Source organism: Solea senegalensis, linkage group LG21, assembly GCF_019176455.1.
Source record: "Solea senegalensis isolate Sse05_10M linkage group LG21, IFAPA_SoseM_1, whole genome shotgun sequence".
NCBI classification, from domain to species: domain Eukaryota; kingdom Metazoa; phylum Chordata; class Actinopteri; order Pleuronectiformes; family Soleidae; genus Solea; species Solea senegalensis.
The window spans coordinates 11,801,787-11,945,965 of record NC_058040.1 but is presented as its reverse complement, the minus strand read 5'-3'; the positions used below and the strand labels follow the sequence as shown (position 1 = coordinate 11,945,965).

At 39.8% G+C, this 144,179-nt stretch overlaps 7 protein-coding genes across 13 annotated transcripts in view; 2 read left to right on the top strand and 5 right to left on the bottom strand.

Moving 5' to 3' along the window:
- Window positions 1–53,361, bottom strand: part of LOC122758004 (rab GTPase-activating protein 1) — a 58,292-nt gene extending 4,931 nt beyond the window's left edge. Inside the window, exons 1-26 of one of the 4 annotated variants that reach the window (XM_044011782.1) lie at window positions 53,258–53,361; window positions 50,177–50,319; window positions 44,351–44,589; window positions 42,976–43,005; window positions 41,613–41,874; window positions 41,102–41,315; window positions 40,791–40,965; window positions 38,932–39,092; window positions 37,243–37,353; window positions 36,227–36,293; window positions 36,032–36,134; window positions 35,365–35,534; window positions 35,084–35,252; window positions 33,740–33,833; window positions 32,381–32,531; window positions 15,614–15,727; window positions 13,617–13,691; window positions 12,542–12,667; window positions 12,258–12,401; window positions 11,437–11,478; window positions 10,987–11,115; window positions 8,893–8,988; window positions 7,579–7,689; window positions 7,201–7,305; window positions 5,786–5,869; window positions 2,526–2,597 (exon numbers count right to left, since the gene is read on the bottom strand). In XM_044011782.1, coding sequence (XP_043867717.1) covers window positions 2,526–2,597; window positions 5,786–5,869; window positions 7,201–7,305; window positions 7,579–7,689; window positions 8,893–8,988; window positions 10,987–11,115; window positions 11,437–11,478; window positions 12,258–12,401; window positions 12,542–12,667; window positions 13,617–13,691; window positions 15,614–15,727; window positions 32,381–32,531; window positions 33,740–33,833; window positions 35,084–35,252; window positions 35,365–35,534; window positions 36,032–36,134; window positions 36,227–36,293; window positions 37,243–37,353; window positions 38,932–39,092; window positions 40,791–40,965; window positions 41,102–41,315; window positions 41,613–41,874; window positions 42,976–43,005; window positions 44,351–44,503 — 2,958 coding nt within the window. In that variant the 5' untranslated portion in view covers window positions 44,504–44,589; window positions 50,177–50,319; window positions 53,258–53,361. The remainder of the gene's footprint in view (window positions 1–2,525; window positions 2,598–5,785; window positions 5,870–7,200; window positions 7,306–7,578; window positions 7,690–8,892; window positions 8,989–10,986; window positions 11,116–11,436; window positions 11,479–12,257; window positions 12,402–12,541; window positions 12,668–13,616; window positions 13,692–15,613; window positions 15,728–32,380; window positions 32,532–33,739; window positions 33,834–35,083; window positions 35,253–35,364; window positions 35,535–36,031; window positions 36,135–36,226; window positions 36,294–37,242; window positions 37,354–38,931; window positions 39,093–40,790; window positions 40,966–41,101; window positions 41,316–41,612; window positions 41,875–42,975; window positions 43,006–44,350; window positions 44,590–50,176; window positions 50,320–53,257) is intronic. The other 3 variants (XM_044011780.1, XM_044011783.1, XM_044011784.1) reach the window with 3 other exon arrangements.
- Window positions 19,380–25,735, bottom strand: LOC122758005 (probable G-protein coupled receptor 21). The gene has a single exon (XM_044011785.1). The coding sequence runs from the start codon at window positions 24,873–24,875 to the stop codon at window positions 23,634–23,636; it is 1,242 nt and encodes a 413-aa protein (XP_043867720.1). The 5' UTR covers window positions 24,876–25,735; the 3' UTR covers window positions 19,380–23,633.
- Window positions 53,362–57,109: 3,748 nt separating the features above from the next.
- On the bottom strand, window positions 57,110–82,692 carry rc3h2 (ring finger and CCCH-type domains 2). Of its 3 annotated transcripts, none has more exons than XM_044012141.1 (20): window positions 82,192–82,692; window positions 73,957–74,279; window positions 73,701–73,818; window positions 73,039–73,272; window positions 72,366–72,541; window positions 71,353–71,553; window positions 71,125–71,257; window positions 70,578–70,696; window positions 69,854–69,966; window positions 69,227–69,547; window positions 68,340–68,536; window positions 67,942–68,255; window positions 66,645–66,785; window positions 65,139–65,282; window positions 63,586–63,750; window positions 63,228–63,492; window positions 62,073–62,157; window positions 61,379–61,586; window positions 61,082–61,245; window positions 57,110–59,698 (listed from the first exon to the last, which is right to left on the bottom strand). In XM_044012141.1, exons 2-20 carry the CDS (start codon window positions 74,185–74,187, stop codon window positions 59,551–59,553), a joined length of 3,477 nt encoding a protein of 1,158 aa, XP_043868076.1. In that variant the 5' UTR covers window positions 74,188–74,279; window positions 82,192–82,692; the 3' UTR covers window positions 57,110–59,550. The 3 variants fall into 3 exon arrangements, with proteins under 3 accessions (XP_043868076.1, XP_043868078.1, XP_043868077.1); XM_044012143.1 differs by having other exon boundaries at window positions 67,942–68,252; XM_044012142.1 differs by lacking the exon at window positions 82,192–82,692 and adding an exon at window positions 76,884–77,374.
- A 4,810-nt stretch (window positions 82,693–87,502) lies between these two features.
- jak2a (Janus kinase 2a) lies at window positions 87,503–112,624 on the top strand. Its single transcript, XM_044053625.1, has 24 exons — window positions 87,503–87,794; window positions 96,199–96,478; window positions 98,619–98,742; window positions 98,869–98,989; window positions 101,063–101,208; window positions 102,852–103,146; window positions 103,330–103,449; window positions 104,043–104,200; window positions 104,290–104,401; window positions 104,699–104,885; window positions 105,485–105,606; window positions 106,139–106,273; window positions 106,360–106,447; window positions 107,013–107,140; window positions 107,333–107,471; window positions 107,650–107,801; window positions 108,139–108,289; window positions 108,367–108,500; window positions 108,602–108,791; window positions 109,230–109,354; window positions 110,126–110,298; window positions 110,494–110,611; window positions 110,889–111,002; window positions 111,098–112,624. Exons 2-24 carry the CDS (start codon window positions 96,241–96,243, stop codon window positions 111,203–111,205), a joined length of 3,378 nt encoding a protein of 1,125 aa, XP_043909560.1. The 5' UTR covers window positions 87,503–87,794; window positions 96,199–96,240; the 3' UTR covers window positions 111,206–112,624.
- Window positions 112,625–113,236: 612 nt separating this feature from the next.
- rln1 (relaxin 1) lies at window positions 113,237–114,942 on the bottom strand. Its single transcript, XM_044053626.1, has 2 exons — window positions 113,979–114,942; window positions 113,237–113,647 (listed from the first exon to the last, which is right to left on the bottom strand). The coding sequence occupies exons 1-2, from the start codon at window positions 114,172–114,174 to the stop codon at window positions 113,256–113,258; spliced, it is 588 nt and encodes a 195-aa protein (XP_043909561.1). The 5' UTR covers window positions 114,175–114,942; the 3' UTR covers window positions 113,237–113,255.
- Window positions 114,943–115,402: 460 nt separating this feature from the next.
- plgrkt (plasminogen receptor, C-terminal lysine transmembrane protein) lies at window positions 115,403–125,476 on the bottom strand. 2 transcript variants are annotated; one of them, XM_044053628.1, is made up of 5 exons: window positions 125,419–125,476; window positions 124,244–124,358; window positions 117,997–118,127; window positions 117,380–117,489; window positions 115,403–115,953 (listed from the first exon to the last, which is right to left on the bottom strand). In XM_044053628.1, the coding sequence occupies exons 2-5, from the start codon at window positions 124,322–124,324 to the stop codon at window positions 115,817–115,819; spliced, it is 459 nt and encodes a 152-aa protein (XP_043909563.1). In that variant the 5' UTR covers window positions 124,325–124,358; window positions 125,419–125,476; the 3' UTR covers window positions 115,403–115,816. The 2 variants fall into 2 exon arrangements, with proteins under 2 accessions (XP_043909563.1, XP_043909562.1); XM_044053627.1 differs by lacking the exon at window positions 125,419–125,476 and adding an exon at window positions 125,305–125,412.
- Window positions 125,477–129,747: 4,271 nt separating this feature from the next.
- LOC122787079 lies at window positions 129,748–138,656 on the top strand. Its single transcript, XM_044053648.1, has 10 exons — window positions 129,748–129,812; window positions 131,792–131,852; window positions 131,936–132,192; window positions 132,614–132,710; window positions 132,957–133,223; window positions 134,794–134,907; window positions 136,228–136,296; window positions 136,661–136,711; window positions 137,230–137,338; window positions 138,030–138,656. The coding sequence occupies exons 2-10, from the start codon at window positions 131,798–131,800 to the stop codon at window positions 138,505–138,507; spliced, it is 1,497 nt and encodes a 498-aa protein (XP_043909583.1). The 5' UTR covers window positions 129,748–129,812; window positions 131,792–131,797; the 3' UTR covers window positions 138,508–138,656.
- Window positions 138,657–144,179: the final 5,523 nt, after the last annotated feature.

Below are 144,179 nucleotides of genomic sequence, written 5' to 3'. Positions count from 1 at the left end.
TGAGTGTCACAAACATCAATGACCTGTTAAATTTTACAACGACAGCGCTGTTGTTGACTGCGTATATGAGTGGCACTAACAAATAACACTGCCTACAAACCTTAACAGTCAGAGTTTGTGTGCCTTTTGCTATTGACTACATAATGTCAGTTCCCTTAGAATGAATATTTCATGACACTATTGCGTTTCCTTTTCGATCAAACTGTCAACAGGGTTTAGAGGTAAAACAGCAATTACACATTTTTCAATGCAACACTGCAGAAGTGGATCAGAATATTAAAGAAATAGCAGAGAGGGAACCTAAGTTCACTTTAAAAAAGTTTTAAAGAACACGTGCAGTATCTTTTATAACTTTATAATAAACACTGTTGGAATTTACTTACTTACAACATAGTGTACAGTAGGGGTGTCAAACATACGGCCCGGGGGCCAGAACCGGCCCGCGGCAGGGTCCAATCCGGCCCACGGGATGAATTTGTTAAAATTTCACACTACGATTACAATCTAAACGTAATGTCAAATACAATATTTTTCTCATCCAGATACCTGTGACTAAATGCTGTGCCTTTTTAGATCCAGTGTGATGTGTAAATAGTACATTTGTGCACGATATTGTTGAAATTGCACTTATATTTCTCAAGAAATTTCATGTTTTGTAAAAATATCGTTCATTAAATGTAAAACAAAGGAGAAAAAAAGCAAGGAGTTCTTGTTGTTCATAAGTTATTATGCTATTATTTTACTATTTTTACTGGTCCGGCCCTCTTGAGATCAAATTGTGCTGTATGTGGCCCCTGAACAAAAATGAGTTTGACACCCCTGGTGTACAGTATATTCACTCCACTGCACAGACAGACAGACAGACAGACAGATAGACCTTGGCACATGCTTTTCAGGACTTGTCCTTGGCTTGGTGAATGTTTAGTGAGCCTTTTCAAGAGTCTATGGGCAGCTCTGACAGAGCTTCCAGCCAATGTGGCCTTGTTCCCAACTACAGCCTGTAGACACAAACAGTTCACGAGCCAAGTGTGCAAGTGTTGGAGCTGAGACATCTGGCCCAGCGCCCCTTTGCCTACCTCCTCATTCTCCTCATGTCCAAAAGTCAAAACAACAATTACTTAGAATACTTGCATTTGTGCATTTAAGGCTCTGCAGTCTGACACTGGCTAAGACAGCCGTGACCAGGCTTTCTGAAATCCACAGATATCATGTGTGATAATTATTACTACTACCTACTTTGTAGGGTATTTTTGGGATACTTTTAAAGTCATAAAGCCAATTAAATTAGAGAGGCATTAGAGATAATACTGACAAAAATGATGCAGTCAAACTCCCGTTAGAGGGTGGCACCAGGTCTCTGACAATGTATAATTTTGACTTCACCAGGGACAGAACTCAGGATGATGACAGTTTATATTTATATTTACAGTGCTGTGCAAAGGTCTTTGGTCAATTACACGTCTTAAGACTTTATTCAAACACATACAGGAAACATATATGCAGCAAATAACAAATTTGTCAGGAAACAGTTTCTCGAGGTTGAAATATCAAGTATTTAGTGTGACCTACTCTTACACTCAAACACAAACACGTCTCTGGTTCTCTTAAACTGGGAGTGGAAGCTTAACTAATGTTACTGGCATCTGTGTTTGTCGACAAATATCTGTTATACATTTATCATATATATATATATATATATATATATATATATATATATACATATACATATATATATATATATATATATATATATATATATATATATATATATATATATATATATATATATACATATATATATACACACACACATATATATATATACATATACATATATATATATACACATGTATATATTGAAAATAATTGAGCATTTACACTCACGTTGTATGACTTAAACTCCCTTGCGGTTATATAATAAGACCAATCCAAATACCAGTGATGACAGAATTTAACAGACATAATAACAACAAGGCTGGCAGTGCCCTGAGACTTTTGCACAATACTGAATATCCGTTACATCATCTTAAGTCCAATATGTTAGACAAAACACACGTGCATAATGACACATGACAGGCAGCAATAAGCTCTGTCAGTCATCCTTAGAGCTGCACTTATATCATTAATTTTTCAAATAGAAAGTGTGTAGAAACGACACACACCCACACACATACACACACTGTATTATATTTCCACGTTTGTTGATCAGCAGCCTAATTATGTAATTATGATCCACTTACAATGCCTGGCTGTTAAACTACAGCATTATGTTTGAGGGCATGCAGCTGTGTGTGTGTATGTGTGCGAACTTGTATTTGTTGCCTCTTTAGGACCTGGTATATACTCTGACATTGTCAGGACCAGTAGTCCTCGTGGACACCAAAACCTGGTCCTCATTTCTAAGGTTCGTTTTGGAATAATGCTTTGTTAAGACCGTGTACATGAATGGAAGTCAATGCCGTGTCCTAAGATGTCCAAACCTGTGTGTGTGTGTGTGTGTAAGTGGGAAAGAAAAAGAGACTCACTCTGATTTTCTCCAGCTCTCCTCTTGTGGCGGTCTGTTGTTTCTCCAGCCTCTCGCTCAGCTGGGAGCAGATCTATAGGAACCGCAGTTGAGAGATTGGGGTTGAGCTACACGTTTTCTACTCAATCAACAACTCATCCAAACTCTTTCGTATCAATCAGTCATTTTGACATGTCTGCACAGCTTGTACCTTCTACCTTGGAAAGAGGTAGTGCTCTGTTGGTTACTAAAAACAAGGAATGGCCAAAACCTACTATTATGTGGTCAGCGTGCATTAGTACTTGATTTAAACCAAACTCTGGCCCATGCAAATATGAGCAGACATCAGAGAAGGAGTGCGTTGTGCAGTTCAGTTGATTCAGCTAACGATTTCTGCGTCTCCAGACTGAACATAACAGCGTGTGCACTGCTCGGTATTTTCCATTCCCAACTCTGTTTGTGGCACATTTAGTGTCTCTGGAGGAGACTTGATCCTCTTAACTTTTTAAGTCCATTAGTAAATGTCATAATGTCATGTCCTGTTTTTCCAAGAGGGTTCACAGCATGCACATACATTACTTTTTTTTTCTTTTTAATGACTCAAAGGCACATGTATAATTTATGTTTTCATTTTACTTGCGTCTTGCGATTCATCTTTATGCAACCAACGTTGTTTTCATGGCTACCACTTCTGGCATAGGTCAAACTTAGTGCAGTGTCTTGGTGATTTCCACATGGAATAACATGTGCTGTAGATAATGCATTGCTTACTTGCTTGCACACACATCTAGTCTCCTTTTTCTCCTCTTTCTCATCAATCTATAGCCGTAACCCACAGCAACAACCATCAGTGACACACACACACACAGCTACTGCTTACAGAGATCAATGTGAGTCATCCTAACGGGTACTTGGGTCATCACATCTCTCTCTCTCTGTTCCTGTTTTTCTGCAGCATATACTGTACATCTCTTTATCATCCTCCCTTTGAGATGAATCCATACACCTCTATCTGTGTATCTGTAGCCAAGAAGACGTCCATCATTCTCCTCCTACATGTCTTTTATCTTTTTTCGGCGGTCATCGTCTCCTTCATTAGCCCTCGAGTGCATTTACTGTACCCACCTCGCTACTTTTCCTGCAACGCGACTGATCCGTTATCCCTCTTGATGTTGCAGCTGTCTCCTGCTCTTTCATTGTCTGTTTTTTAGCCTTGTGTTCCTCCACAACATGTCCCCCACACAGAGAATAGGCATTTTAATCTCCTTTGTGCTTGACACGGCAGTGTCACATTAATAATAAACTAATTTCCATCTTAGTTTTCATGTTTTTTCATACTGTGTTTTTCCATAAACAATTTTAAGTCTTGACTTTAAAACAATTCCACTGAATAATTCATCACTTGTGGCCGTCACTTTAATGCCTGGGGCCTGTTCTCTTGATAATTGAATATTGTATATGGTGCAACCTGCTAGAAAAGGGTCAACTGGAAGACTTTAATTATTCATCATATGTAACATTACATACACACTCACTGTATCCCCTTAAGGGTCACAGGAGAAGCTGGAGACAGCTGACATAGGGCAAAAAAGCTGGGTACACCCTGGAGAGGTCACAGTCACAAGGACAATATACAGTCATTCACTGTCGCATTTACATGAGTGGTGAGTTTAAAGTCTCCAATTATCCTAATCCCTAATCTGCAAATCTTAAAACTGTGGGAGGAAATACCGGGAGAAAACCAACACACACACACACAGGGAGAACAAACTCCACATTGAAACGACCTCAGAGAGAAACACCTTCAGGTGAAGGAGATATCAATTTTGGTTTGTTGGTCTAACTGGGATCTGTAGCAGTGACCTTCTCGCTTCCACTGTGTTACAGTACAAAGCTTAGAAGTAGAAGCAGACATGTCGAAGTGCTGTCCAGGGACAAAATATTTTGAAACTCTATACAACCCTGAAAGAACCTTAGAGAGAGAGAGATGGGGGGGGGGAGAAAGTGTTGGCACATGTTGCTGCTACCTGGCAATGACCCAGCGAGCTTGATTGCATCTACAGAGGCTCTGCTCCTACAACAGAGATGTTAAAGCACCACTGAACACTGGTTTCGCTGTCCGTTTGAACAAGAGGGGTAATTGGCAAAATGAATGATTTTTTTCTGGCTTTAATTCCCAAGAAAGAAAGTTGGCCGCTCACAGACAGTGACACAGAAAAAACTATATTTCAAGAGTAATAAAAGCTATCTAGGTTAAAATCAAGGTACGGTATTTTTTTTGGGATTCTTCATATTGTCAATCCCAGTGGATTGAAATCTCCTGTCCTCTCTCTGTTTGCTCTCGCACACACAAAGACTTTCTGTTTTTTTGCCTCTCTCTTCATCCATCACCCCCCCTTCCTCTCTGACACAAAACTATTTTTGAAGAAGCCCCATTTTCACACTTAGCTCTGCTCTACTCAGCACAGCTCTCAGCTCTCAGCTTTCACCCATAACAGGTGCAAAAACACACATCCATCAAACCACCCCTCTCTCCTCTATGATGGCTCTTGTCACCGTTTTTTTAGATCTGCTGTCAATTTCACTCTTCTGCTAATACCTTTCGACTACGGCGAAGTTCAGGTTTGTTTCTAAATGAGTTCTCTCTTGCTATTTCTGTCCCTCAAAGGAGCAATAGGAGCTGGCTTGTTGCACATATTCTCTGTGCTGATGGTAATAGTACGTGATCTGTATGGGTTTATATTTAAGCATAATGTGACAAGATGAGATCTGAAAAAATCCCCAGAAGAGGAACATGGAGACAGGAACTCAAAATATGCACATGAGATCAGCAATCAAAGGGGTCAACTCCGACAAGAGTTCACAAAATAAAGACATCTGTAATGAAAACAGTACGCTTTATATTATTTTTATATATTTTCATCTCGTCTTGTCAAAGCAATGGCTTGATCAAGCCCTAGATATGAAAGGAGGTGCTCATGACTCACTCCTCAAACATCAACGATAATTTCAAGACGAGGAAAAACTAAAACAAACCAAAATAGACCAAACTGCCCTCTAACTAACATCACTCAAAATGGAATTAAATGTAGTTTTGAAACAAAAGTCTTCAGACTATCTAGCAGTCCAGGATTAAAATAGAGTTGTATTCAATTTCACCTGTATTCATTTTATTATATTTTACGTATGTTGGAATTACCCGTTGGTTTTGAAAAGCATGTTATGAAGATGTAACATCTCAGTATCAATTATGTAGTCACAGTTCAAGTTCAAAGTCCATACCTGTTTATATTCTCCAATAATGGAGCCGTTCTTCTTAATCTCCGACTCAGACTTATCGAGCTCTCGCCGGCACATCTCCTTCAGCTGTAAACAAACACACACACACAAAGACATAGAAAAGTCAGTATATGTTGGAGGGCAAAGACAGGAGCATCGCCACTCCACACCCAGACTCCAGAGACCGTGCGACTGCCATGAAATGTAAAGAAGACACAGAAATGTATTGGCAGACGAGAAGCTTAGGGCAAAGTCACCTTCTATACAACCTGAATGCAAGAACATACATCAATCACACCTACAACTACATACTCGAGAAGACAGGAGGCATTTGAAGGACACTGGACACACATGGGAACAGGGTCAGCAGCTCTGTCCTCTGCTATTAGGTGGAAAATTAACATCAAAGATGAAACGACATCCTCTGACCTTGAATGTTTGACTGTCTGTGTTCTTAGTAGATGAAGCCCTGCATAAGCTTGACATAGCACTGACATAGGCTTTTTTTTTAAACCATATGGAAATGGTGAGCACAGACGCGGACGATTCTGAATTGATTCACAAATGTCCAAATTTGATTACACGTCACTATAACTGTTCACTTTATCACCGACGACCGGAGGCTAATATCACATGTGCTACAAACAAGAGCAATGAATGAAGGAGAGCCACACGGGTGCTAATGAAGCTGAGCTGTTAAACTTATTGCACGTAAAAGCGTGATTTATTTTGTCTTCTTGTGATTCAAGATGTTGCAGTTGTAACTTTCCAGTTTACACATTTCATTTAGTTTAATAAAAGATAATGGAAATGAATTCAACTCTAAGTGGCGAGTGATCACAAAGTGAGACGAAGGCTTTCAAAAGACTGACTGAAAATGCATCAAGACGAATCAATTCAAGATGCATCGATAATCATTTTTTAATAGAATCACGGCCCCTGAATAGTAATCGAATCATGAGGCACCTAAAGACGCCCACCCCGAAGATGAGGACAGAGGAACAAATGTGGAAGACAGTATGATCTGTTCTTTTGGCTTAGTAAAATATAAATGCCATCCTTGTTTTAAAGAGCGATATCGTAGAATGTTCTCATGTTTTCCTATTTAACAGCACAGCAGGTGAATGTTCAAATGTATTGACAATGTACTGATAAAAACAATAAAATCAGCGGTCGCAGTGTGTGTTTGTTTGGAATGAAGAACCGCAGACAAAATAATGCACTCTGACTATGATCCAGAGCTTCTTTTGTCTCATACCAGTGAGCTGCAATAGTGCTGACACTATCACTGCATTCCCTTGAACGTGCAACCCTATAAACCACATGAGGTTTAAAGTGAACCATACATTATATATGAACTAAGTCCATATAAATGGACCCGGTTTGGACGTTAGCAAAAGTGTCCTGTCGGCTCTAACCTGTGCAGACTCTTCCTCCAGTCGCCTCTTCTCGTCCTCAGAATCCACCAGTTTCTGTTTGGTCAGCAGCAACTCTTTGTTCAGGGCATCTGCCTTTTCCTCAGCCTGACAAACACACAAACACACACATATAATTCTATATAATTACACCGCTAATATAATTCTGAGATAGTGTAAAAATCACAGTTCAGTTAAACAGAGGCTACGTCTGTGTGTTGCACAAACACGCTGTCCCTGTTGCGGTTCTTGCACAATTGCTGCCATATGAACGACACACTTGCCCGTCATGTGTCTTTTTACGGCAGCAACAAGTCAGATTTTTTTGAAAACATGGTTCCTCACAAAATATTTCACAAGCATTCTGTCTCTTTGGCTTACATTGTCAAGGTCTTTGCGTAGCGCTATCTTGCTGCTGACTAGTTCATGTGCCAGGTCGTCATTCTCCTGCTCCAGGCGCATGTTAGCCTCCTGCAAACGCCGATTCTCCCGCTGGGAACAAGGAGAGAGGGAGAGGGAGAGAGATGAGAGGAAGAAGAGTAAATAGAAAGAAAATAAAAGAAAAGACAGGGAGAGAGAGAGAGAGAGAGAGAGAGAGAGACAAGAATATACAATGAAGGGACAGTGAAACAGAAGAGTATACGAACAGAGAAAAGTGAAGAGACGCAAAAGAGGAAGGACAGTGACGAGACGGGAGTTAATCATGAAGTTGCAAATGAATGTCTTCCTGCCTCTAAAGTCATGCAACACTACTGAACGAGACGGTGACAGAGAACGTTAACCGTCCTCAGGTGAGAGTGTAATTACGTAGTAACCGTTGCTTCTGTAATGTTTAACTGGGCTACATAATTAAAAGCCACAGAGAACACGCAACAAAAAACACTGTGAGGTTTTTCCAGAGGTGACAAGCTCAGATACACATATTATGAAATATTGAATTTCATCTACTTCTTTAACTTAATAAAAGAAGATTGGGCAACACTTTTCAAACCTATGTTGACATCTATCTTGCACAACATTCTCTTTTCGGGACAACGCTGTGTCCTGCTTATTCTCCACTGATAAATGTGTAAGCTACAACTGGATGACTGATGTAAAGTGATGCTGAAAAGAAATTGAATAATGAACACTTTACGACACACTTTCAACATAAATGTCTTAGCATCTTCACATAATTATAAAGATGACTGAACCAATCATGCTGTCGTTTAAGAGAAAAATAAAATGCTGCATGCTCGCTGGGAGCATTTTTAAGAGCAAAACAAAGGGAGTTCAGTCACTGTGACTAATGATGTTGTACTGTATACAACGAACCCATTTCCATTGAGATGATGTATGATATGTACAATTATTTGTTTTTTTTCCCATTTGGTGCCATGCAGTTTGTCATGTCAACATCTACAAAAAAAGAGATTTATTGTGAAAATGGTGGTTGAGTTCACACATTCATATGCAGAATCTCTCATGTAAGGAAAGTGAACACTGTATTTAAAACAATAACATGATTATATTTGTTAAACAGTGTCAGAGTAGTGTGGTCAAATCCATATTTTGGAGGCTTTTACTTCACTTTGAAATATTGCTGACAGACTTGGCGCAACTAAATGTTTGTGCTCTTGTCAGACAAACCAGTATTTTAACAATTTGAGATGCTCATGGATGCATAAATATAGCATGGGTGCATGATGAATCTACCTCATATCTCTCAATTGGGGCCTCCTGCTGCTCCTGCTGCTCTCTGATGGTGTGATACTCCTTCTCGAACTTCTTCAGCTTCTTCTGGCTGATCTGCTGGGCAACACAAATATGATGAGTAATCCCATTTTTTTCCCCCTGGACTGTGGCATATATTTCACATGCAGTGATGACTGCTTAATGACTGCCTAAATTTTTTTGATAGAAAGCTACTAAAATACATTCATGTATTTTGAATGTATAAGGATGCAACACCGTGTATCAGCGCCATCTTTAATGGTCTACTTTAATGTGGATATAGTGTTTTGCAGGAGGAAGTTTCTGCAGGCGAACAGCAAATCTAGATTTCAGTGGCTCGTTCTTCATCATCTTGTTTAACGCTCAGTGCAGATAATCCCGGTTCAGTGCGGCACCTCCATCACATCAGCAGCAAAACAGTCACCCATTTAAAAAAACACCCACTGTCACACATTCATCCCTACAGCTGCACTTTGCACACACAGTGCATTAAGGCAGCCTCATTAACAGGCCTTTCAGTAAACAACCTCTGCCTTACACTGGCTTCTTGTAAGAAAAACAGTTACCATACAATGATTACTATGTGCCCGATTTTAAACACGGAAGAGAAAAGCAGCAATGCCTCTATCCACAAAAACATCATTGTGTCATTCTGAACAGAATACATATACATGTCCTTATGCAGTCGTTTTTGCATATCATGGCATTATGTCAAAAGGAATGCAGAGTAGAAGGCAAAATAGGAGTGACCCAAATCTCATTTAAGGGTTCTTCTCTCTTGTTTTCACCTAAAAACTATGAAAATTGTAATGACCTTTGACCATAATTACACAGTGGAGGTTTTGCACTTTCTTCCCCTGACACTCATTACTATTATCACAAATCAAATATACAAATATATATAGTATACCCAAGCCACCACACTTTTCTGCCCCTTATTAGAGACTGGGTGAATTTATTTTTCCTGATATCACAGTTTTTACTGTGATATACTGAGGATAACGGAGCAGGAGAGGAGGAACTCATCACCTCAAGGGTTAAGAACCTGCATGTTCTGCCTTAGCCTCTGGTTTATTAATAACATGTATAACAACAAATCAATGTCACTAATGTAGCTGTCTGTCAGTCTGTGCATGCACTCTCAGGTAGGCGGATTTAAAATGATCAGTCCTTTGAATAAAGCAGCTGCCAAACCAAAAAAGATTTGTGGATCAATCAGTATCATGAGTCCCTGAGGTTAGCATTAATCAGCAGACAGTAAATCCTACTGTAGTGACAATACCCAAGCTTCAGATTAGCATACCTCCAGTCAAATTTAAATTCCAGCTACAATATGACTTCTTGGAATCATTTTCTCTTGTAAAGTCATGCAGTAAATAGAGGTGCCATGTGCTTCTATGTGACCATTACAGCCTGTGCAAAGTGTAGCATGTGATTTATGTGATTTTTGGGTTGTATCGGATTTGTACATTTTTAAAAAAGCATTGCCTGAATATATCATTTATTTCAGTTAAGGGATTCATTTGAAAGACTTTATTTCAGAAAAATGAAAAAGTGATGACTCCACATTATGAAACTGACTTGTTTTGCTCTGCTGGAGCATCTAAAACTCTTCTTTTTCTGGTGGACTCCTTTACAGAGTATAGGTTCATAAATATCTCTCTGCCCAAAGTTAACTTCAAAGTCAAGCCCTCTTAACTAGGCCAGACTATTCAAAACAGGTCAGGACACAGGTGTTGGTGTCGGGGTGTCAGTGTATCCGTGTGTGTTTGTGTGTGTGTGTTTGTGTGAGGCATCTTTTAAGTCTGGTCAACAGTGGCCCCTACTGGTACTCAAGTATATCTTATTTCTAACTATTAGTCTTTATGTTTGTATCAATATTTCTAGACTATTTACTGTGCGAAAGCAAGAATCAATTACTAGTTATTCTTCGTATTCACACTGAATATAAAGACATTAAAAACACTATTAGGTTTGACAAAAAAGGTGAATCTGAATTTTCAGATGTAAATATGACACATATAACAGGTTGACCCACTGAGATTCTAATACATATATATTATCCTTCACAATTACCTTCATACTACAGGCCAGCTCCATCAGTTTCTTTGCGTTTTCCTCAGAACGGTACCGCTTAGGAACTGGAACACGAAAGAACTTGAGCGCACCCTCAAAGTCTGTTTGGATCAGATCGTCTTTTGATGTCTGAGTGGAGAAGAAAAAAAGCACACGGAGAAGAATAAGGCACACATTTATCTGGGACAGAGAAGTAGAGAGAAAGAGAGAGAGAAAGCAAACATATTATCATTTATTCATGTTTGTTAGAATTAACTATACATAGCATAATACAGGGAGGAATCAACTTGAGTCAAAAATTGACTGAAGTGTATCGTCAACAAAAACATGTGCTAATTCTACATGTATGTCCATCAACACACATGTAAAAATTGTGTTTCTCTATCTACTCAGAGTTCTAGTAGAAAAGTTGCATGTATGTGTGTTTAATTTTGGGGGTTGCCAGCTTACCTTCAGAAGTGCAAGAGCGACATTGAAGATCACACTGATGCCCTGAAGTGAAGAAAAGAAGAAACGCATTCAGAATATATTTAGGATTCAAAGAAATGTTGAAGTTTGTGTAAAAGAAAAGAAATACAACAATGTAACAAAATGATCATTTATTAAACATAAATATCATAGCTGCATACACTTTTTTTCTTGCTGTAGATTATCACATAGTGCCATCACACTTCATGGGTGGACATTTAGATTGATGAACAAGGATTTTGCCTTGGTTTGGACCATGATGTTGAAAATGTTTAGTCCTCATTTTGTGAACAGTTTCCCAGCACTAGCTGCTGTACATCATTTCAGCATTAGAGTGTCATTCATCTCTATAGACAGTAATTGCATTATTCTGATGATTCATGGAACATTGTCTTTGACTCAAAGTTTTTGTTCTCAGCAGAAAAGTGATTTTTTTCGGTCCTTTAAACTCATTTTTTTTGGACCATAAGGAAATTCTTCAGGAACTCTTCTTTTATTTCATCTGTTCACTCCAGACTTCATTATTTCAACTTCTGGGTGCTTGCAGTGCTTGGATTTTCTGTAGCAAACACATAGCTCTCAACTGCAATAGAGGCATCAAAAAGAAAGTCTGAAGAAACAGGATGTGTGTTGAGTCTAGAGTATGAAAATAGGGGTTGCTGCAGGTACAATTACATTTTAGTTTTACCATTTTTGAAATACATTTATCAATTTGAAATATAAGAAAATAAATAACTTAATTGAATAATGTCTGAACACAATAGAGAGATTGGGGATCTGTATATGAGATCTTCATTACCAACCTCACACAGTAGCAGGTCAATGATATGGAAGACCATGTAGAGAGGAAACTTGGCTGTAAAGAGGGTGAGGAACCACTGGGAGGCGTACATGTGAGCCTCCAGACCCACATTCAGAAAATGGCTGTAAAGGTCTGGTATATATTCCTATGAAAGACAGAGAGAAAGAAGATGACAAAGACAATTATTTGGACAGGGAAAAAAACTGAAGGGAGGTAATTAACAGAAAAAAAGAATAAGCAGGGGCAACCACTGCTATGACATTTTAAATCTACAAAAACACAAACCTGCATGAGTCTCTCCAGTTGGAAGAATTTGCAATGCAGATCTTCAAAGTTCTGCTTGAAAAGGTCCCTGAGCCCATAATGAAACATGATCTTGACCAGCACACTGAAAGCCTGCTCCTCTGGCATCTAGAGAAGACCAAGACATTCAGTCGTCAGTCCCTAATTTCAATTCAAATTCAAGATGGTTGCAAGTTTTTAACTCACAAACCTATACGCTGTGGGTCAAATATTAAGAACAGGATCAACTTCATATGACAAACTTGAACCCAATCTAATTTCACTAAACACATACACAACAAATCTAAGATCTAATACTTTTCTGAATAAATAAATACAGTAATTTAACTTGATTTCTCAGCACATCTTATCCTTTGTCTACAAACTTCTGAGAAGGCATTGACACAGCTCCTCCACTAGGTGGGAGTGTTGACATGTCTCTAGACTGCAGGAGTGTCTGAAAGCATGAAGGATGGACAGGACACAGCTTTTCTTTATCCATATAAAATGTCAATAGCACAGAAAATGTGACCTTCCATCTTGCATCTCTCTGCTTGAGTGCCTCGTCTGCTAAAATGACTACGTAGGAGAGGCTGAAAGACATTCAGAAGGGGGCAGAGCAATTCTCAGCTCTCCAGCCTTGAGACTTTCAGATATATTTCATAGTGTGCACTTTGATTTGTTGTCTTAGCAATGTTATAATGACCATAGAGGATAATTTTTTCTCAGTCACTGTATTAGAACACATCCAGAAAACACTATCTGAAACCTGGAGTGGACACCTAATTAAAGTTATAGGTACAAACCTGTGTTTGTGCAACTATTTCATGTTGAAAAATATCTGCTGTGAAAAAAGGTCCATTACTCCAGGTTTATTCAAGAACCAACTTTCAGTCACATCATTCCAACCCAAATGCCAAAGATCACAGAATTTGACAGACATGAACACAACAAAGCTTCTGTTGCCCTGAGACTTTTGCACAGTAACTGCAGATCTGTCAAATGAAAACCAGACATTTCCTCCACAGTCTCGAAATTGAAAAAGCTTTGCGGGAACCAAGCTGATCCGTGAACTCACGTGCAGCAGCAGCACAGCAGCCAAGAAGGACTGTCCCTGGCAGTAGCCAATCTCCTCGTCGTAAACAGAGTAAGCCTGAGAAGAGGGAGCCACAGAAAGAAGTGAATTCAAAAACTGACGAGGGAAATAAAACGATGTTAAATTATTGTATAAAAGTTCAAACCGTTGTCTTGTTGCAGCCTGTAATTGACACATGACTAAAGCTCCATTTGTCAGTCAAGTAGCTGATTATTTGACCTCTGTTACTCCAGCCTGCAGCTAGGACTTGGGTTATTTGTGTCCTCCAAAATACAATACATGGTATTGTATAATAAATGGGCATTATTTCCACAACATGAGCTAGTACCGAGAACTAGGGACTTTCCCCAGGAATTATGTACTGTATGCTTCTACCAAAGAAACTACAACATAAATGGAAGTACGTTTACTGTTGCTATCGTTTTTGTTGTGTGTTGCCGTTTCCTGGTGACCACTACTGTGACATCCCCGTGTTTAAATGGTCCAAACACAGTTTCATAATGATTTAATGAGCCTCCATAGTTAACACTTGTTAATAATAATATTTAAAAAGACGTCTGACATGGTGGCTTTTTTTTAAAAAACCTTCGGGTGTGCATGCAGTTAACTGTATGGTGGCTACACAGCCTTCATACTGTCGTTCCAGCTCTGACGTAGAAGTGTTGTTGAAGAGCCGTGATTGAAGCTTTCTCAAGAAGAGTACTTGAATTATGTTGTACAAGCCGCTGAGAGCCATGTCTGGTCATTTTTGCTTTTATTCAAACACTTGACTTTTCTTGAAAAAGGCCAGTTACTGGAATTATAATAACAGTGAAGGAAGACATAGATAAAGAGAGGAACTGAAGTGGGGAGGGGGTGATATCACAGAGAATAAAGACTGAATATGATATAGAGGAAAAAGGAAAGGGGTTGGAGAAGCATGGCGATATAATAAGTGTATGAAGATGGGTTGAGAGACTTGTACTATAGTGGCCAACTGAGCTACACATACAAATAATTAGTACAAGTCAAACAATGTGTTGATCAGTTCACACACAGAGTGCAGGAGGGAGGGCTCACTGAATTATTCACACACACCTGAGGACGTGCTTGTCTGGGACGAGATGGATGACCTCGTCTGAATTATACATAATGAATTAATTGAAAATGTGGGGGGGGAGAAAAAAGGTGTGAACATGTTGCAGCCAGGCTATTCCCATGGGACTAGTATAGAATGGAAAGTTGGTATATTTCAATTGTATATGCACGTTTAATTTCATATGAAAGAAAAAAAAGAAGAAGTACTTCGGTGGACTTGTGTGTATGTGTGACCGCTCAATAAGAAACTTATTTGGCCGGCAGTTATGAACTCCCTGAACCACCCTGAAACAGAGAGGCTGATTCATTAATTAGTGAACTTTTCATTTTAATGTAACACTCTCTAACTATTGCTCCATAAACTTTATTACATTAACTGTAAATGAAATCATTGACTGAGCACTTACACTGTATTGTAAGTAACCATGTGATTCAATTCCAAATGCAGATTATTATTATTAGTAGTAAAGATCACCACTGATAGCATCTGGTAATATGACCTCACTTGTATGCCTTGAGGATTTGAACCACAGCAATCCTGAGATTATAAAGACGCTCTAATGAAGTTTTACCTTCTTAAAACAACAATTTAAAGATATAATATGTATGATATTTCTGTAATTAAAATATCTTAAATCAACGAGATGTATCTCTTTTGTTGAGTAGTGTGTTTGGTTATAACCTTTATTTAAACTCGGAAATATAGTGAAAAATACACATGATAAAATGGCTAAAGCATGTCTAATCCCCTTTAAAACCACAGAAATCTGTATTTCTATTCAAGGATTGTTTCATTACGGTTGCCATTATGGCTGCTTCTCATCATCAAAATTGTTATTGTTTTAACTGTGAGACCCCTAGTGGCAGAAATTACCTACTGCGTGTTGAAACTAACATCCCACCTTGCAGATCTTGTAGAGGGAGTCTTGTCCGTCTCCTCCAGTGTCTTTGAAGTAGTCGTGAGCTGGGAACGTCCTGTTAATGTCTCTGGTGATGGCACTGTCCTGAGGCGACTCCTAACAATGAGACAAAAGAGGACAGAGAGAGAAAGGTCAAGGTGGAAGTGGAAGAAGAAAATAAACTGTGATAAACAAAAGGAGACTGTCGATGAAAAGTCACCAAGATGTTTTCAATTTCAAGTGCGATGATGCCTCAAGCACTGCTGAGATTTACAGTACGGAGTAAGAGGAAGTAGCGGTGGCACAGTGGTTTTGTCTCCCACAATGCAGACTCTACATGTCTCTCACTTACCAAATGTCCATCCTATATCCTTTCTTCACCATTTTTCTTTGACAAAAGGTGGTAAAAATTCTCATAAGGATACAAAGACAGCCTCAGTCACTCCTACAAGAAACAGGTGGCAACAGATTTTTCGCTCGAAGCCCACACCAAAAAAAGCAATGTGTGTAAATAAAATGTAGGCAATCTAACTGTTGTTGAGACACTGGAGTGTGTACAGAATCGTTCGACTAAAGGAGAACAAAAAGGAGAGCAATAAAGTTGATGAAATGAGACAAAATTGTCCATGGACAGGATTAAAACCACAGAATTAAAGGCAGGCAGAATTAAAACCATAACTGTATTCAGTGCACTGGGACAGCATAGTTCTGTGGGATACCCCTCCAATGTGATGAAAGAGAAATGCCACACACACATTTATATACATGCACTCAAGTGGATCAATAAAAACTCCAAACTAGCATTGCTTCTCAATGATTAATCACACTTCATTTCATTATTGATGACCAATGTATTTGGAACAAGTTGCTTATAAATAAATGATGTTTCTCTACAATACTGCGGCCATTACATGGAAATTCACCTTAAAGAGGTCTTTACATACAGGTGCACCTTTAAAAACAAAACAACTGTTGATGTGTGATGGACTGAAAGTGGCAGGCTCAAGGGATTTTGATAACAGAATTGTGCTTTTAAAAAAAAACATCTTAAGGGACAACTTCCTAATGGCTATATCCAGCGTGAGAAGGTCAAATATGAAGTATGGAGCAGAATCTCAAAGGAATCTTTCGATCACTTGAAGAAATCTATCCCACAAATAACAGAACCCTACCTTGGGTTTAATAAGTCTAGTAAGTGGATGTAAAGAGGAGAATAAAGAAAAAATAGGTATTCATATAACTTTTACACCTGAAATCGATCTTGGCATATTCTGTTTTGTCGCCTGGTGGTGGGACTCTGCTCACAATCCGTGCATAACAAGTCGATAATGAAGCAATCAACAGAAGCAAAGAGGAACTGCCATTTAGTCAGCAGTACATCACAATAAAGCTTTATCAGGTTGATGTTAAAGGATCCGGTTAATATGAGATTTATCTGATCCATGTTGGAAAAATGCCTCCAACATAAACTGGCGAGTCAGGAAGCATTGTTCAAACGCACTTCAGGCAAAACATTAAACACACCATCAAGATCCCTGGTTAATGTAAATTTAAAATCTCTCACGTTCACCATGTTGCTAATTTTACCTTTTTGGCCTCTCTGTTTTACATGGAGCCTCTCCCTCCCTCTCCCGCTCCCGTTTCCCAAGGTTACCGTTTCCAACTTCCACAGAGGAAGAGAGTGGAACAAAAATAATGCAAGTATAAGAAGAAATGCAGGAAGAAAGAAAAACTAAAAACAAAGCAAACAAATGGAGAACAGAGACCAATAACAGCAGTCTTTTTTTAAGTCCATTCCACAACTTCCACCACACCCAGTTAAGTCGTGGTTACAGCCAACATTACAAGATGTCCGGGGAGGTTTGAATAATACTAATTGTGAAAGAGTGGCTTTAAAGGTTTGTTCTCAGCTAATTTAGCTTTGAAAGCATACGATATTTAAATGCTTCAATCAATATAAGAATCGAACTTCTGTGGAGATACTTGCAAATACAAATTTAATTTCTAATACTTTATGTAATCAAGCTGAAGTTTTAAAGGCACCACAGCAATCTGCTGGGGGGGGGGGCATTACAGTCGCACTACAGTCTCTCAGTGAATGATAAGCATCCATGTTTATAAAAGCACCACTTAGCCATACTTATCTGGAGTGCTGAGAGCATGTACAAAGACCTCTGACATAATGGCCAATTAGCTTCCTCTCTCTCTCTCTCTCCCTCTCTCTCTCTCTGTCTGTCTGTTCATTTGAAGAGAGTTTTGGAATTAGGATTGCGTGAGTGGAGAGTGAAAACAAACGCCACGGCAGGAGACTTGAAGTGTGAGGCAATGTGAGACAAAGAAAGACAAAAGGAGAGAAGGGGGAAATAGGCCGCTAAGAGGATTGTGCCTCAATGGAAACTGTGCTAAAAAAGGCAACAATGTGACTACAATACAGTGTAGCTTCCACTCTGGTGGCCTTTAAAGATGTCTATACAGGGTTTGCTTTACCGAGTCATTAAAACAAATTATGAAGCCACCGCTCTTTGCTGCTTAATCCACTTCTTCCCCGTCCATCTGCTGCAAAAACTTAGAAGGAACAGTCGCTTTCTCGTTGCAAGTTCATTAAGAGAATCCATTCTTACATTTTCAACATATGATGTGATATTTAATCATCTAGTGCATCTATTCTATTTTTCAATCTCTACATTTATGTCCTCAATTAATTAACGAAGAAAACTGCATTAAAAACAGCAATAAACATGTATTCATTTTTCAAAGACTTCTCTTACATGTCACGCTGGTTCATATTAGTACAGCAGAAATCCAAAAGCCTCTGTGAACTTAATGAGAGTCAATAAGAGACAAAACATCACATTGCATGTGTGTGTGTACGAATACATGTATGCAAACATGTTCCTAAAGCTGGGAATTAAGTACCAGAGCAGGGTTTCCGTGGGAAGGCTGAGTCACTACCCCTTCTATTGTTTATGTCCCCCCATTTTCTCTGACTCAACACAATAGCTGACATGTCACTCTGTTATTCTTTCTCTGCTCCTAAAGGACCCTGCTGAGATACCATGAGAACATTGAGCTGATATTTATCAGGCCTGATACAAAGCTTGTCCCTTATCCCAAATAATAAGGAACAACCCACAAACTAATATTAAGTTCAGAGATCCTTTTTGATTTTACCTTTAGAATACCCGTAACCTAAGCATAGCAGTGTTTCCCAACCATGACATCGGCAACCATTAAATCTTAGTTGCCTGTCTCGTGCCCCACCATTTTGTGCCAACACTAAAATGGCTTGCTTTTTTTTCTCCTGCTATTATTTGCCAGAGCCCACTTTCAGTTCCCACTGGCAGCTCTTGCCAGCATGTAAATCCAGCAGACCGACCCATTTGCACAAATATGGTGCTGATGAATTACGTTCCAGCTGCACGTTAACGCACACGCTACAATTTATTTTTATCTGTAACAATTAACATGAGGCATTTAAGATTTGACAAATGACGGCCGAGTGTGTGTGTGAATGCGATTCAGACTGTAAGAGAGGGCCATTTCTTTTCTTATCAAGTGCGCGACTTGATCTCCAGCCAAGAGCCTTTACTAAATATAACTGTCTGCTTTTGTCTAAACTTTAAGTTTAAGTTTTCAGATTTAGTCCAGAGGTGTTTGCTAATGACATTTAACCATGCTGTTCATGCATATAGAAATTGACTTTGAAAGATCCACTTGCACATGTATTCACTGTCACATGACTGGAAAAATAATTATTACAAGATTAGGATTCTTAAAATAACAGTACATTTATTTGCCTGGTACACATACACAACATGTACAACTGCAAAATAGCCATATAGGTTTGTAACCTACATAGCATTATCCAATGATAGGCGTCTTATTGGTCACAGGGATTCATTTTCAATAAATGCAAAATTTGAGGTTTCACCATTAAGCATATCCCAATTAGAGCTGCAACTAGGGATTACTTTATAATCAATTAATATGACAATTATCTCCTTGAATAAATGATTAGTTGTTTGGTCAATACAACGTAAAGAAAAATGTTGGTTCGTTGTTTACCAAACCTTCAAAATGATTCAGTGTTAATCATTTCTTTGGTACAGCAAAGAAACCAAAAACATATCCAGTTCAAAAGATGAAACATCAGACAGCTTGTTTTAGTTATTTAAATGAAAATTTAGTAATCAATTGCAGCACTAATCTCAACACTGTCCATCAATGACAGCAGCCATCTTGCAAAAACCTTGGCCTTAAATGGTCGTGGTATCAAACAGAAAAGCAGTTTCAGTGTGGGAAAATCCTAAACTGCAGAATCAGCCCCAGCTGACACACCTGCAACTTTTGTTTGATTCAACACTCAAGGTCTACTGTGATAATAACCTGTGACTCACAGCAGATGGGTTAACAGTCAGCCATTATTCAGAATCTTGTGCGGTCTTATCTGATTCTTATAAAAATAAATTAAAACAAAGAGGGAAAAAAAAAAATCCAGCACAGAGTAGACAACAGATAAGAAAATACAGTGTAAGCATGTGTGCACCATCAGAGTGACGCTGTAGGACATAACAGCAAACCAGTACTTTTTTTTGCAGTTGATTACTTAACATGAACAGTGTATTTGTGATAAGTTGCCGTGGCTTAAAATTGATTTTTTATAGTTTATCATAAATAAGGCCCCAATTACATTTATCAATGTAATTTGTTTTGCTGTCTGGAGGAAATCCAAAGACCATTAATATACTTCTGTTTACAGAGAGTCACATCATCAGTACGTGACTTCATTAGCCACATTAGGACTACACTTGTTCCCAAGGCAAACACATCTGGCTAGTCCCAGTCGAGAGAGTGGTAATGCACCAGAGCATGTCCGTCAACCACAGACGACGCAAAAACAAAAGCGAAATATACGATCAGCAAGCCACCATTATTATTTATGTATCAATAAAGAATGATAAAGAACAATATTAGGACTCTGATACTCAGAAATATAAATTTCCCCACCTTCACCATTACTATAAAACTGCCTTTGTGAGATTCACTCAGCAATTGCTGCACAATAAAAATTAACTTTCTTTCTCATTGCAGAAGGCTGCATTTCCTTGCCTTCATACTACCTATTTGCTTTAACCTTATCCAGCATGGCAGTACACCTCAACACAGCCACTACCACAGTGTCTTTCCCTTGAGAACATGAGAGCCAATTGTCTTCTCACAGGGAAAAAAACAAAGCAGAATGTGAGCATGTGGGTGTTTTTTTCTGTCATGGGCCACGTTTGGGGACAAATGGCGACAACTGAAACTGGGGCAATGTTTTAGGTCAGTATTTTAGTCAGGCAAGATAAGGCAGGCAGTGGTTATGTTTAGGTCTCGGAGAAATGAATGCAAGCCTATAAAAAATCCTCTAAGGTGACCTATGACAACATGTGTGTATTGTTCAAATTTTCTAAGACAAGAAATCCTACACTCTTCTCAGAAATAATATATTTTTCTTTTTACCTGAAACAAATACTTATAAATTGTATGGTTAGAATACTTAGTGGAAGGAAACTATCAAAGTAAAATATGATAATTTTACCATTTATCTTTTTTTTTTATCATTTAGCATGCGGCTAAACCTTGCAATATTCGTCAATGCACTCAAAACTAAGACGAGAAGTAGTTTTACAAAAATACATTTGTGTGGTTTGACAACAAGACATTCACTATGCCACTTCTGTACAAGCAATGTGATCAAAGCAAGATAAAAATGATAATATTTGGCAATGCTTCACAGATGTCATGAAAACATTTCATGTCAACATGTGAATCTGTCTCACATCACAATAAATCACAATCACAACACAAAGTATACTCAAGGCAAGTAGTGCTAAAAAACATTGGAAAGTGACAGTTTTGTTAGCACCCTTGCAATATCTTCAAAAGTCCAATTCAGCCAGTGATCACATCCTACCATAACTGCACACACACCTTTAAACACATGGACAAATACAAAGAACTGTTTCAGTCACATGTTTGCTCCTGGTTATTTTCAGTTTTACAGATGAAGGAAAAACAACAATTACAAATCCTTAACCTTTCAAAAAGCTGCTTTAACAGTCACATTTCTGAAAGACGTGACACAACAAAAGTGGTTCAGGTCACTCTGTGCTGAATGTGGAATTAACAGACAGCTAATTCCACACAGGCCAGCTAATTAAACTTTTTCTTCTCTTTACATGCACACCATTGTCAGTCTGTGTCAATCACTTTAAAAACAGTCCCGTCCATAAACCAAGCCCTCTCTGGCTGTTGAAGGAAAACACTTTCCCCAACAGGTCATTTTCATTTGCATATCAAGGCAACAATATATCACAAATACAGAGAAACAGTCACATTCATGCACACAAGGCATCACTGAGCCAACACAGTGGAGAGGACAATCTACACAAACTTTGTTTTAACCTAAATTGTCATATATTAAGATATTTAGAAAAAATATAATATATAATCCAAGTATCTGTTGAACTTTCATTAGTTAATTAGATGTGGTATATAAAGCTAGAACATGTGCACCCAAATAAACACCGACTGAAATGAGCCGCCATGGGTCAAAGTAGAAATAATATTTTACAACGTTTGAATTAATGATCCAGTACACATCATTTTGTCAATATCAAGGTGGAAAAAACGTCTACAAAACTACACATGGGACCAAGATGCTGGAAAACAGACGCACATACGTGCAAGCGGACCCGTGCACAGTTGAAGGGTCAGTCGCTCTTCATGGTGCTGCACAGAGGTTAGCCTGCTGGCAGGATGAATAGGCTATTTGTGTGTTCTGTCAATGTGGAATCCTCCTGTGCTCATGTGTTCATGTGTTTGTGTGTGCGCAGATGCACTCGTACCCCAAACTCAGGCACAATAATGTAGTCACAACAGAGCGTACACCTTGATATTTTAATTGTATGCAACAGAGTGAAAAATATAGAATTTCAACAATTCAACAACACATTTAAGACTACTCGTTACAATGTGCCTCTCTGCCACTCCCAAAGACAAAGAGTAGCCATTTACGCTTAGCATTTTTACCATTATTCAAAAACCTTATCAGTAAATAAAGGCCAATGATGTACCAAAAACCTGTGTATAATAGGTGTAAAAATACATCCTTTTTTGCTTTTGCTTTGCCTTGGACACAATAATGAAGGGCTACATAATCTAAACAACAAAGGTGCAATGAAACCAACAAGATTTCTTTAAAAAAAAATCATGTGGTTAGAAATTCACTAAAAAGTTCACTGTAAATTTGATTGTAGTAAGATAAACAGTCGTACACCGAAGCAGTCAAAGAATCTCATGTCACTTTTGTAAAAAAAAAAAAAAAAACGACAACAAAAAAACAGCAGGCATTTCTTATTTCTTTCTTTTCTTTTTCACTTCCAGCATGTAGACGCTGAGAGAAAATTAGTAAAACAGTTCGACATTGGCAGTTTACTTCAGCGCTACATTGCTAAAACACAGGAATCAACCGTTCCGTTTGTGTGAATACTTCCTCTTTTTTTGCACTCAATGTATACCATGCTGACAAATACTGGTGATGGCACCACATACAGCTTTTTGGAAGTTTTCTTGTAACGTTTCTTGGTCTGGCAAAATCAAATAAATACTCACTAAGTCACTTCCCATAAATAAAAATTCATAGAGCACATTACAGTCTCCTTCACCACAGATTTAAAGACACTGTTTTGTCGTTCCATCTCTCACACATGTCCGTTTACCAGCATGCCATGACCATTTTAAAACACTTCTGTGGGCTATTTGAGCATTTTTGTCCTTCAGTCCCTTGGTCTTGACCGTTCTCGGTTTTAACCAACAGCGGCATATTCAGAGAGAGCATGTCTGTGTAACGGCAGTGCCACACTGGCATCACTTTCCATATCTTCACAGCATGTTTCAGCTAAGCAGAGAAGACATTTCACAACAGATATACATCAGGAATCTTTTCAGAAAGTTCACATGCCAATTTGGCACAAAAGCATCACACATGACATGTTGTGCCAATTCCAATATCCTTATAGCCATATCCATATCCTGGCCCAGCACAACCCTTTTCTACAGAGCCAACAAAAGTCTTTTTGGTGTTCTCAACCACAAAGCCACTGCCACTGCTCTGTAAACAGAAGGAGCAGAGGCGCTTCAGGCCTTTCCTGAATGCAGAATTGGAGAGACTGTAGATGAGACAGTTACAGAAGCTGTTGCTGATGGCCAGCCATGTGGTGAGGAACGATGCAGCAGGGTGGTGATAGATCCCTCCACTCTCCAGCAGAAAATAAAGAATGTAAGGCAACCAAAGGATATAAAACACACTGGTAATGCGGAACAGTACCATAGCATATCGCTTGTCTGGGTATGCTGATGAGGAAGACTGATATTGTGGTTGGTGGTTTTCAAGTTTCTGTGATTGTGCCGAGTGGGGCAACTGCTCTTGCTCTGCCACGCTGTTGTCCTTGATCCCAGATCCTACCGTCAATCCTGGGCCCTGTAGCTGTTGGGGTCGGTAACGAGCGTGGCGCTCGCTAATCTCCCGTGTGTGTTGTCGGCAGATCTTGAAGATATTGGCATAGGTAAAGCAGACAGTAAGTGCAGCTGGGGCATAGAGCAGTGCAACAATAAAGGTCGTAAATGCCGGACTAGTCCTCCACTGAACTGCACACCACTCCACCACGTCGCCATGATAACCAGGTTTACCCCACCCAAGGAAAGAGGGGAGAAATATGAGAGCAGAATACAACCATATAAGGAGGATGCAGCAGCGGACTCGACAAGGAGTTACTAGGGACGCATAAGACAGAGGTCGAGTGATGGCAATGTAGCGATCAACGCTTACACATGCCAACGACACCATTGAAACGGACTTCAAAACAGACACCATGTACCCGAACACCTGGCAAGTTAGTCTTGGATCCAGGCCCTGCAAGTGATGGAGGAGGGACAGGGATGGGAAGAGGCAGCTGACCCCCACCAGCAAGTCAGCATAGGCCATAGTCTGAATGAAAGCACTGGTGGTGTGCTGGCTAAGCAAGGGGGCACAGTGAAACACAAAAATAACCACCAGGTTACCAAAAATAATGAGAACAGTGAGGAGAAGTATAATAGAGACTTCAAGGAGGCAGGTTGTGAAAATTTGGGAGTAGCCTATCTCAAGTAGGCAAAAGGGAGCAGACGCATTTGAGGGTTCAGTATAGCTCAGGTTCAGTGGATCCAGGGATGAATTCATCATCTTGGGGAGGAGAGCGTGTCCAAGGGCCCCTTTCAAGGGTACAATGAACCCTAGAATCCACTTTATCAATTTCTTCCTTCAGCTTTTTGCACTCAGTTCAAAAGAAAGACTCCATATTGCAGTTCCATGATGAGACTGCTTCAATTTGCTTTTCCAAGTGACGCAAAACGTAGAGCTGGAGATACGATCTTGTTATATCTTTAGTGCCAGCAGTTTTGTTTTTTAATCAAAGATGAAAAGAGGTTAAAACACAACAAGAAGTGTGTATTTTCCTCTTCTTTTTCCTTGTAGAACAGTCTTCCCAGTTGAAGGCACAAAAAAGGAAAACAACTGAGAAAAATGTGACTTTGTTTAAAGGAATTCCAGTCCAATCTATGCTTGAAATGCCTCCGCTCCCTATAAAGTCAAAGATGTCTTCAACATCTGCTGCAGCTGCCCAACGCACATACTGAAGCTGCCTTTTATCTGTCTGTAGTCCAGAATCACAAACACAGCCTCCGGTGCAAAGACATTACGATGTTATGTGCTGCGTACATAAATTCAGGGGAGGAGCCATTAAGCGTAATATATCCTTATAATTCTGTTGGGTAAACTCCAGAACGGTCCAGCTTGTCTTCTTTTTTTGTTGACCCTTTATCCTCTTTTCATCACTCTTCCATGTCCACTTGTCTCAATCGCCGTCTGGTCCTTTCGCTGAGATATCACAGTTGACTGTTCACTGCTGCAAACTGAGAGGATGAAGGCAGTGCACAGGATACTGATGTTTAAAACATCCACACACAAACACACCCCAGCTGTTATTTCTATCCACAAGAGCAGCAGCAACTATGTCTGGAGTGGAAATGAGGTGGGCAGGCATACTGATGCTGGGAGAACCCCTCCCTCCCACCCATGTACATTAATTCTTCGTGCTCCCTCTCTCTTTATCTCTCTCTCTCTCTCTCTCTCTCTTTCTCTCTTGCTCTGCCCCTCGCTCTACAGAAACAGCACAGTAGCACAGAAGCCCCTCCCCTCCCCTGTGGGCCCAACCAATGATCAACTGCAAGGGCATGAAGCTGCCTCCTTCCCCCACCCTCTAGATTCCTCTGTGTTTGTGTGTGTGTGTGTGTGTGTGTGTGTGTGTGCGCGCACGAGCACGAGCACGAGCACAAGTCACACTATTTTCTTATAATTACCCTAGATTCGCAAATAGTGTTTCACACTGTTAAAATTAGCAACACTCTTTTTAGTTTTTTTAGCTCAAATTGGCCTGTGACTGCTCTCTGTCTCTAGAAATGTTGAGCTGTAAGAATTCTGACATTAAGTTATTGGTAGAGGTGAAAAAAATAAGTGTATGTCTGGGTAAATTTATGCTGATTAACTTGTGTCCTCTGAAAGAGCAATAGAGTATACACAGTTACATTATACACACTTAAAAAAAGAAATCAAAGTGTAACTAAACCCTCTTCCGAACACGTTAATCCGACTAAAATCAAGCTAGTCTTAATCGGACTAACAAACCTGGATAATGTGATTCATAGTCAGATTACCCCTGCATGTACACGCTGAGTCAGACTGGAGTCTGACTTCTGGAGTTCTGCGTACGCACCAAAATTTCCTCTTTGGATCCGGAAGTAGGAGATGATGTATAAACTGCATTAATGCTGCCAGAAAAGAACAAACAACACAAGCTCTTGCTCTTGATTTTGCATGCAAAAGCAAATGCTGCACCTCCCCTTCACAAGGGATTTTTTTGTTAATTTACTGTGCCCAGGTAGCATAACCTCATCACATATATATGTATCAACCACACAACAATATCACAAGCCAGGCATCTGACTCAATTGCTTAAAAAGGTATTTTTGGATCATATCATTAACATTTAGTTTAATGGTTTATGTCATCTTAACGCCTTTCCATCTGAAGACTGCAGAGTTTCGTGTCGTGAATCATGATACGAGACTTACGAGAATATAACCCCACAGCCACACACTATCATGCATCTTTCTCCAATCCAGACATACTCCCATACTGTCAAACACCTCCTATGCCCCCACACAAGGAGATAAAAATAGATGACAGTATAATGAAAAGGACTGGATGAAGAAGAGTTGGATGTGGAAGAGGGTTAAAGGTAAGGCAGGGAGGTGAGAGGAGTGAGAGGACGAAGACATGGAGTAGAGAAATAAATAAAAGATCACAAGAACAAAACAGAAAGAAAAGCTGAGAATGGGAAGAAGGAGAGTGTGATGTACTATCACCTGGTTGCCAGGCTGAGCAACACACACACAGTCCTGTTAGATGTTCAACTTGTGCTTCCACACATTCTGGCAACCTCTCAGAGAGAGGGGCCTGCAGTAGGTGACACACACACTGACAGTGCCTGCGGAGCTTGAGTGGTTGTAAGCAAAGGGAAAAGGTTGATGATTACAATTGTCATAAACGTATACGCCTGTTTAGAAAACCATACAACACTGGTAAATGTAATGACTTTGCAGGCATCCCTGTAGTTATTATACTTGTGAATATCACAATAGCAATCAATGACCAATGTTACATAAATAATAATAATACAGCTACATACATATTTTTGCTCATTAACGAAGCTCATCTATATTTATATAGATGAGCTATATATTAGACAGTTCACATGCAGCTCCCACACGTGCTGACTATAAATTATTTGATGATTACTAATCCCCACCATGTACCACCAACCAGCTGGTGGCTCATAATCCAGATAAATCTTTGTTTATATAAACATAAAAAAGTGTTGGCTTTTGTATCGGCATCAGCTGATGTTCGATGTGGGGATCTTGAGAATCAGAGAAATACATAGCAGGACTGGAAATTATAAAAATTCTAAGAAGTGGACTGTAAAAAAAGATTTTCATCCCTACAGTGCTGATATGTATCTCTGCATGATGAGCCTTGAGCTAAAGGATAGCAAGACAAGGCGAGGGGTGGTGAGGCTTTGGGTAGAAGACACAAAATCCATTGAAAAATGCCTGATCACATTTAACTGCAAAAATAACAAGAATTCTTTAAACTTACTGTCTGGGCCTTCTGGCATTCATTATGTACTTTTTTGATATGGGAAATTGGCTTTAAAGCCGGATAAAGCACATGTGAATGAATTTTTTTGTTTCCTCCAGAAGACGTCGGCCATGTATAAAACAACAGGACAGAGAAGCAAGTGACATACTAGTCTGTCACACAAAAACATGAGATAAGGAGACACACTAAGATGACAGGAGAGGACACAGAGGCAGAGAGCCTTGACAGACCTAGAAAGAAGTCGGTGAGAGTCAGAGTCACATGTAGACAAATACAAAATGACTACAAGAAAGACAGACAGGTCGTAATGTGGGTCAGACCGACAGACAGACAGGTAGTTATGAGAGCTTGTTTTTCTCTCCACAGGAGGCTGGAGCAGTGGGTCTAACTCAGGGGACCAGGCCTGAAATTAGCCGCATGTGTCATGTCTAAGCCTGACAAAATACTAACAAAGCTTTCTAGCAGTAAAACATTGGTTTTGTTTATCACATCATTACCTTTACATTGACATAGTCGAATAAATATGACCATTTTAAGCTTCATTCAATTACACATGTCACGTGGACCCATGTTGATAATGTTGATAATATGGTGAGAACTTTATTATTATACCGAAAACAGAGGAACAGCATTCTTGATTAATTTGCCCTAAATGTACATGTTGTCCACATACTGTATCTTTACAGAGTATGTCCCAGCCACTGAACCACTGAGCCTCTGAACATTTGCTACTCAGCCAGTAAAAACAAACATGATTCCAGCAAAACAAACAAATAAACCCATGAAGGCACTCAAAGAGCACAAACCTCTGCCAAGGAAGCTCAGTTTCCCACACAATGTCAATAATAAACTCCCCTTTTCTGCAAGGCTGGCAATTGTTTTTTTTTTTTTTTCAAAAACTCCCATATCAGGGCACGTCTTCCTTGGGCCATAAACCACACCCCGAGAAAATGTCCGTCATGTTCTTCTTGAGTTACGCAACTCATAGTCAGACAGATAAACAAACAAACAAACAAATGATACAAAACGTAGCCTCCTTGGCAGAGGTAATACAATCCTGTTGATGAATATCCGTTGTAAATCATGCTGTGATCTGGTCACAGTGTTACAGCCTGCCAATGCGCCACACTCTCCTTAGTAACAAAGCATGATTAAAATCACCTGGCACTGAACCAGCGTATTGTCAAAAGCAATTATTTGTTTACCAGACTGAGGAACTCTGTCAAAGAGTGGCTGCTACTCACTATAAATCACCGTGAGCAAAATTACTAGTGCAAAACGTAGCTATACTGTAGCAGCCTAATGAGTTTATTGGTTACTGGCGGAGTGTTAATTAGTCAAAATTTGAAGTCAGACTATTCCTTCGAGTACTTGGCATCAGAGAGTTTATTAAGAGACAGATTCATGTCTGACAGCTACGGCTCTGCTTCCACATTCATCAGTGCCCTGCATTCAGATATGAGGGTGAACACCAAGTTCACATAAGGACAGATCACTAAGAGGGCACAAGCCAGGACATGATGTCCATGTCCATTCATTAAAATGCAACACAAAGAGATACATACAAACACAGAGCGACTACAGAGGGCACACAAAACAAATTAGAACCTGGTACATGTGTATGGTATGTACATATTTTAAAAATAGGGGCTGAATCAAGGAAGAATTAATTAGTACATGAGGAGATAGGCTTCAAATGTAATTAGTGCAAATGACAAAACCAACATGAATGTGAAGATTCCTTCCTAATTAATATGTGTGTGTAATTAAAAGTGCCATTATTCACTTTATTTCAATGCTTCTTTCAAAGCAATCCTGTCAACACAGCCGTCTGTGTCTTTGCTCTAGTTTGATTATTTAAAAAGGGAAAAACAATCCGACTTAAATCTTTGTAGACTTTGATTTGCTTTTGTATGTTTTGTTGTTTAAAAAAAGATATTTGTCATGTTTCTTTCCCTTTAACAATTCTCTGCTCGATGTCAAGCTCTAAACAGAAGCTAAATTGCTTGTCAGACTCTGAAAAAGCTGTGCAGGTTCCCCGCAATTTCAGGTTGTTGGCTAATGTACAAACCTGGAATGGTTTTTTGTGTTTCTGCAATACATTTTTCTAACTATCAATAGTGACACTGTGATCCATTGTTATTATTGTTTGAGTGAAAGTTGAGATTCCATTCATACCATTCACTGTAATGGAAAAGTCTTCTATTATTTTGGTGTAAAATATCTATTTGCGTTGGCCCTCATTTAAGTGTCTAAATCAGTATGTGGCAGACAGGTAAATGGCATAAAGTAACATAAAGGAAAAATGTAAAGGCAAGAGAAGGGAGAAAAGAAAGGGAGGTGAGGAACAGTGAAGAAAGTGAGAATGGGGGAGGAGAACAGATGGGAGGAAAGGGTAAAACCAACATCTTGTCACCACCTGGGACCCAGCTTGCAGTCTAAGGATGTTGTCTTTACACAAGAACAGTGGACAGAGCTGTGGCTGAGAATAAATCTGCATAGACCAACAAACTGCTCTCAGTGCACAGGAGATGAGTAAATGCACTCAGGCTAAGTCATCTGCGATTCTTAAACACATTTCCACACAGGAAGACACAGGCAAGGCAAGCCCACTGCTTCTCAGGCATGGTTTCAGAGAAAAGAGGCACAGAGGCAGAGGTCATACGTAATGGAAAAGCAGCACATACCTTAAGTTAAATATATCCCAATTGAAATCGTCATAATTGAATAATAATAATTGAATTATCCTCCCTGACCACAGGCCGACCATTGTATACAGCTGAATATGGACCATTTCTGGCCCAGGTCCACTACTTATTTGGAAAACTAAATATATGACATGGAACTAGATCACGTTTTCTGAATCTTTTGACTTTGATTGTCAAAAAGACAACTTAACAATCCTTTATAAACCAAAACTTAGATGGATAAAGTATTCTCCTTTCATGGTAAAAAAACAGTTGGGTTTAATTCAGTTGTAAACTATTGTATCTTAATGGTTATTCCTTTTTTGCCACAGTCATTAACAATTACAAATATACAGAATTTCTGAAGAAAGTGTTCACCATTGACTTGCAAAACTGCTTTAGGTAATCAGTTGCTGTTATCTACAGGACGTCAGAGTTGGGCATCACAAGTTTGGAGCACATGAGAGGGTTACTTATGAAACAGAGGCCCCTGCGGAATACTTAAAAAACGTAAAAATAAACCGCAACTGTTGCCATTTGCCAACAAACACTGTATTATCGCACACAAGAGAGAAACTACTGCATGTACTGGCCTGAGGGTGTTTGGCCAAGCCATCCGGTCAAGTTGTAGTTAAATCCCAGCGTTATATATAGGACATAGAGGACAGGCTTAAATGTATGAATTAATTAATGAAGGAACTCGAGAAAATACAAGTATATAGCCCCGTTTCCGCCAAGCACTAGGTTGCAGGTTTGCCACAGTGCGGTTTGAACTGGTACACCCTGATGTGATGTAAATTACGTAGCTATTTGCATAGCATGCATCAGCTACGCAAATAGTCTACAATAACAAATTCCACAAAGAAGAAGAACACGACACAGTAAACAATAGAGGATTCAATGTTGTTTCTTCCGAGCATGTGGCTGTTCATCTCAAGAAGGCTTTGTTGGAGAGAAGGCTGCAGGCTACACAGGAAAACACAGCAGTTTATGCCCGACTGTTGCACGCAAGTGATGATTCTCTGTCGACAAATCAATGGAATGTTTTGTTTATAGCTCCACCCAGTAGGGGCCCGAGCACTGTGCTCGGTTCCCAAAATGGAAGGGTGCCAAAAATTGGGACATTACTGATCGTGTATTTTGGTACCCTTCTCAACATTTGACAGTGAAAACACAAATATTGTACGACTTGGAGAAAATGGAGGTTATGTTCTCATAATAAGCTTAAAAATGCTTGCGTTATGGCTCCAAATATGTTTTTTGATGTCAAAGTCATGTTGATATGAAATCTAATTGAGTTCAACTGAACATTTGTACCAAAATTTAAGAAATCCCCTTAGAGCATTAATCGGATTTTGTGTCAAAAAGAACACAAAACAAAAAATGCCCCACGTTATGACGGCTGCTGGCACAGACACTGGACCAGATTGACGTAATATTTGTTTCAGTCACAGAAATGAAAATATTACCAAATTATTATTGTCAAATAAAAATTTTTGGGTAAATTTCTGATAACTAAAAAAAAATAATTATCATGAAGCCTGCTGGCACAGAAACTGGACCTGTTTGGTTCCAGTTACAGAGATGAAAATATTATCAAATTATTGTGAGTGTAAACTCTTCTCATCTGTCTCTGAGGCTCAATTTGGACAAAGATTTAGAAATCATCAGATCTGCTGAAACAACCGAAAAGGTTTGGCCTGAGTAATCTTAGTGGAAGTCAGCTACATCTCAGGAACATCCATCATCTTTCAAAAGACAATATTTCTACTGTGGTCTTACCTTTGTTATGAGAGTGCGGTACTCTTCTACCTGGTGGTCATTATTATGGCACCCTGCCAGGAGCTGCCACACCTCCCCACGAAGAGCCTCCGGAATGCCACTCCTCACCAGGGCTGGCAGCTGCTTGGGACGCACTGACAAGTTCATATGCCTAAGACAGTGGAGTAAAGCAGCGTCAGCCATTTTCTTTTATCAAAAGACATACTAATTACAACTTAAGTAGTGCTTATTCATTCAGTCTTCGATGTTTGGCACAAGGCTGACTCCACTTCATTTGTGCAAATGCAATCCTCGGCACCCACTGCCTACAATACTGTATCTTAACAAAATAACGGTTTTACTGGCCCTAGGCAGTGTCTTAAAGGGATTACGTGCTTTATGGAAGGTCTGTTGGGACTGAATAATATCAATGAGGAAGCGCTACACCAAGTAAAACCATAAATATGATGATACAGTTTTGAGAAAAGATCCATCCATGAGCAAATGAGGGGAACTGTAATAACTTTATGTTAAAATTGCTGGGGTACATATTTCCCTGCATACAGAGATATACAAAGTATGAAGCGTTAAATTAACTCTGACTACTTGACTAGTCAGCGTCAGAGACAGAGGTAGAGATATAGAGAGGGAGAAGAAGCGGCTTCTCGGCCATCGCTTGACTGAAGCCGAGAAAATCCCCTGAATCTTTCATTCTGTCATTTTACTCCCCTTCTTAATTTATCGCTCACCGTTTGTTCTGTTTATTTTGTTCCAAGACACAGGTTATGTAAGATGTGGCAAAGTTTGTCGAGGGCTTTCTATGATTTGCTTGATCTCACACTGACTGCACTCCAACCTGCTATCTTATAATATCTTTATTTATTTTTTTAAACATCACAAGATGATCACGACTTTAAAGGCTATATCAAGACTTGGGAATATCAAAAGATAAACTACCCAAATGTAGTCAGTAAAGAAGACAACATGAGTGCATTATGATGAACTGTCTGTTTAACTGTGTGTTCTGAATATATTTTACTGTCCTCATGAGAACATACTGTTCATAAAAGCAGATACAGAGAATACAGAGAAAACAGAAAGGCCCGCTATTCGGTTCAGTGCAGGTTCATGTGTGTGGAGGGGGCTTAACTTGCGGCTAATTAAAATCCAGGCAGTTTCTATTGAATTCATCACAAGCTTTTAATTAAAACAAATGCAGTAAATGGAGAGGGAAGCCATGGTAGTAAGCTGCTTATCAAGAATTCCTGCCTGCTCTGTGTGTATGTGTGCGAGCGAGCGAGCGTGTGTGTGTCCTTGTGTCCGTGTGTGTTTTAATTGCAGGAGTGATAGAAGAGGAAAGACAAGGGAACAAAGCCTTACCACTTGGATAACAATTCTCCCCAGGTTTCGAGGATCTTCTCTGCACACTCCTTGGAAACGTCGCCCGATCCACTAAGTAGCGGCTCGTCATTATCTGGACACGGAGACATACAAACACAACAGGGTGAACACAAGTGCACATATACATCATTTTCATCACCTCGTCTCCCGTTTAGATGTGCGCTACACACGATATATAATGTACAATTCCCCAGAGCTCATGCTCGTGAAGGGAAAATGATTAAATGAATGTGACAACTTGAATTATGAATGTTAAATAATTCAGAGAGGCTGTTGTTTTATATGATCAATCAAATGTTCTGCTCAGTGGTGTTAATGAGATTGTGCACTCCACTTAAGACACAGTTTCAAGGTGGAAAAGATGTTTACATCCTCTGGTACTATATGATGTTGTGTATGCTCTCATAAAGAACATTGTGCGTTTGAACAGCATTAGAGAGGTGCATATATGATAATTAACATGAAATATAGCTCATTAAATACACAATTGTCTTAATGTGGAATTTTATGATTTGACTAGTTTTTCTATCAACAATTGTATCTAAATATTCAATATAGCTAAAAAGAGAAATTACTTTAATAATGCCTTATGCTTCTAATTGTCACTGGTACTTCTCAAATTCACAATAAAATATACACACACAAACGCTCATGCATGCACACACACCACTGCTAGCTAAGTACTTTGTGAGAACACAGTACAAACAGTTCTGCTACACACTGTCTGATCCCCCACACAACACTAACCTCAAGCGGTAACTAGACCATGAGCCTATTTCTGATACGGCTCTACAGGATACAGGGGTTAGACATTTTTTAGGTGGTTTATCAGGGATTGAGTCGGAAATTAAAAATGCTTCAATGCTAAATATCTGGCAACACGCACATAGTTGATTTGTGTTACATGCTAGATGACTTTAGAGTGCTGGGCAGGACTATTAACACTGTATGGTGGAGGTGTTGGCTTAGTTTTAACAATACTTTCTGAATTTGCAATTACTCAATTAATCGTCAACTATTTTGATAATCGATTAATCGGTTTGAATATTTTTTCATGATTAAAACAAGATTTCTGATGTTCCGCTTCTTAAATGTGAATAGTTTCTGGTTTCTTTGCTCATGATAACAAAGAAATCATTAAAACATTTGAGAACATCATCATTTCCAGGTTTTACAAACACTGATCAACAGACCAAACGATTACTCGATTAATCGAGAAAATAATCGACAGATTAATCGATTATGAAAATGATCGTTAGTTGCCGCTCCAATTTTCTCTGATTTTAATTAAAGTGATGAAAAAGTAGGACAGCATCCAGTCACCTTCCTCTTCATCGTCCTCAGGTGGTGAAGGAACCATGGTACCAGACCCAGTAGGAAGGATGCCGGGACTAGCCGTGGTCTTCCGTTTCTCTCTTTCGGTCTCACTTTCCAAACTCACAACTTCATAAAGTGTGTCGGAGGCTGGACTCTTGCGCTCCTTACGCTCCATCTGAAAAAAAAGACACACAGATAAATTAGCTTATTTTGAGTTTTGAGTTTTTACAAACTCATGGTGTGTTGTGGCAATTCCGGCAAACAGCTAATGCCACGACTTGACAAACCTGGCGTAGTTTAAGGTAGAAGGTCTCAGTAGAGCTTCGCTTGCTAAAGGGCCAGAACAGCCTGTCGTTTGGGGCGCATACTCTGACCCTTGTCTCCAGCAGGAAGCGGACCGGCTCCTCCACCTCTGTAATCACAAGGTCCACCGCTGTCGTCATGTACAGAAATTTATCTAGGGGGAAAAAAAACAAAGAAAACAGCTCGGTTTGTCATCCACATTCGTGATTCACCTCAGTTAACAGGGAAATGTAGAAAAACACTGGAGACAGATGTTGTGTTGAAAGCTGAATGTACAGCATGGACAGTAAAAGGATGGAGCACCTTAAATGCCCGAGTCAAAATGTGTTTCATTATCAGCTTTTTAATAATTCATGTGCAGTCTGTAATAACTTTACAGCTACTGTGTTGTATTATTTTATGGTCCAGTTTCACAGTCTTAATGATTCTAATTTTGCAATAAACTGCTCTTTCTCAGCTCGCTTTTTTTTGTTTTGAATAATTATACAACTATTGGAAAAAAAGTGATTTTAACACCGAGGAATGTATTACACATTGGAATGCAATAAGTGAATAAACAACCACCAATTCTGTAAAAAATGAACTCGGGAAATAATAGCTGTTGAAAACCATTCTTTCTATTTGTATATTTGACAGATTTTTGGCTGTTACCTTTGGGTGTTTCCTCATTCACAGCCTGGAACTGAGGCGTGTTGGGGTTCCAGCTTCCTGTGATGATGTAAGACTTCCCGTCAGAGCTTTTTCCCATTGACTCCTGAAGGGGCACAAGTCACAGGAAGTTAGCAAACAAGCTCAAACACACAACACCACTGGCATACACATGCACATGTGAAATCAGCAACCTACCAAGTCGAGCAGGTGCATGTCACTATTCTTCACATTCTTCCCTGGGCTGAGCAGAAGACCAAAACACCTGGAAGACAAAACAAACATAAACACACAAACAAAAAAAATGCACACGTACACAAAGTTAGGCAAGAGAAAGAGAAGAAATGAAATGGATTATGTAACAAAAAACAGAAAAAAGAACAGACCAAGAGCGGGAACTAGAGACAGGGCAATAAATCTCTCTACAGAGTAAAACCAGTTGTTGCACACTACATATGTTATTGCAGATAGCTTCCTGGACTGATCTTCAAACACAGACCAGACCACAGAGAATAATAAACACAGCACTTCAGTCCTCACCTTCTCTGGATTTATCAAACCATAACAAACTGCCATGAAAGTGGAAGCAAAAAAAAAGGTGATGGAATGTTTAAAATTCAACAGATATATTAAACCATGGAAAATGAGGTACCTCACAGACAGACTTGCATTAATCACCTGTGCTGAACAGACCCTGACATTGGCCATCACACAGATGTTGACCAGTGTGTGTGTGTGTGTTTTTAATTACAGCAGTGATTCATTTCTGAGGTTTTTCTCCTTGAATATTTTCCCTCGAAAGAAAAAAATGATGAACCCTTTGCTTGGTTGTTAACATTACTCTCCTTTAAAGCATGGGTTTAATCCCTTTTGGATATTTATGCCCTGTATTTTTGTCTCAGGTCGTTGTAGGTGGTAAATCCTCTGTAAGTAGTGTCGTCTACACACCAAAAGAATATTTGCCTTTATGGAAAGTAATTTTATAAACTGTGCTGAACAACATGTTTTACAGTGTTATCCTTCACATTCAAAATGTTCCATTTGAGTATTTACTGAATTGATGTCATTATCATATTAACTCATCAAAGAACACATTAAAGTAAAAACAAGATTGGTTGATTGCACTGTGCAATAATCTAATTTTGAGGATGCTGCTCTGAAGATGTTGTGCGTGTGTGTCTGGGTGTGTGAGTGCGTATGTTCTTACTTCTTACCTCTCAATGGCGAGTTCCTTATTGGAGGTCTGCTGGATATAAATAACTAATTTCTTGTCCATTCCGGCACGCAGCTTGAAACTCTGCTTGTCCTTGTCTTTCGCTACAGCACTGGACACAAATAGAGAAAAAAAAAGTCACTGAAAAGTTTGTCTTAGCAGATGAATATGACAAAGTTGTATCTGGTTGAATTTTGATGCAGATCGACTTCCTGTTGGTAAAAGGTCTGTATTTATGAAGCACTTTTCTGGTCTTGATGACCAATCAAAGCTGCGTCACACCTACTCATACAGCGGATCTATGTGAATCACATTTTCGACCCCTGTAAGCATTGTTGGTGGTACCTCTCACTAGTCAGACAGTCAAAAATTAGGTGGCTGATATTCAGGAGAAACTCCTGGTGCTTTTAGTGATCTGAACGCAATGACGTTACAGACAGAAATAGTAATCAACATTCCCCCAAACCCTCACCGACACAAATTCCAGAGAAATACCAGAGCTGCCATTAAAATGAAAGGAATTCAAAGAGAGTTCAAAACAAAAATAATCAATTTGAAAGCATTCATAAGCTGCCATGCTGCCAATGATCAGATCACAAAGGAATTGTGAGTTTACAGACTCAGAAGGAAAATGTGTTTCTATTTTACAAATATACTGCATATTTTCAAAATGTAACAGAGCATTCGAGATTATTTACACAAGAAAAAAAAACACAAAACAGCAGAAGTGCATTTGCATGTGGAAGTTGCTTGAAAGCATGCAAACTAAAAATAATGACTGAAGAAGTGACCCAAATTAAAATGTTTTTTTATGTTTCAGATCTCTTATCAGTGGGTTAAGAAGTGTGTAGGTTTCTGTGTGGGATGTGAATTTATTATGGTCAAAGTATAATCTACTGTGATCCTCTTTTATAGTGATATTTTCAGCTTTCAATAAGGCTGTAATCACAAACATGCTGCAATTCATTTAGGGCTGACCATAACGCGTGATTTTCTTTAAATCGCATTACTTGCATGGGAGGGTTCAGTGTCACACTTTTAAAAACAGCTGATGATTGTTGTGTGTAATTAAAAAAACAACAACTCAGAAAGTGAAATAAACAAATAAATGAAGCTGCAGTTGGTGAATGATGGTGAGAAATAATCCTGCAATCACAGAATCACTCTGCCTGTATTATTTTAGACTGTTAACGTATGGTAATGCTGCAGTATGGTTCATTAATCTGCCCAATCCTAATCCATAGTCCGTATAAAACAGTTTCTTAGTTGGTAGAAAAAGTTGCTTCTGGCTGGAAGATTTAGAGCAGTGGGATGCCCACTCCAAATGTCAACCAGAAACACATGTTTTAAAACATAACAGAAAGAGCAACAAAACCTCTTCTGTATGCTTCCAGATTTCTGTGCAACTCCAAAGCAGCTGTTCATCAACTAGCGCAGTACTTGGTCAACATGTGCTTGTTTTTGTGTCATTTTGTGTTGGTGGGGGTTTTGTGTGTGGTAATCTTTGTGTGAGAGAGGGCAGAAGTAGCTCCATATCTAACACTATCAAAACCGGCACTACACGCTGGTGTCTTTAGTAAGTCACCTGTCATGTGACCTGTTGGACAGTTATGCGATGAACAGACAGACAGATGTTCCTTGCATTTATAGATCTACACAAAATTAGTAATGAGTAAATACTTGTCCCCACCTGAAGGTTCCCTTGCCATCATCCTCCCTGATCTCCAGGCTGACAGTAAAGGTAAACAAGTCGCTGTCAGGGGTGAGAGGAGCTGGTTGCTGAGATGACAGTATTGCCCTCTTGGCTGACCGCCGAAATGCTGTGGCAAAGCTATATAATATCCGACTGACCTGCAGAGAAACACAGAGGGAGGGGTAAATACAAAGTTAATGACCCAATACACAACTGATTGCAGAGCCTCCAAACAAGTTTTAATCAACATAATGATTGATTTCACTCAGCCACACTGCCAGCAGACATTTGTGGGCTTGTTTTTGGTTTGTTTTATGTGTTTCTGGTGGTTTATTGGGAGTTGGGAAGAGGGAGTCTCCTCACTCTTGTTGCCATCAAGTTTTCCCCGAGGCCTGGTCGTGACATACTATGCATCTGTGAATCTGAGTGTGGACGTCCAGTTACGATTGATATGAAAGAACTATATACGAGATAACTCAGTCATACAAGTATTTACTAAAAATAACATTTACCACATAGTATATTTTACATTTAGCGAGCAAAATGTCTTCTTTGTCTTTTGGTTTACAGCTTAGCAGACAAAAGAGATAATAATAAATAGAACTTTCCCACAAATAAAAGCCTTCAACACAGTGGTTTGGGATCTCTTCAAGTTCTGTTAAACAGCTGAGCTTGGAGTTTAGTGATGAGAGATGGTGTGGGGAAACTTCTGCTATCAATTAATAACAATGCCTTTTTGCTTTTTTTTCAAACCCAGGGTATAAAGCAACTTCTAAACTCTGATACACAAAGACTTTGTTATGTCCCCAGTGCAGCAAAAAGGACGTCAGGGCTTGCAGGGGGTGAATTTCTTCCGAAACAACAAGGACTATAATGCAGGAGATGGTGATGAGCAGAGTTAGATGGGGGTCACCCCCTGTATTGATTGCGACATTCAACATTAAAATATTGTTCTCTACTCTTCCAATTAATGCTATAATCAAAACGAAAAACTTTCAAATGGCTCTTTGTGAATGGCTCTCAACTGATTTTAAGTTTGTGCTAAAAGGGAATCAGATTATTATCATTAGTATTTATTTATTAAACATTTTTGTCTTTCAGGTATAGCTACAGTATACATAAATTATAGAGGTACAAAAGAGATATGTATGGTCATTTGAGTTGTTTACAGTAGTAATATGAGGCATATGACTGGAGTTGTTTTTTTTGTTCTAAAGTAAGAGACTAATGGGTTCACTCCAGTATAATAGCGCAAATGAAAAAAGAAAAAAGAAAGCTGGAGGCAATGTTGACTGGTTTGTTGGTGTGTTGCTGGGGGACTGCAAGGAAGAGGGGGGTGGGAACAAGAGAAGGGAGACTGCTCAAAGGAGAAAGCAAAGAAAAAAAACTGGACACAGAGCTGATTTGTCGATAAAGAGCTGCATTACTATTGGAAGTAGTGCCTGTCTGGGAGCTCTTAGTGACACTGAAGGAGAGTGCTTGCGTGATAGATAAATTAGGTCACTGATCATTGAAGCAGTACTTTAAGCCCATTTCCTGAGTGGCTTTCCTATTGTCTTCTTTCATATTTCTGGCAAACATACTGTATATTAACATGACTCTCCTATATGGAGGGAGAATGTGTGCATACTGTTTGTGTGGTGTATTTGTGCACTGCAGCATAATCTGCAGTGCATGACATAATCTTTTGGGGACGACTGAGGAACCTCCTGCACTGACACCGACGCCTGAGGAACAGTCGACGACAGAGAACAACACAGTGAAGGAATAAAGCAACGAGAATGCTGCAGACCCATAAAAAAACACTAATAACAATAGCACAAAAGTGTAACTAAAATCAATCTGTAAATCCTCACCGCCTCCTGGATTTGGCAGCGGAACACATGGATCCTGAAGATCTCGGCATTGTAGTGGCTCTCAGTGAAGGCGAAGCAGTCACTCTCTGGAGTACCATCATGACCCCGCACACAGAACAGAATCTTGTAGATAGGGTAGTTGGCAATTTCCGTGCTATTGTTGGGGTCCAACAACCTGTTAAACATCAACATTTATGTATGTATCATGTAAATATTTGGGTCAAAGTGTACATACACACTTTACAAGTACCTTAGAGTATGCTGTATAACTATATCTGATACTTAAACTATTTTCTACATGTTCTACGCACCTGACAGTGCCTTCAGACACGCCTGGCACAGACAGTGTGACATCAAGGGGGAGCTGGCACTGTCCTCTGAGGATGCTCATCATACGTAAGGCCTCCACCTCACTGCGAGGCGCGTTGACCGATGCACAGCCCAGATATGTCAGCTGGCTGAACACAACGCTGTCCTCATCCGGTATGGGACTGCCAGGACTCCCCTCAGACGACGATTCATCTGCTGCAAAGTGGCAATGAAAAGATGAAAAGAAAATGGAGGGAAAATAATGGAAATATCAATTATATGGCTTAGGATATAATCTTAAGATTAAGGTTGTTTGTCAGTAATACGGTTCAAAGAAGGAACGTGAAATCTGGATAGGTGAAATGACAAAATTCATTAAATTAAATTAAAATGAAAAGAAACAGCAACAATTATGCAATGTATGATTCTTGAACCCGATTGCTTTTGTGATAACACTCAAGCAAAGAAAGATTAAAAAAAAAAACAGAAACCAACCAGAGACCAACTGCTCACCTCGGTACGACCTCTCATTCAGCTCGCTCTCCTGAGCCGTCTGAACAGGTAGCACCATATCCAACTTGGGTGGGGATGCACTCAGCGGGTCAGAGCCTGATGGTACAGATGACACTGTAGTGGGAAGAAGGCCACGGCCTCCCCCACTGAAGCTGTCCATGTCCCGGTTTTCCAGTACGTGCCCAGTGTCGGCTACCGATGGGTCCATGAGGACATCCTCTAACTCCCTCTGTAGCTGCTGCTCACTTCCATTCCCCACGATCTATCACACACACACATGCAAGAGTAGAAACAAGCATAAACACAGAGACTGACATGCACACAACACAAGCTTTATGATAAAATCATCACAGAAATCACCATAAGCGATCGGCTTTTACCTACTGCTGAGGTTCTAACTCCAGTTGTGATCTTGTAATTAATGTGAAGTGATTGAAATGAAAGTTCAAGGAGGACAGGTGCCTTGTTTCATGTCGGCAGTCAGAGATATTCTATATTTGATTACATTTTATGTAAAATTAGTGATTAGTGGGTAAATGTGTTTGGGTTGTGAAATAGCTGTATCCACAAATCAGTACAACCATGCTTATTCGACCAATAAGTGAACGAAGAGAACACATTGCAAAGGTTAAAAGGTGACACATTGCATTTAGCAAAATAAGAAAGGGGAAACTAAATTGTTCTCTCTGCTCAGGCTGCAAAAATTGAGAGCACACTGAACCTGCAGAGGGCGCTGAAGTACTGAGCATAAGTGTCAGATGAGAACAGGCTAAGAATATAGAATCAGTTTGTGATTATTTCAAAGTTAAATATTTTGACATGTAGGCTTTCCACAAATGCATAAGAATTAACATACACCTCTCTGTATAACAAAAACTACAATGTGTGGCTACTTCAGTGCCATATGACGTTACATAATAATGTTCTTTGAAAAATGTTAGGTAAAGCGACTATGTCTAATTCTATATTTAGGCGCACACATCTTGGCAGACACACATCGAACATTATCACCATGCAACTGCAGTTAGGCTTGTGGTTCACAGGTAGTGCTAAAGACCTTGGCAGTTGCGTTGAACACCTACAGTCCTACATGTGCAGGAAACTGCCATCATCAAAACTTCATTGTAGAGGACGCTGGCTCACTTAACAGTTGGCAACAATACGGAAAACACAAAAAAATCACAGACAGAATCACCACGGAATTACATCACAAAGAGGGGGAAAATATATATATATATATATATATATATATATATATATATATATATACATATACATATATATGTAAATATATACATATATACTACAAGCAAGAGACACAGAGAAAACAGGTTGAACAGAACGGTAGCAAGAAGAGACTGACCTTAAAGCTGACCCCTTCCTCAGAAATCACCTGCATAACAAACAACAAGTTTAGACACACTGACTCCTCTCTGACTAGATGGGCTGACTGGGAGGGATGTGTGCACAAAAGCGTGTCGGTGAAAACCAAAACGTGACATCTGGATGAGTGTCAGAGAATGGAGTTTCACCAGAGGAGAGTGGATGTGTGTCAAGGGCAGCTTTACTTCCTTATGAGAGCAAACAGAAAGTGACAACAGGGCAGCACAGAACTGACATTAACTGAGTTCCCCATAAAAATACCTGCAGTTCATAAACATACTCTGTCTTATGTAAGATGCAAACTCACAACCTCTCATCTCCAAGCACTGGCAATAACAGGGGGGACAAAAAAAGTGTGACTGCTTTCTGAGTACACATCTATGCTGTGCTGGCGCCATCTTTTGGTGCCTTTGCAACAGCAAATGACACTTCCTTCCAAAATGTCTTACAAGAAGTGTAGTTAGGCATAATAATGATGTAAAATAATGGATATAGTATGAAAATGCCAGGAAAGGAGAGGAGAAACCTGAACCCCCTAGAGACACTGACAGGATGGTGGCTCGTAGCTGCATTTCTTTCCTCAGAAAGTCTCCTCTCTTCTTGTGGAAAGACACACCCTTAAGTCACAAAACACCACCTTTCCCAGACAATGGGTTCAAAGCACTTGATACTGCATTGCCACACTCTTGGTAAACTAAAAGCTGAGGAGGCCTGGGGAGGGCATAGTGTGCATCGCACATGCTGTACTGTCTACCAAGAAAACAGGTGACTGCAGATGGAAGATGTTTTCAATGTTCAGTGGAACTGATGTTGCCGACACTGAATGGAAAAACTGGTCAAATATATTCTATCTATAATATCTTCTCTGTATGAATAACAAATCATGGAGTTACACATACACACAACACACACAAATCAATGAGAAGAGGGTAGAGAGATAATGTTAATAAAGCAAAAGAAGAAATGCTTAGTGTTAGGTTAAGAGTGTGAGGCTTCATGATTAAAAGGGTGAGGGATGGATGGAACCTGTTAACAATGTAATCTTTATGAACTCTGACTCCTAACATGCAATTTTAAAAACATGATACTGACATGAGGAGCTAAACATTAAATTAATATTAAGATGGTCTGGTAAATTCTGGCATAGATTGTGACCGTTACCATTATTGAGCGTCCTCATTTCATTTATTAAAAAAATGTCCTTTATAAATAGATGCCATGATGAGGTCAAGGTAAATTTCAAAAGACAAGTAACACAATGTACTTAGCACTTACTCTAACTAGACAAGAACAGTTCTGAGGTCTCACTTTTCTTCCTCAACTTTCTGTCCATACCTACACCCAACCATCCTTACCTTCAGTCCTGTCTTTTCGTCATCACTACCATTATTAGTGGAGGAGGGTGTCTCGTCCCCCAGCCGGGACACAAGGACAAAGTCCTCACTGTTGAGAGTGGACACTGAGTCCGAGGACACGCTAATCTTCCCCACCGACCCTTTGTCATCCATGGCTGCCGCTGCTAAACTCAGCCACGCTGCTCATGAATGGAAGACAGGAGGAGGAGGAAGTGGTGGGAGATGATGAGCAAAATCACCTAGAGAAAGAAAAAAAGTAAATAAATAAATGAAAAAAGCCAAAAAACTGTTATGAAGTGATGAAATCCATGAAAAAGGCATCTCCCGAGGCAAGTTGAAACAGCGCTTTGGACGCTAACCCTGACAAATTATGATTCACTCACAAAAACATTCGTTCTTTATTTTAAGAGGGTTTTTTTGAACACCTTAAATAAATCTGTGGCAGCTTTTACAAAACTAAAAGACACCAGATATACTGCATTGCCTACAGATACAAAGGTTACGTTGGATGTGCTTACTTTGCTAATTCTAGTATTTGCACTCCTATGGTCATGGCTGCCATCAAAATTAATATATACAACATACCATCAAATATGACAGTGTAACATAAGTATGGCAGAAGCCACATTTTTTTACAATAAGTTAGGAAATTAAGAAATAAAACCTCACTACATCAACATCACAATCATCATTTAAGCTTTTTATGCATGACAAAAGGAGATGGAAATATTAAAGAAGTAGAAATGAAGGACTTTTCAAGGACTTTCAAGGACCAAATCCCTCAAAATTCAAGGACCAAATGTGCAGACCCAGCTTCAGATGGGAAGGCAACTTGTAAGAGCCATGGCGTCCACTTTTATTGACCTGCAGCACACTCTGCTTCAGGACAAGTGAATTTCCTTGGGATCTTGGGCAAGCAAGTCTTTGTAATTCTCTTTGTTGAGACAGAGATCTTGGAATTTGCGTTTCCCAGGCATCACGTCATTTGCACTCTCTTGCTTAATGTAGTTACTCGCTTAGTGTTCTGCTTGGAAGCTCACGTCAACGGCGAAGAGAGACACCACTAGCAATTATGACGTTTTTTCAAATTCACAACCTTTCAAGAATTTCAAGGACCCATGGGAACCCCAAGTTATAGCATCAGGTGCACTATTGTGCAAAAGTCTCAGGGACCGGCAATTTAATAGCCGTTTATTAGCCCTAAACTTAAGCAGTTCCTCAGAAATTAGGTTCTGCCTCATTAAGACCAGGTTTTAATCTCCATGAGGATTACTGGTCCTGACAACGTCAGTGTTGAGGCCAGGAAACACACATAGAAACAAACAGCTGCATGCCGTCAAACACATGCTGTAGTTTAAAAGCCAGACATTGTAAGTGGATCATAATTACAGTCAGAGCTCTACTGATATCAACAAAAGTATAAATATACAATACAGTGTATGTGTGTCATTTCCTTTTGAAGAATTAATGATATAAGTACAGCTCTAAGGATGACTGACAGAGCTTGTTGCTACCTATTATTTGTTTTTGGCATGTGCAGGTTTGATTTACCATGTGTAATGTTTAAGCATGTCTCTTAAAACCTGGTTAAAACAACATAGACTTTTGCACAGTATTGCACCTACTGAAAAAGGGAGGTGTCATTGTGTATAACACAGGAAGATAGATATAACAGAAGGTTCTGACTGGCAGTGGTTCAGGCAAAGAGTATAACAAGCTATTTTTGGCTGTTTCCTCTCTCAACTCCTCCCTTTCACTCTCTCCCATCCCTCCCTCTTTCAGGACTCTTTACTCCTTATCTTTCCCCTGCCATTCTCCTGTGTTCCTCAGCCCTTGTTGCTCTCCTTTCGTCTCTTCTACCCTTTTCCCTAAAGGTTTCAGTGGCTGTTCCTTACACTTTTGTCCTTTGTCAAACCCCTGCCCTCTCTATTCAAAGCACAGCCAACAATGGTGAGGTGGTAATAATAATAACAATAATACAAATCTACATTGCAAAGGTCAGAACAGTTCATAATAGTTTGAACCGGTTAAGACTGAGCAGAAAACTGTCACCTTGTGTATGTGTAGTTATTAAAATGCAGATTAACACCACACAACTCAGCAGATTCTTTCAACAGTACTGCTTAGGTTTCGGGTCACCTCAACACATACAGTGTAGTTTGTCTGGAGAAGAAAAGGAAAGAGCGAACGAAGAGCGATTATTGCTACCGATTTTTTCTTTCACGACATTACTGACTTATTCTGACAACCACAGATAATTGCAATTATGAGGCTGTGCCGACTGATCATTTACTCATGGTTTTGTTGACTGTCATGACGTCATCCTGTATCACTGGTATAAGAACCATAAGAAAATAATTTAAGTACGTGAGTGTGTGACCAAGAGAAAAAACTAAGTGTGAGTTATTCCTCGCTCTCCTCACTTTACATGGGTTCATTCTACTTAGGAATCAAAAACATGGCTTTTCCGAATGATTGATTTCATTAATAATTTAGGCATTTTTGGTGCTACAACTAAAGCCTAATACTTCATGACGAAGAGTAAAATGTCAATCGTCTTGTCACTCTCTCTCTTTCTGTCTCAGGCAGACTCACCACGAGGAACATCAGGAAAAGTTCTGCCAAATCAGTGGGATTTAGCAGGGTGTCAAATCCATTGTTTTGACTGAACACAGCATCACACCTACCTTTCATTTTGAGCCGCACAAGTGAGCACTCAGCCACAGGCAAACGTCTGCATACACACACGCACATAGGCCTACCACTCTGCTCTGTCTGTGACTAGCTGGCAGATCCAACAGGCTTATAATGGCTGCCTTGTCACCCTGTTCTCCTCCTTTTCCACAGTAACAGCCCTTTGCTTGCTCTTGCCAAGCAACGCAGTTTGTTATCAACCTCTACGTGCCACGAAAGGCTGAGCACAATGCGGAAAAAAAGTTATATTTAGTTTAATTTATTTTGCTATTGTACAGATATTGCCACAGCAGTATGAGTTACAGCCTTAATGAGCATCTCTGTAGCATCACAATGTTTCGGTAACAATGTTATGCAACTTGTGACATATTTTTATCCTAAAAATTGCAGCTGCTCTGATGTAAATATATTATATATTGCATATATTATTTTGATTAACAGTCCAGCCCTAGTAGAACAATGATACACTTTTCTTAACATAAGTTCTCCACTGCCTCTATTTTTTCTAAATTCATCCAGGACAGGTCAGTTCAGAAGGAAATTCACTTTTGTTGAAAAACTGTTGTGGTAAAGTTCATTTTAACATGTTAACAATTACTATTCTACACAACGACTACTTGTTTTCCAGTGCAGGAAAATTCAATGTGTGCTCTTGAATGTCTCTCTCTATTTATTCTGCAGCCCTGCCCTTTCTCTTGATTTCTGCACCTCCTGTATCTGTTTCAAAGATCTCAACTTAGCGTGATTGATATGAGACAGATGCAGTTACAGGCGTGTGTGTGTGAAATCAGAATGCATGTCAGGAATGGGTGTGGCCAAACCCATGACTTCTGTGATCTCACATTGTGCGCTTTGATCGGACATCACTTTGCTGGGCTTTATAACCGAGGGCCAGGTCATGCCCTCTGCTAGGGTCCAGTTATATTATGTAAATTTCTTTATCCACACATATGGGCAGTTGTCCGTGCAGACCCTACATAGGTGACTGTTGACATACCTCCAGTTTGAGGGTGTATGTCAACACCTTTCAGTCTAGTTGGTGGCACGCTTTTGTTTGATCAAAAAAAAAAGCAACAAAGTACATGATAACCATGGGAATTGCTTGAGGTTACATGAGAAAGTCAAGGTAGCCATATAAATATGTGCCTTGAGATAATGTACGTTATGAATAGACGCTTACACAACTGTAAGAGTCATGGGCTGAGGGTTCAAGTGCATGACACCAGGGTGGAGAAGAAAAATGAAGACACTGAAAAGTTTAAAGGGAATCAGAGTGAAGAAGCAGAGAGAGGTGACTTCTGTTCATACCCCATAGACAGACAGATAATTAAACAGCCCAAGCTCTCTCTGTAAGTTCCAGCTCTGTGTTTTACAAACTAAACAACTGACACAGAAGCAGTAAGGTTAATGTAGTCTGGGTGTGGGTTTCAATAGTTCATGCATAATGCTGTTAAACTTCATGACCAAATGAACAACAAGCCTGCTCTCTCTTAGCGGCTTGCCACATTTAAAAACAGAGGCAGCCGACATGAATATCTGAGGTCAATCCATGTGTAAAAATGTGCAAACTGAAAAACATGTGCCTGTTTTTCTTTTTACTCCCAACCAATTTCCAGCTGAATGGTCTGTTCTGGCCTGCCAGCTGGGCACTGCGTGCAGCCATGCACCTCACAAGGGAGAGGAAGACACAGCCAGATACAGCTAGAGAGCATTCAGGCTTGAAACACAGTCCCTTTCGACGCGCCCCACAGCAGTGATTTCAGCCAGGCAGAGACACCAAAAAGAAAGGATGAGAAACGAAATAAAAAGGAGAATGAGTGACAAAAAGGTGACCACAATGTCAGTCACAAATAACGCTACACAAGGAAAGAGTAAGAAAATAAGTGAAAGAGGGAATCTGAATTACCAAATTACACCCCTGTGTCACTGTGCAATGTATTTGTATTGTGAGCACCGAATAATAATTTTAATTCAGTATGACAGCAGAGCACAGGCTCACATTTGGATATCCAGGAGTGAAACCTCTACATGACACACACTTAACTACAAAACAATCTCACCATCTCAACAACCAACAACTCGGTGACACTGTGCAGTCCTGCCTTTAACCTCTGGAATGACGCTCTGGCTACACAAACCCCCCCGAGCTGCACGATGTGTGGTTATTCACAGGCTGTTATTTAACAGTGGTTTCTAAAGCAGAGAACTAAAACTGGTTGGTGAAATTTGACACCTTTGAGTGTAAGTGAATATGTGCTCCAACACCAAACCGTTGATAAGCATTTAGACACTAGAAATGAAAGCAGAAAGTGCCTTTTATACAATGTTTAAAGACATTTCTGGAGAAAGTGTAAGAGGAAATGTAATAATTTCACTCACAAAATACTAATTACAACACTGAAGATATATACAATCTACATTATCAAAGGGTGTTATAGGCTTTCTTTTAATTTCTTTAAAAGAAATCATGTTACTACACATGTTTAAATGGGGAAACAACCAGGATGGCATTCATTATTCTGCTTTTATTCATTAGGAAATAAAAGCAAACATTTAAGTTGTATCCCTCGGATCCCTAGGCCAGAATATTTTGAAAACCTAGTAAATCAAATAAAAAAGCTGTGAATCTATTGGAAAAGGTAATTTAAGTTCATCAAAACAAGTATTGATCCTCCTGGTGTGAATTATGAGCAAAGTCTTTGTTTATGACAATCTACAGAAATCAACTCGAAATCAACATTTGGCTATAACTGCAATAAGTTTGCAAACATTGATGAATGCAGGTAAGACACTGGTCATAGAACAAAACATCGCCACAAGTCAAGTGTCCAAAGAAAGTTGTCACTCCCTCAACACTTGCTCAACAATCCGTAAAAAAACTTTTATAGTGTGCAAAATTGACAGAAAATCCCTGAGCATGAAATAGTCAAATCAGCAGCTCAAGAAACAAACTGAATAAGCAGACAGCACTCTCAATATTCAAGTAGTAGTGTATGGCTAGCAGCAACGACTCATCCAGCCACTGTTCTGAAATTAAACTGTTACTTCTGTTGCGTTAACCAGAAGAAAAAAAGATTTTTAGCAGGTTAGAATGAGTACCTAATGAACTGCACTTTTATGTAAGTCTCATACCTGAAAGTCGATTCCATGTTTTCTTTTCTTCCCTAAATAGTCTCCTTTCATCCAAAGCAACTGGATGAGGGAAACAGCAACCCACAACAGTGATGACAGCCCTGCTATTCAGTCTTCACCAGCTCCCCAAACGACAGGTGCATCTGTGGGGTGTTGTTGGGATTTCAGAACATTCAGAGCTCAGTCTAAAATCAGTTTCACAGCAAGCTATAATTGGAGGAATGTAGGGACACACACCAAGATAATATGTGAAAGCTCAACATTAAAATGCTTTAATTCGATCTGACATCTTTAGCAGTATAGTGTTGGTTATATAGTCTAATGTCAGTTGTCATCAGCTCCAGCTCTAATGTAGTACGAACTGGAATCAATGTAGGTGGGTTAAATATCTATCATACTTTTGCCACCTTCTAAACTAAACAAAGCATATTTGTTGAGGCCATGATAGGCCTTTCACCTATATTTATTTAATATTTATTTAATCAGGTTGGTCCCATATAGATTATAGTATGGAATGAATTCAAACATAACATGTGAAATAAGAAATACATCTGTCTTTAATTACATTTATTTTGTTGTAGTTTGTTTGCCCTGCAAATCACTCACTAAGACAATATCGGCAGGAAATTTGCAAGAAGGGAACACAAACAAGAATGAAAGAAAGTGAACGTGACACACAGAGCAGGGTTATTAGGTACACAAACCTAAAACCTTACAGGTCAAAAGGAGAAGCTCCTGGGGGGGACAATGTCTGTCAGATGGACATGGTTTAGTTATGAAGTGTGACACAGACCAGACATCCTCATTTTACAAACTATGCAACGGATTGATCCCCGTAACAAATTCAAACCATTGCTGCTACAGTCTACAAAGAAAAAGCAACAAAAGTACAATCAGGGCTCAAAATAAACCTCAGCCAATGACATTTCAAAAGGCTTTCGCCAGCAGCAGTACACCAAATGTCAAAGAATTACAATGATGGAAGGAGATAAGGGCTGCTGTTGGAAATTACATCTACAAAACTGAGAAAAGGTATCAAATGGCCCCTACCAGTATATGAGATATCTGCATACAGACATGTTTTTTGCATCTGTGAATGACCCACAACAAGGATTTACCACAATACCTGTGCTTCAGAAAACAGAACAGGAACAAAGAGCTGAGTCACGTGAAGTGTCAGTTGGCAGTGGCACATTTGGCTCATAAGTGTTGTCCATTGATGGGAACGCTCACAATACAACTGTCAACTATAAAAATAGTCTTGGGCATTATGATGATAAGAGCTCGTTTGCGGACGCCACTTACGTCTTATTGCAGAAGAGATATAGAGGGATGCTGTGCAATTGGATAAGTTGCCAATTGTTTGTTTTGTCAATACTTGCACTTCATGATTGATAAATCTGTCAAAGTTAATCGTAAACTATATATAACATCACTGGATAGTAAAATGTAAACAAACTACAGTTCCCCTATTTGTAGTTAGCTAGTTTGTAAATGCATTAAGACACTGGTTAGTGAATGCCATCATTTCTGTAAATGTCTGGCTTATTTTAGAGGGCTTATCCAACATAATCATATATTAAATTATTTAGCACAACTCTCAAATCTTACTTTTGCAATACAGTCTATACTGACTCCTCTCTTATCATGTGACTAACAAAACTTCAACTAAAAAGTGTTCTAGACAGCTTAATTAATCAATGTATATAACATTACTGAATTTAAGCATGACTTTATACAGTAATAAAAATGTATTGTATATATGTGTGGAAACGCCTGTGGCACTACACAAGATGGGAACACAATAGTTGACAAAACAATCACAATATTGCATAGTGCTGATGTTTAAGTTGATACAGTATTATATTATATTATATTATATTATATTATATATATTATTATACTATTATACCAGCGTGTAACAGAGGTCAAACTTAATATCAAGATATAATGAGAACTGGCCCACGACCTCCTCCACCTCTAGCAAGAGTGTAGACAAAATACAATACTAAATATGATTGTTAGCTATTGTCATGTACAGTGCGCAATATTGTTATATTAATAATAATGCCTGAGGGTATATGAAGCACACTTGATGAATTAAATGTAAAATTGTATTGTATATGAGCTTATATGATATGAGCATGAGTGGTTTTATTACAGTTTTCCATATGTTATTATTTCATTTCTGATTTCAAATATTTTTTTCTTATTGTGTACTGTCATGACAAACACTTTTACATTGAAATTCTGTGAAATATCATCACAAATATCATTATTGCGGTTACCATGACGGAATAATGTGATTTTAAGCTAATTTCTCACTTGGTTTACTTTTTGTCACATGACCAGAATGGACACTCATATTGGCCCCCAGGTCGTTTGAGTTTAAGACCCCTGATAAAAGACATGATAAAAAAAAGCACGTGTATCTGCCCCCCACCCTGAGTTCAAATAGTGACACAAAAATACACAAATAAATCAAACAGCAAGGAAATGATCATTCACATCCATTCACTAATATCAGATAAATAAACGGTAGCATACACAGTAAATGGATTGACAACCCAGCAACATGGGCCTGGACACGTTTCCCACCTCATAGCTGGATTTACAGATTATTTATCCAAAGCTAAATGACATTAACCCGATCATGATGGAGCTTATTGTGTCGCTAGCTCTACAGTGAACTTAATGCCAGTCAGTTAGCCTCTCACCAACCTGCCCAACGTTAGCTAAGATAGCGATTCAGCACTCATCATTTCAGAGCCTCTGAAAAAATGTCCAACTACACAGTGGCTAAACACGTATCATTGTCCTGTCACCGTCAAGCAATTAAAGCGAACTATTATGACAAAGTGCTCGCGATAAATTTGATGGACAAACCAGCGGACTGGCCCTCGCAGGAGAGCGCAGATAAAGAGGCCATTACTCTGTGATATAGCATGGCTAGCCACCGTACGCTAGCCAAGCTGCACTGGGCAGTTACAACCAACAAATACCTATAACTCACTACAACTGAGGAGACAACGAAGTCCAACTGTGAGGGTAAAATACGTGACCGAGTGCAAAACTGCTCACCTTTATTCCCACAGTTGTATTTACTCCAGTGGCGGTTGGCACAACATTGCACTCTCCCACTGACATCAGCAGCCAACTGCATCCAGCCGAGCTGTAAACACAAGCCCGACCAACCCGCTGACATCCACACTGCGCATGCGCCTGTCACTGCTCCCCTGCTCAAGGCTGAGAACCGGCGATGCTCGTAGTCAAGTAGTGATGGGAGGTGCGGCTCTTTTCAAAGATTCGGATCTTTTGGCTCAACTTCCGTAAGAGCAGCTCCCAAATTACTGTTCATTTATGGTGCTTTTCCACGGCTCGACTCCATTTGTTTTGGGGGTTTTTGCTTTTCCATTAGGGATAGTACCTGGTGCTTTTTATAAGGACAAGTACCTGCTCTGCTGAGGTTCCAAGCTACCTGCCCATGACAAGAAGGTACTATAGTAATGGAAACAACATGCCTGGTACCCAAACCGTGTAGTGTTGAGCCGTACCAAGCCGAGTAGTGCTAGAACTATATGTGGAAAGCGCCAAAAGTAGCAATTATGAATGGTTTGTGTGTTGGTAAGCAATTTTTCATAGAAGTCAAAAAATAAACGGTTATTATTATTGAACATTTTAATCAAATTGTTAAATGAACAACAGAACACAGTTGCTCCTGCCTGCATTCTGGATTCTCAGAGCCAAAGAATCGACCCTTAGAGCCAGCTCGTTCACAAACAACACATCACAGTCACAAAAACAATCATATAAACAGTAACAGAAATAACTATATATGAACACCATAAAATATAAGGACATACAGGTGTTAACATGATAGAAAAAGAATAACATATGTAAATAATTGTACACCAGGCCTTTTTTTCAGCTGCAAGATCATTGTTTTAAAACAAATATAATTTGGGGGCACAGAATATTTTTCGTCACCTATTCAATAGATTTGTTAAAGCTTACATGTATTTTAGTGTAGGAAGTTATGGATATCGCCACAGAGCATTAATCAGAAACTTTCTTCCATATTTTACCAGTAAAATAGCTTGAGATTTGACACAAAGGCAGGTGAGGAGAGGAGGCCAGAGAGAAGAAAGCTGGCTGTGTTTTGGTGACAGAAATTACACACTGGAGCTTTAATGATTACATAATAGCCTGAAATATGAAACAACACTACTTAAATTCTGTTTTTGCATTATTCCCTTTCCGACATGTTCCTTTACACGTTCCCTTCAGGACACAGGACATTGTTTCTGAAGTACAAACTGGAGTTAATCCAATGCAGACCCACAAAATCCCCTGGTGTTTGGCAGCAGATTGATAGGTATGACATGGCCCTGACTTATTTTGAAACACCGAAAAAAAAACGAAAATAAACACAGCATTCACCTCTAACATACACACCCACATTTCTCATTTTGTTTAGCTGTGTTGTCCCTTCTTGCCCAGCCTGTCAGGGCTTGTTGATTCAGCAGAGCTGGAACAGGTAACACAGTTGAGAGATTTATTGTTTGAAAACAATCGTATGCAAGCGATTCAAGGCCACTGAAAGTTGCCCACATGCTCGAGCCATGTATTATGTAGCTTCCTATGGACGCCGATAAATGACATAATAATAGAAAGAAAGAAAGAATAAATTAATGAATAAATGGGTAAATAAACAAGTAAAATAATGAATAAATAAATACAAAAATACATTTAATAATTTTATAAAATGAATAAATACAGAAATAAATGAATAAATAAAATAATAAATAAAGGAATTAAATAAATAAATGGGTAAATACATAAATAAAAGAATGAATAAATAAATAATAATATATTAAAAGTAATTTATCGTCCTCCACAGTTTCCACACTTTTTAGCACCCCCTTGTGTTTTATTTATGTTTCCCCCCCCCCAACTGAATTAAAATCAAGTGCCACATAAAACAAAAGTGAGGGACTTCACACCGTGGCATGAACAAATGTGTTCCTGTGAAGAATAAGGAAAACGAAGTGACACAGCAGCTGCAGTTTTAATCACTGTTTCCTCAATGGAAAGCTTTCAAAGACAGAAGAGGAAATTAACCAAGGATGACAAGAGCCAAACAGACATTATTTGTTCTCGGTTTATTGTAGCATGCAATTTCATGTGCCAAATTCTTCCTTTCTTTTTGTTTTCATTATTCCATCTTTCGGTGCAACAGAGAAGTGTTATGCCGCTCAGCCAAGCTGTCTGTAAGTCAGTGAAATACAAAGTCAACAAGCCAGAAATGCACAGAAGAATCAGTCAGTCAAAAAACAAAAACTCTGTCGTTAAAAGCACATGAATCATCAACAGCATGAGTTAGGTAGACCTACTCCAAACCTGCATTACCGTACAGTTAAGTAAAAGGGAAACCTTTCACAATGTGATATTTCCAAGGAAATAAATGGAATACGTAACAGTATTATTTATTCATTATGGGGACATTTACGATATGCTGTCTCTTTAAGGATTTTATTTTCCTCATTCCGAAACATTAAACAACTGCCCCAATGATTTTTAAACATTTCACAGGTTGTATAAATGAGCGGCTATACTATAAGTCCATCTAATGATGGTGCCAGACTGTATACAATGACGGATGTGTACCATCTCTTAGTAGTTCATTTACATTTCAATCGAACAATAGATTTGCAAATAAAATGTCTAATACAGACATGAATAGTCAGAAAACATCAGTTCATCATGTTTCACTATCAACACACAGGCGTTTATTCCCCATATAATATAGAATGATGAGACACTTTCTTCTCTAATAAAAAAATTCCAACCCCCCTTTTTTTTCATTTTTTTATTTTAGTACTGTCAATATTCAAAAAAAAAAAACAGACTTAGAATATATATATGTATATATATATATATATTATCAGAAGGGGGGAAATACCAACGACGGTGACCAAACGTGGTAATAACGTTAATAGTACCAACAATATAATCTCTATTAAACAATAAATTCATAAGCAAACAAGTAAAAGGCTGCAAGCAAACTTCAGCACTTGACGTGGCCACACAGTGGGCATGTGCAGAACTCTTACAGCGCTGGGTGTGTTGTATCACAACTACAGAATCATCAGTACTCCTCCGCCATAACAAGAGGGACTAGATCGCATGCATATGACGCAGGATGCAGGGAGGCAGGACAGAGCGATGGGGGGGGGGAAGGAAAGTGGGGTGTGGGCTGACACTCAGTGGCCGAGTGCACCTGCTGGCAGTGATGGGGTGGAAATCCGTACAGTGTAATTAGCCACTACGACAGTGCTCAATAGAACCTTGAAGGAAACAGGGAGTCATTTCAATGCTCACAATACTGTTTGTTTCACACACAGTAGTGCCCAGCCCTTTCCTATCTATGAGAGCAGGAATATTAAAGCCAATATTGATACCGAGAGGCCAAAAGAAAACACAGGCAAAGACAAAAAAACAGGTGATAATCAGTGGTAACACTTTTAACCACACACTGCCACTGAATAATATAGAAAAAAGCCAAAGCACGATCTGAGCAACTTAAGTCTTCCCTGAGCTTTTCAGACAGACAAAGGATCTAGCCTCCTCCAATGGAAGAAAGCAGAACTACAAGAGAAGAGAGGCATCTTCCTCAACTTCTACAGAGCCTCTCCCTCTCTCTCTCTGCCTCAGAGTGTTCAGCTGAGGAATATGAAAATCTTTTTTAGGAAAACCTCAGGGATTGATTGTACTGTACTGTACATAACATGGCACTTTACACGACCTCAAAGGGTGAAGTTGTAAACAAACGTAGGGAGGGTGGGTGAGAGCGGGAAGCTGAGGCAAACTTCATGAACTCCTTCCATTTCGCCTTTTTAACGTGGGACGTCAACATCAAGCCACATTGAATTGTTCAGCCCCGTTTTTTTTTTTTTCACTTTGGAAGATAAGACAGAAAACCCCAAAAGAGGGTTCATTTTGGTAACTCAAAAAAAAAAAAAAACGCCCAGCCATCCTTTAAAAATGGAATTTAAGTTATAACTAGAGGGGACGGACATAGTATCTGATTAAGAGACGGGAACAGTAAAGTCATTCTCACGCAACATCTCATAAGATTTAGAACAGGTGTAAACAAAGTGTAAACAAACTCAGTGAAGCCTCCATGACTCGAAATGTATAGGTGGCTTGATATGTCATGCGAAAGGCATTACGATTAATCCGCACACAACGAGATGCCCCTCATGTCTATAAAAGTGAGTGAGGCAAGGCTGGTCTGTGTGGAAATCACCTACACTATACTGCACATAGAATTACAGTGAGTTAGACTTTGGTGGCTTACAGTGCACTGACCACAGCACATCTGATGAGAAGCAAATGTAGAAAAACATTAGACAAGGTCATCAGAAATTCTCTCTCTCTCTCTCTCTGCTGTGAACTGAAACAGTAACAAAATGTCCTGATGCAAAAAAAAAACACCGCCCGACAGACAACTTCACAGAAGTTAGCGCAACGCATAAAACAAGACAAAACGTTTCAAAATAAAATATAGCACGAACACACAGGAAGTGGTTTGTAGGCTTTTAAAATTGTGCAGAAAATGTGTCATACTTTAAATGTGTATGTGTTCAGTTTCTGAGATCATTGTTGTGTTTCAGGCGACACCTTTGAAATAAGACAGGTGTGTCTGTCAGTGGACATATTATGTCACTGCATGTTGAGTTGAATACAACAATAAGGAGAGAAAGGCCACTGTTTTGCATGTGTGAATGACAAATTTGCTCCACTTGCATTGCAACTAACAATAATTGATAATAAATAAAAACTGATTCTATATCCTCGACTAATCAATTAGGCGTTTGGTCCACAAGATGTCAGAAAATGTAAAAAAAAAATGTTGATTATGATTATCTATTTGTTCACGGACTTGAAAAAATTGAGTTTAAACTGTTGTTTTTTTTGTCACGTGGAGCAAAGCAACGAGAGGAATCCTCGTACTGACACATCGCCGGTGACTAATCCAGTAATCGATAAGTCTTTTCACAGCTGCATCCCTAAGGTTTTTGCAGGATGAGTCAATTAAAAGAGTATATCGAGGGTAATCATATTATGGATTATAAAAAAACCAACAACCCTCACCCGTTGTGACCTTGAGTGATGAAAGATCGTTAACAAATCCAGTCCATGACTGTGTCACTGTTCTCTGTGGTCTTGTGACAGTCAAGGGAATTCAGAGGTCAACGTTTAAAAGATCATATGACTTATAAAAGACTGAGGCTGTGTTGTCAGCACAGTGAAAACCTCTGTTGTCTGTAAGGTTTTCTTCTATTTTTATTGGGGGGATTGAGCGGCCTTTGAAATTGTGTTATCAGTGTTATAATCTGAGTGTGACAATCGCTATTCTTTGACGAAACGCTTACAAAAAAATGTGTTCAGCAGTGACACAAAACCATGGGGTCTGACCAATCTGTGACATTTAAAGAGACAGAAATACAGAAGAGAGCAATTGTTTTATATTATTATTAAAAAAAAGAGGGCTTTATAATTTTGGGGGAAAAAATAAATAAGTGCTATTATTAAGTCAAGCCACAGTTAAATATTCACTTTGTTACATAGTTAATAGGAGATACTGATATAGTACTAACTGCTCTATTGTTAATGCAAGGATGAATAATGAATTATCAGTGCTGAATAACATACATATACCTAAATTACTGCCTTTGCGCGAGTATTTACGGATTGCATTGTTAAAATTTGCTATTTCAATTTGAAAATATTGTAGCTGTTCAGCTGTAATAAATACAAAGTTTGTATAAAGTTGTTTTTTTTTGTTATTGGGGACAGCTAGGAGGGGCTTGATTATAAATGCGTTAGAAATGATTCATTATCAGCGGAATCCTACAGTAAACTTACAAAAATAACACGGTTGAAGAAACCTTTACTTAGTCTAATGCCATCAGCTGCATGGAGTCAGGAGGACGACACTAATAATGCGGTGGAGATGATAAACATGGCCATGGTTTGTAAACTACAAATATGGACAAGTTCATCATCTATAATACAGGTGGATTAATGTATGTATTTACGAGGCATTTACAGTGGCATTTATTAGTCAATTCTCTGGAATTTTAAAGAGAAAATCACCACTCGGCAGCAAGGAGTGTGTGTGTATGTTTTCTCTTGCCACTTGTGGTCTGACTGTTCAGCCATTATCTAGTCAAGTTTTACCTAGGCATATGATTGACATATATGAAGGCTGGAATTAAAATCATATTCCCTTTAAAAAAAGGATCAAGTTGTGGACAAGAAGCTCCGCCTCAGCACGACACGGGTCATTGTCTGACTCGGTGTCCACATTAGCTTCCATTGAGCAGCATCTCTGTTCCGTGGGTCTCTGGACAAGCCCGGGTGGAAGTGTCCCCCAGTTGAGGCGGTCCAGTCCGCAGCACCAGCTTACCGACGCCCAGACCCCCTGAGACCAAGCCTCCAGGGGACAGGGACTTTCTGGAAAACAGAAAAGTGGGGTGGGGGGAAAAAGAGGGAAACATTAGTATGTGCAAATCTCCTGTACACAACCAATCAGCTCATCATACCTGTCACTTTCATGTGGAATCATGGCATTTGGGGAGTCTGCTCCTGTTTGCCAGATCTGGGCCACTGAATCTCCATGTCAGCCAAAAGTGAGCCAGAATAAACTGAATTCTCAGGTTAAATGTGTTGCATTATATTGGTGCTTTTCCACTATCCAGTACTGGCACGACGTGCCGCGGTTTGTTTCGTTTTCCAGTACTTCATAGTACCTCCCAAATGTGGGTGGTGTCATCAAAGCACTGCTGCATGAAAGTGCCGTGGCGTCGCTTTATACGTGACACATACAAACAAGCATACATTAGACTCAGTTAATTAAAAAGATTTGTTCACAGAATTGTTCAGTACTTCCTGCATGACCGCAGAGCACAGACTCCGTCCGACACAGTCACTGAACTGAAATACGGCAAAACGGGTTGTTTTCCTTGCTGTATTTTGGAGATTAATGGATGTTTTGGGGATTTTTAAAGTCTTTTTAACTGATCTACAGTCCAGCATTGCTCTGTTTGATTCTTGTGTCGGATGTCGTGCTCACGACTCTTCCTAAATCCAGTGCTGACACTCTGACCAACCAACAAGAGCAGTTACTAAAAAAAAAAAATACCAGGTATCACTAATGGAAAAGCAAAACAAAACGTGCCGAGTCGAGCCGTGTTGGAACTTGGTAGTTGAAAAGCGCAACATGTGGGTCACTTGTAAGCTCACATACAAATTAGCCAGTATTACATTTGCCATATCTTTACCAAAGGTTTCCAACATTTGTATTATAAGATATTCGGGCCATATTTATATTATTAATAACATGGCCCACTTGAGGGTGACATCCAGATTACATATTTTTTAGATCAGTTTTGAAAATCTAGATTTTATATAGATTTTTATCTGGTTTGAAATGAGATTTCTGCACGTGTCTCTGTCTAAATGCAAAAAATGAATTCTTAATGTAACACAACAAAGACATCAAAATCAGAAATGGGAGTGTCACACCACTCACTGTGACTGCAGCACGGATATTGTAAGATATGTACAGAGCACCAGTCGCACAGGAAAAACCCAGTGCCAGTGATTTTACTGCACAATTGTTTAGAGAGTGCTCTACCACAAAACACGGGCAGACCTGTATCGTTACCAGAGCAACCCATACAAACAGGCTGGTTATGCCTGAACACACAAATCTAATTTGGTCACTTGCAATTAACAATGCCGACAGTCTGCCTGCCAGAAAAAGCCCGATTCGCCTTCGTATTAACCACAGTCTTAGAGACATCCTGTGAGGCAGTGGTTGCCATGGTGACTCACCTGAAAGCCATCTTTTTCAGCAGATGAGCATCCATCTTCTCTGTCAAAGGGCCCTCTGTTTGAGGATGCTCCTCTACCGGGGATGAGAGGAGGGGGGAGGAGCAGGGAGGTGGAAGGAGGCGGGAAGAATCCTGAGACTGTGGAGTAACCAGGTCTAAAAGCTCCTGGAAGGCAAAGATGATGAGATAGGGAGATGAATGAGAGCTTAGTTTGCACTTGAATGTTATGCGTTTACACAAATCTTTGATCTAAAATGTCCAAATAAAGCTTGAAGGGACACGATCAACATACACAGACCTGAGGTTTGATCTCCTGGTGGTCTGAATCCTCCATGTCCAGAGCGCACAGCTCGAGCTCAATGTCTCGGTCTGGGTCGGATTGGCTCTCGACCCGATCCTGATCCTGGATGTAGGTGGTCTGATGGGCTTTCAGATCAGAGACAGCTTTCTCTCCGCCGCTTATGGAAGTGCGACGGCCGTGAAGCTCTGATGCACAAAGCTGCTCACTGAAAACACAAATACACAACCACACAAATGTAGTCTTATGAGCCAGTTTGTGAAACAAAAAATACAATATTTATGTCATAAAAAAGGAACAAGGATATTACGCAAATGACGATAATATGCATTAATGGCGTGGTAGTCGGTGCAAACGTGTCACTACAATATTGACAACCAACGTGGTGATTAAAAAGTGTGACAGCAAATACGTTAACAACAGATACGTCAGAGCAGATGACTTTCCTGACTCCTCTCCTGGCCGCCCAGTGTATTCTTTTTTTTTACCCACCAGCTAGTGGTGCTATTTTTAGTCTGACCACTAAGAGGAAATGACTGCTGCACAATGAGATAGGGGAGGGATGAGAGAGAGTGGGAGTGAGTGCAAATCAGATATATGACTCTATACGGAGCATACAATATTCAACAATGTAAGCTCAACAACGCGTGAGACCGAACAGTAAACGACTACTGTAGGAACAGATGCAACGCACCTCTCTAGGAAACTGGAGTGACTGGAGGAGTCGGATCCTCTGGAGCTCCACCTGAAGTCACTGTGATCCAAGTGTGGGTTGTAATCTGTGACGGACAAAAGATTTAAGCATTGTATTGTACACATGATGTTGGAAGCACAATTTTCATGCAGTTAAAATTGAGGCCCTTTTCTCATGATATTAGGGAAAACTTGAATTTTGCTTTGATGACTCGCGATAAATGAATAAATATTGAAGTCAGGGTGCTCGAAATGGAAAAAATAATAATCCTCATGATGGTCATTGACTTGAACTTGAAACAAATTGAATTTATTGCACATATAAAAGTGGCTTTGAACATGAATATTAAAAGAACCTTTTAAATTTACCTTAAAATAACTATAAATTATTGTATAATGTATATATATCTCACAATGTATAACTCACGGTGCTTGATTAAATCTGAATGAGTGTGTTCTATCTGGCGGGACAGGATGTCAGACACCGTTAACGACGTTAAAAGTGTTATTTTCAGAATAAAAGCCCCCGTTTTGTAATAAGTGTTTGTTTTGATTATTTTGTTTTTGAACTCATTTGGGGCATAATCGTTGCAATTAATTGCACAGACTCATATTACAGTATGTAGTGTTGATGTCTTTTTTTGCTTTACGGCTAACAAAGAACCAGACCGCTCCCTAAAAACATGTATGGATTGGATTCTATGGCTGTAAATTTGACATTGAAAACGTGCACTGGTGATTATTGTCTGTGATTGGACAGTCGTTCCCCAGATGTTTAGTATAATGACAATAGGGCTGCTTTCTGGTAGTTTTTGAATTTTCTAGATATGACAAACGGTCTAGGAGTTATGGTAATGATAAGTACGCTACCAAATCCTGTTGGTAGGATGGTAACCGAAGGTTTAAATGTAAACATAATCCAAATCCAAATGTAATCTCTCTCACTGCAATTGTCTGACAAACTCTCTTCAAGTAATTTGTGTTACAGTTTGAAAGGGGTTAAAAGTAATGTACTTAAAAAAGGTTGTATGGCTTTAAGGTCTTGGCAATCTAGATTTATTGTAGTTCAAGCAGCACATATCTTTTGCGCATATTGATGTTGATATGATAATACATTATTAGTATATTGTGGAGTCCTACTTTTATGCGTCCTTACCTTTAAAGTTGATGGGTGTGGTGCTGGCACTTCTCTGGCAGGCAGTGGCTTGGACCGGGTCAGTGGTGTGGTAGCCCGTGCGTGACGCCCTGGATATAGCGCCCCACTTGGAGATAATGGGCCCCTCACTGAAGGGAATGATCGGATCCTCGTCTTTCATGCGGCGGTAGTGGTCGAGCGAATGCAGCCACCGCTTCCCAACACTACTACTGCCAACGCCGCCGCTGCCGCCGCCTCCTCCTCTGCCGCCGTTACTGTCCAACTCCTGCATGAGGAAGAACATGGACGCTGTTTCGCAAAAAGAGCAGAAATCCAAACACTGGCACAGACGGGGATACTTCAGGAGTGTGTGTCTCACCGAGTGCTCGGCGCAGGAGTGGGTAGAAGTATGCGTGAGTGTTTCGGACTCAAAGGGACTGAGGCAGGGGCCGATGCTTCCACAGGACCACGGGGAGTAGTGCGCTAAGCTTTCCTCGCCTCTGAACCTGCAGCCGACACACTGACCTCCGCTGCTCTCCAGATGCTGAAACAGAGGCAGTGTTTGAAAATTGTCAAAATGTCATCCTGTGTGTGGGGAGTTGTGTTGCTACATCCAGACTGCCAAAAGGCCATGATGGTCTGTGAACGTCCAGTTGCCTAAGACTTTTCACTTCTCATCCAAAAGGTTTCTTCAGTTCAGATTTTTCTGTCCCCAGGTTTATAAACCCTTGGTGGCACCTTGGGGTCATTAACATAACAATCATGTGAGTTGTTCCCTGAACAGAGAGAAAATGATAGATACAGTGGGCGCGAGAGGAGGAATGTGTCACAACAACACTCCTCCACTTAGAGCACAAAGCAGAAATCACTACAATAACAAATCGTAGCTGCAACAAAACGCCACTGGTGCACTCTTTATCTTACAACACCGTGGTGACAAGGTCTTCAGTGCCACCTACTGCTTACCTCTGTGAACTAACTCAACTCAACCAATCATCGTCTCTGGCTCAGACCTAACCCTACATAAATGGACGCAATGTCACAATTGATTAAATGAGTTACACATAAGGTGTTTTGTTCAACCCTGTGTTGCGTTCTATTTGCATTTTTAGCTTATTTTTAAAGTTAAAACAGGGCTTTAAACTCTTGTCTCTAAGCCTTTTCCTATTTTATTCCACCCTGTGTTGTATTTTACTGTTTTATTTGCATCCTTTGTTTTTTATTTCAAAGTTAAAACAGTTCAGACTTGTCCTTTTCATTCCTTATATTTATTGTGTTTTATTTTTGTATTTGCCTTTTACATTTTGTTTTCTTGTGAAGCACATTGAGCAGCAACCCTTGTATGAAAGGAGCTATACAAATAAAGTTCATTATTATTATTGTTATTATAAGGTTTTGTTGTTTGTTTGTGCGTCAGCATTCGAATGATACTTCAACACTTCTTGGCCCTGTTGTTTGTTTTAATAAGAACATCATTTTAAAAAGTGGACATCATTTGGAAAAACATGTCTAACATTGTGTAGAACAAAGCTTCACTCATGTGAAAGCCTGAGTCACTGCTTGTTTAAGTCTGTCCTCTCGCTTCCTCTCTCACTCTCTCTCACACTCACCCACTTCTGCACACATGCCACAATTGTGCACTGCTACGATATCTTCCTCCACAGTTGCTAAGCAACTATCTCCCACTTAAATAGCATTGGACACAGTTGAAATGCAAGGTTTTTGGAATAGTTGGAATTAAATCCAACATGTTTCATAAACTATAAAATGCGTAAAGGATCGATTCCCTCACAGTTTCAGGAGGCTGCGGTGACGGACGTAATGAAGTGGTCATGGTGAATTTTGAATTGTATTATTAAGCACATGAAATCTCTTTAAAATGCTGTTTGTTTGTTTGAGGGTGTACAGTATGTATGTTAGCTGCCGTTCTACCTCGGATCCAAAATCAATGGTGAAGATGGGGGAGGACTGCGAGGGTCTGGTGGTGTTGTGATGGTGATGATGATGATGGTGCGCCCACTGTTCCTGCTTCCTCCTGAACAGATCCTCGTAGCCTAGAGGAACACGACCGTAATCCTGAGCAGGGCAAAGAAAGAAAAAAGATAAGAAGGGAGAAGAGAAAACAAATTTATTATCATAATTTTTTCATGATGTGTTAATTGACAATAATGCAAATATTAGTTTGTACCGTACAGTACGTGACAACTGGCATAAATGTATACAAATGTTTTAGTTTAATGAATGAATTGGCAACTATTTTGATTATCAATTCATTGTTTTGAGTGCTATTCTTTTTTTTATTTTAATAATTACAACACGTTTTCCAAATTTTCTGCTTCTTAAATGTGATTTCTTACTGGTTTCTTGGCTCCAAAACAAAGAAATTGTTAAAACTGAATAATAAATAAGACATTTCAGAACATCATCATTTCCAGATTTGGGTAAAAAACCAGATCAACATCTTTTGAAATTTTTTTGACATCTTGTGGACCAAACTATAAATCAATCGATCAATCAAGAAAATAAATCGATTATGAAAATAACTGTAAATTGCAGCCCTATTTTAGTTGTCTCTATTTTCTCTTTTTTTTCTGTGGAAAGATATTAAAACAGCCGAATGACTCCCTGGGAGGATATGAGGGTGGAAACAATAAAAACACCTGTGTGACATAGTGTCATAGTATAAGCACGTAAACTCTTAAAATATAGACGTCTTACCGCAATATGGTGAACTGTACATACTTTGTAGATTACATATTTCTATTACTATTACTCCTGCCATTTCTCCAGGCTTTAGACACATTAAAGACATAAAACCTTAACAGCCATTCCATTCTGTCACCCTTCTTCCCGCCCATATGTTCAGTGTGTTGACTTTATTAAAAGATTTCTATCTCAGTTAATGTGGTGTGTGCGCTCACACACAGACACACACAACCAGCCACACTGGAAAACGCTCTGTATACGATGATGTGACAAGTGAGTGGGGAAGACAGAGATGTATTTGGGTGAGAAGTGGGAGGATTACAGTGGAGGCTGGAGCTTACATACAGTACTGCAGCTCTGTGGCTGGCAGCAAAGGTAGAGGTGGTGATGATGTGTGGGTGTAAGAAGACGAGAGAAAGTGAAGGAAAGTAAATGTTGCTGAGAATAAAATGTGCTCAGTATGAAAACGGGCTGGCATCAATTAATGCACGCTGGATGTTACCCAAGAGAATGTGCCATGACATTAACAAACAACAGAAGTTAAATAACTTCAATAAAATTATCCTCAGCACCTCAGTAACTTTTAATGAGAGCGCTTTAAATAGAACGTCACTAAACCAAATGGGAGAAACTTAAGACTAGTACAAGCCGGTTAGTGGAGTTTTTAATAAACATGTGAATATAGATGACTATAGATGTGCTGCTTATTGCGATATACATTGTTCCACATACCCTGTGCAGCGCTGCACGGTGCTCCGCTGCAGAGCAGTAGTTGCTGTCTAGAGAGTTGAATCTCTCCCTGAGTGGAGGCTGGTAGGAATGCAGCACCTCTGGAGGCAGTGAGTTACTCCTGGCATCCTCTCTGTGGTACAGCTGTAAGGGAAAAATTGTCACGATTATCAATAAAGTTGCAACTTTGACTCTCAAAGTGTGGGGCACGCCACCCTGGAGGGAACAGCGACATTACAGGGGTGGCTGTGAGTCACATTGGATGTGACCCAGTTGAGTTTCTGGTCTATTTTCTGCGTATTCTGTGAGTGGTTCTTTTTTTAAACAGCACATTTATAAGCGGGCATATAAATAGGTATAAAAATGAGAGGATTCAATTACCCCAATTTTCCAATCCTAAAAAACAAGGCATATTGGAAAAACAACAATAAAAATTATATTTTAACAAAAAATGCACCCATTTTGCCACATATTTGGAGAAGGGTGTAGCTGCAGGCTTGTAGGCAGTAGGTTTAATCCTGTAGAATTAGGCCCCTGAGCGAATTACACTTACACAACGAACAATGGACAATCACAGTGGTGTACTTAGTGAGTTAATTTGTTCAAAATTAGATATACATTTTGGTCATGTTCATGTAGCAGCACAAGAGTGTGTAACATTATTGATAACAATGAAAATACTGATATTAAGGGCACTTATGTCAATGGAAATTTGAGCTAACATTAGCCTAAATATTAACGTTAGCTTGCAGCCCTTAAGGGAATACTTAAACTTGTGCTTCCCAACCTCAGTTTCCAGTGAGTTGAGAAATATCTTCATTCTTTTCTTTGTTACGTGTCCACCAGTGACACTTGGTCCTCTTAGCTTAACTGTTTTTGCATTCTGGGAATGAGGTCCCGTCCCCCTACGGAATTAGCGTTGCAGTGTCACTGTTAAATGCCCACTGGTGGGCATGTAACAAAAAAAAGAATGAATATATTTCTTGACAACTGAGGTTGGGAAGCACAATTTTTCAAAAATACTACCCCTATTTTAGTAATATAAAGCTTAAAGCAAATCGGTGAAGTATTCCTTTAATTCTGCAATGGGCTTAATCCTGCGGGCATAAACCTACTGCCTTCGGGCTGTAGGACGTAGTAGGTTGGACCAACAGTTGGACAGAAACCTGGTGAAAACACCATTAAAACATTTGAAACAATGACGACAACATCACGTAAAAATAAAACGTCCTCATTTTATTTTTGTTTTTTTCCATCCACAGCCTGGACACAGTTTGATGATCAGTAACAGACGACTCACCTGAGGCCTCCATACTCTTCTGCTGTCATACAGAGGAGCATAGACCCCGTGAGCTGGTGCCAGAGGTCCGTACTGAGGCTGTCCCGGGTGCGGATGGAAGCTAGGGCCCATTCGATCTCGAGGCGGGTGTGGTGGGTACACTGAGGAGGAAGAGGACGAGGGCGGGTGTGGTGTTTGAGGATCATTGGCGTAGGAAGTCGGTGGCGGGCCCATGGAAGGTGGCAGAGAGGATTCTGGGACGTTGGACGATCTGAGGAAGCGAGCCATGCAGGGTTTGTGAGGAGGGTGGAAAGTGGATGGATAATAAGAACCTGCTGGAGAGGAGAAGGAAGAGGTAGTATTTTCCCCAAGACGACACTTTTAACAAATGCAAACTTTTATTGAAGAACTTGACTCACAGGTTGGCGGATAATGGGCCGTGTCATAGTCAGAGTGCTGATAGAACAGCTCCGATGCCTGCGAATGATGCGGTGCGCGCAGCATGAACTGACCATGTTTGGGCATGGGAGCACCACCATCACCCTGTCCAACTGTGGTCAGGGGAGATGATGCTGAGGAGTGGCTGATGGGAGTCCTGGGAGGAGAGATGGGCTTCCTGATATAAAGAGAAAGATAAGCACATAATTAGACTAGAAAATAAAAGGTAAGATCTTTCGTGAATGTCAGTAATTATTAGACAGTGGACCTTTAAAGGTACCGTAGACAGAATGTGTCTACTAAACACACAGAGATGAAAAAACTTTCACTCTCCCATTCACATCTTCACAGTCAATCTAGAGTTCTGCTACCCAGGCCAGGGGCTCCCCTTGGCGGACACAAGTCTGACATGGCCCCCCTCATTCTGGAGTGATCAGGTAATTGCACACTTATAAAAAAAAAGTAAATATAATTGATTAATGACACATGCACATGCATGCAACAATGGATGAGAGTGTCGTCATCCAGAGCTAAATCTCACTCACAAATACACAGTAACCGCCTCCAGTAAAACCACATCTTATCTTATCTTATCTACTGCTTCAATACTGAGTCGTCTCACAAATATCACAATTTCTCTGTGGTAGTTGGTGACACATGCAAAATGGTATTTGTGTTCATGCGTGCCATTTGAGAGGACAGTTGTATTCAGATGCAAGACACTTCCTATCTGTAATTAATCAGATTTGGATCAGATGTAAACAATGTGGCTGGCAACCTGAACATAGACTGGCTCATTTATGAGAATGTTATTGAAAAAAAATAAACTGAACCACGCATGCAAATTCACAAGCATGACTAATCTCACTGTTCTGTGGACGCCGCTGTGGTTCGGTTGGTGCCAGATGTCCCGTTAGACCCGTTGGCCCCGCTGGATCCATTTGGCACAGCTCTCTTCATTTCCTCCATCATGTCTGCCCCTCTGGAGATGAGCTGGGGGTGAGTCAGGCCAGGAACTCCCTCTGCCAGGGCGGTTGTATTCTCCACTGTGCCTTTGAGCCCCGACCCCACTCCCACCGTCACATCTGTGTGAATGCTGCCCTCCATGGTGAACGTTTTACCCATCACCCCGGGTGCCAACGGAAATGCTCGGCCCACGCTGCTGCTCTTCTTGTTCCTCAGTCTAAATCTGTACAGCAAAGGAACAATAATGAGGGAATGATTATGGTGCACTGTGTGTGTGCACGCATTGATACTGCGATATTATTATCACAAAGCACCTCTTGTGAATAAATATGTGAGTAGATTAATAAAAAATTTAATTAAAAAGGAGGGTGGGGAGGCTGTTACAGGCATAAACAAATCATAACATCAAAACAACACGAGCAGACTGACTGTATTCTAACATTATAGCGGCATTTATATATAGCGGAGTCCCGTGTCTTAAATGCTGTGAAAGTTGAGTTTATTTTAGGTTTTCTGAAGGCTCACTCACTTCTCCAGCTCATCCTGTGTGTGTGCGAAAGTGCAGTTGGTTCCTCGGGGACAGCCGCCCTGTTGACGAAGGTCTCGGCACATGCTTGTCTTATACTTGCTGTTGGCCTGAGGCTGCAAAGCCCACGGATACAATACATTACGAGTAAAGTTAAACCGTGTTCCGTTCCTCCTAAATCCTGGAGTTTTACTGGAGTAAATTTACATGTACATACAGCCCATAGTTCATATTTAATTTGGGTTTGGATGAACACTTTATCATAGCAACTGGTCAGTAAAAAAAAGTGTGAATTCATGTCATGATGTCGATTAGTGTGTTAAGACTAGCGAATTGTATCCATGACGACTCCAATATCTGTTGGCAGATGATTACAAGTCATTACAATAGTACACAAGTCAACGCCAAACCAAGAGGGGTCAGCAGGCTACAATAGACAGGTGGCAAATATCATAAAACTAAATCATACATGAGCAGAGACTTTACACTGTAAATAGAGAATAGATATTAACATTTTTCCTTGGAAAGATTGACCAAACTTGGCATACATACAGGTCCACTTCCTCCTGCATAGGAGGCAAATGGTCCTGATGGTGACTAAATATTAATTTCCAAAGAAATAATTATTTTTTTTAAATAAGATTTTAGCTTATATTTATATTTTTGCATATATAATTACTAATATTTATGAAAAACATCTTTTCCACCATGCAAATACGCAGTGTACCTGTGGAGTGTCGTGGCTCTTCTTGCTGAAGTTCTGTATGAATTCCACCAGTCCGTGCACCACCAGCTTCACAGCCAGCATCACACTCTCCAGCTCCTCCCATGATGGTGCTGGGGCATCTGCACACAACAACAACAACAACAACAACGCTGTCTGTTTGTTTGAGCTTCTTATAACGAGGTCTGAAATAGGCAGGTAGTTGTAAACCTAGGGATAATACTTTGGTGCATATTCCCTCAAACTACCAACTAAGATGATCACAATTTTATTGATCCATAAGCCTGGAAGGCAACCTCAAAAAAGGAAATGCTTGAGTGTCATCGTATTTCACAGCTCAGAGGTATCAAACACCCCCCTTCAGTGCTTTGATTAATAAAGTGAAAGACCAAAGAAGAAAGTGTGGTTCTAATCTCTGTTTCTTGCATAATAACCACCTTGTCTGCCTATTTTCTCATTAGACTTTGTGGAACGTGGACAAAGCAAGAGTTAATCATTGAGACTCATTTTGTATTCATTCAGCTGAATGAGTTTTAACACAGCGAGGTACCTGGATTGTGGTCAATGTTGGCGAGCAGCTCTAAGTGCGGTCTGAGGCTGGTGAGGTTGGCCGGGTCTCCCGTCCTCTGCAGAACGATTGTCAGTTCCTGAACGCTCTTCGCAAAAGACTCTGGAGACTGCAACTAAAGCGAGAGAGAGAGACACAGAGAGGAGAGTCAGTGCCTGTGCTTCTCTTCCCCAGAGGCTCGTTATGCTCATCATTTCAATATAATTATACCTTGTCAATGATGGACTGCATGTGTGACTTATGGACCAGGTCGCCGTACAGCAGCGACGACCACTGCTCCGGCGAGATCCGCAGGCCCGCCTCCATGGCGATGTGGACGATCTGGGCGTCGTGTTCCCTCCTGAGAGCCTCGTATGTACGGAACTCTTCCTTCAGCTGCATCAGTGAAGAGTCCTCGTCGCGCTTAGTCACCTGAGAGCCAGGAGTGGGCAGAAAGAAACAAAAAAAAAAGGAGAGAGTATGATTTGAGAGCAGGACAAGTGAAATCACTCACTACAATGCAGACATATGTAGTAGATTTCGACTGTGTTTGGTGTCTTCAGACCAACAAAACTCAAACTCAGATCAGATAAAGGGATTTTCCCTTTCTCAGAATCTGCCCTATGAGTAATCATCATAAGACACCAGCGCACAATTGGATTTCATAATCGTTTAATCTCTCGCTGCCCTCCATCCATCCTCTAGGAAACCTCTGTCGGTGGGGGTTTGGTTTCTATTCCTGCGCTTTCTTTTTTATCTTGCTCCGTATCTGTGCACAGTCTGTCTCTGTCAGTCACGCTGGGGCAACGAGGGGCAAATATAGACCGCCGTTACGTCACGAGCAGATAGCAGGCATTTCTGCCCGACCAGCCATGTCTGTCATCAAATGACAGCCACAGAAGTGCACACACTCTTTAATAATGGGATCACTCTTTGTTTTAATTGTTTTGTAACAGCAAAACTGAGGTTCTTTGTGTGGGTGACAGCGGCACAGTGGTGGAGCTTTGGTGGTCCTCCTTCAACTCTAAGCTTGTGGGTTTGATTCTCAGCCCCGCTCTTACTTGTGCGTCCGACGTGTTGGCAAGACACTCAACCCCAAGTTGCTCCTGATGGCTGTGCCAGCTGAGACAGATATAGCGCACATAGAGATCTTTGACAGGTTGTCAAGACGAGAAAAAACATTTAATATTTTATGTGTGTGCACATATTTAACATTGTTTAAGGCTCTGCTGTGTGTTCATTACCTTGAAGCAGGAGGCCCTGTAGAGGAGCTGCACCACATGGCCTATGCTGGTTTTGGAGGCCTGTGGGAACCGGGCTTCCAGCTTCTGGACTACGAACAGAACCAACACCTTCCTGGAGAGAGCTGACCCGTCCTCCAGAGCGAGTAGAACCAGCTTCAGCGCATCTTCTTGCATAGCTGACGAGGAACAGATGATGTTTGATGATGGGACAGATCGAATGACAGGAAGAGGAGAGGATGGTGGGGGTTAAAATGGAGGAGAAGGAGCCGTACGGAAGGAACCAAAGAAAACACATTCAGATACAGTAGAGTACAAACAGTGTTTTACATTTCTCAACATGTCGAGAATCAGGTGTCCTCAGACTTTCAAATGAACTCATTCTGTTATCACGATGAGAAACATTTTCCCAGTCAGAATCTGCCCTATGAGTAATCATCACAGGACACCGCCAGTGCCAGCTCCATCCATCGGTTGGATACAGCTACACAGTCATTTACGCTGGCATTTAAACTCAATTCAAACTTCGGGACTTAAGCCCATTTTCATCAAATGCACAGTTTTTTTTTTAACTTACTTGATTAACAGTCAAGTAAAATCTGGTGCATGAGCACACCGGACTTCAGCTAGCTTCACTGGATCTGGAATTATCAAATTGGGAAATCGAGACACTCACCAGGTCCCAGGAACTGACACCCCCGTGCCCTCACTGCTGCCCACAGGTTGGCAGAGAGCTGCTGCGGGTTCTGATGCTGCAGAATGAGCTCGGTCACAGTTCGCTCCCCCAGCGAGCGGCCTGCCCTCACCGCCCGCACACGGCCCTCCTCCTCCACCAGCTGGCAGTTCACCAAAGTCACCAGCTTCCTTTGCATAGGCCGACTAAGCACGCTGGGACTCAGAGCCGCCACACCTGCAGGAGGTGATAAAGACCTCTGTGGTAAAACTCTGGAGCTTAAAAGTCACTTTTAATTAGGCTGATTTGAAAATAATAAACCAAAAAATAAACTGATTCCACCAAGCCAAATGGAAAGGTAGTACAGTAAACCTAAGTATCCAGCTTTGTAGGTGGATTTAATGGCATCATTTTAAAATTAACTTCCCACAAATGTGTGAATGACGACAGCATGTTAATAGCCAAGAACAAATGATTATGATGATGATGATGGTCGAGGCAGCTGCACAAAAAAAACAACTAAAAATGACTCTCATCCGCTTCCGCAGAGGGTTGAATATTCCTTCAATAGCAGAGTACAGAGTACAGAGGTTTTCAAGTTGCATAGCCAAATAAAAGCTTAATTCGCTCGCACAGATCTTAAATTCACATATAGTGTACGTTACCTTTTGCTCCACTGATAGGTTTTAGGTAGAGAGCCAGCTCTTCTACACACAGCCTGCACACTTCATAGTGCTCCACCTCTGCTGCACAAGTCAGGCTCACAGGCTGCACATCTGGAACCTGGAAAATTGATAGTGATGAATATTTTCCCGTTTCTTTGCTCCGTATAACAAAGAAACGATTCAAAATGAATCATTTTGTTATGTGGACAAAACAAGACATTCGAGTACAACAAGTACTTTTAACCCCGTGACTCACCTGAGCTCCAACCAGCTGTAGGAGGGCGCAGTTGACCGGCAGCAGGTCGATATCTGTGCTGATGGGCGTCTGATCAAAGGGGCAGGCTTTGCGGTGCAGTTTGTGGAGGCAGGTCTTACACACCGTGTGCGAGCAGCCCAGGCTGATGGGCTGGTGGCCGCTGCTGTCAAACTCATTGTAGCAGATGGGACAGGACAGGAACTCGGTCCACTGGGCCGCCTGCACTGGCATCCTGTCACCGCACCACTGAGGGGGGCGTCGCCGAGCTCAGGGGGAATGCATGTCAACGAGCCCCAACAACAGCTCCTGCTTGCCGACCGTCTCTGTGAGGGAACGGGATATAATGATGTTTAGTGATTCACGTGTCAAGATCTACCCGGGACTGGATGCTGGTATATAAATAATGTAAGACAGTAATTATGACAGTTGAAAGTAAGACACAAGGAAATACAGATTTTTAGCCAGTTAACATAAGCTTTACCTAATTAAATCTATGTATGTTAAGTCTACAATATGTTGAGAATATGTTTGGTGCTTTATTTTATCACTAGACAGCCTTTTATGACCAAAAATGTACATTTTTAACTGCTCACTCTCCCCCGAACCAAAGTCCATAGAGAAAATCAGCGTTTTTGTGTGTGTGAGGACACAGGAGCTGCCAGTATAATGTTGCCTCATTTGTTAAATTTGCGTCACTCTTACTGCCGGAAGACGTAGTGCGTTAACAACTCCTGTGTTCAGGTGTGGACACAGCACTGTCAGTCAGCACTGATTATGTGTCAGTTTTTATGTAGTCACACTTCAAAAAAACCTAATCTGTCCCTTAAATAAAACACTTAAATGTCCCGACATTTTGATTAACTATAATTTATGACTGTTTGTAGCTCGTGTTGTTTTAACACAAGCCGGGGGCGTATTAAACACTATTTTTTATTGTACCTGTCCGTTGCCATCACATTAACCCCACAAATGAACGGCGCCGCAATTATTTTGTCATTTATAAGAAGAAGCAGAGTCACGGTGCCTCGTGGCAATTGTGGAGCTCCATCATGTGTAATAAGCATTTAGCCGAGAGTGCGGGCTTCTCTCTCTCTCGCCATAAAAGCAAAAGTCATAAACCTATTCAAGTAATAAAAGTGCTCTGTCTTCTCTGTGCCTTAAAAGTGTAGTTGCCAAATTTGAGTTGAGTTTTGATAAGCGCTGACAGTATCTGAAGGTCGAGACATAATACCTGTAACAAGGAAACCGTGTGGGCCAGTTCAGTGTGCATGTCAAACCCTCCTAGTCATATTTTGTGGCCAAAGTTTACTGCATTGGTGTCGGCTCAATTCTATTTTATTGTATCCAATACAATAGTGAATTTCCTCCAATAGTGTATGAATCTTTGAGTCTATTCTGTTACTGGGACAGTTGTGCAGCTTTTACTGCCTGAACACGTTGAGTAAAAGCATTTACGTCATATTTAAGGTTTATCTAACTCATCAGATGCAACATTTGTCTTCTTCTGATATCAAATCCGCTGATTTTGGTTATTAGAGACCAATAACAAGTAACTTAGTATCGCATCAGCTCATCCCAGCGCCATTCTACAATACATGATATGATCTGAATAAAGCACCACCACCTGTATAAGGAAGAGCTGTTAACACTGTACAACGTGCATTTAAATGTCCAATTTTTAACCCTTTAACACCTATGCCTAAGTGTCAGTCTGGATTATTTCTTATTATTATCTTATTTAACCATAAAAGGACCAGAGAAAGTCCTGTAACTAAGTGCTTTTGCCCATTTTTCCAGAATAACTTCCAATATCTGGCAGTTATTTACAATTTACTGCATGTAAAAGAAGAAAAACAAGAAGGTTTACTCAGAAAAACACTGCAGTTGCACATGTACAACAGATTTTGCGTGTTAAATGTGAAATTTGAACAGCATAAATCACATTTACAATAACATTTGTTTGAGTCTTTGTCTCTCAATGTGCAAAACCAGGCAAAAAAAGGAAAGTATGTACAGGTGTTCTTCCAACTCTCTCCTCTCTGGCGACAAAGACGCCGATTCTCCGGCTTCCTGAAACAGCACAAGTGAAATTACCGTGATAACCACGCGTTGGCTTTGACGCGCAACTTCTCAGCTCTCAGAAACCTTTGGACTTTTTCCTGATAGCACAAAACGTCGCGTAACTACGGTGATGCAAAGTGCGCATGTGCGAACGTGTCGTCTAAAAGGACTTACCCAGGCCCTTTAATATTTAATAATCACTTTATTTTTCATATTTTCGAGTATTTATAATGCATGCTTCCCATTTAATACCCTTTCTTATTACTTTTGGTTTCCCTGTACTGAACTGGCACAAGATCATCTTATCTTACAATATTTTTCCAAACCACTTCAATCTCACAAGTCACAGCGTCCTGCAAACTGTGTTCCTTTTTAGGGAGGGGACTTATTTAAAAGCAGGAAATGCTCCACCTCTTACATAACAGTACTGTAGCGACAATATAACAGGAGGATATTTTTTTGAAACTCATTTCACAGCCTCTGGTTGCTATTTGATGTATCATCCCATTAACCAGGGGGCAAAAATCTCACATGGAAACAGGCAAACACACAGGGTTACTCATCTTCCAGCTCAATCGCACAAACAACACAGCCTTCAGACTCTGAACACCTGTTGCCTTTACAGTCTCTTACATCTGTTCAAAGTGCTCACCACAAGCAACAGCTGGAGCCCACGCACAACAGGTGCCATAAAAACACTGACATTATTTATTCAAATGGGTTTAGCGAGACACTGTGCCTGAGCAAATGAACAAAAACATGCACATGTATCTGTCGAGAGTACAGAGCAAACCCATTAAACAAAATAAGGACATGAAAGTGAACGATAAAATACGATAAAATCACACCACCACTTTTACTTTTACCTTCCAAACCTGCGGCACACAGTGCCCGCGTTGCTTCGTTGGTCGCGAGGTCATATTTCCTTCTGCCTCAAGCCCAGATATCACCACAAACTACTGAACCACCACACCGTCTGTGAGGGAAGAGTGGCGAGGGGAAGTTTGGAGACAAAGGAGGTGGGGAGTTTTATCTTGGCACGTGAGCCTGGATAAAAGCCCCCCACCCCCACTTCCTCTGTGCACTTGCAGATTAGGGATTGGTGGTGCAAATTCTGAGGGCAACTGTTTGTCGAGCCACCTGTTCCTGCAACTGCTCCACCGTGTTCAACAGAATCTCTGACAGGGTATCAGATGCCCGACCTATGGGCTCACACTTTCACCTCCTCCCCCACAGCTCTGTCTCCGTCTATGCACACATACAAGTACTGTGTATATATACAGTGTAGTCTTGTATAACGTACCTAAAAGGGATACTTGTGTCTGGTAAAGATACTTTACCAGACACATGGTAGTTTAAGTCACTTTTTAAGTCTTAAAGTCTATGACATTTACTGCACTTAAAAGTAATTTTCTGATGTAAAATGTATTTAAGTTTTAGAAGTAAAAGTATATTAAAAAGTGAGGAGGTATGATTGAGCCATAGTAGCTCAGTGGAAGGACGAGTTCCACTGGAAGGTCGTGGGTTCAATTTCTCGCTCGCCTCGCCTGTATGTGTCCTTGAGCAAGACACTTAACCCCATGTTGCAGCATGTGAATGGCTGAATGGGTGAAAACTGGAGTGTGAAGCAGTTCATCAAGACTAGAAAAGCTCTATATAGATACAGACCAACTCTTCTTCTTCTGATTTTATTTGGTAGTAACGAGTAACAAAGATAGTTAGAGGAAATGGAGTAAAAGTTGCTAGAAATATGAATTAAAAAGTACACATACAGGAATTTTGTAGGTAAGTACCGTAACAAAGTAACCGATTTCTTGAAACAATTCAAGTCTTCAAGATTCATACGGTCACAACTAAATTTGATTTGCAGTTCAATTCTATTTGATATGTGCTAGCTCTGAAGAAATTTTTCATAGACCTAATGATGCTACAAATTGTACAAAATGGATCTTAAAGTCCAGCAGAAGGCGCTGTAAGCAGAGCTTTGGCCTTCATTCATGCCCGCTTTGTTAATCAGAAGAAGACAACAGTGGTGTTCTGTTGTTTCGCTGTGAGAATGGAGAACAAAACTGTCCTGTTGAGTGTCTGAAAAGGGGTTATTTGTCACATGACACTATCGTGGTCAAGTCTCACGTGATACTCTCCTGAGATGTGTGAAGAGCAATCCAGTGATTTAATGAATCAATATTGAATCTTTCAAATGAGGACTTTTTTGAGCACAGCCCTGGGGAGAAAAGACGAAGATGTAAAAACTGCTCCCACAATTGGATCAGTGTGGCAGTAATGTGACACACAAGAAGCCCCACAGTCGTGAATAAGTGTAGCCTTGTGACTGGGAGAGAGGCGGCTGGGTGTGTTGTATTATTACAGCAGACCTCAACTTCCTCATGAGGCTCCTCTTCAATTTAGGAGGAAATCGATCCTATGATGAGCTCAGTTTTTGTATTTTTATTTAACATTTATTTGTTTGCACCTGCGGTTCAAACACACCACAGCGTCGAGGAAGGCGCGGTGTGTTCCGTGTGTCCACTTTCAAGAGCATAACATCCCTGAAAAATCTGTGGGCCGTTTTGCAGACGGGCAGCGTATTGCTGCGTTAGCCTGTTGAGCCACCCACTCCGCGGAGAGGAGGATGAGGAGTACATTGTGTCTTTACAGCCAACAGTTGGCAAGTTATCATCTGGCTCAGGACACTCAGTCCTCACTTGGCCACCTCCGCGTGGGGGGGGGGGTTAGAGTTCCCTTTAGCATGTCTCAGACAGAAAGACAAAGAAAGAGTTTATACTTTCAAATCGTTTTCAGGAATTGGCTTAGTTTAAGACAAAATTAAGAATCACATTCTTTCACATTCACGCCTCTCAGTGTGAATGCTCGGCCTGCTTCAATCAGATTTAGTTCGCATCACTCTTAGCAAGGCACTGAATGTCACCTTCAGAAACCAGTGACAGGGTTAGGGTGACCTTTGTTTTCTTTCCTGCGATATATTGATTATCACAGAATCCTTGTATCGTGATATTATTGGTATCGCGTATCGTAGTGTGATCCCACTAATTGCAAAGTTGGCACAAAACATTGCAAGATATAATATACTAGTCTCTTCTGTTGTTCAGTTTTCCTCATCTGACCGACAGCGGTGATTATTTGGAGGGCAGGATGACGCCCTGTCATTTTTCTGCATCAGTGTTCGAAAGCCAAGCCACAAACATTGGTCGGCCTTTGTTGTTAGCAAGGCAACTCATATAAAACGTACATGCAAATTTAATTTGATCAATTACAATACAAAAAAAATCCCCTTTGTCTGCAGTTTGAACATAATGCTAGTCAATGGGAGGCTTATAGAGGTGGCACACACCCACTCCACATGCAGGATTATGTCAGAGTTGGAGTAAGAGCTACAGTTAGGGTACGACATGTGGCAATGAAGGATGGATGAATATGGTTGCTATGGCCTCCTCTCAAAGTTTATACTGTGTTACCTTCTCTGTTGCGTTCTCGGGGGAATAAGGTCTGTTCTTGTGCTGTGCCGTGACATTTAACTGTCACTTTGAAACTCCTACTCAAGTCTTACTGCAGTAGACTGAGCCTCAGCATCTGTGCGCGGGACCACTGCAATCAGTGTGCAGAGAAGGAGGCCGACGGGTCTGTGAAAAGTCGATTTTTTTTGGGCCAATTTAAGGTATATACTAAAAAAAGAAACCTAGTGAGGTGTTCAATGAGTTTCACAAGCACACAAGCCACAGCTTTATCAAGGCCGAGAGGGACTGGCTATATTTATAATTCATACTATTTCTAGTTTTAAGAAAATAATGACATAAAAAAAAAAACTAGATCCCATTCACACACGTATTCACAACATACTTTCTGACACACACGCTCAATATAGAGTAATAGTATTTCAGGGTTTACAGGTGTGAGGAGCCAGGGATTGAACTGCAGACTACTTTGTCAATGATGAACGATTAAATAAAAGCCAAAAAACAGATCAATACAATACAGTACAGTACAATATTACTACAATAAGGGCCGCACAAATAATTGTTTTCAGTTAAAAATGGGAAAAAAGGCCACAATTTATTCAGAAATTGTGCCTTAAATGAATGACATTTCTATTTTAAAGTCAGAGATCGTTGACAACAACAACGGTTGAGTTTATATTTTACAATTTCTAATTCTTATGTACTACTTTTGTGATAGTTCTATACCAATATGAAAATAACATCATATATGTCGTATATCGCATGATGATGCTGTGTTTTGATTTAATTAAAATGGTGAATATTGAACAGAAACCTGACTTAAATATTAATATCCCAAATCAAAGCGCAATATCTGTCAATAACATCACAATTAGATACGTTTTCCTCAAATCCTTCAGCCCTGTTTATAAAACAGGAACACAAGTGCAGGGTACAAACACACAAAAAGAGATAACAAATGCATGTACAAATATCATTAAGACACACGCACACACTCACTCACCACAGAGCATGAGCTGGAGTAATCTGAGCTCCCTCTCACCATCCCATAGATCCCAGAATTAGAACATTTCATGAGGCAAGTGTGTGTGTGTGTGTGAACCTGATACGAAGCCTGTCGAGGGGAACATGTGCAGTGTCTGTTTACACAGTTGCATTATTATGGGGACTTGTGTGTGTGTCTTTTAAGGACACAAACAAAAAAGCATGTTCTAAAGTCAGGGTGTAGCAGCAATTATGATCACGGTTAGAGCAAGTCTGCAGGAAATTAATGCAATGAAGTGTTAATATCCTCTGAAGTCGCGTAGATGTGACGGACGTACACTTTTAGATCTCGGAGGTAAAGATGGTTGTCACTAGTCCAAAAGTGTTTGAGTGACATGTTCAAATGTCCTCCTCCCCTACCAGCGTGAGCTACAACTATCTTGACAATAAGCAAATTACACGGCTTGAAACAAAGGCTTCTGGGAACAACAAAGGTTGTCATGAACAACACTGAAACTTCCCACACACGCTGAAATACAGTATGATCAGTCTGAAGTCAAGCGAGCTTCGGTAAGACTAACACGAATCGCAGCTGTATCTTTGCAGATGTGGCGCGAGGATACACAGCAGCAGATTGAAAGGAATGGAATCATGTTTGTGTTTTGTAAGAGCAAAAATTCTATACTTCCTATTTCTCTATAGGCAAAGGAAGCTGCACTTCTCAGCTGTGTAGAGTGTCACCACGGCAAACACATTAATGAAGAAGACACTGAGAACTCACTGTGAGTGCAGGTGCAAAAAAAGGTGGCTATAGTAGATATTTGGAGATTGTTGTTCCATTATTGATTACAGGATTACAACTGTGGTATTACTACTTGTTTACGAGAGTACAGTGGGGCTTTTGTAGGTCTGTGTGATCATTTATTCATCACGCCTGTAGTCACAGTGTGTGTGGGAGGCAGGGTAAACATGCAGCTCACACCATACTACTGTACATTCTGTAACATCATAGAGTATATACTGGATAATAATCCACTAGGATGCTTGTTAGATGTGTTTGCAGCACGGTGTCATCTCTGTGAACCACTGGGTTGTTGCAGCCTCGGATTATTGGATAACGTGTCAACACTGTATCAGGTTACTTGTAGTTGCACATCAGCAGGTTACAGAGGAACCTCCACTATGACAGACTGCTGCTGCTGCTGCTGCTGCACACTTTAACTTTATGATACCAGTGCTGCAACACCTGAGCTAAAGCTACACTGCTGGTTAATCACCAATCACCAAAGTGAAAGTCAACAATCAGAGTGCAGTTGGACGCAGCACCAGTCAGTGTCTTTCCACCATTTCAGGAGCATGGATCCCAGTTTTCACAGTGCATTTTGGAAGCATGCAATTGGTGCCTGAACTCTTTCTAGAATGCATTCGCAGCTGAGGCCCATCATTTCACCACGACCTGCCTATTTGGGATCATAGTCCAACAGCACCAGTTGCTGTAATGTGGTGATGAGATTGTAGCCTAACAGTCCCAGATCTAAATGATGTAATTTGTGAAATCTGTAGCTGCAAAAAAAAGAAGAAAAAAAGGAAGTGGGATTGTCAGCCAAAGGAAACAAAACCAAGTAAGCAGCTATAAAATGTCACATAAGAAACAGAAAATCCCTATTGGAAGAGCAGGGAGAAAGTGGTGCGCACCTCTGGAGAAGTCACTTACCTCACGCACAACACTGGAGCACCGGGGTAAAAACATTCATCATAGACGTGCACAGGAGCGCATCAAAAATAATAATCACGGAGGGGGGAAAGAAATTCTTCATGAGATATAAAAGCAGCGCAGCAGGAAGTCCAGGGAGCCTGGTGTTGGATGGAGAGTAATGTGACAGTGCATTTCACCGCATTTAGACTCCAGTCTCCGGGTTTGGTCCTCTGCGCCTCTATGCTACGTGACGGACACGCTCACTCAGGTACAGTGAGCCTGAGCCACACACCCTCGTCTTGACAAACCAGAGATGAGAGGAGATGGTCGTATCGCTCCGCCGGTGATGGAGCCTGAACTGCGCACCAGGCTGCACACACACACACACACACACATAGAGGCGGAGAAGTGCCGCAGCTGCGGCTGCACGGTTTTACGCACCGTGCACGCTCTGTCCGAGGCGCGGTTGAGTTTATGTTGTTGTTTTTTTGCGAGAAACAAAAACACATATGAGCGAATAAGTCTCAGTGGAGCGGCGGCGTGAGGCACTATTTTAATGTTGTGAGCAAGGATAAAGAGATGTAAAGGGGCAAAGCCGGAACAAGCCGCTTTTCGAGGCGTGGGCTGTGTGGTTTTAAAGGAACAGACCTGAGAAGAGGCAACAGAGGATGCGCTTCGACAAGTGTCAGGAGGAAGTTCACTCTCATATAATAAACACGACACTAACTATTTCCCGCTTTACTGCAGCGCAGCGTACTGAGAAGTGGAGCAGAAGGAATTAACCTATGCTGTGTTATATTTATTTGAACACTATCTGAATGGTCATGAATATAATGGATTATGATGAAGATCTCTAATATTTATTACACTCCCAGTGCTGTAATGTAACAAAATACAAATACTTCCTGTAGGTGCTTTACTTTGTTATTTATGTTTCTAGCAACTTGTACTTTTACTCCACTACAATTCCTCTCTCTAACTATCTTTGTTACTCATTACTACCAAATACAATCATAAGAAGAAGAGTTTGGTCTGTATTTATATAGATCTAGTCTTGATTTCATTTCATACCCATTCACGTGCTGCCAAACATGGGGTTAAGTGTCTTGCTCAAGGACACATATAGACTAGTAGGGCCAGGAATTGAACCCACAACCTTGCCGTTGAAAGGCAACTCGCCCTACCACTGAGCTACAATGGCTCAATCCTATAACTCAAGTACATTTTGTATCGGGAAAATTACTTTTGTTACTTAAATATACTAAAATAAAAAAATTAACTTATTAAGTACAGTAAATCATATACTTTTACTTAAGTAATACTAAACAAAAAAGTGACTTCAGCTTCTACAAAAGAAATTTTCTGGTAAAGATACTTTTACTTTTACTCAAGTATCCCTGACTGTGCAACAATGTAGAGCCAAAGTCAGTTAAAAACAAGGTTAAACAACTAAAAATATGAGGAATAAGAAGTGCCCAGGCTAGAAATGGTGATAAATAGCTAAAAATACACACATAAACACAAAAAAAGTTCAATAAATAAAGCCCTCATATCAATGGTACATTCTCGCACACGTGCCACGGAAGTGTTTCCTCATGCACTCTGGATTTGTGTTTTGGTGAATGCTTGTGTTTGTGTGTGGAGTGGTGAAACTGTGGAATTGCCCTGAGGGAATAAATAAAGTTATCTGTATCTGTATCTGTGAGATTGTACTGGCTCGTTTAAATCTCAGATGTAATGTGATCATAATCATCATATCATTGCTGAATCAAAATTCATTTGTTTTTCCTTGCTGTAGGCATATAGACTATAGATGACATTATGATTACAGTCTAATCACAATGTATTAAACTTAGGCATAATATTGTCGAAATTGCACTTATTTTCCCCAAGAAATTTCAGGTTGTTCATAATATGTGTTGTAAAAAGATACCTTATTAAATGTAAAACAAAGGGGAAAATTTGGAGAACTTGTTGTTAATAGTTTATTATGCTATTATTTTACTGGTCCGGTCAAAATATCAATTTGGTAATATATCGTCGTCCTTACTCGTGCAATACAATCATCGATACACCAGGGAAAATATATAATATATAATTAACAAATTAAGGCGCTCTAAAGTAAACAGTCCCTGCCAGTTTCACTCCTCACGGTGGCGCTGCTCAAATAATTATAAGAAGGAGTTTATAGTGGGATAATGATGGAGAAAGATACGTTAAGAGATGCTCCATCCATATTCAATACATAGGCTGTATGCACTTTGTTGTCTCTGAATAAATCGAGAAATCCTGCACTTTTAACTTTCTGCGGATGTTTTGTTTTCTATATGATTGTCTTGCAATATATTGATGATCACAGAATTGTTGTAGCGTGATATTATTGATATTGTGTAGACCATGTATCGCATATCGTATCGTGAGGTACCTTGTGATTCCCACCCCTAGAATAAAACAGGGGCAGAAAATTATTGTTACAATACTTTGGCAACTTTATTAATCCCAAAGGAAAGAGTCTTTCATGGACCATGTGTTTTAAGCACACTACATTATTCCTCCTAAGAACTGGATGTACTGTATCTGTTTCATCAACATGTAACATCAGACTCATTTCCCCATGTATGAAACTATACAGGAAGCCTGATTTGATAATAAATATGGATATGTTTACTGAATGTTTCATTTTGGTCTTCACTGAGCTCTTAAGGGTCACCAGTGGTCACCAAATTCAGAGACAGGAGGTCAATCCATTCACACATAATATTAACCGAAAGTAAAAAGCACAACTTAATGTTTAACACCTCTCTTAAATTAGACCATGAGACTTTGTCCTGTATGTATGCACATGGTATGACAGTGTAGAACAACAGGATTGAGTATTACGCAAAGAAAAGAGTGGCTTAAGAAACATTTACTGGTGAAGTTGCATGTTGCAGCTTGACATTACATTACATGTCATTTAGCAGACGCTTTTATCCAAAGCGACTTACAATGGAATCAAGTACAATTAGCCAGGGGTGGAATCGAACTTGCGACCATGATGTCTTTGGTACACAAGGTAGGGTCTTAACCACTGAGCCACTCCACCCCTTGACGTCCCTCTACTCACCCTTTTGTATGTATCTTAAATTGACAAATTTAAATTTTGGTTGATGGCAACTACTTTTTAACGTGCAAATTGTTCTCAGATAACGATGAAAACGAAAATACATTTTGACGTAACCAACCCTTTATTTTCTTTCTTCACTCCCACCATGCATTCATCAATTCAGCACCGTGGGGTTTTGAATGCTAGCATGTATGAATGACATTTCTGGGCCAAAAAGATAAAAGACAGAGAAAAGGAGATGTGTGAAGGGAGGGAGGGAGGACAGTGAGAGTGAGAGCATGGAAACCCTCTCAGCCACGTGGGACAACAACCCACTCACTTACGACATCATGCTCAGTGAGCTGCACACAGTTTCAGTGGGGGCACAGGGTGAAGTGGCGATGCTTTTCTATGTCGCCCTGGTATCACTGCAATACAGGGAGAAGGAATGGATGAAATTGGCATAAGGAACAAAAGAATACAATAAAAACAGAAGCTGACACAGGAGTTGAAAACACTCATTCAGTAACAAATGAAACGTGTATGCTTTATGCTGCAGGATGGTAGGGAGCTCAGAGAAACACTGCACAATACCTCACAACCCTAATTAGCTACATGGACAAATGCATCAACTCAGCAAACATTTCATATCTACTATCTTATTTAAACTGTTGTTTTATTTGGCTGGCGAGCTGAAGGCAAATTTCCACCTTGGTGGATATTCTATTCTATTCTATTTTATTCTATTCTATTCTATTCCATAAGAACATCAGTAATCAGATTTTCCTTTGCTCAAATGCAGAAAATCGAACATAACACAAATATTGCATTTCCACATTGATTGTCTTTTGCTTTATGGCTCACAGTCAAAATAATCTGTGTCAAACTTCTCAGTGTGTGTGTGTCTCAGATTACATGTCCTCTTTCTTAAATAAGTACAAAAGATCAAGACATTGTAAGACCAACAGCATTAACTATGCAGTTGGTCAGTCCACAGTCTCCTTCAGCAGACTACTCTTACCATGAACATCCTTCAGGTGGCGCCTGAGGCCTGGTTTTTGTGCAGAGTTCAGAGCACAATTCTGTAGTTAAACTTATGGGGCTTCTCCCTTGTGTGCAGGTTAATATAGTCTTGCAGAGAGGATTTATGAGGCTCAGCAGGCACATGAAAGGTTTGACACCAGTGTGGATGTGTATGTTGTGAGAGAGGTTTCTTCTCATGGGAAAGCCTTTCTCACAGACCAACCACAGATACGTTTTGACCTCCTTCAAGTGTCCTATGTAGCTTTTCTGGTTAGCGCCTCAAGACTGGAAACTACACCCACACTGGCCCATGTGGAGCAGGTATTGGTCAGAGAGGAAGTCTGAGGACGCTGCAAGCACCACCCTGTGACCCTGCGGTCCACAAAGCTGCCTAAAGAGATAGAGCAAACACTCACATACAGTAGTTTGAGAACATGCACATACAAGATGACACATTCACATCAAATAGAAGGTGGTGTGCAATAATCTGGAATGATGTGGAGTCATTGGGACACATTCATATAAAAAAAGAACAAACAACTCCTTAGCTGCTAAAAAGTCTAATCCCACTTGAGTGAAATTAAAATAAACCATGGAAGAGATTAAGGGGAATGTGGAATGTGGAACAAGCATTTCTCATGTTCACTATTTTAAATACAGAGGCTTAGAGGAATGAGTGGCAGATCAGACCCGATTTTGAATATAAAAAGAACGATCAGTGCTATTAAACCTACTATGGGTATTTATGTAGGAATATTATTTTAGAGACAGAAGTGTTTGTCTGGTGGGACCACAGGCTGGGCCACCAATTTAGGGCCAAATGTGGCCCATGGACTGTCATTTGAATAGGCTTGATGTAAAGGGCTGCCAAAACAGTAGGACCGGCCCTGGGCACATTCTGCCACCATGGCTCACACACGACTACAGTTTCCCACTTCCCCTGAACTCACCCACGTTTAAACAAAATGAAAATACCCTTAAATTAGTACTTGGACACAGTACAGTATTTGAAAACACAAGTACAAACTAACAGGTATTTGCTGATGAAGACATGTGCAGGAGCTGTGAGGCATAAAGTTTAGTCCACTTTAAGAAAACAAAAAAGGAAAAAGAATCCATGTGTCACCAACACGGAAGAAAAGTGAGCGGTGTGAAGGCTTCCTGCTCCGCCCTCTTCACCACCACGACCATCACCATCATATCAGCGTTATTATTATTATCGCGCTGTCATCTGCGGCTTGTAGACCGTTGAGTGTGAACCAGAGCAGCGGTACATTCACCCCGAATTAAAGTGACACGAGTGGCTGTGGTGAGGCGTTCACGGACACTGTATTAAATATGTGACCGCGACGGAATATGGCAGTTATCGGAATGAATAACAGCACTTTTTGTTGACCTCTTGACGTCGATTGGTGTGCGTGGCTTTAGCTAAAGCTAACTGCTCGCGTCCGGCTCATATTCAGGTCTACTAAGTCATTCAGGAGTAGCAGCAGCACAACAGAAGACAACACGAGTAAGTTAGAGGGTGTATGTGTATTTGTACGCGTGTGAGCTGTCATTACTGTGTCCTAACTGAACCTGACACCACGTTAGATCTAGCATGGCGAGCTGGGGTGATTAACACTGTTGGGTTGCTAATGCTACAACTTAATTCGTGTGGTTTACAGTTCATTAAGTGCTGAACACAACACAGGAAACATAAAGTGCTGCTATTAAAAATGCTCCAGTGACAGTTATGTTCCTCTCTAAGTTTGTCTACTTGCAGCACACATCTCTAGTACCCATTTACACACTGCCACAGCATTTATTTATCTTGTCGACATGTGCATATAGACTAGCCCAGCCGGGGATCGAACCTTTACCTTCGGTTTGAAAGACTGCCACCGAACCACAGCTGCCCCCCCATGTGCAGGTTCTTTCACGTTACAACTGTGTCTTGTATGATGTTAAGGTCTCAGGGCACCACCAGCTTTGTTGTTTTTATGTCTGTCCAATTCTGTGATCATTGGTATTTGGATTGGAATAATGTGATTGAAAGTTGGTATATTATCAAGCTGTCTCATTGAAAGACTGGCTATCCCAGGGTTTACTAATAACAAATGATAAACTAAATTGTGTATATTAAAGCTGCATGTATAACGTCTGTCCCTAAATGTACACCTCACACTTATACGTGCAATTTCATGTTACAAATCTGCCTATACTGGTATAATATAATAAATGAAAAATAAAACAATTTGAGGCTGCTTTTCTACTGAAGTAGAGGTGGTTTTAAGTGATTTTATATTTTAAATGAGAATCAAATTCAAGTGATGTGTGTTTGTGATTGACTTAGTAATAAGTCAATTCCCCCTACGATGGTGTCAGCAAAATCTGGTCATTTTAACCACCATATTTTGATAGGGTTGTTTTATTGGACTGCATCTTACGTACCAGCCAGGTTGTAGTTAATTCTCTTCTGGGCAGTCAGTTGATCTTCCAGGTAAATTGTCATACTGTTTTCCAGTTTTGAGAGTAGATGCAGTGTTGATAGCAATATTTTAGTCATCCACAAACTTGACACTAATATTGTTTCTTAAGTTGACAGTGAACTATGTTTAGGGGATCACCGAGCTATGGTATTGTTTACTCATCGTTTATCACAACAAGGATTTACTTGTTGTGATAAACTACTAAATAAAAACTAAAAAACTAAACTACTAAATAAAAGTATCTATTTAAGTGTGAGGTATGCTGTAAAAGCTGCCCTGTAGTATTCTTGTTTGTAGGTTCTTTTCATGTTATCAAGAGTAAGTGGTTTGTATAATATGATCTTACTTTATTTAATATGATGTATTGATTTTATGTAGGGAGTGTTGTTTATTTAGGCTACCAGTCAAAGTCCTTACAGTTAGTTCTTTATGGGTAGAATACAAACAGCAACACAGACATGCTGACAGTAATGGGGAAAGTACATTCTTATTGTATCGGTGGGGTCAGGTTTATTCAGGTCACGCAGTGCTATAAGCTGCTGTAATGGAGAAACATTTTGTTTCATGTAGTTTAAACTGAAACAAGTAGCAACAGCAAAGTCACAGTGACTTGTTTTTGCATGTCACATTTTTGCCAAAATGTTTGCTACAATCTTAGGAGTCCTGGGGCATAGACAGAGACTCACAGCTACCAGAAAACAAGAGAATGAAAACATTTCCACGCCGTTTGGGGTAAGATAAAATGTTTCCCAGAACCTCATTTATCTTTGGAAGTGTGTTACTTTAGACAAATTCACTGCCTTTGATGTGGGTGACTGAAAATCCTTGCCAACACATATGACTGTAAGTAAGTGTTTGTAAGGGTATTCTCCTATTACCTAAGTCACTGTGCATGGTTTTTAAATAAATGGGTGACATTTCAGAAGAGGATGACAAAAGCTTTTCCATGTTTCTTTTTTTTTTTTAATCTTTTACACACAGTGCCTTTGTCTTGAGCCAACAGTACATAAACGGAGGAAGAGAAAGCCTGTGTTCCCTTTCCACTTTGATTACAATAACATGATGATAACTTGATTACATTGTATTTGTTAATGGTATAATGGGGAAAGAGTGTGCCTCAAATATTTACTTTTGTACATTCCCCAGTAATTTCCCCATTGATCTCAGGACATAATTTGTTGGTTTAAGGTTTGTGGATTACTTTCAACTACAGAATGTCACTTGTGGTGTTTACTCTCATTTCTTTTTTAAATCTTGTGACAGGAGCTTATAAAGGTGGTGCATTGCTTCTGCATTGATGATATACATAACACAGAGACACAAAATAATAGAACAATTTCCAGTAGTTAGCCATGTGTCTGATGGCCGAATTTCTTCTGTGAGAAGGAAAAGAGCGTTGTATTTATTTCAAATCATCATTACAAGAATATGCACTGGGGAAGTGTAAAAACACTGAAACAACCACAGCTTTGCATCGATGTAGTGGGAAGTGGGTGAGGAGGACTAACACATGACAACATGGACTTTAGACACAAAGCTCCTGCAATGTGTGGTCATTGAAGATTACGTTCTGCAGTGAAACTAATGTTTTTGGTCGTCTTCCACAGGCAGGGGTGGTTAAAGTAGATTTGCAACAGATATGGTGACATTGTTTACTTTAGTGGGTGTTAGGCTGTGAAGATATGTGTGACAGATCATTATCACCCATATGTGTTCACTACTGGTACGTAAAAAGGATGTGTTAAATGCAGAGGTCAAATTCACTACTTTGCAAATCTTAATGGTTTCAATACTGGCCAGCACCTAGTGTTTTGTTTTTTTGTTTGTATTTTTTGAAATATTGTATCACACAGCAGTGACGGTGTTTCACGTTTTGAAACCTGTGTGTTGCCATTTGATATGCTGCTTAGAAACTCTAAGGCAGTGGATGGATTTTCTGCTCAGCATAGCTGCTATGTGCACTCTTCCTCGCCATATGATGAAAAATTTGAAGCATTTTCCAGTGTGAGCAGAGCAGCTTGGTTACAGTTGGGAGGTGAGGTGGCTCATTGACCATTCCACCTCTATAGTGGTCAGCACCATCGCCTCACTGCAGAGTTTGACGACTGCCTTTCTGTGTCCTGTGTGACCTGTTCAGTTTGCACTCATAGACTGTATGAAAAATGGATGGCGTCTCCTGGTTCCCTCAGAGAAGTAATTATTCACTGGTTGCAAAAAGAACTTTGTTTGAATAGAAGTCTATGACAAAATGTCCTGCCTCTTACTTAATTTATAACATCAGTAAACATTTTCCTGAGTAGTTAATGATCTCAGTTTCTAGGTTCAGGTATATATTTCATAATAACAAATAACATATGAGAGGATACCAGTGTGCGTGGCAGCTGGTATCTTCCAATTGCTCTGGCCAAATTGCACTTCTGGAAGCTTCAAAGCAGGATTAACATTTTTTACAGGTGATTTCACGACCAGTCCCCACGAGGTTGAACACTGCCTTTTGCCCAGTCTCAGCTGTGATTGGCTCCAGCTCCCCATGCTTGTTTTAAAGCACAAGCAGTATACATATGATAATGAATAGATGGGAGGGGTTTTGTCTTCATGGGCATGTGACAGTCGAAGCTTTCACAAAGCTGTGACAGATGAAGCACCCAGGTGTTTGTTGGACTTTGCCTTGATCTTGAAAACAAGTTGCTTTCTTACGGTGGAGTCACAAGAACATGGTGGATGTGTCAATTGAAACGTGTCTCATTCACTTAGAATGGGTAGACAGCAAACTTTGCCAAAATGCTTTGCAGATCAATTTCTTAGAAGTTTAAAAAATGTCCATCTCTCTAAGTGCGATCGGCAGCCAGTCAAATCACGTCATGATGCACATATTCCAGCACAGGCACTAGCCAATTAAATCATGTATTATATCATGTCTGCCTGAACAAGACACCAACCAAACAGTGCTCTAGGACAAGGCCGTTCTCCCTGCTGCTGGTTTGTTTGTTGCTGCTGGTTTGTTTATTGGAGTGCACCTATCAATGATGGACCAATTAGATACCATGCCGTCAACATTATTTAGCAACACTTGCTATGAATTTGGCCATGACTGCCGCTACTCTGCTAACGTTTAATAGGCATGCCAAGCATTCACATGACTGTCAGGAAGATTGTTGTGATGGTTATTAAATGGAACAAACATAATTTACATTGAAATAGTGAATTGCTTTTTATGTGCCAAATCCAATAAACTTTTAAAATCACTAAACCAATATAATCCAAGTACTTTACACAGATTTGTTTGTATTTCAACCAATGTATAAATGAAACAACTCAGACTTAAAAATGAGCAAGTTATTTTTGTCAGGCCCCCTATGGCCAATAAATCCCTGTGTGTATGCAATGCATGGGATGTCTGGATTTGCTGGTGAATTAACATTCCTTCCCTGTGGTGCTGTGGTCAAGGGGAGCGGAACTCTTTTTTTGGGGGGGGGGACGGGGATTGTGTAATCAAGCATTTCCATTCCTATTTGATGTCACTCACACCCTGTGATATTTGTGGTCTAAATAAGGTCATTGAGCCATTTGAAGTGTAATGATGTTCTGTTGTTCTGTTGTGCTTCGTGTAGCCAGAAGCTAATTTTGAGCTGTTCCAACTAATACTCAGTTTGCCCTAATAAGGAATTCACTCAAGTTTGTTGCACATGCTGCAATGACAGAGATATTCTATTCTAGTCTATAAATGGCAGCCCATAAAGAAAACTTAAAATACATTTAGCTGGTAATTGTTTTGCAAATTAATTACACAGTTTTGCACAACAATGTCAGCAGATCTCTAAAAAATATTTAGCAACTGTTGTTATTTTTAAAGGAAGCCCACCAGTTGGTTGATAAGTACAAAACATCCAGAGGTGGTCTTAGCAGCCTACAGTGGAGCAGAGCAACTATAAAGAGCAAAATGTGTCTAAGCTGATAGCTCTGACCTCTGCAAGCACCAAAGCCCTGATAAGGCTCAGCAAGAAACTGGTCTAACTCACTGCCTGTCTGCTTGACGATAAACGTTTTGGGTGTGTAAACACACTGGTGAGACAGCAGTGTTTTCCTGTACATTCTTCAGAGATCAGTGACCATGTAGCATCAACAAGGTCCAGCTGCCACGCTGATGCCAAAACAAATTATTTGCCAATATCTTTCTTTTATTTTGCATCAACGCCCCTGCTGTTCATAAAATGTACACAAATGAGTATGAGTATTTTTGAAGGCTGAATATGTATTAAATAATATTTGAAATGGGTTTGTTAAGCTATCAAGCTTTAAGTTCACAAGGGAGCAGAAGTCAATCCCAAAGAAAAACAACTATTTCTGATTGGGAGTAGCTCATTATCTTTGGAATGTGGAAGAAAGCCAGTGCATCATGTTTTCAGACATGGGGACAACATCTGCAAAGAGAGGGCAGACACCCGCATAATGCACCACCATAACACCATGGAAGTCACAGCACATCCACTGTGGCAGTGTAGCAACAGCCAGCATAAACATACACCACCTGGCCAAAAAAAAAGTCACCACCTAAAAAAAAGGGTAACATTGTTGGACCGCCTTTAGCTTTGATTACGGCACTCAATCACTGTGTCATTGTTTCCATAAGCTACTGCAATGTCACAAGATTTATTTCCGTCCAGTGTTGCATTCATTTTTCACCAAGATCTTGTATTGATGATGGGAGAGTCGGGCCACTGAGCAAAGCTTTCTCCAGCACATCCCAAAGATTCTCAATGGGGTTAAGGTCTGGAGTCTGTGGTGGCCAATCCATGTGTGAAAATTATGTCTCATGCTCCCTGAACCACTCTTTCACAATTTGAGCCTAAAGAATCCTGGCATTGTCATCTTGGAATATGCCCATGTCATCAGGGAAGAAAAAAATGCATTGATGGAATAATCTGGTCATTTATTATATTCAGGTAGTGAGCTGACCTCATTCTTTGGGCACATAATGTTGCTGAACCTAGACCTGACCAACTGCAGCAACCCCTTACCTATTTGCTTAGTTCAATCCAGGTGGCGACTTTTTTTTTGGCCAGGCAGTGTATTTAATGCAGATACCATTATTTGCCTGGCTTAAGGTGTTGGGCTGCCTGCAGCAACACACTCCAATATCATGGTAACTACTGACATGGTAACCAAAGCATTTCATTCATTTGTATCTTCCTTCAAATCAAGTTATCAGTATGTGAGGATGATGCTGTTTCTTTATGTGCATCGAAAATCATAAAATACAAGATTTATCTGTTCACTAGTCACACATGCCCGCACTGAAGACATGAACTTGCAGTTAATCCAACATTTGATTTACTGAATCCAAGCCAAGCCAAAAGGCCCATGACTGCAGGAATTTAGGGAACTGGACGTTTTTGTACTAAACTGAGAGTATGTTCAACAAAGTATGCATATGAATACACGTCTTAGTTGAAACACCAAATATGGTGGTCACAGAGCCACTTCCCACATGATAATAAAAAAGTAATAAAACACTTGATTATTAAATCCCACAGACATCTGCAAAAACAACTTGGGATAAAACGGATTCTGTTCCCTTGCTAATGCCAAGAATAACAGGACATTATGCACTTAGAGGGACAGTAGAAATGAGAATGGACAGTAGAGACAGTAGAGATGGAACACAGTTATATGTGAATCACACAACAGAATGGACGGATCTACTTTTCTTTTGTCAGTTGCAGTTAGAGGTAAACTGCCAGATTTGCACGTACAGATCTTTTATTTTTTAGCAAAGATATCAGTAATAGTTCTCAGTAGGATATTCAGTTTTTATCTCTTTAGGTTTCCATTATATCATAAACACCTTTTATTTTTAACACATACGTTCTTTACAAGTCTTTAAATACATTAAAAAAGACCCCATTAGTCCCTGAGCTGCAGAACCATGTTCACACATAAAGAGCTAATCATTTATTTTAAAAATATTGGTCCCATTAGCTTACTTTCTTCCATATCCAGTAGTCATCTTACATTACATTACATGTCATTTAGCAGACGCTTTTATCCAAAGCGACTTACAGTGGGTATGAGTACAATCAGCCAGGCCACTCCACCCAAATTTAAATGTATTCTTATACACAATTAACACAATGCAATATCATTACTGAAACAGATTCACTCTTCTGGTGTGTGTTGCTGCAATGTTAGTCTGCTCCTGATTACAGAAGCACAAGTAGCCAGATGACCTGAGACATCTTTCCAATATGCCAGCTGTTCTCCCTCCTCACAGACTGTTCTACGTGTACATTTCCAATCTGACAAGTGGGTTAAAGTTGCTCTTAGGACGAAAGAAAGGGAAAAAAAACAATAATTTGGTGGTGACACTGTAGAGAGTAACAAACAGAGGAGTCCTACAGTACATTCACCCCTATCTTTCCCACGTGTCCATGAACTATGGTGGCCTCTATAAACCATAAAATATGTTGTTCTTCTTTGTTTGCATAGTAAGCTTCTGGTTAAAAAAGGTGAAATGCATGCTTTGGCTGGTTCATCTCTATGAGCTACCGTAGAGACATGGACGTGCAAAAAAGTCCCTTGCCCTAAATTAGACATCTGACCCTTTTACTGTTCTTTTGAGGTAGATACTGTATGGAATGACGTATAATATGTCAATGTCCTGTGCAGTGGCTGTACACCATAGACTGCCAAGTTTAAAACACTCAGCATCTCAACCTGGAGATACTGTCCAAACAGAGAAGGGTGTTGCTATCCGATGATGAGTCCACGCCCCATGAAGAGGAAGTGCAACAATGTGAAACACGAACATAAACAAAGCACACTAACACTGCCAGGAGGAAAAAAAAAAACAATTTAGTCTCGACATACAATAGTGAAATCAAAATTCTAAAGATGCATTGTGTTGCTAATCTAGTTACACTGAGTAATTGATTTCATATTTTTCATACTCTGACTACGTTGATTGATCACACAGTCAGGTTATAACATGAGTGGAATTAAACAGATTATCCCCATTGCGTGTAATGGGCCACTCAAACTAAATAGTAACTGTATTGTTCTGAATTTCTTTGTTAACTACTGGCCTCCAATTCAGTTAGTCTACATGTAGTATATAGCCTGTTTCCAGTGCATCTAGCTGATGCTGAGCAGGTTTGATGTTTGCCATGCTGAACACGTTGGTTTAGTGACACTCTGGTATGCTGAAATGCTATTAGGAATAAAAACAGTACATTTGAGGCTAATATGAATGTAATAGTTGGGCGAAGTATAATTATGACAGAATGAGATATTATAGTGACTTTTCTGTGTGTATCAAATGTAACGGCAAAGAAAATGAATACAGAATGTCAGTTACAGACACATATGCTTCTATAAGCCAGCTACATGCTATACAAAATATTACTTCTGAACCTTTCTTCTCACTCTCTCTCTTTTCCTCATTTACAGGTAAATGCTGGTTTTCAGTAGCACATTATTCTGCTGACGGAAATGGACTCACCCACCTCTGTTCTCACGGCAAACCACAATGGGCTACTGCCCGTCTGCGACCCTGCTGTAGAAAACAACTCCAAGCAGGACATGGACACCCCCTGTCTCACTGTCCACCTTCACTACCAAGGGAAGGAGGGAGAAGGGGACGGGGTAAAAGGTTCAGACAATGTCCTCACCTTTCCACCCGGGGAGTACGTAGTGGAGGATCTGTGCATCGCTGCAGCGAAAGCTTGTGGTGAGTCGCAAGTGGATCTCATTTCTGATGCCTGCACACACACACACACAACAGAACACAATTTCATCAATGAGTGACACCACTTTAATATGGACTTTGTAAAGTATAAAGTTATGATTTAAATCTGTAATGTTATGTCTTGGTCCTCCGAACAATCTGCCTGTTGCTCCATCTATAGGTACAGAGAACAGCTGGGTCTCTAGGATTCCAAGATAGCTGCCACGTGTGTAAATAGTATAAAAACTCAGCTACTTTCCTTGTGAATTGCACTCAGTCGTACACATAATACTGTTAAATCTTTTATCCATGGACATGTCGCTATTTTTGTGTACAAAATACCATGAAGTGCGTGTGTTATTGCTAACAATGGCTAGCCCGAGATACTTTTGCATCCATGTTTTTTTCCGACTTCTTAACCGGAACATAGTCAACTTGGAGATGACATCACACCAATGTCAACGGAATGCACCATAATTCTGCAAGACTGCCTTTTCTCTTTCCTTCGTGATTATGGATCGGTAAACCTTGACAAAAAAGGTTTTAATTTTAAAGCAGACAACTATGCAACAAGACTGTATATGAACAGTTATAAATTACATTTTTTGTAAGTGTTCTTGCCTGTGAAGAAGAAAATCCCTCTGATGAATCAAGGTCATCTAAGGACACCCTGCCCTGTGCAATGTTGTCAGTTTGGTAAACTGTTCATTTGTGTGATGTTAAGCGTTATGCACCTTTCAACTATGCAATCAGTTGTCATCCAGGTAAAAATCCTCATTTTGCTTCATCTTCCAAAGCTATTTACTCCCAAAATAAACTGAATTAGGTGTTTATTTAGTTTAGAAAAAGTCACACAATACTCAGGTTGGCTTTTTGCCTGCTGTTTTTAGCAAATTTAAATCAGGAAGTTGTTGAATGTTGTGTCTGTTTTCCGCTCTGCTTGTACTCTATCTCTTTCTGACACATTCTCTTGCTCTGTTCCCTCTGATAAGAAACAAACCAGGCTTTCTCTGTTTTTTCAACTTCCACTTTTTCAGCTTCGCCTTGCATTTCTCTTTTTTTTTTACTCATTTTGTCATTTCCTACTTCCTGCTTTTTGTCTGTGTTTACGATGCATTTCTCTTTCTAATTTCTGGCACTGGCAAATAACCACTGGCAAATAATAGTCATGTGATTTCAAGATTGCTCTGTGTTGTCTCTGCCTGGTCACTCTCAACACTTTTCTTTGCTGTTTGTATTAAGATAGAAGATAAAAGACAAACTAGGTCGTTAAAATTTGCTGGGATAAGTGAGGATGTCACATCTTAACCAGAATTAAGTCGCGTACAGTAACTGAAGCTTTAAAAATGATTTGCGTCTACTTTTATTGTCTTACACAGAAATAAAATTGAAAAACAAAAAAAAACAAAGGCAAAGTCCAGCCTTTAGATTAAAAGATGTGAATGATATTTCTTAAGGTTATTTAATTCTTGTGAATCACAGTCATTTACTTGGCAATGCAATTCTTAGACCAGGTAAGACTTGCCTAGCGATCAACCCTATCAGTCGTCCGACTTGACTTCCTCTGTTGAGGTTACACACACTCCTATCCCCATACACCACTGCTCGATTTTTGTGAGTACTTCCTGACGTACGGTGACATTTTCTGTCTGCTAACAAACTACTACCACACTGTTGTGGTTGTAAGTAAAGAGTGAAGAAATGTGGGCAAGGACAGGAAAAAACCCAGACATGTTTAAGTGCTCAGCTCAGGCTGCCGATGTCATATGAAGTGTCAAGTCTTTGTTGATAAAATCATTCATCTTGTTGAGAAGTTGCTGTGATTAGTCTACCGTGCTACCACAGGCTGTGTTTGTGTTGCATACCCACACACACACACACACACACGACTATGTTTATGTCCAAATACTGGCCAGTTGTCGTTGTTTAGCATCAGTTTTTATGGCTTAAAATCAAGAGTAGTGGATGAGTTAAATCAGCAATAGGATGTCCCAGACTCTATCCTCAGTTACAAAGTTGCTCCCACACATTGACTTAAAGAGCAGCACATTCTCAGTGATGTTTAATGAAAGAAAAATCTATCTGTGTTTCATTCCAGTAAATATTTGATTTTAATAAAAAACTTTTTTTATTTTCAATCCAGGTATTGCTCCAGTTTACTGCAACTTGTTTGCCCTCATGAGGGAAAGTGACCGGATATGGTTCCCTCCCAATCACATATTAAAACTCAACCAGTCAGACAGAGAAAACCTGCTCTTCAGAATCAGGTAGACTGTGACATTTCATGTATGTTTTATACATCTCTTTATTCAGATACCTCATGTTCCCTTCTCTATTTGTGTGTTGTTGAATTGTATTACTTCCTAAGCCTGTGGTTTTCTTCTTCTGTCCAGATACTATTTTCCAGGCTGGTATAACAACACCAGCTCATTTTATGCACATCGCTATGGTGTGTCCAAGGGAATGGAGACATCTGTGATGGACGACTGTGTAATGGCGTACCTATTTTTTCAGGTTAGTCTTCATAATGAGCGTCAGCATAAATCAGATATTTACTGCTTTCAATGCATGATGCATTTGTTGTGTTCAACTGTACACTTAGAGTTAGTGTGCATTCACTTTTTTGTTTTTGGGTGTAGAGCAAACAAGACAGCATCTTTAAGACTAATGTCCCCTAATGTCGGCTCCTAAACCACCACCCAACCCAAGTCTTTCTGACTTACTTACTTTTAAAGATCCCATAGCCCAGAAGTGCCAAGTAACGCTGCATTTTTGTGTGTATCTGTGTCATTACCTCGTTTATGAAGCCCTAAAAGTCCATAACAATCAGTTAAGCCACTGCTGAGAGTGCAGGGTTTGATTGTTTTCCTGAGCTCTATGAAGCGGAACGGCACTTCCGTTGACTAGTTACGTCACTGGCGATTTTCTCATCTAAACAGCAGCGCCTCCTAGTCCGGGCACTAGAGTCCGGCACATCCAGTGACGTACTTTCAACCATAGGAGAAGAACTGCTCATGCTGATATGCTCAGCAGCTACAACGAGAGTAGTTCTTCTTCTGAAAGTAGCAATATAAAGCAGGACACAGCACCAAACTTCACCTAAAGGAAGGAGCGGTGTATTCTGACTCTGGGTCAGACTCCGGATCAAATGCGTACGGGATCAGGTATTACTCAATGTTTTGATAATTGCTAGCGGCGCATCTGCCTTTCCAGAGGGGGAGCAGCCGGTCTGATAGCTGGCATGCCAGTTATGTCACTTCCAGGTAACTGGCCAATCACAAGACAGTGGGAAAGCTCTCGTTGGCTGGCCAATCACGTGTTCTGCGGGTGTGGTTTTGGTCTGAAACAGCACGGCTGACGGGAGCGTCAGTGATGAGACATTTACATTGGCTTGTTTGTAGCGACTAGGACGTTTCTTTTTTACCATAAAAACGACTTCATATTTGTAAGTACACCTCCATATCTCACATATAAGTGAGATAGGACGATGCTGTGGCCGCTTTAAAAATACAATGGTAAATAGACCAACATCAAATGCTAGTTTCCGTTTCTCCTAGATAGTGATAGTCTGTCTGTCTGTCTGTCATGTAAACACAGTCCTCTTTGTTTAGAAAACAGGAAATGTGGTAAGAGTGTTAAAAAAAAGCACAGTGTGAAATAGTTTCTCTCAGGCTTCTTTTGACTCTGTGTTTGTGTGTGTTCCTTTGTTTGTGCACACAGAACATGCGTTATTTTGTGTAAATGTGCATTTGTTTCAAATTCATTTATTCAGCCCATTCAACAGAAACAGCAGGCTGAGTCGTTAAATAAAGATGTCTCACAAGAAATTCATTTTAAGAAAGGGGAAACATCTTCTCCATATATTCTAATAATTTTCAAGCATGCGTGTGTCGACTTGGCAGCTCTGTTGTGCTTTGTATTAAATGGACTGACACTGAGCTGTGAGTCAACAGACTGACCCATAGAAACATTCATGCTGCTCACTGTGCACAGAATCCTGCTGCTGCTGTAGAACAGGCCCAATGTCTAAATTATTCTTCTTCGTCTTCTTGTGGCTTCTCCCTTTAGAGTTTGCCACAGTGGATGATTTGCCTCCATCATGTCCTCTCCCTTATGCCCTCTTCTGTTACATCAACTGTCCTCCTCATGTCCTCTTTCACAACATCCATGAATCTTCTCTGTGGTCTTTCTCTTTTCCTCCTGCCTGCTAGCTCCATCTTCAACATCCTTTGTACAATATAATCACTATCACTCCTCTGCACGTGACCAAACCAAACATTTTGCCGGAGCTGAGCTGAGCCTCAAATAAACACATTTCTAATCCTGTCCATCCTGGAATAGAAAGAATTTGATTAAATAGTAAATCTAAGAGAATTGAGTGTAATTCTGGCTTAAAATTTAATATGAGTTTATAACCTGATTTACTTAAATTAGTTGTTTGTGTTGACTCATATTGTGGTGAAATTAAGTCATCATGTTCTAACATAAGGAATTCTGCATCCGTTTAGCCCACTCTTTCTGTCCCATCAACTACGATGTAGTTACATCCCCTTGTTCATTCCCTCTTTTTTTAATTTTGTTTTTCAGTGGCGCAGTGATTTTCTTAATGGCTGGGTTCAAATGCCGGTGAGCCACGAATTGCAGGAGGAGTATCTGGGCATGGCGGTGCTAGACATGATGAGACTCGCTAAAGAGAGCGGTCAGTCACCTGTGGACATATATAATGATACAAGGTAGGATGCTCTCTTGTCATTCAAGAGAGATACTGAAGCAACACTGATCAGCCACACCTAGTGCTGGGTGGTATTCTTTATTTCTTTTTTTATGATATGAATGTTTTTGTATACCACATTCAAGACCATCCATCTTGTACTGCTTTATCCTCCACATGAAGGTCACGGGGGGCGCTGGTGCCAATTCCAGCTGACATATGTACACCCTGGACAGGTCGATCACAGGGCCACATAGAGACAAAAAAACATTCTCTCTCACACTAACACCTATGGTCAATTTAGAGTCAATTTTCCTAATTCATAAATCACATGGGGATATGAAAAGTGGAACGTGGCGCGGCAAAACACTGTTCGATGGAGAACCTGAAGAAGAAATAGCTAAAGCTGAAGAAATAACTGTTAGTAATTGCAGCAAAAAGCACTTCAGTCCACCAACTTAGCAGAAAATATGTCTGAGAGTCAGACACTCGTGCAAAACGAGCACACGCGCACACACACACTCAGTTGCACCTATCTCCTGCCGGAGTACTCACTCATGCTCATGCATAAAAAAATACCCTGATATAATTTTTTTGTCACGCCATCCATCACAAGCCACTCCAATAAGACAGGAACTAGCTTTAATGTAAAACATTAAATTGTCCAGTCTCACATCCAGTCAGACATGCATGCTAATCTCTCTTTCCTCCTTAATGTGAAATGCTCAATGTTATATACATGTGCACATGTGGTGCAGCATATTAATAGTGATTTCACAGCAATGTGACAAGCGTTTTTTTAGATCTCAGTGTGCATGCAGCACAATGAATAGTTTCTGTGTTAGATAACATTTAAGTTGAAATGATCTGTATTTAGCTTGTGTGCTGTGTCCTTGGACGAAATGTGGCATTGTCTATAGTTTCCCTTCAAAATCTAATCCGTCATTAACATCATTTGTTTAACGTGGCCTTTACATTTGCATGACTTAATGCATTTTCCCTGAGGTGAATCAGTACTCCGGAACAAAGCACTCAGTGTTGCGTCTGTTTCCTCTTTCATTTGCCCCACTCGTCTCTTTTTTATCTTTTCTTTTATCGTTTATCACTTAAGTCTTTATTGCCCGATAGAAACTTGTGTAATAATTCACATTATTGTCGTTAAAAATGTTTCCTTATGCTTTCAATTAAATTCTGGGTTCACTTTGTCCCAAGTTGGCTCCAGAAGATACTGTATGTTATGTATGATTTGCATATGATTTGTATGTTATGTTTGTGCCTCCATCTTGTTTGATGCAGAAGAAGAGTTGGCCTTTTATATCATACTCTAATGTGAAGAGTCCACAGGACAAGGAAGATGTCTGTTACACAGACATACACACATACGTCTCCTGTACTTGCAATATTTTGCCTTACATAACATGTAGCTTTAATAACAAAGAAAATTATTGTTGCTATAATATTATAGCAATATTATATCATAGAATATTGCTGGTATGCACTGATCAAGTTTTTTTTGCTGTAATATAATTTTAGTTGAACACAATAAATATTTATGTAAGCATCAGCCCCTAATACTGTAAATTTACTTTAATAATTTATCTTTTTGGTTATTATCATTTCCATCTGCTCTTTACCACTGTCCCCCGTCTTCCACCCGGCTTTCAGCTACAAATCCTTCCTGCCGAGATGCATGCGAAGTCACATTCAGGAGTACAACATTTTGACTCGCAAGAGGATCCGCTATCGCTTCAAGAGATTCATCGAGCAGTTCAGTGAATGCAAGGCAACGGTGTCCAACCTCAAGCTCAAGTACCTGATGAACCTGGAGATGCTGCTGCCCCACCTCTACTCTGAACACTTTCAGGTCACCGACCTCTCTGCACACAGTGTTACCATCGTTGTCACGGGCAACAAAGGCATCCAGTGGTCAAAAGGAAAAGAGGAAGAGGGAGCGGAGGAGGTGAGCACCGGGAGCTGGGTACACGTTGCACTGGTAATGCCTTTGTGCAGTACCAGTCAGCCACAGTGTCACGCTGTCTTGTATTTCTTTTTTTACCACAAGAACAATAGTGTATGTGTCATCATCTAATGTTGTGATCTAATGTCACCTAATCATGCCTTTGTATTATCTTTGTGTCTGTAGGAGTTACAGATGTACTGCGACTTTCCAGAGGTTGTCGACATCAACATTAAACAAGCTAACAAAGAAGGCTCAGCAGAGAGTCGCATAGTTACACTGTCCAGACAGGACAGCCAAATCCTGGTATAGTATACTCTACTACACACTCTGCTTTTCACTTTTAAAATTATTAGATTTTTCTCATTTTAAAGGACCAATGTGTAGGATTTATTGGCATAAATAAGAGTGAACTGAATACCTAAGTATATATGTGAGAACTACGGTGGCCTTCAGATAGCACAAAAACACAGTGGAATCAGTGTTTGATATGTTCGTTTTTTGAGGTAACGAAGACACAGCAGCTCTAATTTTCAGTTGATAATACATTTACATTTACATTTATTAAATGCTGTATTTAGTTTCAGTTGATAGACCCCCCTAAATCCTACAATCTGGTCCTTTAACTTTAGCTAAATCATATATTTTATAAAAATTAAAAGTATCTTCTTTGCTTTGTTTGAATTGTGACCAGTTAACAAGTTAAGTGATTAAAAATGATCAATTTAACAAATTTAGTATCACTTTCACTACTAATTTGATACTAGTCTGAAGTATGCTAATCTGTTCCAATTAATTGCAAAATATCCTTTTGTTTACATTAATTTAAAGGTGAAATTAGGGACTGAATCGATTATTTTTTTTCCTCTACATTCTGTGTCCATGTCTGATAAACAAAGGAAGTGGAATTCCACTCACCATCAGAGGCTCTGTCGTTCGTGTCGTTAGTTGATGGATATTACAGACTGGTCGCCGATGCCAATCATTACCTGTGTAAAGAGGCGGCTCCACCAAGACTCCTGGAGTGCATTCAGAGCTACTATCATGGCCCTGTTTCGTGAGTAGTGCACATGTGCATGCACAACGACACACGTGTCCTTGCGCATCCATAACATACACGTACTAAGACACATTTTCTGCTCACAGAATGGAGTTCACGATTGGTAAGCTGCGGCGCTCTGGTAATCACCAGGGACTGTACATCCTTCGCTGCAGCCCGAGGCACTACGACAAATACTTTATGTCTTTTGTGGTCGGGGTAAGCACAAAAAGTTGCATAATGCTTATCTTCACAGGAGTGCATGAATACTTGTCTTGTTACATGACTGATATTGGCGTTGAGCAATTAACTTCTTGAGTCTACATACATCCCAGACAACAGACTATGATGTTTCTCTTTAATTACCTTGACTGTGGCGACACGCCATAGTCTAATCTGTCCCTTCACAGTTTAACAATGAATGGATATGGATTTATACTCCATATACTGTCGTAACATATAACATCTAACATTTTCTTACCTGCAAATCTGTCTTTTCATTTTTTTCATTATCAGTATGAAAGTATGGTGGAATACAAGCACTGTCAGATTATGAAGTTGGAAACAGGGGAGTACATTCTGAGCGGAGCAAAGAGGAGCTTCGGTTCCCTGAGGGAACTTCTGCACTGCTATCAAAAGGAGGCGCTGCGCACTGAAGGATATACTTTTCAGCTGACCAGGTGCTGCCCCCCCACCCCGAAAGGTCAGTGTTCAAATGCAGACATGATGTTTCAAAACCATACTGTACACATGAGCACTGGTTTCCAAATGTGGCAAACAGGGTGCAGCACTAAATTCCTTCATTACATAATTTCTAACTACTCAATACTCAACTCTGTGAGGTCCCAAAGGTCTTCATCTAACCGCCTCATTTACATGCTGCCAATGTCACATTTTTATCTATAAACAAATAAAAAAAACTCAGTGGAGACTCCCTCTGTCTCCATGGCTGGGGCATTAGCAGGCAAGTTAGTCCCTCTAAATACGGACTTCAGGGGGCAAAACAAATAGCTTGTTCCTATATAGGCTCAGGTCAGGCCAACTTTTTGTATTTTTAATTATATATAGTCACCAAGAGAAGTGAATAATCTTTTTTAAATATTGCATTTTATACTGAAAGTAAGACTTTTACTTCCCAGATAAAGTCAGTGATAATTGGTCTCCTGGTGGGAAAACTCTTTTATCCTTTTATAAAATGAATCAAGTTCAGAAGTAGTTAATTCTACTAACATTAGTCTTAATCAAATGTAATGTCAAAATGTGAGTGATTAAATCCATCCTAATCCCTTTTCATCCCTCCAGAGAAATCCAACCTACTGGTGTGCAGAAATAATCAAGGTGCAGAGGTTCCTCTGTCGCCCTCCCTCCACAAACACATCAGTCAGATGGTCTTCCACAAGATCCGAAAAGAGGATCTCAACATTGTAAGATAACCGACTTATTGCAAGGGCTTTTTCCTGTTTGTAGACATTTTCTAAGTCAAGTTTGAATTAAAGTTCACGTGTGTTCTGTCTCCAAAACACTGCTAGTGTTGCGCTGAAAGAACTCTTTCGACATTAGTGTGCCATTGTTTGTGTCACGCTGTCACCTCAGTGTTTGATCCATTTCTGTCTCACTATGTTTTCTGTCATAAGAGCACTTTTGTGGAACAGGTCAGTCACAGTAAAACCACACCAGTTGTTCCATGAATCAAAGAACTCAGGGTTTCCCCCTTTTTTCTTTTTGCTAAATTGTCTTCTCAGTTATTTTTTTCGGAGATTCAAGCAGTTTCCTCTTCCTGTTTTGAACTTCAGCTGAACTACTTTATGTCAAGAACCTCAGACATTGCAACTGTAGATTGATTTTGTTGAATCTGGTTCATGCTTCTTAAGCTTGGTCCTTTGCTGGTGGTGAAATGGTGAAACTCGTCTTTCCAAAGCAGATGATTTTTTTAACTTAAGTTTAAACTGTTTTTAGAATGAGAGTCTGGGCCAAGGAACATTCACAAAGATCTTCTGTGGTGTGAGGAAAGAGCTGGGAGACTATGGAGAGGTACACCAGATAGACGTCGTTATCAAGATCCTGGACAAGGCTCATCGCAATTATTCCGAGGTTGGTTTGTTGACTGAGTGAGCGATCGAATATCAGATCAAAGAAACATTTGAAGTCAAATGTTTGACCCGTTTTCTCCCTCACAGTCATTCTTTGAAGCAGCCAGCATGATGAGCCAGCTCTCCCACAAGCACTTAATCCTCAACTATGGCGTCTGCGTTTGTGGTGATGAGAGTAAGTTTACAACACATACTCACACAAACACAAGGGAGAATTCTTTTGTTATCCTGGCCTGGAGTTTGTGTGGACATCTGTGTGGACATCTGTGTGGATTAGCGTGATGTGGAAGAAGAAGACAAATCAGAGTTAGAGAATCAAACATGAGGTTTCTGACCTGCTCACTTGCTTTGTGTTCTGACCTGAACTTCCACCTGGTCTCAGTCATTATTGGACTGCTGCCCACACACATCAGGGCAGTGAAGCTGGAAACTGGAAGCGAAAAGTAGACGGGAGAGAAAAGCTGCGACTGGAAAGATTTTGGAAGTGTCTTTTTCACGACATGCTGAGACGCACCTGACAAATATTTTGCCAGTAGCTTAACAAGAGTGTTTCTGTTCGATTTCCATGACCAAAGCCAGATTTCACACGTGAGAAAATAAACTGGACTGAACCAGATGCCTAACTGTCAACAACGAAATTCACGAGTCGGAAGAATATTCTGTTTTCTGCATGTCATTTGCGTCATTGAAGAAACCACAGGAAGTGAGCTATAATGACCTCCTTCTTCTCTGTTTGCCAGACATGATGGTGCAGGAGTATGGTAAATTTGGTTCTCTGGACACCTATCTGAAGAAGAATAAAAGCTGTGTCAACATCACATGGAAGCTGGAAGTGGCCAAACAGCTGGCGTGGGCTATGCACTACCTGGTAAGAGCACTTACATGTATATACACTAGCTGTCAACTACAATTACACTGGTGTCCACTTAAATATGCTGTGCTTTAACATGTTTTTTCATCTAAATGGGATGATAATAACACATCCTGTGCTATTAAAGAAGTCTAAGACTAGTGATTCAGAGTATTAAATCATCCAAGTCCCTGTCCTGTGTCCACACAGGAGGATAAGACCCTCATCCATGGAAACGTTTGTGCCAAGAATGTTCTCCTGATCAGAGAGGAGGATCGAAAGACAGGCAGCCTGCCCTTCATCAAGCTCAGCGATCCTGGCATCAGCATCACCGTGCTGCCCAGAGAAGGTGAGACCCATGTCCTTATCTTGGTGTGAGTAGACACATACCTATGTGACGTCATGTGGAAATATTGTCCACTCAAACAGGTTTCCTTTGGTGTGATTGTCTCAGCCCTCTTATGTATTTCCCACCCCTCACTTTTCTAACTCTCATGTGTCTCTTTCTCTACATGTCCATTCATCAGTTTTGGTGGAGCGCATCCCATGGGTTCCCCCTGAGTGCATTGACAATCCCCAAAACTTGAGTTTAGCCAGCGACAAGTGGGGCTTCGGGACGACCCTGTGGGAGATCTGCAGTGGCGGAGACAAACCACTCAGCACTCTGGATTGCTCCAAGGTCACAAAAAACAAACCGAGAATGCCCTGTAAGACAGATATTACATAAAGAATAGTTCAACATTAGGGAGAATGTTGTATTTAAGGTAAGACAATAGAGTTGTTGGTGGTTGCCATGGCCAACAAATGACCACTGTTCTACAGCAGAAATAGCTCCAATAAAACAAAAAACCAGTGTGTTGCATCTCCATGGATGTTGAACTATTCCTTTGAATCACCTTAAACGTATACTGTTCCATTGTCTTAACAGTCATTTTACATTTTCATAATTGATGAAAGAATGAAAGAGAGGGTGAATACACAGCACAGGTCCTGACCTTAACTCATTTCCTCTGCAGAAGAATTTGTTCTATGAGGACAGACATCAGCTGCCGGCCCCCAAATGGACGGAGCTGGCTAATTTAATAAACTGCTGTATGGACTATGAGCCGTCGTATCGACCATCCTTCAGAGCAGTTATCAGAGATCTTAACAGCCTCTTCACTCCAGGTAGGAAGACGCGTGGTAGACGGGTAGAGCTACAGGTCATGTGCACACTGTGAGTTTGCGTCCTTCTGTGGTTGCAGACTATGAGCTGTTAGTGGAGAGCGACATGTTGCCCAACCGGACAAGAGGCTTCGGCTTCCCGTGGGCCTCCGAGAGCCAGGAGCCCGCCCAGTTTGAGGAGCGGCACCTCATCTTTCTCAAGCAGCTGGGCAAAGTGAGATGTGCTCATTAAACGTTTGGCAGCAACATAATGTGCTAGAAGCTGAGATGGAATGATAACACTTTGTCTGTTCTCCCGTCGACCCCGCGCTGCAGGGGAACTTTGGCAGTGTGGAGATGTGCCGATACGATCCCCTGCAGGACAGCACAGGTGACGTGGTGGCTGTGAAGAAACTCCAGCACAGCACAGCCGAGCACATGAGGGACTTTGAGCGGGAAATTGAGATCCTCAAGTCGCTCCAGCACGAAAATATAGTCAAATACAAAGGAGTCTGCTACAGTGCAGGTATGAACACATCATCTGTCTGCCTGTATTTTGCCATGTCAATGCAAAGAATTTCAGAGTTGGAAAGATTGCAAAAGATTAGTGCATGAAAGAATCTGTCCATGCTCGTCTGAGGACAGAGAGCTGTCATTCCCTAACGTAAGAGTTCTAATAATCTATGAATGAAACTAATTTGCAGCTCTAAGTTCCTCACCTGGATCACAGGAATAGTAGCTGTTGCACCGCGAGAGCTTACGAGGATCCCAATAAACTATAAAAATAAAACATGTTGATAAACATTTTTTCATACATAATACCATCTCGACCGTCTCCACATTCACCGCCCAGAGCATCAATGATCTTGTCCATGAAAAATATTAATCTAGATCTTCTCATAAAAGCCTCTTAAAGCTCGGGCCTCCACTCCTCATTATTATCTCTGCCTCTTTCCGTCTGCAGGACGAAGGAACCTGCGGCTGATCATGGAATACCTCCCCTACGGCAGCTTGAGAGATTATCTCATCAAACACAAGGATCATTTTGACTCCAAGAAACTGCTGCTCTACGCATCGCAGATCTGCAAGGTAATAATAATGATAATAATGATAACCTAATTTGTGTATATAGCAGCCCATATTTACCCTACACCTCAGGTGCTTTCTTAAAGGACAACTCTACTCCATATTCATTTCGGTATCTCGGTCTTTTTCTTGTGTTTCAGAGAATCTAATGTTCTCTTTCAACATTTCACTTCACTTCTGTTTCCTTAACCGTACAGTTTGCTGCCGTCATAGCTTTAATGTTTCGGCCTTCCCTCCATCATTCGGGATGAGAGAAAGCATCACTGTGTCACCACAGACACGGAAAACAAAACACTGCCATATTGAGAACGACAGAAAGTTACATACAACTGATTATAACTGGTTTGATTATAACAGACATTTGTTTATATGGAAAAAAAGTACTACAGCTTTTAAGTGTTTCATGAGGCAGCATCAATGTCATGGTTAGTGCAGCAAAGTCTACATTTCATTTGAACAATTTTATCTCAACAAAAGGCACAAGGATAATGTCAAAAAGAAACTTACAATGATCCAAACCCATAGGGACTGGAACTGGACACAAGGAGCTAACAAGACAATATAAAAACAAGTGTGTGAGTATACACACACACACACACTAGGAAGGGACAGATAACGAGACACAGGTGACGCTAATTAGGGCGGAGCAGGTAATCACGACAATGACCAGTCAGTCAAGTATCAAACCAAAACAGGACGTGTCAAAATAAAACAGGAAATCCACAAAATATATACGCCAAACAATCAAATAATGATATGACTGATTCATTTTAGGGGATGGACTACCTGGCCACAAAGCGTTACATCCACAGAGACCTGGCCACGAGGAACATTCTGGTGGAGAGCGAGATGAGGGTGAAAATTGGAGATTTCGGTCTGACCAAGGTGCTGCCACAGGACAAGGAGTACTACACTGTCAGAGAGCCGGGAGAGAGCCCCATCTTTTGGTGAGAGCGACAAACTGCAGGTCCTTTTCACCCTTGACTGGCGAGAGTGAGTGAACACAGCTGGGTTCACTGCAAAGTCGCCATGAATGAATGATTTGAATTATTTGCTGGTGTTTTTAAATATGTGTGTGGTTTGTTGTGTGTCCCACACACGGTAACATGTGTGTGTAAACGATGTGTTGTGATGTCTTGCAGGTATGCTCCAGAGTCCCTGACAGAGAGCAAGTTCTCCGTGGCCTCAGATGTTTGGAGTTTCGGCGTCGTCCTCTACGAACTCTTCACTTACAGTGACAAGAACTGCAGCCCTCCAGCAGTACAGCACCTATTTTTTATTTTTATGTTTTTTTTTATGTTATGACGTTACCACTTTCCTCTTCCAACATGAATTACTTTTTATTGAGCTATTAAACTACGGGAGTATAATTAGCTCTGAAGTGTTGGACAAATCACTTGGTTGAGCACTCTGTCCTGTTGACGTCTGACCTACTGAAAAATAGGAAAATTCTATTCTTAATTGTGGATCATTTTGTTTTACTTGGTTTTAAAACTTTAACCAAACAAGAATGTTTGATTTTTCTTTTTTGTTCCAGGTGTTTATGGACAAAATGGGGAATGAAAAGCAGGGACAGATGATTGTTTACCATCTGATAGATCTGCTGAAACAAGGATACAGGCTCCCTGCTCCTGATAATTGTCCAAAGGAGGTCAGCAAAAATATGAAAACAAGAAGCAACGCAGATTTGTTTTAATGAAATCGCCCAGGGATTTGATTCTTCCTCTTTGTTAACATCTCCCGCAGATTCACAAGATGATGGCAGAGTGCTGGGGCAGTGACCCGGGACTGCGGCCGACCTTCATGACATTAATCCAGAAAGTGGAGAAGGTCCGAGAGAGCAATGAAGGATGAGCAGCATTCTTCCCTGAACCTTAAAACCTTTAGGTGTTGGACTGGACTTGGAACGTCTCGCTTTACTGCTGAGATGTTTTAGACATAATCACTACACCTGAATCAGATGTTTAAACCATGAGGTTTTTGATGACGCCTTCAAGAACAATGGGCCTGTTTCACAGCAGCCATTTTGACACGTTTTAGCAACAAGAGCACAGGTGTGAAGTGATCACATGACCACTGGCTCATGAAAAAATGTCAAAAACCATTTAAAACTTGAAATGAGTGCTAATAATTTGTTTAACCAAAGAGACGAGGGGACTTTGGACACTGTTGGACATTTATCTGATACGTCTTTGGGGGAAGGCATTCTTGACCTGACGTAAGAACAGAAGATGGAGGACAGAGAGAACAGAAACAAAATGCAGTAAACTGTTGGGACGGAGGAGAGCGGAAGCAATGATTTGCCACTCAGGACATTCTTGTATGTGCCATAAACTTTTCAGCTGCCACGATGATTCCTGCTGTTACTCTGGAACTTTTACAACAATATATGATCCACCAAACATAAGATCATAACCAAAAAGTCTTTTGTTTACATCAATGCAATTGTGAGAAGTGAAATGTCCACAATAACTGCTCTTCAAGCTCTTTGACGGTAAAATGTTAACATCGTCTGTGTCAATAATTGCTGTGAGGATAAATGTACAGTTTGCCGTTTTCAGTGTTCCAATGCAGAACGGTCTGTAGGTGCTACACGTGAAACGTACACGTTGAGAGTAATGAGTGAATAATGAAGCGTTTGTACCGTGTACAACAGTAGTTTGTTGCAAAAAAAGGGGTTTGATTTAAAACCCATTTCACGTAGTTAAAGATGTAGAAGTTCTTGTGCGTTAGAAGCCTATATATCGTCACATTTTTCAACTCACATTTATGAGTGTTCACAAGTTGTTGTTTTTTAACAACAACAAATCTGTTGCATTGAATTTATAAGCTTAAACCAAAAAAACTCAAATCATTCAGGTAAATAAAAAGGTTTTCCTTTTTATGGACTAAAGCTCAACGTGCAAAGAACGAACCAATTTACCTCTGGACTCAATTTATTCCTGAATGTCCCTTTTGAGGTCATGTCTGGTGTGAATAACTATTGTTTGCTTTAATTTGTATTTTGCTGCCAATTGGCATTTTGTTTGGCTGTGTAAGATTTCATATCAGTATTTTGTGGAAAACTGTTTGAAAAACAAAAAAACCAAAACAAACGAAATTGGCTCCATTTATTTCACCTGGAGTCTGATTGCGACACATGACGTGCATGTAGATTTGTGTAAAGACTGAAATGGTGGATTTGTCATCATTATATTCCAGGAGTGTTTATGACTTTATTGAACAAAACCTTTGTGCTATCTGTTATCGATAATAAACGTATCATTGTTAAAATGGACTATGGGTCTTTTTTCAGAAAGAGGCTTCATTGTATTGACTCCAAAACCCAAAAGGTGTCAAAGTGTGTCCATTGAGAGCTATTGTAAAAACATAGTGGCCAATTCTGGGGTCAAGAAAAACAACAATGACACAAGCAGGCGATTGTACACATAAAAATAAGTAGAATGAAAATTATTTCCACCTTAAATTTGACACACTGGACCTTTAGCAAAGACAACAGGGTGAAAAAAAGAATTCCCAGTTGTGTCCTCGGGGCGTTGACAGAAAATAAAAAGGACGGATGTGAAATCGCAGCAATATACGCTCACAGCTGCTTTAATAGCATCGATATCATTTCCCTGGTGTAAACATGGTTTAGTCACACACTCCCTTACAAGTGTGAAGAAAGGAGCAAATGATAACTGCGAGTATTTTTAATTTTTATTGTAAAGGATACTGAAATGGTGACACAAGAGTACACACAGATACAGGATCTCTTTAACAAATCGTGAAGGAGGATAAATCAATGATGATGACAAAGAGATGAAGTAATAAACAGCAGATGTGAACACTCTTAAATCCTACATCTTTCCACAGCTCCCCCCCACCCTCCCCCCCATCACCCCCTTCTCCTCCTTTCCTCGGCTCAGCACAAGCGTCCAATATCGTTCTTGGTGCAGCCCTGGCTGCAGCACATCCCTGCCACTCCCAGAGAAAAGTTCCTCTTCTTCTTGCTGTGCGTGGTCCAGCCGGCTGCCAGTGGACGTCCGTCCTGCTCAGGAAAAAACGACGGCGCCTGAGACTTCTCCAGCAGGGACGGGTCACTCTGCTGCTGCTGCTGCTGCTGCTGCTGCTGCTGCTGCTGCTGCTGCTGCTGCGCGTCTCCCACGGCCCCGTAAAGAGCCAGGAGGTCAGACAGAGACTGAGAGGCGGCGATGTGAGCGGGAGAGCGGTGTTCTGTGAGCTCCGTGCCACTCTGCCAGGTGTGCCGACTGTCCTCTGCTGGAACGTCGCTGAGAGAACTCCACAGGAAAGAGTCTGGAAGAAAGGAAACGTGACAGAGATAAAGATTCACCTCATGGATGTAAATATAAAGCTGATTGTAAATCATGAGTGTTGCTCCTGACCTTTTGAGATACAGAAGAGCACAAAATGTTGTGTTCTTTGTTTCTTAGCCAGCTGATTCTTTCAAAACTCTTTCCTTCACTACACCAGAAAATATTTCAGCTTAAGGCCAAGCTGGAGATTTTAAGTCTTGAATGATGTGCTTTTAAAAAGCAGTTACTTTAAGTGTTTTAGTGCCTGTATATTTGGTTTTATCTGTTAATTCCAAAGACACACATAAGGAGCTGTAATAATGTCAACCCACCTGAGTCCCTCTCTGTGGACCGCCTCCACCGGGAGCCTCCGCAGGTGAAAATGACCGCTCTGATGAACTCTCTCCCGCAGAGCTTCACCCCATAGTCCCTGGGCACCATCAGTCTGCTCATGACATCAGCCCTCACGCAGCTGCACATGCCACCGACGCACACCACGGCCACGGCGAGAGTCAATCTCCAGAGCATTCTCACAGACAGGTGGGGGACCAGGTTCCACCTCAGATCACCAGACCAGACGTTTCCTCGCCGCTCAGGTCACAGAAGGTGCTTCAGGTTTTTTGGCTTGTATTGTGTGGCAGAGCAGACTTTGGTGTTCCTCCTTCTTGCTCTCTCTTGGTCAGTGGACGCAGCCTTTTATAGTCTTAGTCAGTTTAATCATCAACCTTTTCCTTTCAACCTCCCCCAACCTTTCAGTCTCTCTCTCGCTCTCTCTCTCTCACACACACACACACACACACACACACACAGAAACACAGACGTCATCTGGATTAATGACAATGACGTACTTGAAGTTATTCACATTTGTTGTAGTAATATTAGAATAACACTAACTCAGTAACCATTTCATTGCTAAAAAATATAGGGTTCTGCATTTTGGACCAAAGCAGAAAAGATAATTTTCTATGAAATTGTTCTTTTTTATTGATTTTTTCTAACAAATATTATTTTCAACAAATCAATAATTAACCGATTGCAAAATTAACCGGTGGCTATTTTTGGATCATCGATCAATCAGTTCAAGGGACAGTTGTTTGTGGACAATTAAGACATCTGAAGATGTCGTTTTGAGACATAGGAAACATCGGATAAGAGAAAATTGATCTTAATAGACGGATTAACTGCTAATAATAACATGATCAATATTTGGAACCCTTGTTATGATTTAATGGGAATCCTTCCTGTCTTGACAAATGTCAGCTCTGTTGACGGTCTTCATAATTAAAGCTCGGTTAAATACCATTTTTGAGAAGAGAGCATTTTCATCATTTATTCATCATTTGTTCACTTTAGTTGTCTCCTCTGTTCCCAGGCAGAAATGCTGTGACAAGTTACACAGACGTGCGCGCTGGAAACATTAAAGCAACACTATGTAACCTTTGTTGAGGCGCAGCGCCCTCTGCAGCCACAAGTTATTATTTATGTCGGGCTTTGTGAGATTTTTAGGTGAAGAGGAAAAAGAAATGAGTGTCTTGAAGACGCCTCAAACAAATGTTTGAATATTCATCGGGATCTCCAGCTTTCTGAACCTGAAGCACTATCACTTTATGACTTGATTTTTGTCCCCATAATGTGACCTTGTAAACAGAGTTAGGTCCCCACAACATAAGGAATACCACAATTGCAAGTTATTTGTAACACATTCTACATAACTCTGCCCTCTAGTGGTCTCAAATAACTTCACACAATATAACCCTTCGCCTGAAATATCGAAGTGTTTTAATTAACCGGACAGTGAAAGTAATTCATGTATTAAACATAAACAACTGGGGACCGAGTATAAAGGTTGCACAAAACCATTGTGTCACAAAATGGTTTGTCATCTTTAAAGAAGCACTTCCGGAAATAAAACGTTTGAAGCATAAAGAGGAAGAATATGGTCATCATCACAGTCTCAGTGGATTATGTGGAATTCCTTGAGCAAACAGTAACTGATGTAAATGTTCATACTTTAATATTTATCATTGAGACACGTTAGATGTAACTGTAGTTGTGTGTTTGTATAAAACATGGACTCTAGTGATTTTGAGTCCATTTTCAACACCTGTACATGCCGGGGACCAATGTGCCGTCTGAAAAGAAATACTGGGTCCCCTGATATTCATTCAAACTATTGACTCGTCACTTCTTCAAGAAGGAGGTGAGGCTGTTTAGCGCGCCGGGCTTTCTCTATGCTAACGAAGGTCGGAGTTCCAAGAGGCAAGTCCAAAAGGTCGTGTTCAGTCGCCATGATACTCTCCGCCTCGCCTGGAGGTGTGACGGAAGAACAAATACAAATTGTTGCGTCAGGTTGGGACAAATAGATTTTTTTATTTGTTAATGCCGAAAGTCATGAACTGGAAGTGAGTTAACAGTGTTGCCGACTCCTCAGTAAGGAAGGTCGCTATTGCATGTCCCAAAGAGACAAAAAGTGAGCTTTGAACTACATTACCTCCATTCTTGTTTTTGTAATGTCACAATTCCAACCCTCCTCCTTTAAAAATGAACCATTTATTAAGAAAATGTTGTATTTGCAGATCAGCCAACGTGGCTTCGTGCATGCACGATTCATTCTGCAGTCTAGACAGGGAGTGGTGAACATCTCCTGCGCTGACTGCAGCTGTGTGAGGAGTGGACTGGGCCGCCTGTGAGTGCTTTAGGACAGGCGACGGACCCATGGCAGCACCCGCTGCACGTTGAGATGTAAACCGGTACGTGCGTTCACGCCAGGGTCTCCAAAGACGCCAGAAAAATCACTAGATTTGTCGCATCTTTGAAAAAGAGTGGTTAAAGGGGTCTGAATACTCACTCAGTGTTGGCAACACTGTGAGTTAACCACTTTCCAGTTGAGAAAAAACATGAATGCAAACATATCTCTGGCTAGCCAATGTAAGCCATTGTTAGCAAGTGATATTTTGTACACACAACACAGCACAACATGCCGGCGTTTGTGAGGTTACTCCGACTTTCCCAGTTGGAAGTTCCAACCTGAGGGGGTGTTCCAGTTAAAACACAGGAGCGTAGGCACTCGGAAATTCCAACAACAACTGGAATGCACCATTTGTACGTGCGTCCAAAGTATGCATCAGAGGGAGGGGATTAGTGTTTATGAGCATCATTAGCATTGAGCTGAAGGTGATCACACGGCTCTGGAATGCTGAGTTTTAATGGCGGTAAATTAGTAGTTCGCTGAACCAAACTCTGTTTTGAAAGACAGAGGCTGTCCTCGACTATCACACATCTCTCTTTTACTGCCTTCATGAAGCTTATTAGACATATGGGGTGTGAAAACTAGAATCAAATGAGTGTGAATCACAGCGAGCCTCTCGCAAACCTTAAACAAGGCTTTCAAACCAGTCAAACTATGAATGAACAGGTTCCTGCCTCTTAGAGAACAGAGACCCAAGGACATGTTAATATACACACACACACAGATGTTTAAATATTTTACATACGGGTGGCTGACACCTTTGTGCGTGTGTAAAACTGCAGCACAATTACATTTTGTTTCATTTCATTGAGTGTAACTATGAATGTTTCATCGAGTTTTATTTTAAATAACGTGGATGGGATATTTGCTAAATAATGTGGAAAATTCAGAACAAAAACAAGTGTTATTTGAACTGTATGAGAAATATAAGTTCTCCTGGGCCACTATTATGGTCGTGTGTGACTGCGTTGCCGTAGGTCTTACCTCTCATGCGATGAATAAGCGTTCCATAAGCGCTGTCTATCTGGTAGGCAAGTATGAAGCTGAGAGGATAGATGGGCGCCAACAGGGAGGGTTTCTTTCTTTTAACGGCGCTGTAGAAAAAGCACAGTGAGTGAGTCAGACTCATGATTACTGAGCTGTGGCCATTTAATAAGACAGTATACAGTGAGGATCACACTTTTTTTTGCAGTTTTTCCATCATGATACGGTTCAGTTTGGTACAGTACGGAACAACGGCATCAGGACACGACGCCAGGACATCCACTAGCACTTTGTTTGTGGCTGTTTGTCTCAACAAGACTTTAAACTTTGTGTGAGAATAGACTGCATGGCCTCGACTTCCATAGGATATTTGTTCCAGTTGCAAGGGAGTGACATTTTTTGTGACCCATACTGTATTATTTTACTCTGGTACCACAAGGGATGGGTAAGAATGGGGCCAATTATTTTGGTACCATTCCTAATGAAAATGAGAAAAAAATACATATCGTAGAAACACAGCTTTAGTGTATCATTGCGGCTTTTTAATTGTGTGTTACACACAAGTCACCAGAGGGAATCTCCTCTTAAAAATCATATGAGCTGTTAACACAACTCACCCTGCAACGAGTCCCACTGTAGTCACTGCAAAGAACGTGCCAAAGTATTTGAGAAACTCTCTGGACCAGGCAATCTGCATGGCCATCTGTCGGTCCCTCATCTGGCTCTGCATCATGATCTGACGCTCCAACTACACACAGACATGCACACAAAAAGAGGAACAGAACAGGTTACAAAGCTAGAAGAGCTTTAAAAGCAATGGCAGGACACCGTCTCATGCCTTCTTGTAAAAATACATATTTAATGAGCAGATAAAACTTAAGACAAATTATGTCAAATGTAATTTGCAATTCTGACACATGTACAAACAATTAAGAAACTATACAATCCACTCTTAAAGCTTAAATATCTAACATGAAAGCCAGGTGTTTCCGTATACAACCACATCACACTAACATGTTAATATCTGTCATTTGTGAAGGAATGACATCACAAACACACAAATCTAAACAGAAAATCTACGCTTTTCGAAACAGAAATATGAAAGGTATCAGTGCGGCTGTTACATCAGAGACAGGGTCAGTCGGTTTCAAAGTTGTTGCAGAAGGACTTCAGTGAGATGAGGCTTTTGTCTGCTCTTTCCTGGTACATGTGCACAAATACACACGCTTCATGCATAACAATTGACCGAGTGACATTCTCGTTTAAAAAGGGCTTTTATTCACTTCATAAAAAGTGAATATGTCAAAGACGAGCCTTTGTTTCCAACTCAACAGTGAAGTGACACTATCTCGTCGATGTTGCAAAAAAAAAAGAACAAAGAAAAGAGAGACCACATCACTCAAATGATGAGTCACTGACATAAATTATAATGTGTCGAGTGAAACGACGGTTTGATTTCTGACGTCCTGCACGTGTTCATGATCATTTCTGTGTGATGTTACTTAGCACTTGAGCTAAATTAAGTGAATTCAAAATAATGCGCGGAGACCAATGCAAATGTCTGACGGAGATAACATTGCTATACATTCAGATTTTTTCACACAACACAACACAACAGCTGCAAGTAAAGAGGTGCACAGTAAAAACTATACATGTACAGGGTGTTATGAGAGAAAAGACTGACTTTCATGTCCAACAGATAAAATGACTTTTCATTTGGCAGAATTTTTCTTTATGAATTGTTGTTTTTCATTACCGCATGGTGGCCATTCTGGATCACCATTATTTGTTTTACATTAGCCTAACAAGGACAAACTAAACAGCTTTTGAATTTTGATGCCAATTAACAGCTACATAGGTTCTCCAAAGTCATGTTTCCAGCATGGTACGGTAAAGCCCACAGTCAGGCTTGCGTTTCGACAGAGAATAGTACTTTTACTTGGTGGGCTAACAAATAAATGCATCCAACACAAAACGGAAACTCGGTCAGTTTGTGTCAACAAGACGTCAAGCGGCCGTTGAAGAAACACTGGTCGCTTTTCTGTCACCTACCCATACCATACCACACCACATACTCCCGTACCAAAACAGTTGGGAGCAGTTATTTTGGTACTATTCCTAATGGAAATGCAAACTTATACATACCATACTGAACCACAACACACTTAGAAAGGCTGGGTGAGGTGACTTCACCAAGAAATGTTGCTAAATGTTACATACTGTACCTTTAATCTGAGCGTTACAGTGGAATAATAAGAACTCAAGCAGCGGGTGATCAGTAATACTCTGGACTGACAATTCTTTTTATTATAGCCTCTGTGTCGATTTCAGTTTCAGGTATTTTTTTTAGGGGACAGAGTATTTATTTACTGCTTTAATATATCAGCAAATATGCTTAAAAAACAACAACAACAGGTGTATCATGTTAAGTTTTATCCCCTTATCAAACTCAGGGGAAAATGTCACACTGTGTCCAGCAGCAGAACGAAAAGCTGAAATGCAAATACTTGATGTGAGTCATTACGCTGTAATTGTGCTATATGGATTGGCAAACCAAATTTCTGCCACTTATGTACACTTACCATTAGTCCATCAGTGGGTTAAATAAATAAAATAAAATAAAATGCACTAATGACATACCCTTAGTGGTAATTAAACATGACATCACTCGCACTCTTGCTGTAAAGGACGCAACATTGTGAGAACATTAAGTGCTTGGTTGATGGCTACTTATAAAAGTCAGTAAGCATTTAAATTTAGAAGAAGAAAAAAAAGAGAGTTTGAAAGTAATTGGGCTGACCCGTCACAAGCAGGTAGAAATCACAGTAATGAAACACAATCATTCCTAACAACATGCTCTTGGACTGATTATGGAGAGTATTATCAGCATGCGTGAACAATAGAGACTCAGTTTAATTAAAACATGACGTATAATATCCCAAAATGATATGTATGTATGTATGTACTGTATATTATTTCTACAGCAGATATAGTTGCTATGCACTCTATATGTCCAAAATTAAAACCGGTAACTGGCTTTAATATTTAATGATTCATATCAGTGGCCAAAACGTACCTGGTAACATTTTTATTTTAGTGACTGATAAAGAAGTGGTAAATCTTCTATAAACAAACCAGTATTTGTATTTGTATTTGTATTTATTTATTTGCACCATAAAAAAAACGACAATACAAAAAACAGAAATTAAAGAAGAATAGTAAGTGCAGGAGAGGTTAAAAAACCCTACATGGGCTTATAAGAAGCACCTCCCCAAGAAATATACACATTCAAAGGATAAATCAACAACAACAACAATAGGAGAAAGCAACAACAAATAACAACAAAAAAGGAAGCAATACAAGTGCCATTTTATAGCAGACACTCAAAGAAGTCAGAAATAAAAACATGGGTATGTATAAATATAAAATGATTGTATTTAACTGAGTGTATAAGCATGTAAAGAGATAATGATCCAATGACAAATATACTGGAAATATACTGGAAAAAAAAATAAAAAACTATTAGGAACTTTGATTTAACAGGTAAGCTTTCAGTCTTAACTTAAAAGTATTGAGGGATGAAGATAATTTAACAACATGAAGATGGGAATTCCAAAGTATGGAGCCTCTGTGAGCAAAAGAAAACTGAGTATGAGTAGTGCGGCAAAAAGGGGGATGAAGTTTATCAGTCTGTCTGGTGTTATAAGAATGGACCTGAGAGTTAACTGTAAAGAATTCATGAAAGGATTTGGGCAGCAAGTGGGAAAGTTGAATATATTTATAAGTAAATACACATGATTGAAGTATATTAATATCGTAGACTGACATTATCTGAAGATTCTTAAACAGAGGGGCAGATGGAGACAAATAATTAGAGAAGGTGGCTAATCTAACAAATTTCCAGTAAATTCATTCATCGGGAGAATGCCAGATTAATTCAATGAATGAAAATGAGCATTAATTACAGGCCAACTTTACAGGCTGTGATGTGATATATTTTACATTATATTATTTATTTGGTTAATTTTTCAAGACAAACAATATACAAAGACAAAAAAAGTTTCTGAATTCTCACTGGTGAAGCAAAACAGGGTGTAAAAAGGTTTAAGCTTATTTTCCCATCTTTCCAACAAAATCATAATGTTTTTTAAACCAGTTAGTTAGCCTTAAATGTCAACAACTTAAAAACCACATATTGGCATGCAAACGTGGAAGACACAGGTGTGAATTTATTTATGTGCACATGTGAAAATTTTGCTGGAAACCCTTCGGAATCCACTGCTGTAACCAAAGCTGACTACCACTACTCAGCTCTCCAGGAAGACAGAAATCCAGTTTTAGAGAACTGGAAATGACAGGAATGACTCCTGGAATCAACAGTCTATGGCCGTTTCTCAATATCCATACTTGTGCGTACTTGTCCGTACTTGCATACTCCCCTACTTGTGAAAACGTCATCGGCCTCAGTCCAAGTTCTGTTCCAATTCTCAAGTCCGTGAACCACGAGTACGGTTGTCAAACCTAGTCCTTAAGATTTGTATTATTATATTATATTTCTATTTATTAGATTATATTGTATTAAGATATAACATATAGCTCCGCCTCTGCGGACACTCGGAGCTCACAGTGCCCGGCACAGAGCAGCGTTACCATGGCCTGTCCTGACGAAAGTTTGAAAGTTTGTATATTATTAATGTTTTATTTATTTTAACTTTGAATTTTAGATTCATATTAAAGTTGCACAGTCATCGTATCTGTATTTAAATATAATATGGAAATATACATACACACACACACACACACACACTACAATGCTGTAAAATATCTATTTCCACATTGTACTGTATATTTTAATAAAAAATAAATTAATAAATGAAGTTTTAACAGTAAAAAAAAACCTGCAAACGAGTCTTGTTTAGAACAGTTTTTCACAAAATAAATGGCGAAGAAAAATAATTATTGTTATTATATTGTTTTTTTGGTGAGGGTATTAGGTGCAGAAAGCACTCAAAAAAGCTCAAAAAAAAAAAAGCTCAAGAAAAACACCACACTGAAAGCCACTCATGTTCAGTGAGTCTGAAAGCACGCAAACCTCTTATTAACAATCAAGCTGCTATTAAATATAAATTGAACAAAAAACATTATCGACGTCATTTCAGAGCCCCAATTGAAACCCAGGGCATGCGTCACACATGCGGACACATATCCAGTGATTTTTTTCGAATAGTGTTTAGTGATTGAGATGGATCTGTGATTCCTGGACAATACCCAGTGACTTTGACTTCAGGGTCTGCGAGGCAAGAATCAATTAGGCCTGACTGATGTGAATTGAAAATACAGACAAGCACTCATCTTTGACAACTTAATGCAAGGGGAGGCAACAGTGTCGCTTCCTACATATTCTGAAATTGCGTGGGTCCATCGCAAATTAAATTTGCTGATGTCACATTACAATTTAAATGTTCAATGTGAAAAGAACTCATCATTTGACGCAAATTACACTTTAATATTGTCATCTATGTATGTTATACCCTGCAAAAGGTCTGAATGCATAAAATATATTCATCAATGTTAAAATAAATAATCTAATTTTATTTTGAGCAGACAGGACAATAATTGTAAAATGACAAAAGTCTCATCAGTTTGCACTCAAAAGTGACCAAGTCTGTGAACGCCAAATATATAATTGTCTTTACCAAGTTAGGATTACAAAACAATGAGGACCCACTACAGCAATGTTTAAACATGCGGCTAATATTCACCTGTGAGTCACTGTTGTGATCCAAACGAGGGAGCTCTGAAATTCAATTGTCAACCCTTTGCCGTTACTAGATATTAGTCATCATCTACCACATTTACAGCTGTGAGGGCATCAGAAAATTAAGGGCCGCGCAACACAACCAACCTCCTGGGTGTTAGTCGGATAATGTCATTGGTGTTATGACAGTCACATCCCACCTGCTGCTCAGTGGCTCACAGGCATGAATAAATCACAACAAATTGGCCCCAAAATGCGAGAATAAAAAACACAGACATTTATTTAAAAGAGGAGAAAATAAAAATAATGAGAGCAATAAAACATGTGGCCTCAATATGGAATTGATAAAATTCCCTACACTGGTTCAGTGCGAGTTCAGAATAGAACAAAAGATGGAAAGTCCAGTTATAAAGTTGGACAAGGCACATCGATCTGATAGGGTTTACTGGTAAAACTGCTATTTTCCCAACATTTAATGTGTGCTACATCTTGGTGATGTCTTTATATTTTATATTATTCATAATTTCTGGTTGTATGTTAACCTCTGATTGCAATGATGTGGGTGGGATGCCATTTCAATGGGGTTCATTTTTTTATATTTTTCCCATGTTGATACGTCATTAAAAATAATAATTTAAAGTAGCTGAAATGGTCTAAGAAAGCTGTATCAAATTAAACATAAACATCTTAGATTTTCTCTTTTTTGGGGATTTTTTGAATAATTTGTTTGTTTATATAATTTGTAATATTCAGATATTCGACAGTGCATTGAATATTCTAACAACAATTTAGATTGAACTGTCAGGCTGAACATCCTTAAGGCCATCGTAGATCCCTGACGTGGTTGAAAAAGGGAAGCGCGAGAGAAGGAATCCTCCATTAGCTACTGTCTCGCCATTACATTACATTACATGTCATTTAGCAGACGCTTTTATCCAAAGAGACTTACAAGGGAATTGAGTACAACCTGCCAGGGGTGGAGTTGAACTTGCGACCATGAAGTCTTTTGCACACAGGGTCTTAAATATGACAACTTCTTACACACTAGATCTTTACGATGTACACACTTAAATGACATAATCTGAAAGATGTGAACCGTGGCTCACCTGCAGTCGTGAGTTGTGGAGCATGAACTCTTGCTGCTTCTTTAGGTTTGCATCCATGGTTTTGGACATTTGAAACCCCATGGTGACCCTGAAGATACAGCGACTTCAAATGATCCTGCAGTCACAACATGAGACAATATACAACATAGGTCATACTCAAAAAATATACTTTAAGTAGGTGTGGCACAGGATATAAAGACAGTATCAGTCTCAAAACTTCGCCTGAACTTAATTTCATTCATTTCAATCACTCACTCATTCATTCATTCATTCATTCAATTTCTACCCCAGCAGTTTTACACTCAAATGACCTGGGGGGCCACATGAGCTTGGAGTCTGGTCAGGAGTGAAAAACAAACAATTGTTCAGTAGGGATGGGTGATATTAGCTAAAATTATATCACAATATTCCATCATGATATAACAATAACATTTGCAATATTTTAAAAAAATATTACACAACTTCATGAAGCAAAATTAACCTATAAATATCAAAAACAAACTTTATAAAATTATAGTGGATGGCCACATGGAATCGATTGAAGGTTCACATGTTGTCCGCGAGGCGCGAGTTTGAGTCCTCTGGTCTACCGGGGTCATTTAAGGCTAACATAGGGCAAAAGAAGGGGTAATACAGCCTGGACAGGTCGCCAGTCCGTCACAGAGACAAACAACCACACACTCTCACATTGACACCTACAGTCAATTTAGAGAGTCCACTTAAGTAATCTGTATTTCTTTGGACGTGTTAGGGAGGAAAACCCACGCGAATTCACCGACAGAAAGGACCTCGGTTGAACAAGGAATCTAACAGGCGACCTTCAAGCTGCGAGGCAGCAGAGCTAACCATGCTTAATTCTAATACATCTGCTAGTTTAATGTTTACATGTTGAGACTGGGTTTTGTTGTTAGGAGTTAGCAAATGTTAAATGACTCATCACTTTGACCGTTTCACGGTACTTTTGGCTAATTCGTTTGACAGCTCATGTAACGTTTAACCTGAAGCGTCGCTTTTAACTGTGGCTGGCAGTTTACCTGACTAAAAACAAAAGCTTTTCATACTTATGATATTTCGAAGCTGGTGGGCTAAATAGTTGGATGGTAGCGGGGATTCCGCGTGTGACGCCAACGTCTCAATTACAACGAGTCAACGACTTTTCCACCAACACCACCTACCCTCACGTATCACCCGCTGCCGGAAGCTCAAACAGGAAATGGGCACACTTTATATCCGGTTGACTTTCAAAATAAACCAAAAAAGAAAATCCCATGGTAGTTCATTAAATAAAGAACATGGTTTTCAAAAACGAGGTTACAAATAACATTTGAAGTAGTATAGATCACTGTTCATTTTAAACTCATTAAAAACAAACGATACATTGGTCATTGATCATTGGAGTAATAATAATTAGAATAATAATAAAAATAATAATTTCAACAGTGTTAAATTTACAATAAAGATTCGAAGCATTCAATTACAGACAGGTAAGGTTTGGAGTGAGAAATGCACCATTTATTAAGTGTTACGTCACAGACTGGACTGGGTGTATTTAGCTGAGAAGTGTCTCCCTCTGCTGGTCATTATGAGTACTGCAAAGGTTTATGTGGATATACAGTGTATATGATTTATTTATTGACTTGTATAACATTTTTATATCATGCTAAATTTAATCTCTGTTTAATAATCAACCCTCCGGTTTTATACCCACAACAAACACAAGTGCACATTTTTTCTGTAAATGAATTTAAAACATATATATATATATTTTCATGTTTGAGCAAAATGATGATTCATGTTGACTTCAGATGTTTGATGTTTGGGAACTGCACTAATCTCGGTTTATCTGCTAATCTAAATGAATGTAATAGGCAGAGCTGAATTGTGTATTATTTGAAGTATTACTATGTACGCATAGTTTGTTCAAACATACTCCCTTATTTACTAAGCTCACCAAGTGAAAGAAGAGCACAGTATAAAAAGTATAAAATTGTTGGCTCACAGACTGAGTGTGGGAGAGTTAGAATCTCCGTCTGTCTCTAGTTCAGTTCTGACATGATCAGTCAAAGTGAAAATGCACTGGATGTGATTTCTTCATGTTGTAATGGTCCATGCCAAGCCAAGCCATTTTTTTTATAGACTTACAGTAATCATTGCAACATTGTTGGGAAGATGTAACACCTGATTTCTTATGAACCCTAAAATAGCCAGTCATACTTTTGTTTTCAGTTGTTTGTTTCCCAATTGTCAATTTTTGTGGATGTGGAGCATAAGGCTGTGTTTCTTGCATTTTCTCTTTCCTTTCTTCTGTGATCAGTAGGAAAGAGGTACATGTGTTTAGCGCTGTAGGTTTCTTATATTTATAATGTTTTCTTGTCATATGTAAACTTCCATCCATCCATCTTCTACCACTTTATCCTCCACATGAGGGACACGCCACATAAAGGCAAACAACCATCCACTCTCACACTCACACCTATGGTCATTGTCAGTGTCCTATTTGCCAAATCCACAAATCTGCATGTTTTTGAATTGTAGGAGGAAACTGGAAAACCCGGAGAAACCCTGTCACACACGGCGAGAACATGCAAGCTCCATGTCAGAAGGCCCTTGTTCCGACTGGGTCACAAACCCAGGGTCTTCTTGCAGCAAAAGTGCTAACCACTACCCTTGCAAACTTATTTTCATTCTTTGTTGAGGTGTCGGAGGGGCGTGAGAGGCACGGCAGGACATCGCATACGGTGGTTTATACAGATAAATAAACAAAAATGATCAGGTTCTCAATAGTATTTAAATTTGGGGGGGCATGAAACATTTCTGTCCTCTGGGGGCATGAGAGAAAATAATAGAGAACCACTGCATTAAATAAACAGTACAATTTAACTCTTAACACAGAGCATTTAGGCTGTTTCCATCCCCATCACTTTGTTAAAACATATATAGACAGGCTATACGAATGTGCAATATAGAGTGTCGTATATCCTTTTTTCATACATACTACATACACACACCTAAGCAAAAAGTACTCAAAAGTTTTTAAATAAAATTGAATTTGTTTGATTTACCTTACTATCACACACACAAAAACGGAGGTCAAACAGTTTTCAAAGAAATTGAAATTGTAAAAAAGTGAGCACTAAGGCTTAAGTTTGAAATGAACTGTTAATCAAATAAACAGTTTTAGTAACCTCCATAATAAATGCTGGGGTTTTTCAAACCGGCATTCTACAAGGAAAAATCATTTACATGCGATCGTATCACTGCTGATGCGTCTCATCTGAGTGATATAGATTACAGAGTCAGTTTTGCAAGGTTTTTCCAAATACCATGACATGGCAAGTTGGAAGTTTGGCGTCATTATCATCAACAACAACAACAAGAAGGCACACACTAATATCATGTAAAGCAGTCGGGATGTGACAGAACGTGCACTCGATGAGTACATGGACCAGTAAGTGAACTTCTGGGAAAACCCACAGATGTTTCACACAGTCATATGGGCCAGTTCACCCTCGTGAAATTTAATTCATTAACATCATTGAATATGGAAATTCCACCTGCCTGATGGTAACAACATGATGGAAGCAATAAAGCAAATGTGTCTGTTTGATTTATTGCATGAGAATTCAGAGTTCTGACTTTACCAAATGATGTCTGTTGACATGTTCTGTGAACCCGAGAAAATATGTACTCAGTGTTTTGGTTTATACGATCTTTGGTGCACATTCAAATTGCAAAGATGATCTGAACTTAGGTAACCCTCATTTTCTAATGAAGACAGTGGGACACATTCAAAAGATTCCATAAAAACAAGGAAGTTATACCCTGAGGCTGAGCTGGACACTATACTTATTTAAGTGTAAAAAAAACCACATAATTTATGATCAATTTATAATATATAAACACAAAAATAAATAGCATTAACTTGCAGGCGTTTGACTCCTTACATTTTGATGTTTATTTTTCACTACAACTAAATCTTTTTTTATTAGATCGGAATACTAGTAAGTTGCGAGTTGTGACAATAATAGTAGTTTCTTTTTAGGGTTGTCCAGTAAATGCCACACAATGTCACCAAAAAAATCTCTCACTGAAGTGTAAACCAGCTCACCCGTCCTCTTGTGGAAGCGGCAAACTGTAAATGAGGTGATGAATACAGTAAAATGCTGTCGTTGAAGTTGAAGTCACACATGAGACAAACTGTGACACAGCGAGAAAAGCGGGCAGGAACAGAAAGCAGGGGAACCAATGACCAATGAGTTTCAAGTGTACTGTAAACTGATTCCATTTGACTTTTATGTGTGTGTGTGTGTGTGTGTATTTTTAATAAAACATGCCTGAAAATGAATATTGTGAATAATTTCTCAAAAATGTAACATGTATCTTGTTTATATGTATTGTTTCTTATTCTTAATTGACCTTGTCAGGACCAGCAGTCCTCATGAAGACCAAAACCTGGTCCTAAAGAGGCAGAGAACCATACTTCTTAGGAACATGTGGTTAGTATTATTAGGTATTATCTGATTATGTCTGAGGTTAGGGATAACATTTAGGACATTTTTAAACCCTGACCTTGTCATCATGGGGACCAACCACTGGTCCCAATTTGGCAGAACCTTGTTTCTGATAATCTGAATAAAATTAGCATTAACGTGAATGTTAATGTGAACTGTTTTTACATGATTTATAAAGGTAGTAGTAGTATTAGTAATAGAAGAAGAAGAAGAAACAATACATTTTTTTGACAAATTAATGACAATATTCATTTTCAGGCATGGTTTATTAAAAATACACACACGCACATGCACACAGTTGGACATTCATGACTTGAGGGGACATTGCATTGACTTACATTAATTTCCTGGAGACTTATTCTAACCTTAACCACAATTACTACTGGCCTAATCCTAACCCTAACCATTACCCTAACCTAAACCTAACCTTAAAATATATCTTCACCTTAAAATGTAGTTGTTTACGTTGTGGGGACTTGATTTTTGTCCCCACAAGGAAGACAAGTCCCCATAATGTGACTGTGTAAACAGTTTTAGGTCCCCACAACATTACTAATAGCCGCACCCGCACACACTCACACGCAGTGTTATATCAGTCACTGTGCCAAACGTATGCCAGTAAAGTTTAATGACCTTAATTTGCGGTTAGAGCTATGAGTTCCTTCCAGAAAATGCGCTACTTCCGTTGTTTATATATTAATATATATGCTTGTGAAGTTTGATCTAATTTATTTTTTTGTGTTTTAATGTGTTGGTTTATCTGGTTGTCGCGCGCTGCCTCCTCATCCTCCTCTTATGGCTGCTGCGTTCACTTTGTCACTTACAGTTTAAACGTTCATCTGTTACCGGTGGTCCATATATCACGTAACTTGTTAAATCCCCTGTTCACTGATGACTACTGATGATGACTGATTGGCCACTGCACGTGTTTCCTCCTCCTCCTCCTCCAGATAAAAACCCAGGGCAGCTAGCCAGCTAGACACTTCAGTCAGAGCACAGGGAAGAAGGAAACAACTCATGAAAACACAACTGACTGTACGACACTGAATTAACGACAGGTAAGATAACACAAGTCTGCGCAATTTAAAAAAATAATATATAATTATAATTATAATTTTTATTTTTATTTATGTATTATTATTAATGTTATTATTATTATCATTATTATTACTATAATTATTATTATTCTTGTTGATGTTCAAACTTTCAAGTGTATGCAAGCACATGGCACATTTGTTGTTATCCCATATATTTGTCATTTATGATAAGCATACTTTATTTAATAATATCCATTCGTTATTTTTATCAAAATCCTTTTTTAAATTGTTATTTACCATATATACTCTCTCTCTCTCTCTCTCTCTCTCCATATATATATATATATATATATATATATATATATATATATATATACCTCTCTCTCTCTATATATATGTATATATATATGTATATATATATACATATATTTAAGTGCAGGTTGAAGTTTATTCATGGTCATTTATTTAATTTATATTTGTCATATTTTCACAGTTTTGTTGTCATTTAATTTTTGTTGTTGTTGCTGTGTTTGTTTACCTTTTTGATTCTTGGCTATCGTTGTGTTTTCGTTGTTAGTTTTGCTTGTTTGCTTGATTGTTTGTTTGGTTTGTTGACGTAATGGTTACTTTATGGGTCCCAGAAAGAGAAGGCGTTGTCTATCGTGGTTAATAGGAATCCAAACAAATGAACATAGAACTTTAACTGCACCCAAATGCCTTAACTTCCCTGGAATAACTTAAGCACTGACTTATTTCACATGAAATCCCTTTACAAGCCCAGCAACACAAGAATACACAAAGATATGAATCACACTTTTCCACAGAATCCTGATAAAATTCTGTGTGTGTTTTCTTGTATTTCTTACCTCTTCAGGAAAAACACTGACATTGTCAGGACCAGTAGTCCTCATGGAGACTAAAACCTGGTCCTAATGAGGCAGAATCTCATATTTTAATGAACCGGTTAAGTTTAGGTCCAAGATTTGAATTGCGGTTAGGTTAAGGTTAAGATTAGGGTTTGGCCCAGTGTTCATGACCAATCCTGGTCCTGGGGACTCTGCCCTGTATGGTTTATATCAGGGGTGCATGACCCGGGGGCCAGAACTGGCCTGCAGGATGAATTTGTGAAAATACCATATTTGTCAGTTCCAGATACCTAATTTGTGCTTTTGTGAATCCACTTTGTGATCTGTACGTTGTAATGCACATGTGTAAATGGTAAACTTAGGCATGATGTATTGTGATATATTGTTGAAATCGCACTTATTTCAGGTTGTTCATAATATCTTTTGTAGAAATACTTAAAAAAATACTTGTAATAAAAAAGTTGTTTATAGGTTATACTGGTCTGGCCCACTTGGATAACCCTCATTGTCTAATGAAGACAGTGGGACACATTCAAAAGATTCCATAAAAACATGGAAGTTATACCCTATGTTGGAAACTATACTTAATTTATGATCAATTTATAAAATAAAATCCAAAAATAAATAGCTTTAACATAGATAAATATAAAGTCTGATGCAGACGTTTGACTTACATTTTGATGATAAACAGTAAAAGCAGCAGTTGTAGGTTTTCGTTCCTATTTTCACAGTGTATATAAATAAAACTTCCATTAAATCAAAACCAAAACCAAGGTATTGCCTTGTTTTCTTGCCTTGTTGCCCCCCCCCCATGTGATCTCTTGGACCCCAGGTTGGGAACCATGGATCTAGAACACGCAGGGCAGTGGGTCTGGGGACCCTAACGCTTGGTTAAGGCTGTTAAAATGAATGGAGATCAATGCAGTGTCCTAAAGAATAGCTGTGCAAACCTGTGTGTGTGTGTGTGTGTGTGTGTGTGTTTATTTAATGCTGCCACCAGAAATGCTGAACAGGGAAGAAATTTGTTTTACACAGATGAGTCCTGCTTCGATGATTTGCATGAACCAAGCTCACATGATGTGACAATGCATTTTGTGCCTGAGAAAACTCCCTTTTGTGTTTCCCCCCCACCAGGTCTCAATGAACTGGGCCATTTTTCTAATTGTGCAAGTCATATTTCAGCCATGTCTCTCAGGTGTGTATGACAATGGTACAAATAAAAGCTCAAGGTCAAATAATCCACTGTTAACAATGGGCTAAGTTTACTTGTCCCTGCAGACTTGTTCACTGTTGAGGCAGAGCAAAATATGTACGAGTCAGTGTTCGGAGGAGACGTTGTGATGGGCTGCAGCTTTCGGCCTAAAACATCCGGGCGTTCGGGTGACCTGCAGGTGACCTGGCACTGGATTGGACCGGGCTTTAATCGGGAAGTGTACATTTGGAAGAATGGCAAGGGGCACTCGGCATCTCAGGAGTACCAGGACAGAGCGACACTCCTCACCGAGCAGCTGAGTGAAGGCTGGGCAAAGCTACAGGTCATTACTTTTTACGTCACATTTGTCAGGGCATGCGATGAGAGGGTTATTTCCTGTAAACTTTTGCCATCTCACTTTCATCCCCCTTGGGAATAACTGATGGGTGAGGGTTGAATTTCCCACAGATTGTGTGTCAGGGAGCAACAGATTAACCCAGAAACGTCACTGGACTCTTTTCCCATGTGAAAGTATCATATTTATTAATGATGAACATGATATCTTTTAACACAGTGTAGAAGGTACGACTATCTGTTGTTTGTTGAGATGGTATAATCAAGTTATACATAATTTAAAGTGAGTTTGATCACTGATTTGATATTGAGGATATTCAAAATGTACATAATACATATGGATATGAGACTTTAAACCTCACATTTGGCCATGAGGATATTTAATAACATCTTTTTTTGTCACCTCACAGCTCTCCAAGCTCAAAATCAGAGACTCCGGGAAGTATCAGTGTTTGGTGCGAACAGCGGAGGGAGCCGACTATAAAACCATAATTCTTTCTGTTGTAGGTAAGACAGCCACTCTGACTGTAATTCTTTTTAGGGACTTTGTTCTAGGAATGTTCATGGGGGGTAGCCGGAGCATATAGTCATTTCTGGGCAATCACACGTTTCACACATTCTAAAAACGAAAGCATCTAAATTCTCTATTCGCAGCTTCCTCAACATCTTCCACCAATCTTTGCCAAGATTGTGCAACATATGTGAAGTCTTGTTTATAGTTCTAAGAAAACATGTCTCCCCCTGCTTCTCCAGCACCGTATCAAGCAGTGACTAAACACATTGAGAAGGCAGCAGAGGGCGATGACCTGCTGCTGACCTGCCAGTCTGAAGGATATCCTCAGTCGACTGTGGTGTGGAAGGACGGACGCCAGCGCACACTTGTGCCCAACACCACCGCTGCATCGACATCGGACCAACTCTTTAAAGTCACCAGCCAGATACGCGTCAGCTCATCAGACAAAAACAACTACACATGTGTCTTCACAAAAGATGGCCACTCTGCAACATTTCACCTTCCAGGTACATTTTGTTTCCTGTTATTGTGAATATCCATCCCTCTCTCTTCCCTCATCCCCTTTCACTCCCTTCACCCTTAAAATCCAAAAAAAAGATAACAAAATCAGCTGAGATGTAAGCAAATAGTAAGCAAATAGTTGTTCGTGGTTGCCAGGTTTTCCAAAGCTGCACTTATATCTGGTGTGACACTGTGTTCATGCAGACATATAACTGCCCCACTGTCTTATTATTTATTTTTATGAACACTTAATATATTTGGTTGAGACAGAAAGCCAGTGTGTGTCTGCTTTAGAGCATCAACAGAGAATTGTCACATGAGGAGACCATAAAAACATTATACTTTTAATACCCACCAGCAGAGTGAAAGAGTTTCCAGTCCGTTGTCAACTTCTTCCCCTTTGTCAGCCATCTAAATTTAAACACATCTCCGCTGCAGAGTCTTGTTTTACTTCTCCTCTGGTCGAGACATTTTTGAGAGGCGTACCAAGACTCTTTAGGTTCGGGATCAATCAGCATTTCTTACGCATAGCAGATAACTGCTCTGCTTTCTCTGCTGGCATCCCGTGTGTGTGAGTGAGTGGAAATATTGGGTGTGTGATGGTGTGATACTGAACTATTTTTGGGATCGGCTTTGCGCATCGTGTAGTATATACGGGGTAACAATCACCGATTAATCACGCATCGGACCGTATGGTGTGCGCACATAAATCAAGAGCTTTTGGCTTTTCATCTAAAGTTGGACCCAGATGTCCTTTTTAATTGCAATTGTGAATACACGAGACAGAGAGGTGGCAGCAACACTCACGCACTGCCGTAGCAGACAGGAACCAATAGGATTAAGGCCATTCTCATCATCAGGGAAAGAAGGTAATGAGGTAGTGAATCCAAGGCAACTTGTGTCACAATTTTCAAAGAACACATTTCCAAACTGTTTTCAAAAAATTAGCAGAGGTGACCTAATTTGAACTGTCAGTAAAAAGCAACCAGGGGGGAAACATTATGACACATGCAAATGTGTCATCACATGCTTAATTATCACACTATGTTTCTCTATTTCCACGGCCCACATATTTTGATGTAGAAAGGGAAGTCTACTCTCAAGAGATGACCTCAGTGATGAGGGTTCATTTACTGTTTCTCAGTGAAACTGTAGGTAGTGTTGGAGGTTTGAGTGTAGGAGTGTTGCTGCTGCATCATCACGTGAATGTGTTGTTGTAAGTGTTTGTGCATTTGCTTTTCCCCTCAGCTGCAGTGTGTTTGTGCTTTGTGAGCACAAACTTATCGGCCCGTCAGACGTTATTGTGCATAAAAAGGCAAGCTTATTGTTGAGTTTTTGTGGAACAAAGGTGAAACTGACAAACAAGAAAGAAAAACAAAAAGCCCTCGCTGGGAACATGAGCAGTAAATAAACTATTCAGTTGTATGACAGCTGCAAAGAAAAGTCTGACCTATTAGGAATTTTACAGTGGTTAATATTTGGTTATTTCCACTGTGGCCAAACATGTTGCAACAGTTGTGATGACACTTCACTTCATTAGGCATATTTTCAATCCTTCTTCTGCTCTTTTCACAGATGAAATACCAATTCAACATGTAAGAAACGACACTGTCCCTGTTATACTGCTCGTCGGAGTCGTACTGGTTGCCATCGCTGTCATGGTGGCTGTGTGTCAACGGCAGCGAAAAGGTAAACTCTCACTCAGTCATTTATCCACTCGACAGCAAAAACGGGTAGCAGCTGTAGAATGGAGAGAGAGAGAGAGAGAGAAAAAAAACATAAATCTTTAAATCAAATTCCAACATCCTGCATAAATGAAAGTGTGAGTTGGGAGCTGGCACACGAGACGTCATAATTCAAACCAGCTAAATATAAAAGTGACACAGTGACAAATGGCAGTAATACAAATGTTTTCACACAACGCAACACACACAAACAGATGCATGTGTAAGGGATTAATAAAATTATAAGATGATTATTGAGGACACTGATGGTGTCATGAATGGCTGACAAGAATGCAGTATAATAAAGAAAGATATTCCAGTCTGAGTACTTCATTTCCTTATTGTAATTTGAGACAGTGGTTTGTTTTTAACTGTCATAAAAAAAGGTATTCTGTTTCAATCAACACAAAGTAGCTCTGAATTCATTAGTCATCATGTAAAATGTACTCTATAGCTGTGTGATCTCCCTTATAGATTGTGAAACATGTTTATATTTACTGACCTCACACACAAGAGGAAGTGTTTGAGAAATGTCCGTGGTGTTTACACACTACATGACTGTGTGTCATTTGGATTTTGAGGGAATTTCACGAGCATGTGATGGCATGTTGTGACCATGACGTTGCTTATTTGGACCCGAGTCAGAACTAGAACAGGTGGAAACACCCAGTCAAATTGATCTGTTTTTCAGGGGAATTTTATTAAAGCTACTCTTTTGAACGCATGGGTAATTTTTCAGCGCGAAAACATGCTTGTCATGTGTGTGTAAACCCAGTCAAACAAACACCTCTGGCATTTTCAGCGAAAGGATTATCACACATTTCGCTGTACATGAGAAGCACGATAAGAAGTTTCACTTCACATCAAAACGTGTGAGAGAGAGCTGAACTTGTTATCTGCCAAAACAGAACGACCTTAACTGATTATAACGTCATAAATAACACAACACTCGGTATGCTGTGGCACAATTTGAGGGTTGTGGTATGCTCATACGCACCACAAGTAACAAAAGAAATAAATAAAAAAAAACCCACACAATTAGGAGAAGACTTATGCAAACAAAACTCAAGGAAACGGAGCAGAAGTTCCACTTTTAAACAGACTGACTTACAGTAAGGGGAGGTACTAAAAACACTCAACGGCCAGATAACAGATAACATACACATGAACAACAAGAGGGGAGAGCAGGTAATCACAGAGGCAGGAATTGTACATGAGCAGGAACAACATGACAAAAACGTCATTTACATTATCACAATCTGACAATGCTTACATTTTTTTGTAGGATCCAACGCTTCCAGTACCAGGAACCTTGTAGTTGATGCCAGAGGCAGATGGTTTCCTGCTTCTACCTGTGAGTGCAAACAATGCTGGTGCTTGTGTCAGAGATTCTTACAGAACCTCACCTTTATACTCCCAGTTAACTTTATCTGAGCATGGTGTGCTGTCAAAGCTCAGGACATTAAGATTTCCACATATCTACATAGTGTGACAAAGGTCGGAATACTACTGTTTTAATTGGATTATTGCGTCCCTGAGTATGACCTCCCTCTGGTTAATATCAGAAAACGAATGCTGTTCAGGAAGCAGCATCTTCATAAAGGTGTTGGCTTTAAATAAATACACAAACATGTTGTTGCCAAAGCATTTCATGGTTCATTTCTTTCTCACATGATCAGTACTCATGTAAACATTGTTTTTCTCAATCTTCCAATCAGGTCTACAAATAAATACAGAAGATGAGGAAGAGAGAACGATTTTTAATGAAAGTAAGTGACTCTTTTGTTTGTCTTTTGTCGTTGGGTTTTTGAATAATCATATATGGTAGTATAGCCTCAATAAAAACGGGTATTTCTTTCTTTTAATTTGCCCTTTTTGACATTATTACTGTGGTAATGCACAGGAGTCACTGATAACAGTAACAAAAGCTCATCAGGACACTGTGACTGTGAGGAAGCTAAATGGAACTCAGCCGTCATTAGTGATATTTTACACCTGACTGTGACCTGTGCAAATGGCTGCTGTCCAAAGGGTCCATTATTTGGAAACTTGAGGACCTTGGCGTGCGTGGTTACTTCAGAGGGAAGCCACGCTGTGGATTCGTTTGTGTGTCATATAACAAGGAGACACAGAGTGTCAGACCACGCTTCCTTCTGTGGAAATGCACATCGCATGCACACACAAAGACTGGACGACAACATCGGCCCACATACGTTTCCTCCCCACTGCTTTGTAGGGAACTATTTAATCAGTCTTTTTAAGATCAAGTCTGCTTTGCTTTCTGTAGATTGTATGGAGGAAAATCTGGGGGTGTTTCTGAAAGCCCGCTACTCTGAGGTGAAGCACCAGTGGCCCACATTCAATCTGGAGGAGCTGCCTCACACGCTCCAAAACAAGTGAGTCACATTCCTAAGAATTTCACATGTGCTTACATAGCTTAAGAGTATGTCACCTTCCTAAAAACTGCTGTAAAAACATTATATATTCATACTTCGGTATTTTAAAGCTACATCAGCCTGAAATATACATATCAAATATTAATAATATATATTTTTTCTATTCTAACCCTTTAAAGTAGGGTTAGTATGTTTACACAACAAAAAAACACAATATTATTATTCATTTATTAATATTTGATATGTATATTTCAGGCTGAGGTAGTTTTAAATTATTGACTTTTTTTAAGTGGAATAAAAAATATTACTATATAATGTTTTTACAGCTGTTTTTGGGAAGGTGACATTTTCTGCCGCCAGGAACAAATTAGTAAGTTCTTGCATAGCTTAGCCATTTTTAGGCTAATTTAAGGAAGTGAGATGACAGTTGTAAAGTTTACCAAAAATGAATATCCTCTGGAAAATTTGAGCTATATTCATTCAATACAGCCAAAATCGCTTAATAATAAATAACAGAATGGCAGGAAATCCCTATAGGAGCTCGAACTTAAAGAAATGAATATGCAGTAACAGCAACAATTTCATGCCACCATATTTGAGTATATAAGTCAGTCTACTTGGTTTTGGGAACAGAAATGTTCTATGCACAATAGGCTGTAAAGTTTACAGTATTTTTCTTTTTTTTTTTCAGTGAAGGCCAGTCTGTGAATCTTCAAGCTTTACTACCAGAAGCTGGAGAGGTACGTTTTCTTGAGGGACCCCCAGGAAGTGGGAAGACAACTGTAGCCTACATCCTGGTCTCCTCTTGGACTGAAGGAGCCACGGACATCCTCGATCTCAGCAGCCTTCGACTTCTCATATATGTGGACTGCAGCGCAGTGAAGGGCGACTTGTTTCGGGAAATAATGACTCAAGTGTCTCTCGAGAAACAGACAGAGGATGAACTGAGGATGACGTTGACCAAGTCCAAGGAGGCGCTGCTGTTGTTGGATGGCTACAAGGAAGGGAACCAAATGTTTGACGAGTCCCTGAAGAGGTTTCTGAGTGAAAGAGGGGGATGCAGGGTGTTGATCACGGCCTTCCCGGGTTCTTGCCCTGCTCTCAGGGAGGCGTTCAGGACTGGAGTGGTTCTGAAACTACAAACACGGACTGTAAATTACAAACGTTAGTGACCGGCAAACTTTTGAGGCACTTGTTACATATTTTAAAACCATGTGTGATGTTTTATTTGTGAATGTTGTTTTTTCATAATAAGCCCAATATGCTGCAGAATGTACAAATGTCAAAGTGAAGAGATTCAATAAATGTTTGTTTAGCATTCTTTTCTTGAAAGTCCTGATTGTGTTTAAACAGTTAAAATGTGAGCGCTTTTAGCTTTTTTTTTTAGATTGCGGTTGTTTCACTTTCATTATTGGGGTTATTAGACTGTAAGCACAACCAGCGACTCTTTCTGCTGCAAGTGAAAAAAAAAGGGGGAAGTGACTCAGAATTCCTGGCAAGAGACTTTGCTGATTCCAGTAACATTTGATTTGAAAAAAGTAGTCATTTTAGTTTATTCTCTGCTTATTTTTTTGCCCATTACTGCTTATCAGTTCAAAAGTCAGACAGCATATCTGTGGGTGCTGTACACTGTAGTCATCAATAACTGGCATGTTGTCATTCCCCTTTCTTATTCTTTAAAACCACTGTGGCTTTCCAGGGTGTTTTCCACCTCTCACTCAACCCATCAACACAGACACTTTTATTTTGAAATATCTGTCGTTGGAATTTTGTGATATCATTTTGAGCTCATATCGCCGCTGCCCACCCACCTATACTGAATAGTTTGCTTTTTTGGCAGGACTTGATGCTCAGTGGCCCCCAAAGGTCATTTCAGTTTAAGAGCCCTGCTTTAAAAGATGAACAAAATACGTAATGGGTGAAAGGGCAAACACAAGCCACTATATATACAGTATATATTTTTAAGATATTAATATATTTATTATTGCAGTAATTGCTGCTGTAGGTGATCCTGAAGTTGAAATCATTCGGGATTAACAAGGACATTCTTACCACATTCTACTCGACCTTCATTGAAAATGAAATTGAACTTTTTTCACTTGCTGGTTTCACTCTATCACTTTCCAGAACAGAACCCTCCGGCAGAAAGTCTGTTTGAACTCTTATCATCTGCATCATCAGACTGTGAAATCAGCTCAGAGAATTTTACAGGACGGAGACTTCACTGTCCAAGCTGCGCGACACGACACACGCCCCTGTGCCGTCCCATCTAGCTCTGAACAGACACTGACCCAGTGCGTACAAATTTAAAAACATGCAATTATTTACTAATTTATCCAATTTTTTAAATCTGTGAATGGTGTCTGTTTTACTGTGTGTGTGTGTTTCATTTCTTTTAAATTGTTCCTAGGGGACAAATAAAGTGATTTCCAATCCAAATGTATTTCTATGGCACATTTAAAAATGACAGAGTTGACCAAAGTGCTGTATATCATATAAATTTGTAAAACAGACAGGATATGAAACATTGTCAACTATAATCAATAAAGCACATAAAAGTGGGTTTTTAGTCTAGATTTAAAAACAGGTTTAATGTTGCACAGCAGTTCATTCCACAATTTTGGAGCCACTAGAGCAAATTTGAATAGAACAACACTACCACACTACATTAAAAAAACATAGCTATTGTCTTTACAGCAACTACACTGACAGTGCTGTTAAATGATGTGTTTTTTTGTAATTTGGCACAATGCAAATTAAATTGATACGATTATATTTGAAGTCTTTTAGGGGTATTTTAGTATGAATGAATGACGCTGACAAACTGGTGTTCCTCAAAGTACAGGATCCAATCCAGAAGACAGTTAGAATGAAGTCAGTTGAGGTAATGTGGAGTGTGGAGGTTTGAAAAAGGCCTGGTTAGATTACCCAGCTGAACATGTAACAAACAAAAGAAGACAAGCAAGACTGGTTTAAAGCATCACTGCCTGAACCGGTTCTTTTTAAACTGGCGAGGAAATCATGTTTGTGTGTTAATAGTTCTGCTGGGAGATGCAGGAAACCTGGAAGACACACCCAGACTTTACCCGGAACGTCAACTCTGACGGTCACTATCCATTCAGAGTGTTGTTGTTGTTGTTGTTTTTCATCCTGTTCAGATATTATTTTGCATTTATGGGTGTCCTTTTTAGTAGCACTTCTGTATCTCACTCTTGTCTCGGGTTTTACACCGCGTTTTGTCCGTCAATCAGCATCACCTGTGTTCAGCATCACTCCCGTTGATTGCTGGCCACGCCCTAATTAGTTCCAGCTGTTCCTCGTTAACCCTCATTATGCTCTGCTCAATTTTAACTCATCATTATTGTGTTCTTCAGAGTTTTTTGACTTTGCACTCAGACTCTGTGTTTGGGTTATTTTTTGCTTTGGGTACCAGACCCTGCTTTGTTTCATTATATTTGGATTTTTGCAGTAAAAAAAAAGAGCAATACACAATTTATTATTACTGCAAAGAATTTTGACTTTAGGTAAACGTTATTGCAAAATGTTTGCAGTAAATGCCGCCAGATAAGTGGTTTGTAACACACCAGAACAGTTTTATGAGAAGTTTGTCTATTGTAGATTTTTATGTACACCCCATCCCCCCACCCACCCTCACACACACACACACACACACACACACACACACACACACACATACACTGAGATTGACTTAATTATTCCTTTTATAAAAAGCAATTCATTTTAGGAGGACAACTATGTGGCTACATCACTACGTCACTAGATGGTGCCATCTTCCTTTCAATGCAGAGTCATAGGGTGATGCTGGAGTCAGGAGATGCACAAGGTTTCATTCAAAAAACACATTATGTTAAAATTCGATGGTTTGATAATACATAAGGAAAAAATGATTTTCCTATTCTATATTATATATTACATTATAGTAAGATGTTTATTTATTGATCCAATCTCCAAAAAATGCCTAATTGTATTAAAAGAAAATACTGCCTTCTTTAACTCAACTCCATGACACAGCTGTTGCACACAATACATACACTGAAAATGTGAGGGATTTCACCTGAAAAGTGTGTTTCTCCGATGTGTGCGGTCTGAACTTCCATCCTTCAGACCCAAGAGATGTTCCCTCGTTTGGTAATTAATATTCCAGGGGAGATCAGAGCATCGGGAAGCAATTATTCAATAAAGTGTGGATGTAAATGCACAACATGTTCGCACGTGTGTGTCTACCCCCGAACCAAATCCTGCCTGATTTAAACAAAGGTAATAAAAAAAAGAAATCATCATGAATCCGTCATGACTTTAATTCCAGGTTGGGGTGACATTGGACTAAAAGACACATGCACACACAAGCAGAGAGAATGAGAGGTGAATGTTATAGACAACGAAAATGAAAGTGTAGTGCAATGAAAACATGAGGTATTTAAAATACAGCCTAATGTTAACGGTGCAGAACATATAATATGACATGACTGGCAACATATGGCATCAAATGATCAATTATTTGACATTACAAATTAAACAAAGAATACAAGCAAACACAATATCATACATTAAAGAGCACGTTAAAATTAAGTTAATTAGTAATAAAACAACAACAATAGATTCAATAGAAGTGTTACCTTTGAAAGGATACACGAAATCTGGCAACAAAATAAAAACATTTTATAAATATCGTACACGCTTTTATAGGTGACTAAGACAACAGGTGATTTACATAAACTCAGTGTTGTAATGTCACCAAGTACACATTTTCAAAAATTCACCTATCTGTACTTCACTTTGTTTTCTTTCTATTTTCTATTTCTACTCCACTACATTTCCTCTAACTATCTTTGTTACTCGTTACTACCAAATAAAATCAGAAGAAGAAGAGTTGGTATCATGGTCTGTATTTATACAGAGTTTTTCTAGTCTTGATGATTTGAGCTGCTTTACACTGTAGTTTTGACCCATTCATATGCTTCAACATGGGGTTAAGGGTCTTGCTCAAAGACACATACAGATGAGCAGAGCCAGGAATTGAACCCACAACCTGACCTACCATGGCTCATCACTTTTTTAATACTTTTACTTCTAAAACTTAAGTACATTTTATAACAGAAAATTACTTTAAGTGCAGTAAATGTCATACACTTTAAGACATTTACTTAAGTAATTTTCTGGCAAAGATACTTGTACTTTTACTCAAGTGTACTTTTAAGGTACGTCATGCAAGACTGCATAAAATAATGAGTGAAAGTAGTTTTGCATGTGGGAAAACAAAAGTCATTTGTTGGCACGGGAGTGTTGAGGTTATACTTTTGACCACCACAAAAGTTTGTCCTTCTCTTAAAGTCAGACACTTCACCTGCACATACTCACTTATGTTAAACACTTCAGCTGGAACCAGAAAAAAAAAAAAAAAAAAGCAAAACTCATACTGGATATATACAGTAGACGTGTGTGTGTGTTTTGGCTCGCATGTGTTTTTCCAACTTGCGGGTCACACAGACGGGGCAAGGTGGTCAACACTCAGCGACGACGTGTCGAATTAAGACAAAACCATGCCTTGCTCCTCAGTTGTGGGGTCCACTTTGGAGTTTTAACACACCACTCCACTCCGGCCTGTGTATCTGTAACTCGGTCTGTTTGGTAATTGGGATCAGATGAATGGCAGCAAAAGCGAGGCAGCCGAGGTTCTCCGGGACCCACAGTAACCTGGAAGCATTTATTTTATGGAAAAGATGTTTAGTTAAAGTGCAGCGCTGCAGCCCAGCCCCTCTAATGACTCTCCAGTTCTTTTGCCCAGGCGTAGAGACAGAGCTCTGTGATGGATATGACTGGTGAAACAGGGACACGCACACACACACACACCCATCACTGTGCACTGTGATGGATATGACTGGTGAAAGCTCTGAACACCGTTTCCTGAGTCCTTCACTTCCTTCCTCGCAGGCCCGGGTCAGCCAAAGCTGAGCCGGGTTTCACCAGACTCAGACCGGATTGGATTGCAGATTAACAGGCTTCCTGTCCAATCCGCTGGCCGCGTTCATCTGCTTTTCTCCAAAAACGGTCACTCGTATTTATGAGCGAGCGGTGACACCGTCGAGGATGAATTACTCTCCTCAGGATGGATGAGACGCTGCAGGCTGGAGGATCAGGGATGGGGGGTTGGGTTGGGGTCAAGGAGTGTGTGTGTGTGTGTGTGGACATGCCACTCCCCAAACAATGAGTCAGTTTAAAATAAGACTGTGTCTATATACAGTATGTATACATGCCCACTTTCCTTTTGTGTTTTCTTTTTTTTTTTAGAACAACAGCACATGGTAGATAGATTTTTGCAGTGCAGTGGCCACTTCAGGAAAATCTATTTCTTTGCAGAGCTAATAAATACAATGCAAGAGAAGTTAGTTTAATGTATTTCATCAGTGCATGCAGCTGCCTCACCGAGCCTCTGTTTAATCTAAAGTAAATTCGGAAACTACTACACTTTTAAAAAAAATGTTCCTCTGCAAGAAAATGGAGATTTTTTTTTAATGAAGGCCTGAAAATGATTTAAACCATGGAAATGACTTGGAAAAAACTATTCCATACGTTACATTGCAATGAATAAATACAATTAGTATTCAATTAAAACGGTTAACTTTCCGGAAAATAATGCTCAGATACACTGTTAAAAACAGCTTCATGTTTTCCGTTATATTTTTTTTTGGCCCTAAAAATTATTATTGCCTTTGGGATTCACTTTTTTTTTTTTTTTTTTATATATAATGATGTTTGTAATTTTGGGTCCACTGTCATTCGCTCCACTACACCACCCATCCCTCACCTCTCATCCTCCCTC

Excerpts from the sequence above, each read along its gene's own strand:
- LOC122758005 (XM_044011785.1), bottom strand. The coding sequence starts at position 24,875 with ATGATGAATTCATCCCTGGATCCACTGAACCTGAGCTATACTGAACCC.
- rc3h2 (XM_044012141.1), bottom strand. The coding sequence starts at position 74,187 with ATGCCAGTGCAGGCGGCCCAGTGGACCGAGTTCCTGTCCTGTCCCATC. Across the intron at positions 68,537-69,226 it reads ACAGCGGCGTCCACAGAACA|GAAGCCCATCTCTCCTCCCA; the intron begins GTGAGATTAGTC and ends TCTTTATATCAG. Across the intron at positions 61,246-61,378 it reads ACCAGGAGATCAAACCTCAG|GAGCTTTTAGACCTGGTTAC; the intron begins GTCTGTGTATGT and ends TTTGCCTTCCAG.
- jak2a (XM_044053625.1), top strand. The coding sequence starts at position 96,241 with ATGGACTCACCCACCTCTGTTCTCACGGCAAACCACAATGGGCTACTG. Across the intron at positions 105,607-106,138 it reads GAAAAGAGGATCTCAACATT|AATGAGAGTCTGGGCCAAGG; the intron begins GTAAGATAACCG and ends AACTGTTTTTAG. Across the intron at positions 110,299-110,493 it reads GGAGAGAGCCCCATCTTTTG|GTATGCTCCAGAGTCCCTGA; the intron begins GTGAGAGCGACA and ends GATGTCTTGCAG.
- rln1 (XM_044053626.1), bottom strand. The coding sequence starts at position 114,174 with ATGCTCTGGAGATTGACTCTCGCCGTGGCCGTGGTGTGCGTCGGTGGC. Across the intron at positions 113,648-113,978 it reads GTCCACAGAGAGGGACTCAG|ACTCTTTCCTGTGGAGTTCT; the intron begins GTGGGTTGACAT and ends CCTTTCTTCCAG.
- plgrkt (XM_044053628.1), bottom strand. The coding sequence starts at position 124,324 with ATGGGGTTTCAAATGTCCAAAACCATGGATGCAAACCTAAAGAAGCAG. Across the intron at positions 117,490-117,996 it reads ACAGTGGGACTCGTTGCAGG|CGCCGTTAAAAGAAAGAAAC; the intron begins GTGAGTTGTGTT and ends CTTTTTCTACAG. Across the intron at positions 115,954-117,379 it reads GCTTATTCATCGCATGAGAG|GCGAGGCGGAGAGTATCATG; the intron begins GTAAGACCTACG and ends TCACACCTCCAG.
- LOC122787079 (XM_044053648.1), top strand. The coding sequence starts at position 131,798 with ATGAACTGGGCCATTTTTCTAATTGTGCAAGTCATATTTCAGCCATGT. Across the intron at positions 132,711-132,956 it reads CATAATTCTTTCTGTTGTAG|CACCGTATCAAGCAGTGACT; the intron begins GTAAGACAGCCA and ends CTGCTTCTCCAG. Across the intron at positions 137,339-138,029 it reads CCTCACACGCTCCAAAACAA|TGAAGGCCAGTCTGTGAATC; the intron begins GTGAGTCACATT and ends TTTTTTTTTCAG.